General features: G+C 38.6%; 1 protein-coding gene across 1 annotated transcript; it reads right to left on the reverse strand.

Moving 5' to 3' along the window:
- Positions 1–19,925: 19,925 nt before the first annotated feature.
- On the reverse strand, positions 19,926–77,682 carry LOC132144274 (xylosyltransferase 1-like). Its single transcript, XM_059555057.1, has 11 exons — positions 77,293–77,682; positions 49,139–49,661; positions 43,057–43,229; positions 42,051–42,253; positions 36,452–36,532; positions 36,099–36,315; positions 34,637–34,813; positions 31,970–32,235; positions 28,966–29,161; positions 24,214–24,547; positions 19,926–21,373 (listed from the first exon to the last, which is right to left on the reverse strand). The coding sequence occupies exons 1-11, from the start codon at positions 77,560–77,562 to the stop codon at positions 21,051–21,053; spliced, it is 2,763 nt and encodes a 920-aa protein (XP_059411040.1). The 5' UTR covers positions 77,563–77,682; the 3' UTR covers positions 19,926–21,050.
- Between the last annotated feature and the right edge of the window lie 66,497 nt (positions 77,683–144,179).

Below are 144,179 nucleotides of genomic sequence, written 5' to 3' on the forward strand. Positions count from 1 at the left end.
GGAGCTAATCATCATCATTTATGAATGAAGCCATGTGAGGTGACATTTTATATGATGCTGGAGGTGAGAATGAATGAGCACGAGCTGAGCTGATCCGTCTGGACCCAAGGTGATGATCAGACTGTGAGGGCTGAACAGAGTGGCTCTGTGGACTTCAGAAAACACTAGAAAGGAGTTGTTTTTCTGTGAGAGGTGTGTGAGTAAACACCCTCTCGCCGTCAAAGACTCAAACTCAGACAGTTGGTTTCAAATGGATTTTTGTCTTGAAGAAGGCATTTGTGGTCCATAGTTGTGAAAAACGTCTTGATGCAACACGCTTCAAGGGACAGAGAACAAGAGGATGCTGTTTTATGAGCAAGTCCCAGCGTATATGTCGGAAAACATTAGACAAACAGAATCAGACCCCACTGAATTTAGCACTAGATCCCATACACATTTTTCAGAATATGATTTGAAAGTGAGTTTATCGCATTTACATTTTTCAACAATGAAGATGTAAAAAGCATAGATTTAATATGTTATTTATCTGTGTAATTGCATCATCACAGTCTTTGAAAAGGGTAAGAGATTTTATTGCAAAGAAAAAAAAAAGTTTTGAATGCCCATCAATGAAAAAAAACAGTGCGTTGTTACAATATCTACCAGGAGGGGATATCTGGTATGCTAATTAACCAACCACAGACCCCTTGATTCTGTGGCACTTTTCATGCTGTCTTTCCGAAGGATGTGGTTGTTCAGCGTGGAGCTTGGGGGCAGTAGTGGCTTTCCCAAGATTAACAGCAGCTCATGTATCACTGCTCTCCAGCCATGTTTGAAAGGCTTTAAACCCCAATTAAGATTGGTCCAGCTGATAACGGAATTAGCTTTGTAATGTCGAAATGGGCCAAAATGAGCCTTGAAAGTGTTGATCAAATGCTTTTATTATCAGACCATCTGCTGGTCTTAGATTTGGGTGAATAAATAAATATTGATTAATACAATGTCAATCAGGTGACCCCAGGTGTCTGATTTCAACTCTATAGGACATCGCTAGGAATCTGCATCCCGCACTGTTTTGACATAACTCACAGCTGAGGGTGGAATGGATCTAATCGCTGTCCGAGTGTGTAACTAATATAAACTTTCTGAATGATAATGTGGCTGAAATGGTGAACTGTGAAAATTGTGAGGAAATGCATATGTAGGGAATAACATGCAATAAGCTGATCATGATCGCAGAATTACACCAAGAAGAGAGGTCTTGTTTCAGCTTGTAGGAGTTTATTTTGGGAAAATTACTGGTTGACATTATCCCCCTTATTATTGTAATAGTGATGGAGAAACAGCTCTATAAAAAAATAGAACTAAATTATATGGATTTTATATCATTTTTCTGCTCTCACAATATTTCCAAGTTAACCATCGCAATGCCATCGTTGAATCTACAGTGCGAAACATTCACTAAATACATTAGTGAATGTAAAGAACCAGTCTGTTGTCAATAGTCTATCAATTCATGAAGCACAGCTGTGACTTCTGTGTGAGCAGTGCTTCATACAGATCTACACCACTGACAACAGACAACAAACCATTTTTGCCTGCAAAATTTGTATGTAACCACACCTCAAGACATACAGCGCAAGCAATATAGTCCAATTCAGGGACAAATCACTACAGCTGAACAGTGTAGTTAAATAAATCATATGAGTCAGTCTCTTTGATATGCTTATTAATGTTATCTGTTTTCCAGATTAATGATACTTATGAACCTCTGTTTAACCAGTAAAAAAAACAAAGAATAAAAAAAACAGTAGGCTTATTTCTCACAGAAAACCATTAATGAAACCGGAGCCAGACTCAGAATCACAGCAAGAGCAGGAATCTTACTATTCTCATGCCCAAAATATGTTATTATGTGAGAACAAACTGACTATCCAACTGTGAGGTCTAACATCATACATCTCCATTTCTGGGTCCAAATGCTCTGTCAGATCCCAAAAGTAAACAACAAAAAGAGCTACTTACTATTCATTCACAGTGTGCTCTAGTATACTGAAAAATCATGAGCCTAACCTTTATCTTCACACTGATATCTCAGTTGGCCAGACAGTGATTTATCTTTTTCTGAATCATTAAAACATTGGTTTCCAGGACACCGCAAGCCTGGAGAATGCATTATGAGTTTATTTAAAAACTTAGCTAAAATGTCTGCTATGAATGAATAGTTGAGATATGTAGGATAATGTAATCTTGTATTCTCACTTAAAGTCTTGGATCGGTAAAAAGCATTCGATACATCCCAACATAAGTGCATAAGGAAACCAGAAACCTAAACTGTGCACTTTAGAGGTACTAATACAACAAATATTTGACATGTTGTATTCACTGTACATAATTTCCCTTTCCTGCATGAGTGAAAGCTGAATGATTGAAGGGAAGATTGTGTTCGCACAGTGTCAGATGTATCTCCAGGGGGCTGTTTGTGTATCTGTGTTTACTCTGTCAGACAGCTGCTCTGACTTCACTTCCTCTGTCACTACCCCTGCGTACAGACAGCAGAGCGACTCGAAGCCCTTTTAGCATCCTATGGCTTTCTGTTTACAAGCTAACAGTTCTGAGCAGCCGATACACTGGAGATCACGTTTCACTAATGCCGTCTGAGGCCCAAGTAATTAACGTAATCTAAACCCACGCTGCCAAAGGAGAGGAGTCAGTAAATATTATCGCTGGGAAAGAAGGACACAGGGACTAGGGCAGGTTTGTGTGTGTAGGCCCAGCTCGCTTCTCCTTGGTGATTCCCGTATTGACTTGATTAGTTACTAATTAAAAAGCTGACTGGCTGGCTGGGCCGAGGGAGATGACTTCATTAGCAGGGTCTCGGAGAGTGTCACATTTTTCCCTGTTCATTCACACATCTCCTTGGCAGCAGGCAAACAGTAGAGAGCTGGATCAGCCAAGGTCACAAAGAAAGATCAGCCTAAGTGATCAGTCAGGGATAATTCATACGGTTTACCAATTTACAAGCTACTTCTCTCAGGAATATATTGGTGTTTCGCCATGACCCTACCTAGGACAAGAAGTTTGGAAAATGGGTCGATTTGTATTTTGCTCTTTTAAAAGTTACCACCAAAAAAGATATCAAACAATTTGGATGGTTGCAAGGTGGTGTTTTTTTGTATTTATTTATTTTAGTTTTTTTTTACATTTTCTGTTTTATACCAGATGAATAATGTAATCAGATCATTTAAAGAAATATATTAGCATGCCTCTTCAGTGACTCACAAAATAACAAAATGTACAAAGCAGGTTAACAGCACTATTAAATTAAGCTGCAACAAATATTAGCAATGAATTAACACTGACAAACTCGCATTTAAAGTTGGGAAACATGACTTGTAATGGCACAAACAATGAACTACACTGATAATATTATATATAGTATAATATACAGATGTTATGTAGCAGATACAAAGTTGTGATGCCATATATTAATCAGTGATAGAAATGTACATTTTCATTTTGACTACAGATCAAGTCGATATTTGGGTTTACTGTTTGAAATCTTATTATTCTGCTTTGTTTATGAACTTGAATATGACACATTGTAATAAAGAATGCCTGACTTGATGGTATGAAATTAGTTCATGTCATTAATTTCACCATCAATGCACATACTGCATCCGTTAACTCTGTTACAGACTTTCACTTTACATGTTTACTCAACAAACCCCATAATATGAATACTGTTCATGTCTGTAGCACGAATTTGGGAGATAAACTGTGCTGTGAAGTTTAATACTAAATGTTGTTTTAAGTGACCACAAAATCTTACTCGTCAAACTTCATAATTTGAGTCTCGTTCATGTCTGTAGTGCAAATTTGTGGGTTATGCTGTAAAGTTGAATACTTTGGGTTAAGGGTTTCATTCTAAAGAATATGCACAATAGCCTAATTTTCAGTAATGTCTCTGTAGAGCAATTGTGAGTAGCTTTTTAAAAATATTTGGTACTTTTAGCACTCTTACCAAAGATACAGTGATGCTGTATTGTCCAGATACCATTCTGTTAACATCTCTCTGTAGCACACTGAGTCCATACGCCTGCTTGACTGCACAGATCTGGCTTTTCTGGGAGAGAGATGAGCCCAAAGTAGGGTCTGTGCTTCTGCAGCTGGTTCTGTTATCTCTGCGCTGCTCTCTCCCTCAGTGCCGCCCCTGGCATCTCCACATCTCTGCAGATGACACTGATGGGAATTGCTATCAAACCTCCCAGATGCCAGCGTGTTTATCATTAGCTAGAGTTGGGAAAGTGAGACTATTGTGGTGGAACTGTTTCACATGAGGAGGTATAAGAGCAGCTGCTGAGGGCACAGCCAGACGTGCAGCACCCAGCACACTCCCTTCCAGCCCGTTTCTATCTATTCTACAGCCTGAGTTTGCAGCTGGAGCCAATCATTTTAAAGCATGCTTGTGTGTGTGTGTGCGTTTGAGGCAAATATAGTCCTCCCTCAACAAACATGTAGAAGTGCTTTTATGTTTGGATGAGCAACCTCACATATATGACGTCCATATTGAATTTCATTTAACCTGATGAAAAAAACAATCCATAAGCAAACAATGGGGCGCACAATAGGAACGGCTGGGTGGGTGCACTAGGGCCTCGGAGGGGATCACATCCAAGCAGGAGGGAAGCCATTACGTTTGGGATTGTTGGATAATTTAATTCAATTGAATTTCCATGCTAAATCTCATAAGCTTAGCAAATTGAATATTATTGAAAAGGTATATGAAGTTTATTTTATTTTAATTGCTGTTATGAATGCTTTAAGATTGTCTGATGATTACATTGTAGCAAAATTGTTGCTGTATGGGTCTAACAAATATATGAAAATATATAAAAATTAAATTCAACAGTTCCTAAGTTAAGGGCTGGTAAAAAAATTATTATAATTATTATTTTTTTTTGAAAGGCGGCTGGAAGGCTACATTTGTTTGACTAAATATACAGTAAGATATTTATATTTAATTTGAAAATATTACAGTGAAATATTTTTTTACAATTTAAAATAACTTTTATGTTTTATCCTCTTATATATAACATGTAATTTATTCCCGTAATGCAAAGCTGAATTTCAGCAGTGTCACATGATCCTGAATTTTGCTGAATTATTATTATTATTATTTTTTTTTACTATTATCAATGTTTAAAACAGTTGTGCTTCTTAATATTTTGGAAAAAAGAAACATGATAAATTTTTTGGATGAATATTAAGTTCAAAAGAACATCATTTATTTGAAACAGAAATCTTTTGTCATATAAATGTCTTCACTATCACTTTTAATGAATATAAAGCATTCCTGCTGAATAAAAGTATTACTGAAAACATATTACTGAAACTTGGGAATGATTTGTATTTGTATAATTATATTTATGTGTATATTTATGTATCTATCCTTTCAACAGTTCTGGTCCTGGCTTTAACTGTTTTCAAGTTGTCACTTTGCAAGCAAAATCATTAACAGTTTGTTATCATTAGTGTCCCAAAAGAAATATTACTAAATACAAAATACATTACTTTATTATTTGAAGTAATGAACTATGACACCAATGCTACTAATCACTTTTTGTACAGGTCATACAAGGCTCAGCAATGTTATCCATCATGCTGCATCCCTCCTGGTCAATATTTGAGTGGTTTGGCCTTAATCATAGAAAGAAATAGCATGCTGTTTTTTAAGCAGAGTTCATTTGACCCTAGCAGCGAGATCCCATTCAGCAGGGCTACTTTTCCTGTTGTGTTATGCTGATACGATGGCTTCCCTGGACTGCTGTTCCCACATTTAATGCAGGTCTGAGATTGAGTCAGTCAGAGTGACAGAGGAGTCACGGTTATCTCAGCCACCTGTCTCATAACGACACTGAGACGAGTCTCATATGAGGCCCTGGCAGAGCAGCAAGTAATTATGCTGCCATTACAGGTGACTTGTAGCAGATTGCGGCAGTGATGTGCTGTGTGTGTGTGCGTGCGTGCGTGTGTGTGTGTGTGCGCGTGCATCTGCAAATCTGTACACTGTGGGGCAGGAGTTACAGTGGATCCTGGCTTTGCTGAGCAAGTATTTTCCTTATAGAAAAATCTGAAATAATTGGACATAAGTACCATGCCTTTTGTAGCACAGCTAATATAGATAATCTGTCATATTAATACGTAATTTCAGAGAATTTAGAGGATTTTTATCCCCCTTTTGATAAGCATCTTATTTTTAGAGGTGTCTAGAGGTGATTTTATTCTACATGAGGTAAACTATTGGATAAACAATAATAAAAAAATAAATAAATAAATAAATGCATTAAACAAACTAACTAATAAAATGTATAAAAAAAGTATAACAATTATAATACCAATAATTACATAAACAATATAATCTAACTATTATTATTAAAATGCTTAAACAAGCATTACATTAAAAAATAATTATTAAAACAAATCAATGAAATTAAATAGTAAGATATTTAAAAAAAAATGAAATAATGAAATAAACATTGAATAAAATAATTATTACAAGAAATTTAAAATGTACTAAAAACAGGTATTAAAACAATTAATTAAATATAAAAAGAAAAACTTAATTATTAAACAAATACTTAAAATTATGGGAAATGATGAAGCATTAAACACAAAATACATAAAATATATTATAATTATTAAGATGAACAATTACATAATTATATGATTACAATAAAAAAATGAAATAAGCATTAACTTAAAAAACAAAAATACAAATCTGGATTATTAAAACAAATAATTAAGCAATAAGATCATTATTAAATGAAAAAATGAGATGATAAAAGAATTATTACAGGAATAATTATGAATAAAAACTAGGGCTGTCAAACGATTAATCACGATTAATTGCATCCAAAATAAAAGTTTTATTTACATAATATATGTATGTGTACTGTGTATATTTATTATGTATATATAAATACACACACATACAGTATGTATTTAAAAATATTTACATATATTCACATGTATATATTTATATTCTTATATTTTATATTATATATAAATATATTGAAACATAAGATATTTTTCTTAAATATATAGATGCATGTGTTTGTATTAATATATGCATAATAAATAAATATATATATATATTGCTTATGCATGTGGTGTAAAGTAGACCTAGAAGCCAGCGGAACACAAATATGAAATCCCTTTAAACATATTCAGAATGATTAATTTTGGAGAAGAGCTATTCCTGGATCGGTTTTGCCTTCTGACGTGCAATGTCTTGAAGCAGAAACAGATGGAAGCTGATCCTAAATGTCTCAGGGCTCCTGCTGTCTGGCACTATGGGACTATAGGCAAGTGTGATAGATTCCCGTCATGGGCTCAGCTGCTGCAGTCTGTGTTGTGTATTGATCATGCCTTTAATGCTTCTCCATCTGTCCGGTGATGATGGAGGTCCAGGGTGAAGGAAGCCGTAGTACGGTGCTGTTTCGTCCCTCTCTAACCACACCAGCCGTGTCCCAACATGCTCCCTTCCAAACTCACTCCAGATAGACTGCCCTTGTTCTCATTAAGGGGGTGGGTGTGTTTTTGTGTGTGTGTTAGACTACTGAGTCAATGGGATCTGTGGTCAGCCTGCGCCGCTTGATCCTGCTGTCTGCTTCGGGGAAGTGGAGTGTCACATAACCGTGAAGCGCAGGCCATGCGGTCGGAAAACTGGCTATACTGACGATCTATTGCACTGCCTTTGAAAAGCACTGTATACTCAGCTGCCTGAACTCTAACAGTATTAACCATCAAGGACGAGCTTAGGAATGGGGGAAGGTGTCCCGAGCCATCTTTCTCTCATTATTGTTTACATTTGAATAATAGCAACTGTCAAGGTGACTGTCTTTTCTCTGTGGAGCCTATTAAATTTTCTGATGGGCCGCCAAGATTGCAGAGTGTTCAATATGCATTTTCCCACTCATAGAGTAAAGGTGAACTCGTGGATTTAAAAGAAAAGGCCTGGAATGGTTCCCTGGGGCCCTGCGAAATGACGCCTTGTCCTTTCTTTTAACGATTGATACTTGATTCATTTAAAAGACTGTCTCACCTGTCCTTCAGTGAGGTGCCACAGTTTACCCCCGTCCTGAGCTACCAACAGTCAAGACTTATCAGGGGACTGGAGCTGGGGGGCTAAACCCTGCATGTTTATCTGCTTTTTGTGTGTACTGCACCAGTTTTAATTGCAGTGACAATTGATTTAAAATGCAACGGCTGAGTTTTAACACCTCATATATGCTGTAAGAATTATGTGTTTTTTTGTCTTGTAAATATTGTTGATATTCCTAATTTCATATATGTACTGTAAAGGCTTTTGGCGAGTAACTGTGTAATTCGTTTTACCGGAATATAAGCTATTAAAAATGCATATATATCTGATTCTGTACTGGATTAGTTTCAGAAAAGAATAAGAAAACAGTAATGGTAATTATGGTGTATAGACTACCATTTAAAAGTTTGGGGTCAGTAAGATTGATATCAGTTTGACGTCATATATATTAAGCAAGACTTAATCAAGATGCTGTAACGTCATTTAATGTTTCAGATGTAATAAGGTGAGAATATGAACTTTATCCCACATGGAAAATGCTTTAATGTACAAGCAGGCCAATATGTTTGACATTTAATTTGCATCAAATAAACATCGTCAAGTTTTTGATGTCAGTTTAATTAGCATATTTTACCTGTATTTTTTTTTTAAGTGAATTTTGACAATTTTAGTTAGACGTCTTTTCAACATCAGTTGCCCACTGCGTTAATTTTTGTTAATCAGGGGTGCATTATTTTGATTACAGTGACAGCAAAGATGTATAATGTTGCAAAAGATTTTTATTTCAAATAAATGCTGTTTTTCATCAACGAATCCTGTTCATCAAAGAATCCAATTTCAATTTCAACAAAATTATTAAGCAGCACAACTGTTTTCAACATTCACAATAGTAAGAAATGAGCATATTAGAATGATTTCTGAAGAATCACACAACACTGAACACGGCTGAAAATTCGGCTTTGCCATAACAGGCATAAAACAGTTATTTGAATTTGTAATTGTCCCATTCTATATCCTCCCTGTTTGATCTAGTTTTCCCTCGTTATGTCTCTCACCTGTGTTAATGATCTCAGTCTTATTTACACCCAGTGTTTGTCCGATCTCGTCAGTGTATGTGTAGAGCTTACCTGTCATCTGGATAATTAACATCGCCTTCTCTGCCTTGTGGATTATTACACACACCGGAGTGTGACAGTGATAATATTCCACAGTATTACTGTTTTTACTGTATTCTTGATCAAATAGATGCAACCTTGGTGAGCATAAGAGATTTCATTAAGAAATGTTATTTTAAGTTAAAATGATTTGTAATGGGGAAGTCGTGGCCTAATGGTTAGAGAGTCGGACTCCCAATCGAAAGGTTGTGAGTTCGAGTCCCGGGCCTGCAGGAATTGTGGGTGGGGGGAGTGCATGTACAGTTCTCTCTCCACCTTCAATACCACGACTTAGGTGCCCTTGAGCAAGGCATCGAACCCCCAACTGCTCCCCGGGCGCCGCAGCATAAATGGCTGCCCACTGCTCTGGGTGTGTGTTCACAGTGTGTGTGTGTGTTCACTGCTCTGTGTGTGTGCACTTCGGATGGGTTAAATGCAGAGCACAAATTCTGAGTATGGGTCACCATACTTGGCTGAATGTCACGTCACTTTCACTTTTAAAACAACCTAGAGTAATGATGTCATGTTATTTGTATTATGACAAGCTTGTTCCTTTTAGAAGTACCAGATCTATCTACAGTTCTGCACGTGTGTACAATGTACACGTCTACTTTATATACCATCTTTTTAACAGGGTTGGAAATGTTCAGAGTGTGATTTAACAATGCTAATTTAATCGGAACACCCTGTCCACCCACATGGACCCACACCATGTTTTGAAAAAAGAAGGTACTAAACAGTCTCGCTGTCTAGGTCTAGGTGATCAGGATCCAGACTCCACAGGATATCAATACGACTTCTGTCAATATTGATTTTAGCGCCTCAGTAAGTATGTCTGTGGACGTCCTTGGCTGCATCTCCAAGCTGTTTGGAGTCATTCAGGAGCAGGCAGATGTCTGTATGTGGTCACGATGTGCCCGCGGTCTCAGAGGCCGATGATGGAGTGGATCCAGGTTCTGTGCGAGCCCCAGGGACACAAGACTAATTCTGTGAGTCCCTCTGAATAATGACTGCGGGCGCACAGGGTTGACTGAGCGGAATTGGAGCATTTGCCAGTACTAGTATATATAGTACTGGGGCTGCACACTGCTACAAGGAGGGTTAATTACAAGCACATAGATAAAAGCTAATAAATCCAGCAACATAATGGAAGGAGCAAGGGACCAATCCCACCCCTCATTCATCTCCTGCCATTTAAAACAGACTCGACTCACCGCTGTATAAGAGTGAGAGACCAGACTTTGAACTTAACCAGTTCAAAGGCGGGTTTGAAATGATCATGAGAGCGTGAGCAACTTCAAGTACATTTTCTGTCAATCAGCAGCAGCAGCTTGCAACGTAATAAACCGTGGACTACGACGTCTTTCTAGCTGACGACCAAAGCTGCATCGGCATGAATCAATAAATCAGCTGTTGTTCAGTAAATCCTTCAGCGGCTGAATTAAAGGCCATAACTTAAGAACGCTTCATACCGAGCCAGCTGATGGATCTGTGTGTAGCAGATGAGCTCTGCAGCAGCTCGGTGCAGACCGCCGGAGGCTGAGGTACTGCTCACATCTGACCTGCTGTTTGTTAGAAAAGGGCACTGCTGACTGGTTTTGACAAGAGGGTCACAAGCAGTGTCAACTGCTTTATCTGTGATATGTTACACATATAAAAAAAATTGTATGACACACAGTTTAAAATATAAAGGCAGCTATATATTCTTTTAAAGAATATATTAATATTAAATATATTAAATCAAAAACAAATATGCATTAGCATGCAAAAGTTTGGGTTTGATCTGTAAAATTATGGTGTATTTATTTGATCAAATACAATCCAACATAATCTAAGTATTATTAATATGTAAAATAAATGTTTTCTATTTAATTATATTTCAAAATGTCATTTATTCCTGTGATGCAAAGCTGAATTTCCAGCATCATTTCTCCAGTCTTCAGTGTCACATGATCCTTCAGAAATCATACTAAAATGCTGAAAATAATAAAAATAGTTTTTTTGAACACCACATCAAAGTTAAAAACAGTTTTGCTGATTAATATTTTGTAAATATTTTTGTAATAGTTACTGTGATTTTTATTTTATTTTATTCAGGATACTTTGAACAACAGAAACTTGAAGAGCAGAGAGCAGCATTTATGTAGAATACTTCTCCCAAAATCTTTCCTCTCACATTTGATCAGTTTAATTTATCAATTCATAAAAGCTTAACCCCCCCCCCCCCCCCAAAAAGTACTGACTCTATAAACAATGAAAATGTAAGTTCACTGTGCAATTTTTTTGCACTATACAGTTACTATACAGTTTTTTTCTCTCTTTTCTTAAAAAAGTATGCGGTCAATAAAATCAAATAATCACCAATAATCTGATGATTTCTGATGATTCCAGTCCAGTCATTAAAAAAGTAGAATAAAATTTCAGATGCTAAAGTCTCTAAGAGCTCTTTTTCTAAAATGAGCATTTTTCTCAGCCTCCTGTGTTTATGTTCAGTTATTTCACTTAAATGGCAATGAAAATAACCTATTTATTGTTATTAACATCAAATTACTGATCCTAGGAGCCTGATAAAACTTTTCAAATGAAATTTTTCAGAAAATTTCAAATGGCAAATTTGGTCATTATGAAAAACAACCCCCCCCCCCCATAATTACATTAACATTTTACAAAATCTTATTTTTTTCTCTCAAATTTTCTTACAGACGCCCTAGTTTTGCGGCCCCTATTAGTGGCCCTCCTTCCATCACAGGCCCTGATGACACATTTACATCTCACGTCATAACCTGCATTTTTGAAAGAATTTAGATTAGAAATGTATATGTGGAAAATGCATTATACAGCCATTATGCCACACCGAGACATCTGGCTGCAGGCTTTGAGACTCCATAGGGAGATGCTGCGAGGCCTCCAGTGAGAAACAGCAGAGCTTTTCCGGTTTTCCTACATTAATGAGCATTTCCTCTCTTTCATTTTAAAAGAAGCAGTTTGGCTTCAGCAGTCAGGCACATTCTCAAACTAGTGCCACTCTGTGACAAAATGCAGAGACTTGCACAACAAGCTGCTTTTAAAGGTATATATTGGCATAGTTTGCCTCCTAAACGCTTGTCTTTAGGTGGCATGTGATAAACGGAGCCACTCTCAGTGTCTGCTGCTTCTCAGTGCTGGCGGAGCGAGGTATTGTGCTTAATACCTTGTTTAATATGCCAGCGTGTGCCCTGATATCACTCTAATTGATGCTGCCGTGCAATGCCACATTTGCTCTGTTGATAAATTGTTAAATAAGCAGGGCTCTCGGCCGCCCCCACCCCGTCTCATCTCTGCCTTTGTTTGTGTGCTCCGCTCTGACAGGCGTTCAGCTGGGGGATTTGAGTTTGTGCATGGCTGGTCAACCTTATTTGTATTGTTTGTCACGGAGACACAGTTGTTCTCAGGCTCTGCGGGGAGTTTGTTCGGCCTCTATCTCCTCTCTGTGTTGTCTCTTTCTATTCACACACTTCCACTCTGTGATGATATTGTTAAGGATTGTGGAGTGCTGCATCTCCATCGGGGTGGATGCGTTCGCATTGCACTTGGATTTTTGGTTGAGGTGGAAAGAGGCTCGTTGTTGTGCTTAAGTGTTGGCTCGGTGAGGAGGGTTATGGGGTGCCCTGACTCCCTGTTGACCCCTGATTTCTCTTCCAGCTCTGTCAGTGTATGGGCACTTAGTTGGAATAGTGCTCTAGGTCAGTCACATGATTAGGGATTGAACAGTTAACTAACCTGTGACTAACAAGAATGAAATGCTTCAGTTTCGTGTCTTTCCAAAAGATGGGCCTAATTAGTCCTTCTTAAAATATATAGGCTGCTAAATATTTTTATGCTTAAAGACTTGTTTATCTTCCGTGAGAAAGATAAAAGATTTTGTGATACAATTAGCTTTATATTCATAATTGACTAAAGGCAAAGCAAAGCATTAAAATATTATCTGGGAAATACTGAATTGTGTTTATAGTTTCAACCCATAGGAGCAATGTTAGATGCAATACCTAGTATCTGAATGCACTTTTCACAAAAATATATTGTTCCAAAACAGTTTTACAGTTAAGTTTGACAGCCCAAAAAGCACATTTTCACATAAATAAATAAGTAAAATGGTAAACATGCCCCAGCTTGAAAACCATTGGTTTACATCTTGATCAGTTTTCTCCACCATTTTCACATATTAATATTGCTTATATAGTACTGTAAGTAATATGTATATTAGTATGATTATCACAAGTATGATATTATAAAGACAACAATACCATTCCCCTCCAAAACTAAATTGTTGGATTTTATATTTTAACTTTACTGAAGAACCCCCCCCCCCCAAAAAAAACCCCATAAATAAATAAAATGGAAAAAAAAATTGTGTCTAAAATTTTTTTTTATTTGTATAAAGCATTTCAGTGAAATTGATTTTATTTGTATAGTGCTTTTCACTGTAATAAAATCCCTCGACAGTCTTTTTATTTTTTCCCTTCAATTTTTTATATTTATCTTTTTATTATTAAATTATTTTATATTTGTATGATAAATACTCTCGCTGTACAAATCATTAAATTATTAAATTGTATTATTTCTATTGTGCTTTTCACTATAAAAATAGCAACAAAGCAGTTTTTGTTTTATGATTTTAAAAACTCTCAGATTTTCCATGGAGCGGCGTGTGAAAACCTCTGGTTTAAATGAATATGACAATCTTTGTCAATCTGATTTACCAACCACTACAATTACAAAACTGAACAGGAGCTGACGCCATGACTGTTAGCCAGAGCCCAGCTACACTTTGTGGTCAAAATGCCACAAGGACAAAAAAAAGAGCAATATCAGCCGGCACGGGTGAGTGACCTCCCTCTGGGCATGAATGCATCTTGTTACAACTCCCACATGATTTGACATTACATAGGGACATATTTTAGTCTTTGGGCAGAAACCCTTGCTAAACTATTTCCCCTAGACAGAAAGTGTTTATGTAAGCAGGCCTCGCGAGCTGCAGACACCAAACACGCTCAAACTTGTTCTGAAAGAGATTCAAACTAAAGCCTGTTCCTCTTAACAGTCTCTCATTTAGAAGCAACCCTGCACCTTGACTGTGGATTGAGCTGTTGGAGAGGCTCTGAACTTCACTTCAAAGTCAGCAGACTGCTAACTGATCAGAGATGTCAGGACTTCAAAGCTCCAGGACGTCTACATAATAATGTCATCTTTATTAAAACATCTTCTCCAAAATTTGAAACACTGCACAACGGAGACGCTACTATTACTACAGGAGATTATTAAGACCCTTCCCGTCTTCACAAACAGAGCTGCTCCAGATGCACCATGCGCTTTGTGTATCAGGTCAAGTAAATTTAGCAAGCATTCCAGGGACCTGTGCAGTGTAAAGTGGTGTCTGCTTCTCTGTTTGAGGTTTTTACATGGCAGGCTGAAAGCAGTGGGCTCTCTGCTGAAGCAGACCCCTGAGAGGCCGTGCATTAGTGTGGCGTGTTGGTGCTGCTCTCAGATGACCAAGACCTAATGGAGGTCTGGCACCACGGCGGGACACGCTACGACAGGGTGTCTAGAGACTCGTTCAGCTTAGAGCACATCAGCGCAGCCAGAGAGAAGCGCTTCGAGAGGGGCTTGTGAGGGACACACTGGCAATCTGTTGTGTTAAGTGCTCCTGTCCTTTGCTCCCACTGTGTACAAGAAAGAGTAACATCCTCTCTGGTTCTAGTACAGATGCTCAAATGCTTTCTGGGAAAAGTCAATACAGCAAGTTCACTTTAGCCTTGAACTTTTGAACATATCAGAAATGCACAGAGCGGATGGATTTATTATTACTAAATGTATGTATAAAACTGCTTTTTTATAGTAAAGCTGAATTTTCAGCATCATTACTCAAGTCTTCAATGTCACATGATTCTTCAGAAATCATGATGATACGATGATTTGCTGCTCAAGAAACCTTTATTATTATCAGTGTTGAAAATGGCTGTTCTGTTTAATATTTTTGTGAGAACCATGGCTTTAAAAAAAAAAAATTCAAAAGAACAGCATTTATATGAAATATAACTCTTTGGTAGCATTAGAAATGTCTTGAGACATTTGTCACTTTTGTCAATTTGTTGTGTCCTTGCTAATATATTATTGATTTCTTTTCATCAATCATCCAAATAATACTGACCCCAAATATTAGAATGATAGTGATTATTATTATACAATATATTACATTTGTTTTATTATATATTACACAATTGAGTTAAATAATAATGGTATAGCATTAATTGGTATTGTTGTATTAAGTTTACAAATAAGATATTTTTATTTTGTAACGTCATGTAATAAAGGCCGTTATTGTATATATGTTGCATTATGTGAAGAGTTCATTTGCAAAAACAGTTACTTCCAAAAAATCAAAAATGTTTTTTTTTTATTGTGCATTACAATTAATCTCAATCAAACTGGAGTTAATTTGATTAGGTAAAAAATAAAGAATACAGCTTACTAACACAATAAAAACATGATATTAAAAAAACATGATTTTTGAGTTGTCTGCTTTTGCAAATAAACTTCATTTATAATTACGAAGTAAATTTGTAATATAAAAATTACTTTTTTTAAATAGGTAATTTTAAAAGAAACTATTAAAATTAATAAATAAATAAAAATATTTCAAATGTATTTATTTTTTGCAAGAAGTCATGTAAGATGTCATTTCAAGTCATTGCAAAATGAACCCCTTGAGGACGATGCCTAGGTCCTGAGAACCCTGTTGCTGGTTATTTTGGGATGATTTCAGCTGGTTGTACATCTTCCTCTACATGCCTGCATGGTCTTTCAGTGTTGCATGCATAAAACTTGCGAGTGATCACACATCACTGGATTATCTCACGGTCTAGACTAAAAATCAGACAGATTGGTAAAGACAGCATGTGTGCGTCCTAAAGCACCACAGCCAGGCTGCAGATGGAGGGTGAGGGTGGCTACAATTAACTACCCATATCAGTATCTATTTAGCCCTGCAAGATTACATCAGTACACAGTCAAAGCAGTGACAGACACACTAAAAAGGGGACAGCTGTGTTTCCATGCCGCAGGTGAGACAGGTGTGTGCTGTGTAGCTGCTAATTAGACTGCCTTTTCTTATTCAGTAAGTCGGTGGAAGTAGCACAAGATCGATGGGCTGAAAGTGGCTCTTTGATCCTGGATACAGGGATGCGGGGAGTCCTGAAATCAGCCTCATGGGACGACACACCGCTTGAGGGACCCCGTCAGCACCAGATTCTCATCTCCACCCTCTTGTAATGGTGTTAAACAACATGTCAGCTACATTTAGAAGCAGAAACCTTGCAGAAGCGCTTCTCCTGCGTTGTTACTGTTGAAGCATCGCGTCTGATGAGGAGAAATGAGATGACAAAGGTGTTTTTTATTTCAAAATTCAATATGAAGAAAAGGACAGCAAAACCAAAAGAACACTGATACAGAAGGCATTAACAACAGCAGGTTTTTGTTTTCGTGGAGAAATGAAAGATACGGAGACGACATGTTTGATGCTTACAGACATAAAGGTTGGGAACAACAGCTAAGGCACAGAGGTCCCCTCCGACTGAAGAGTTTAAATCAATTGTGCAACAGTTGCTCAACAAAACATTCCAGCACATTGAACGGCAATCTGGCATACGAGTCTCTGAAAGGCAAAAATGTTTATTAAGAGCCCAAACCACACACTCAGACTTCTACAGCCCTTCACATGCCTATCAATACACCAAAACCTGACCCACTTAGACACGGCTTTTTTTTAAAAACAAGGTTATTTACAATACTTTATGAACGTCAGTCCAATACAAAATACTTTACATTGTCATTCCTACCAAAATAGCTATAGTACAGAAGAGATGTCTGAGTGATGAATACCATTTCAATGTGAACGTCAGATTAGATATTTCTGTGAAAGTAACGTGAAAGAAAGAGGTATGTTGCTGTATTTGTGAGGTTAGATTCACCCACTGCAGAGATCTTAAAAAAAAAAAAAAAAAAAAAATGTAACGTCGGTCATCATTTATGAAGAAATGTAATCTTTTTTTACCCATACAATTAAAAATGTTGGTGGGTGCCAGTGTTGTTTTGAACCCTACTGACTTTAATTGCATTGGCAAAAATAACATTTTATAAATTAAATCTTCTGTGTTCCATAGAACAACATGAGGGTGAGTAAACCCTGACGGAAGTTTCCGCTTTGGATGAACTATCCCTTTAAAGGTGAAGTGTGTTATTTGTATAACATCAAACAGAACTGCAAATATTATTAGACGTTAGAAAATATGTTCTTTGACTTCTGCCATTAAGTACCATGAGAACAATTGAAGAGCAGTCTTCACATTCTCCAGATTGTCTCCTCGAGCTCTGTTGATGACACAGCGGTTTCAGAATGGGCTTGATTCATCAATGAGGACAACAACATGTGTTGTGTTTATTCTGACACCTTCAGTTACTCATACATCTTTTTGTGTAACAGTTAAAATGTGTATCTTGCTATGTTATCTTAATGTTAGATTGTGGCATGTTTATATTAAAAAGAAAATGTTAAAAATAAGAAATATAGACTCCACTGTTTTAAGAGTATACGCTTACACTGAACCTTTTTCTTAAACACAGGCTCTGTATTAAGCAGCACATAAGTCTGAAATAACATACACAAACAGAGCAAGCAACCTCACAGGAAGCAGAAAGCGTCTGACTTGACGGTTACGGTTAAATCCAACTGAAGTTGAACACATTGTTTTAGGCCACACCCCATCCCTCGCCCTGCCCCAAACTCAGACAAACAGAGCAGTTTTATTAAAAAATGAAGTTTGCATTCTTTGGGAGGAATCTGCACACAGAACTGGAATAGGAAATTATTTGAACATGACACACTTCACCTTTAAGCGTAAAATGGATCTTAACATTAATATTTTACTATCCAGCAGCTGACAGCCGCTACAGCCGAGATTGTAAATCAGAAGTCAATGAGTTGTATGTAAATAGATAATTTCACAGAATTTCTCTTTTATGAATATCAAATAATTTGCACTTTCACTTGTACAGTACGGATGTAACACCACTTAGACAAGCAATAGACGCTATATAATTTTTTTTTTAAATAACAATGCATTCCCATTTCGCACCCCGTTGTGAACATTTGAATGACAAGAGTGCTTTATTGAAATTTTAAGGTCGCATCCTCCTTTGGATCACATGACAGCAATGACATTTCATTGTTTGCCCCCCCTGTTCGGGACCCCACATCTCTAAAGACCAGATAACAATCAGACTGCATACAAAGTGATGTCTAGTCCCAGAGGAGACGTGCTCCTCAAATAAGAGAATGCAACAAGCCACACTAGCCCAGTTTAAATATGGAGTCGTACATTTGCAATGTAGAAACATTAAAGGTTGGTAAAAATGGAGAAAATGTTGGGCCAATGCAAACTGTCGAGTCCAGCAAGCTTGCAATCTTCCTCACTAAAAATACATCTCAGTCAGATCTGAGAGGCCACCCTATCATTATTATGGATGTGAGTAATCCAGACGGCCCGATCTGGAAAATGTGACGTCCAAACGGTGTACGTGCAGAAAAGAGACTGAACCCAGGAACTTCAGGAACCATGTTGAAATTGAATGGATGCTACCATCCAGTCCAGCTAATGTCCATTTTTGTTTGTTTGCCCAATATATGGCGAAAGTACCGAACACTGGCTCGTATAAAAACACTAGAATAAAGAAAATGACAAGCAGCATGACTGGAATCTCAGTTCTTGCGATTCATTTAAGATCATTCATCCAGATAAGTTTCCCGATGAGCTCAACGTTTGTCAATTGAACATATGAACCTCAGGTGGAGGGGCAGAAAGGTCTTTCCTAACGCCCATACTAGTACCGCATCTTGCGTTTATAGTTGTAATATGGTTGGGATGATAGCCTTTGTAAATAAAGGCAGCTTGTTTACAAAAGGTATTGAATGAGCTGCAAAAACAGCATATAGACATTAGTCATTGACTAAAAAAATATCTATTTCATTTATATAAACACATGAATAAATAGCCAACTTATAACCCAACTCAGCTACCCAGTACCTCTGTTCAGGGGAAAGGAAAAATTATAAACCAATAAAGAGGCAAATAAATTGATTTTTTTGTGCTGTGCCAGCACAGCCGGCACTTTCCATTTCGCACAAGACACTCGAGACTCTCTCGCTTACAGAATTGTAGCTTGGTATCGTGCAAGTTTTGACCTCTCCACAGAATCCTTTCCCCTTGGATCATAAAGCGAACTAATTGACTAAAACAACTTTATCGATACTCTATGTGACGCTTGATTAGAAATGTTAGTAAAGAAGCCAAAACAAAATTGCTAGCTAAACAATTTTGCCGTCTTTACACTTTTACACTACTGTTCAAAAGTTCAAAAGGGTCAGTAAGATGTTTTTAAGAAGCTTTAAAAAAAAAACAATTCATTAATTAAAAAGCAGAACAGATGTTTTCAACACTGATGAAAATAGGAAAGTATTTTGAGCACTAAAACATCATATCAGAATGATTTCTGAAGGATCGTGTGACACTGAAGACTGAAGTAATGATGCTGAAAATTCAGCTTTAGATCACAGGGATAAATTACATTTTAAAATGTATTGCAAAAAACGGTTATTTCAAATTGCAGTATTTCATATTATTACTGATTTACTGCATTGCTGATCAAATAAATGCAGCCTTGGTGAGAATAAAGACTTGTTTCAAAAATGTACTGACCTCAAACTTTTGAATGGTAGTATGTTTCGCATCACATTACACAACTAAAGCTAAATATGCTCAAAAGCTTTCCTGTTCTGTTTTCCGTTAGCTTGCAAGCTCTCCAGCCTTCGCACATCTCTAGCCTGATAACTGATAAGCCTGCTAGCTTGACTTACATGCAACTACCACTTATTTGTCTTTTTTATTGTTTGTAGCTACCATTACTACCAAAGTATAACCAAAAAGTGCATTCTGATTATACAGAAGAGTGACACATTTTTGAACAGACTAACTAACCGCTTCCTCTTTGCCTCCAAAGGTCATAGCATTCTGTGGAGGTTGGCATCTTGCACGACACTGGATCTCTTTGACTTGTTCATTAAAACCAGATGTTTTTCAACCAATAACCTATTAAAACTAAACAAGAGACTTTATTAGGGGAGTTTGACTGCAGTTGACCCAGTGAAAGCCTTATAAAAATTGAACTATTTTTCTAAAAACTAAAGAAACACACAAATGTTGTACTACAGAATGTTATATACGATCTGAAACACTGGTTTTAATAAGGCATAGGTTGAAAAACGCTCCTTCTACCATTTATGTTAGGTGCAAGTGTGTTTGCTTTTAAATATAGAGGCTTAGTATACCAACATACCTTTTGGTCTTACAACCAGTGTTAAGGTCCATTCTGTGCTTAATATCCCAATCCCAGCATTCAGCGGTGACACCTACATTTAGGCATCACCTGCTGCTTCCAGTTGACAAAGATTCAATCACAGTAATCAAAATAAATTAAATATAGAGAAGCCTGACAGCACTCACATCACTAAAGCACTCAAGAGTTTGAGAGGGCACACATAAAAAAAAAAAAAAAAAAAATTAATCGGAAACTTCCCAGCGTTAACTTTCGAGGCCCGGCGTCTTGCGTTTGAGAGAGGGCCATTTTGCTCATATTCACATGAGCGATGCTGGAAAATAAATAAAAACAAAATGGCCTAAGAAATTAAAAAAGGCGAGTCTTCAGGGCAGTGAATGCTGCTACCTGATTCGCCCGTTGGTTTTGGGTGAGCCCAGCTGGGACTTTGGGTCCGGGCTGAGAGAGCTCCACACCGTTTCTCTGCAAGTCTGCATGACTGGACATCCACTGGGGCCTGTTGAACACACGTCCACAGCTGACCACACCTCGCCCACAAGACCGTCCACCCAGCGCTCCAGCTCGGGCCCCGTGAGCTCTGCGTTGTGTTCGGCTGCTTCCACCTGACCCAGGTGCACCGGGATGTTGAGGATGGGGTTCAGGCCGTGAAAGCTCTGCTCCATGTAGCTGTTCTTGGCCGGCCCGTTGTGCATTCTTAAAGCATCCTCTGTGAGAGAGGGAGAAGAAGAAGAGGGGTTTTTCCATGAGGATGCACAAGGATTTAATGCAAGCAAAGCAAAACTGGGATTATGACTGAATTCGCTGAAACATTTTACATTTTTAGACATGAGAAATAAAGAACAGCCCTCCGATTTAATTTTTTGAGGGGAAAAAGATATGACTTTTGCATTTTCTTCAGCTATGGGAGTTATACAGTAAAACAATGTCATTCATGGATTTATATGAACTCTGAAGCTAATGTTTGTTCATTTAGATAGGAGAATGTATGCAACATCCACATCAGCTTTAAGGTTTGTTAGTGCTGAATCCTTGTGTTGAGCTGGTGGATGGAGGTTATGGGTCATATGTCAACGAGATTATTAATTTTGTGCGGATAAAAATCTGTATCTGTAAACCAATGTTATATCAGAGTTATTTCCACTGTTGTTTTAAAGTTTGGGACCATTACGATTTTTCCAGTAAGTCTCTTATGCTCATCAAAGCTGCATACAGACAAAATACTGAAAAAAAATGTCCATGTTGGTTATTAAAAAATAAAAATTTCCATTATTGATTATAAAAAAAAAAAAAAAAGTAAATGTAGCAGCACAACTGTTTCCAACATTGATTAATAAATCATTATATTAGAATGATTTCTGAAGGATCATGTGACACTGAAGACTGGAGTAATGATGATGGAAAATATAGCTTTGATCAACAGAAATAAATTACATTTTAAAAGTATATTAAAATAAAAAAACATTTCACATTGCAATATTATTTGACAAAATAAAATTGATGAGCAGAAGAAATTTCTTTAAAAAGACATGAAAAATCTTACTGATCCCAAACTTTTGAATGGCAGTGTATATACTATTAAAGTTTTTATTTTTATATTTTCAGTTGTTAAATATAGTCCGTTTTAGTCATTTGATTTATATTTAATTATTTGTATTAGTTTTTCTTTTAAATATTTAGCAAAGACACATTTAATTGATCAAAAGTGACTAAAGACTATGGAAGATGATGAAAAGATGACGAGTCTCCAGCCACAAGAAGTTTCATGCTGCAACTTAAGTTTTACGAAGCTTTAATACATTCGGTCTCTTTTTGAGGGCATGAAAAAAAAAGTACAGCTGGGATTTTTACAAAATCTCTATCAAAATAGCATTAAATATCTATACTTTTTGTTTAATTTTTAAACGCATCTTCAAATATAAACTAGACCACTGGTCTGCATCACATCATCTAACATCAGCAGCTAAAAACAGCTCATCATCTGTGAGGACGGAGGTACACCTCACACTTCTCTCTCCAGCTGCCCTTCACAGATCAGCCTCTGTGTCTCTTCCTGACCCCCTCTCCAGGTTGGCCCAGCTCCTTTCCAGAACATGCCATTTCATGCTCACAGGAAGTGCATGGATAGGATGGCGTCGGGCGAATAAACACACTCCATAAACTTTTATTAGCTGTGGGTGCAGAGGCACGGCGAGCAAAAGAACTCGGTGCCTGCCGTAGACATTAATCATACGACAGTCTGGTAAAATACGTGTGTTTATCACCCACCCACTCCCACACCTAACCGCAGTCACAAGCTCTCCCTCATTAGGAGTGTTTTGAGGACAGATCTGCTGATGACCGCACACCACACTTATTTCAAAATGTCCCTAATGGGCTAGAGATCCCAATCGCGGCCCATGCACAGTAATCTTTTGGAGTTTATTCCAATGAAAGGTGACCTGGCGTGGTGTATTACTCATTCGTGACTGTGAGCCGGGGCTATATATAGGCAAGCAAGCAGCCCAGGAGCAGAGCTAGATGTGAAGGCAGAAAGTGCCTTTGAAAACAGGGGGGGGGGATGACCTGAAAGGTTGAGGCAGTTTAATATACAGCGTGTCACAGCACAGTGTCAGACTATGGTCCTCAAAAAAGCACCTAAAATGCAAGAGGATTAGTCATTACATCTGGAGGAAGAAGCATTTCTCATTCTGCTTTAAATATATGAGCCTTAAACAGCACAGAAATCAAAGCTTCAAAGGCGGAGCATTTTCTCCAGTGATATTCTATGCTATGATGGCCAGTTTAGACCCTGTTTATTTGAGTTTTTTCAACTATGAGAGTTGACAGGAAAAAACAATATTGTTTGTCATGGAAGTGATTTATATTTGCCCCATGAATTTTAAAGCTGATGTTAACTTGGATTGAAGAACGTATTTTAACATCCACATTAGCTTTACATGTTGTTGGTATGATGTGTATGTGATGCTTGCGCTGGTGGATTGGAAGTTATCTATTTGTTTGTTTTTTTTTTAATCTGAATGTTTAATCCAGTGTATTATATAGTATTAGCTTTTATTTTTAGCTATTTTTTTTTCCCAAGTCATTTATATAAGTTTTTTTTTCTATAATATTAGTTCAACTTAAACTTTTTTTTTTTTTTTTACTAATTGCTAACGGAAACTTTCTCATTTAAATCTGTGGTCTTGGTCACACTTTATTTTAAGGTCCAATTCTCACTATTAACAATCTATAACAATTTATAAGTACTACTAAACAGCCAATATACTAATAATAGGCATGCTATTAAACAACTAGTTAATAATGAGAATTGTTCCCTATACTTCAGTGTCTACATTTTTAATCTAATATATATGTTATTATACTTCAGCTTAATTCATATAACAAAAACTATTTTTAATTAGGGTGCATTAATTCTATCATGTCTCCCAGCTCAACAAATGTCTTACACTGAAGACTCTCACACTTTGGAATCAGTTAAACTGAATCATTAAAAACAACGATTCACTGATGACTCATGTCATCTTCAGTCTACAGTGGAGCCCTCACCTTGGCGTATGGGCAGATGTTTGTGGTGGCTCAGGGGAGTGATGAGAAAGCGCGTCTCTGCCACAGGGCTCCAGTGGTGCAGCACACGTACGGTCCACATGCCGGGCCGCAGGGGCAGGTTCAGCGGAGGCCTGTAGTGAGTGAACTCAGCACTGGCGTCGATCAGGATGTCGTAGGTGGCAGCGATGACATTGGTGGGGTCAATCCACACCACAGTCATGGTCACATTTGACCCTTTTGCCCACTTCTGCATTCCCACAGGCTCGTCCATGGGTCCCTTCAGATTCCCAAAGTTCCGGAATATCCTTTCCTTAGCATCCCAGTCTGTTCCAATCTGATTATTGAGAGGAAATGGCCCAAAAACAGATATTTAACATGAAGGTCAAGAGCAGTTTCCAGCTAATCTTTTAGCCTAATGAAGCTTCACAGCCCCATGAGTAAGGTTTAAATACCCCTTTATTTACACAAACCAGTGTTCCCATTCACTCTGGATATCATTTAACATGAAAATGTATTATATTAAAGTCACTTTTAAATCATTGATAAGAAAAATCAATGCTGTGGGGTGAATAACAGATCGAGTCACACTTAATCACAAACACATAGATTACTGTTCAAAAGTTTTGGGGTCAGTTAAATGTTTTGATATTTTCAAAAGAAGTCTCTTAAGATCACCAAAGTTGCATTTATTTTAAGAAAAATATAGTAAAGCGTAATATTGCAGAATATTACTACAATGTAAAATAGTTGGGTTATTTTAATACATTTTTATGTAATATATTCCTGTGATGCAAAGCTGAATTTTCAGAATCATTACTCCAGTCTTCAGTGTCACGTGATCCTTCAGAAAAGATTTATTATTACCAAGCGTGCCGCACAAGCCCTGAAAAGTGAAGCCAAAACGTCTCGATCGCCCCCTGGTGAGTGGTCCTAGTATAGGTCATAAACCCCGCCTCCCCATGTTATTCAATGGGACGCGAGACCAACTAAACAATTAAATTACCCTTCAAATATCTTTTTTCCGAAGCTGTTTTTGTCATTTACTGTAGTTTGTATCACGCTAATGTAAATTCAAGTGTTCGTTTTTAAAATAAGTTGTTTTTTAGATAGTTATTTAATGCTCTAAAAATGGTGGTGATTGACAGCTGTGATTGACAGCTCTCTGAGCCGAGGAGGCACTGAAGCGTCAACAGGCTTTTTTCATTATCTTCGGAGGACTGAGGAGATTGTATTTACCTTATTTTAATGAGATTGGAGTGGAACGGAGCAGACAGAGTTCACAGGAGCAGGACTCCACTTCCAAAACAGTGCAGATTACGGTATGTGCATTCTGCGAGGGAGAGTGAGGGCGGGGCACAGGGGCGGGCCGTTGATTTCGCAGCTTTAAGGCTTTACTTCCTGCTTGCTACTGCGCATAGCTACTGCGCAGAACTGGTCCCTAGATCGCTATCTGCGCAGGCGCAAGTCCAAGATGTCAGCGCCACATCGGGACACTGGCGGCTTCAGTTTTGACCAATGGAAGAGAGCGAAGGCGAGTCGTCCATCTTTTTTTACAGTCTATGATTATTACTGTGCTGCTTAATATTTTTAGAAACGTGATACTTTGATTATTTGATGAATATTAAGTTTAAAAGAACACAATTTACTTGAAATAGAAATCTTCCGTAACACTGTACATTATAATTTACTGTAAAAAATAAAATGTATTTTCTTCCTCTTTAAAGAAAGGATCTGAAAAATCATTAAACTCACCGTAATCTGAAAATAATTTTTATGCTTTTACATAAATATTTTTACACTGATTTTATATAATTTTTTATATTCTTCTATCACATTTCTCATAATATTTTGTAAGTTTAACATAGTTTTAAACATGTTTCCATAAGTTTAAGTAAAATCTTTTCAAGTACCCCTGGAACTTGCCAGAGTACCACTTGGGTAATATATACCCCCGGTTGGGAATCACTGATGTAAAGCAAAGTTGGAGAGGCAGAAGCAGTAAAAGTGAAGAAGAATGAAGGCAAGGTTTGGTAGGAAGAGAACACAGTCCTGAGGCCTCTGAGACAGAGTGTGTCGCTCTTGATGCAGAGATGTGTCAGTGCACCCCTTCCAGACACTGCACAGGCCCTCACTGCTATGGAAGCTGTACAAACATTCTGTATCCTTAAAATTTAAGTCCCCTAAGACACCAGAGTACCGGGATGCCTGAACTCTGTACGTACCGGTAGCTCCCTAAGAGAGGAACATACAGCCAAATAAATTGCACAAGATCCCATCGTAAGTAAACAGATGGCACCAATTGGGACAGCAAGTACCAGCTGAGATGAGCATAATTGCATCAAAAGATCAGCAGTGCCCAGTGTAATGTTTCTCCCACTGTGAGGTCATTTGACTTGAGCGATGGGGGTGCTGGTGGCTTCCAGCCGTCTAACGTTAGCTCCCTCCGGGCCACTCTTAGAAATGTCTACGGAGGACGTGACCGACAGCGGGAGTCTCTTACGATTGATCCCTCCTCGGCCGTGCCCGCACCTTAGTGAAACATGGAAAATCAATTTGATCATTCTGTTGGGAAGATGCCTGAGACTCAGCTGGACTTGGTTTAAGCTTTACAGCTCTACTGTCTTGTCTGTGGGTGTCCCCCAAGGACGGATGCTGGGAAATGACATCAGGCAGGATGTTGCAGAACTCCAAAATGTAATTTTTCCCCACACAGATGAATTAGGAACTAGGATGTACATATTTATATATACCATTGTACAAAAAAATTGGGGTCTGTAAGAAGTCTCTTGTTCTCACAAAGCCTTAATTTACTTCATCAAAAATACAGTAATAATGTGAAATTATGAATAATAATTAGTGTTCCACAGAGTGCCAGCGCCTGAACACACAGTGCTCACATTCTCCCTCTTGTTTGTCGTCGTCGGATAGAAGTCTGTCAAATAATCGGATAGAACGGTTAAACAAAGGAATTAATGTATACAAAAAGTATTATAATGATTGCTTTTATATTATTAGTAATAGAAAGGCAAACATTATATTTTCTCGTTTGCCGTCAGCATTAAGCAAACACGCATTTATAAAATTTAAACAAATCTTTGTATGACTAATGATCATTTAATTTCACAAACCTTGCAAACTTAGTCAAATCCAGCAGTGAGATCTTGTGAAGTGTGTATGTGTATCCAGCATGATCGCATGTTCTCTGTGTGACGGTCGATCTTTGCGAACTGATTGCTTTAAACTTTAAACTCGTGATTTCAAATAATGCTGCGTTTTATGCATTTGCACATTCATATTCATGTCATTTTCAGTGTGCTGTGTGTTAAATGAGTGTTACCCTGACTTTATTTGAAAAAATATTATTCCTAATGCACACAAACTTCCCAGAATACTGAGTGCTCTGTTGGTTACAGTCTTTACATCCTTTTGAATTATATTTTTATTAAATATTTATTTATGAAAAATACTTTGTCATCTAAAGTAGCGGTTTTAAATTCCAGTCCTCGCAACCCCCCGCTCTGCATATTTTCTATGTTTCTCTTATCATTTCAGACATTTGTTCTATTTAACCATAAGTGCCCTACGATGTGGACATCACTGGATATTCACCATGATTCCAGTTCGAAGCGTGCATGTATTCCATTCAAAGGCCATTAAGTGTGCAAGATGAAAATTTGAATTGTCTTTATTTACAGAGGTATATTATGTCACACTTCTCTAGTAAGTTTCGTCTGTGTGTGAAGACGCTGCAGGCAGCATCACAGTGCAAATCCATGAATTAATGTTCCGAAGTAAACTTCAACAGATTTCCCCTGTTTAGGGTGTAGGGAGCAGTGAACACTGTGTAGGGATCATGTCAATCGGAACAGTTCATTCACGTAGCTCTCTTCTAACGAGTTGGTCATATGAATCTGCTATGTAAGATAAGAGAACATGCTAAATATGCAGAGCTGGATATTGAATACAATTCAATCAGTCATTACTCGAGTCTTCAATTGCATGCATCACAAAACAAAGATCATTTTTTATATTTATTTTTATTATTCACATTATTATTATTATTATCACATGAAACATTAAATATTTTAATTCAAAATAGAGTAGAGTGATTGTTCACTTTTAATTTCAATTGTTTGTCACTCTCATCAGCAAAGGAAGTGTATAGTTATGTATATATATATATATGTATAAAAAACTAGTTAGAGATGATCATATGCCGTTTAAAGTCATCTATCCACATCTAACTCACATGTACCCTTGGCTTCCAACAGATAAACTGAGGGCGGTTCAGCGTGAAGTCATTATTTTATCCTCATACTCGTGGCAGACAAATCACTGATTACGCCAAAGGGCAAGATGACAGGTATGGTGCTGCCTGACAGCTAAATCAATAAAGAACACCTGAATTATTGGTTGTTTAACGGAGTATGTCAAGCACAATGTGCAGCAGTGTAAGATTGCCAATAATATTCTGAGGTCAATTTTCTTAGCAATGCATATATTCTGAGGGCACCACGGGGGTGATTCGGCACCTATAGACTGCCAAGACATTTTTACTGCAGTGAGCCAGAACAAAATACGCATTGTCTTAAAACTTTTATTTATGAAACACTGCAGCATGACAGTTTCTGTTCATGAATAAAAATTTCCAACAGAAAACACATAAATGTGCTACCCATCATGCTTTAACTATTGGAATATAGGAAAACACTTCCTCTCCAGTGTGTGTTGTTATAAAGTGAGTTTACTGACCTCTGCAGACTGAAGTCTGTTGAAGGTATTGGGTGGATTGGTGAACTTGAAGAACTGCTTGGGCATGACCCAGGTCTCCAGGGTTTCCAGTTTGCTGGTGGCCAGGTTGGTGGCATGATGCTTGACCAGGTATCCCTGGAACTCATCAGACAGGAAGTAGATGTGGACAGACACAGGATGTCCCATGGCAAAATACCTAAAGGCACAAAATAAATCATTTAACCCTCGTTTAATGAATCACAACGCTTGCACTTGGGGTCCAAATGTACCTTTCATCTACATTTGCCAAAGGGGGCCTTCATTGGGGAATATTTTTTCTAAATAATATTTTTTTACTGGTCATAATGTTAATATATGTCATTATACAGAGTTGTGTCCTGATATGTCACAAAAACAATCAATCAATCAATCAATCAATCAATCAATCAATCAATCAATCTATCTATCTATCTATCTATCTATCTATCTATCTATCTATCTATCTATCTATCTATCTATCTATCTATCTATCTATCTATCTACGGTATATACATATTTGTCTGTAATATGTTGGTTTTGGTGGCTTACCTTGAGAAATGTTAAATCCCAAATATATTAGTCACAATTTTTGTAATTGTATAACACTACTTTCCATTTGCTTGGGGTCTTTTAAAAGAATGTAATACTTTTAATCGGTTGCATTTCATTGCATCAAAGGTTAGAGTAGAGGTTTCAAAAGAAAAAAAGTTTCTCTTTCTCAAAAAAAAAAAAAAAATAAATAAAAAAATTAAGCAATGCAGTTCAGCATTGTTCATAATAAGAATGTTTCATAAGCACAAAATCAGAAAATTATTCTGATTTCTGAAGAATCATGCAACACTTAGGACTGAAGTAATGGCTGCAATTTTTGTAATAATTTTAGTCACTGTATATATATATATATATATATATATATATTGCACTGTAAAAACTAAAATAGGACTTGCTTAAGACCAGTTATTCGACTAATAACTGTCTTTGATATTTCAAAGTTTCTTCTGGCTTTGTTAACATGCTCTTCAATTGAAAACAACAAGCTGAAATAACTTCTGAGCAACCAAACCAATCATTTTGTATTCTGAGTGAAGTTTATTTTCTCTGGACGTGGGGTTGTAGAAAGGTGAGTGAAGCGCTGTGCTGTGAGACACTGAGACAGACAGACAGACAGAAGGTGGAGCAGCAGGAACTGATAGAGACACAGGCGTCCATGCGGAGCGGACGGCTGCTCTCACGGAGATCTCCACCCTGAGCTCCTCCGCCGCGCTCTCATCAGTATTCCAGCACAGGCTAGAGGTGCTCCATCCCAGCACCACTCGCCTGACAAGCAGAACAGCAAATATTTTCACCGGTGCCCTCGCCTCCTCCCCGTCCTCTGTCACCGCAGGAGGTGGGCAGCGTGCAGGGACTAACAGAGCAGCTATTGAAGCGGCTCACCTCAGCCTCTCATCGCTTATGTCACAGAGGGCTGTGAAAAACAGAGCACTGCCTCACTGGCGGACCCTGAGCACCACCACCCAACCCCCACCGGCCACCAACAACCGCCTCCTTGTGTTGACGAGTCCCTCTGCAGGCTCCAAATACTGTGGCTCACTTGTCTGAACACACCGGCGCTTTCCCCGCGCAAAGAAACAGCAGCGACGCCAGTCATTACTGCACTGATAAACACAAACACAGCAGCCAGACTGACAAACTCTCTCTCGGCTCTGTGCGTCCGTCTCTCTCTTCTCCATCTCAGTAATGACAGATGCTTGGACAGCCAAGGAACTTCAGATTTGCTGTGAGTGAGATCAAACAAAGCTGCGCTTCCCTCGGCAGACAGCACTAATGATTGTGCACTTCTTTAGATTTCAGAATAGCCAATATACATACGGTTATAAACAAAACATAATTACTATGAAAAACCCACACTAACAAAAACATGGCCACACACAAATGTTAGAGGAACAATTCACTTGAAAACGATGAAGTTATGTTTTAAACAGTACGATTGATTTAGAACAGTGATTGGTGGGATGGCAATCAGAAATTATGATCTAGAGTCGCAGAATCATTACTCAACTGAGATTCTAAGTCAATAGGAAGCTCTGAAATATTGCGCAGTCCAAACATTTATATGGAGGTTTTAATGGAGAAATATTAATGGAGCACAACTATAATAAAATAAACAAATTTAATTATTGCTCAAATAAAATGAATAGTAAATTAAACTAAATTAATATTCAAAACGTATTAAAACAGTGGGCTGACAATGTATTAAATGAAATACCAATTATTGACTATGTTTATTTAAATATAAATCAAAAGTAGGGTGTAGTATGAACACTTGATTAAATGATCTGTAATTTTAAAATCATTTTTAAAAATTAATCGAAATTGTTCTTTTTCTACATTATTTCAAAAGCTGTGTATCCAATCAGATTCCATTGTAATTACTTGTTAGAAGCTAACCAAATGAGACGTCATCTTGAAATCCTTGAAAACTTTTATGAAACCTATTAAAATAAGATAAACTACATTAAAAACAGGTTCTCTTGCAATGAAATATTGATTGATGAACGTGAAACCATCATCATTCAACTACCATCAACCAGTTTAATTTGTCTCATGTTTTTCAGTGTAAAATCTGGGTCCTGAAGCAAACCCACTGATTTTCAGAAAGGTGCAAGCTGCTAATTTCCATATCAATGGCAAACTCCAAACAAGTCAAAACGATAGACTTCGCTAATCTAAACCAGGGTTCCTCAAATCTTGCTCTGGAGAGCTAATGTTCAGCAGAGTTTAGCTCCAACCCTAATCAAACACACCTGTGCAAGCTCAAAGTCTGTAGGATCCCTAGAAAATCATAGCTAAGTGAGTTTGATCAGGATTCGAGCTAAACTCTGCAGGGCATTGGCCCTCTTTGAGGGACACTGATCTAAACACAAACAGCAAATCCTGACATCTCATTTTGCACTTCAATGAAACAAACAATATACTGCGTACTGACCTGCAGCTGTTGTCACTGGTGTCACCCTGTAACGAGTTGCCGGTCCGAGCCAGACCCAATCGGGCGAAGGCATGATAGTGAGTGAGATGAGTGTCGGACAGGCTGTGAATACCATCCGCTTCATCAAAAACATTCTCCCAGTAGGCCTTGAGACCCGGCGTGCCCTGGGGCATACTCCCGAACAGGAAGGCGTCCAGCTGATTCACTATCTCTTGATTTACACTGGCTTCAAACTTCCTGGCGAAGAATGTGGGCCTGGTGGTTTGCTGATGGAGACAAAGACAGAGAAAGAAAGAAATAGAGAGCGTGAGTGTGAAGACAAGAGAGGCTGATAGACAAGACAACCTGCTGAGACTGGGAGAAGCAGGAAGAGAAAGAGAGATAGTGACAGAAAACTGAAAAGCGTGGCATACCATCCAGTATGATGTGCTAGAAGAAGGGGGAAAAGTTAAAAGAATCAGAAACGGAAATTCTCCAGAGATAATTGACGGCAAAAAATACAAATCAAAGCAGCATATGTGTGGCATGAAACAGTGATGTTGCTTTTTATTCACATCCCCCTCGCCTCCCCGCAGACTTACATGTGTAACATAAAACAGACATCTGTGAAGAACCAAAAATATCAAAAATCTTCATGCTTGAAATAGTTTGCAAGCAACATCAGACCCCTGACACGACATCTTTCAGGAGAACGTCTTAGAAGATGGAAAAATCGGAACACGAGTCTCGAAAGGAACAGAAATTTCCAAAAATTATGATTCTGACATAGTTTACTCATCCTCGTGGGTTTCCAACCCCAAATGACTTACTTTATTTTGTGCAACTCCAAAGAAAAAGTCCAGGAAAACTAGAGAGGTATGATTTGTAAACAAATCATTTAAACCGTTAATAGACCTTAGCCAGGGCAGCGCCATCAATTTCTGACAGGAAGGAGAACAAGACTGTGAGGGATAAAAAAAACAGTGCGTTCAATACATTGTACTATTATTTAACAACATACCAATTGTTCAGCTGACAAAACAATATTGAAGGTTGTGAGTTATGCAATCTAGAACTTTATAAAGTGAGTGCCACTGTTATTAAATTCAGTATAGACCTAAAGTCTACTGTGAGTGTGAACTAAATCAAACGATTCATTGGAAAGATCCGATTCAAAAGATTGATTCATACATCATTCAGACTGTTAAATTGGACCGATGTATTTATTGGAATAATGCTCATGGAATAGATATATCACAGTTTGTGATTCCCTTTTTTTTGCATAAAAAAACAAACAAAGTACAATGCTTTCAAATATTTCCTTTCATGAATTTTCCTTTTTGGGTGACCTATCCCTTTAAACAAAATTCAACTACTTTTTTTAAAAAGTCAAAAGCATAAAAAATATATATAATAAAGTGATTTAGAGAGGCATGTCGAGAAAGCTCTTTTATATGGTGTGGGCCTCTTTAGGGTGAGGGGTGAGAATTGCCTGGATAAAAACTGAACTGCCATGGCACATTTCAAGCCTCCCTTTCTCTCCCATTGTCGGTTTTCTTCAGAGCTGTCTGTGAGAAAGGAGGTTTTGTCACAGAATAATTACTCAATACTTACTATGGGCATGCCTTCAGGGATAATGACCCGCTAAACGCTCGAGGACCCTTCCCCCAGCACAGCCCTGAATGAGTTAACCACAGGCTCTGTGAAAGGACTCCATTATATAGAGCAGTGGTGGCTGTAAACATTTAGCAAGGTTCAAAATATACCGATGATGGTGCTGGGTTTTCAGCCCTTATTTAAAACATGAAAAACTAGTTATAAATAAAAAAAATTGAATATATGAACATCAAGATCCACCATTGGCTTCATCAGCTGGTAGGTTTTGGGAAAAAGCAAGCAAGTGGCAAAGCTGCCTGATGTGGCACACGGTGATGATGTCATGGTTTGGCACTCAAGCTCACAGTAGGGAGTTTATGAGGAAACGGCCTGCCGAACAGACCGCCGCGAGGTTTAATGCGAAACCGTACCACAAGCAACACGGCATGGAGAAAAACAGGCAGAGAGAGAAAATGCAAAGTTGCAGTTCTGTTGCAGCGGAATGGAAAAAATAAAGCACAGCCAGCTATGTGAATGACAACTTTCAAACTCATTTTGAGCTCCGTTTACAGTAGAGAGAGTGAGCCACTGATTGACTCCGTACTGAAGGCTAATGAGAGCCTTCCAGACCAAAGGTAGGGGGGCAGCTGCTGCGGTCAAACTCCACAGCCTCATTTCACTACACTAGACTCACTACCAGAATCCTTTTGATGAGAGACCGCCTCGCAATTGATCCCTCATCTTCCTTTTCTCCTGGCCAGTTAATTACAGATCCCCTGTGCAAGGCTTTCCTTCAGTTGAGTCTCATTGGATTTCTAATCACGATTGAAATCGCTACTGACTGGAGAGCTGGTCTCACACTATTAGGTGTTTGTTTAAGGTAAATTAAAGGCCTATTGTGCTTATTCAGACCAAACAGGATGCAACGTAGGTCTCCTTCGGGCGTGTGGTCAACGCTGTCACGGAAAAGGCTTTAAAGTGTTTAATTAATGATCGGGTTCATTGAGCTGTTCCTGTTAGCGACTGGCTGCACTGATACAGTCGGACACAGAGAGGGCTGAGAGCATCGTGGGAAGGGGACGTGACGCTCACCTGGAAACGGGGCAGGTCGGAGGGCTTGAAGTCGTTCGGCGAGCAGCCGCACCAGTCCACGATATGCTTGTACTGACACTTGCAGCCTAGCTTTCGATTCCAGTTAGTGATGCGGAGGTTGTTGTCCACCATGCTCTCGCAGTGCGGGCTGTTCTCCAGAACCGTGTGGAAGAACGACTGCGAAGACAGACAGAGAGAGAATCGGGGAGGAGGATGATAAATAGGAAGGGACGGTGAGAGGTGAAGAGAAAGAGAAGAAAATAGATGACTAAGAGGTTGAAAAAGAATAATGACATCTGATAAAATGAAGATGGATGTCTAACAGAACGGCCCTGTCAGGAGGTCTAGTGTGTTAAATGTCTACATCAGTGAAAAAGGGCCAATTGCCTTCTCAAGCCACAATATCCAATATCTCAGCAGTGAATAACTAGCCCTAGACAGAGTGAAGAATCCAATTTCGCCACGGCACAGCAAAAAGCCCTTCATTAAAACCAACACATTTGACAGTCATTTCAAATGAGCAAACACACAATGCAAATGAGCAAATAAAACTATGCAAATTCATCTCGCTTTTTGGAAATTTACTCAATTTATCATCGTAAACTTCAAACTCATGAATAAGTGAGAAATATTAATGAAATGCCAATCTAGTGAATTAATGTAGCAGAATCCTTGCAATATTGTGCAATGCAAAGTCATCTTCTTGATCGTTATTATTGTCTTGTTTTTGTTGGAAAAAATATCTAAATATCCTTAAAGCAAGATGCATTAAATTCACAATGAAAATTGTGCAAGATCACTGTACTTAATTTTTCTTACCCCATTTTTGTTTTAAACTAAAACTCCACTCATAAATTCATTTAATTTGATCAAAATAAGAAAAAAAACTACAAATGTAATGCAACATATATAGTGAATTTCCATTGCTTTAAAGGGGTAGTTCACCACAAAATAAAAGTTGTCAATAATTACTCACCCTTATGTCGTTCCAAACCTGTAAAACCTTTGTTCATCTTCACAACACAAGCTATTAAGATATTTTTTATGAAATCTGAGAGCTTTCTGATCTTTCATAGTCAGCAATGCAACTACCATGTTCAAGGCACAGAAAGGTAGTAAAGACGTCATTAAAATAGTCTGTGGTTCTGAGGTTCAACCTTAATTTTATGGACCACAGAGAATATGATTTGTTCACAAAGAAAACAATAAAAAATACTTTATTCAACAATATAATGTCAGTCCGTGGATGTTACACTGACTATTATATTGATGTCTTTACTACCTTTCTAGGCCTTGAACGTGGTAGTTGCGTTGCGGTCTAAGCAGGGCCAGAAAGCTCTCTGATTTCATCAGAAATATCTTAATTTGTGTTCTGAAGATTATTGACAGAATTATTTTTTTTCTGAAAAACACCACATTTTTACTTCTTTGACATTCATTTTACATCATTTTGGTGTCTCACCTCTGCAGGTAAGAGTGTGTATGCGTAGAAACGTCTCATGTTGGTCACAAGGTCATCTTGACTGTTGATGACGTACTCCACAAACATTCGGTTGAGCAGAAACCAGTCAGAGCCTCCATCCACAGATATGCCTTCTGGAATTTTCCTGTCTCCAAGTCTCCACATATGGGTGTCACACTCGAAGAAAAGCCGGTCCAAACCTTGTTTTCTGATGAATCTGTTGGCGATTTTCAACAATGCAAATTACAAATGTATTTTTGTCGGTTATAAAAGGCACCCTTCTGTGCGGCTGGCACGAGTTTGAGTGTCTTGGGCACCATAAGCCATCAGTGTGATCACACGGCAGCACTCACCGAGCGTTATCTCTCCCGTGGGACTTGATGAAATTCATATCTCTGTATTTGGAGAGGAAGGCCACCAGCTGATCATTGGTCCTGAGGAGACATTGAAAAAATGTTGGAAGGGAAACCAGAAAACAAGTCACAGAGAGAAAGAGTAACAGAGAGTTTGCTAATCAGGCTAATGAGGCACAGTGTAAATGAGCGCGGAGCACCAGGGATTCTGGGTGAGTCCAAGCTCACATACAGAGCCAAATTCAGCCCCTGATGCCAGCTCCCCGGTTTCACCGCCTGTCGAAATGCATTGCCTGAACGTCTGTAGTCTTTTTTCCCCATACACACTCCTCTCACACATTTTTTTTCACTGCAGGCTTCTGCTACAGAGGAAAGAACTTCACACTGAAGATAAAAAGAATAATAAAATCTTTATTTATGGCAATACCAGGGAAAGTGGAATTTGAGAAATGGCTTGCTCAAAGGAACAACAGTCATGGCTCACATTTCTGGGGATCAAACCAGCATCTTTCGAGTTACTAGCCTTGACTGTGAACAAAGCCGCAAGAGAGTATGCAAATTACCGTTAGATAGTAATTGTGAACATTCTTACAATGAAAGTCAATGAGAGACTGCAATGTTATAGGAGCCGTACCATCATATTTCACTTTTAAATGCTTATTATAACCTTATAATTGACTTCTAAAGCTTAGAAATTTTAACCCATGTGCTGTGGTGGAAATCATTTACCTAAGTTGGTGTTCCCAATCAAAAATGGCCACCTTTGAGTACAAATTAGGATTTTCAGGAAAAAGATTGCTTGGTTCTGAATTAATTATTTTGAAGGCAACAAATGTTTGTTTGCAACAGTTATAAATAGCTGTGATGAATTTGTTGATGTTTGCATGTGATGTTTTAGCGCCACAGTAAACACTCTGTCATCCCGTCATCACTCGCATGATGTCGTCTACATGCCTACAGACACACACGTCAATCACACACTCACTTTATCTCACTCATCTCTTCATTTTCTGTAGCTTAAGACGCTTTATCATCCTGTTTGTCATACAGCAATGTTAAATGTTTAACTGCTGTGGTAAAAAGATCAACACACACAAATGCACTCTGACCTCCAGTGTCTTCCTGTTTGCCAAAGATCAGCATGGGAAAGCCAGTGTGGCATTTGAAATGAAACCCCTCTCCAGTGCTCAGTGCATGTACAGCTGCCAGTCACTCCCTGCGCTGGCTAAACTCAGACCTCAGGCTAATAGTGCTGTATTCTGTAACCGAGCTACCAGCAAGATTTGAAATCTGACTGCAGTGCCATCAAAACTGTGCAATAATAATGAGCAACAGTCTGAGTGGGAGGGAGCAGGGGAAAGAGAGACAGAGGGGATGTTTATGCTTTATTTTTGAGGTCTCTCAAAATTTTCTCTAGGCATGGAGTACTTGGATGACCTGCTACAACTGCACAAAATGCAACCATGAGGACACCATACTGGGTCTCAGTAGTGATGAATGAACTAGAGGTAAATTATATCTGCTTTGTACCACTTTTAACTGCGAAAAGTGTGGAATCAGTACTAAAAACTATATATATGGTAAGCGATTATTATTTTTAATCTAATTAATTACTTGATGTGGTGAATAATTAATCTAATTTATCGCACATCAAATTCGGAGAAATATAATAAAAGAGAGAGCAGACGACTCCTTGTGCTTTTCAATCGCTCTCGTGGTACTTTGATGTCATCCACCGATCGGTCTGTGCAGTGCCACTTTAAATCCAACGCTGCTATAGCCAATGGTTAAAATCGTTCAAAACATGGATTAAGAAATTAAATGCTCCTGTGGGTTGCACGGGGATGAACAGTTCTGATTTGTCTTTATCTTCTGGTTGGCAAAATTGAGCAAAACAGACAACATTGTGTCTAAAACAAAATGATATTAACTTCTTAATGAACTGTTAAGATGAGTATTACATTTGCACTCGTGTGATATTGCACTTAGCCTACTGCTCGTGTGATATTTCTGAACTATGTGATGTAAATATGAGATAAAAAGGGTTATTTTGCCCCATATCTTCAATTTTAGGGATATTCTTTGGGCTCCATCATGCAGTATATATATATATATATATATATATATATATATATTATTTTCAATAACTGAATCTGAATGCAACAGTCAGGTCATGTGCCAACAATGTAGCATAATACAATATGAAATATTTACTGCATAATGCATATGAAAAAAAAAAGAATAAAAAAATACAAATCACATATAAGTACGAAAATAAATGCAAGACGACAAATCATAATACAGAGTTCAAATTAGAATAAATGAAAATGGGAGACTTTAATGTTTAAGTGATGTACCATTACATTTTACTTTTAAATTCTCATTAACCTTATAATTCACATTAACATTTGTATTTACATTTGTATTTATTTTCAGTAATATTTTTTTTTTTTACTATTTTTTTTTTTTACTATTTTTCATATAGTAACCTGGAAAAAAAAAAAAAAAAAAAAAAAAAAAAAAAAAAAATATATATATATATATATATTGCACAGTATTTAGTAAGCTAGTATTTTTTTCCTAAATGGTTAGTATAGCTGCTCCGTTCCAGAAGAGGGCATCATGGAGCCCATGTGACCACATAGGAAGAAGAGAACAACAGAGTCAGACTCATTGTTTTCTCCTTTTCTCTCTTCATGAAAAGGCCATAAAAGCAGCGGCGCTGACTTTAAAAACGGCTGGAGAAAAAAAGCAAGATGGTGCAGATAAATGGAAGAAAAGAGCCCAGTGCTCCCAACAAAGCCACTGTGTAACAGAGCCCTCCGCCCCTGGCGTCCAGGCTCGCCTATAGAGCAGAGAGCTTTTTGTCAGCCCCTTTCACAGGCATCCATGCAGAAGGATGGACATCAGGAGGGAATTAGAGAGGAAAATAAGCAGCTAAGTCACTAGACACAGGTACCGTACGTCCCTCGGCACCGCAGTCACGACATGCGGACAAAGCGCCCTGCAACAGGGCTGTGCACAGGTCTTTAAGACTGAAGACCAAGACTGACGATGTCCTCCAGGACCTCTAACACACGCGGTCATACGCAATTAGCTGGTAATGGGAGCAGCCGCTATGAATCGGAGTGCAGTCTGCAGTGTCACTAAAGTCAACCTTCTGCAAACACGCTGATCTCAGGCGTGCAGCTGAACATTGTCTGTGACTTTGTCTCGTCTCTCTCTGTCTGTCTCTCACTTCACTTCCTGTCTTGCACTCACTTCCTCTTTCAAAAGGCCATTGGGGGCATGAGTGTGATAAAACATTCAATGTCAGGAAGATAACCCTTCAATCTTTGTAGCCAAATTGAGATTAGGTCTAATGGAGTTCAAACTTGACCCATCAGTCTGCTCACTTCTGTCCAATCTGAGGAGATCTTTCACATACAGCACTGCAACAGTCGGGCTCCAAAAGTAAAAAATCCCATTGATTTTCTCCATAGGGAAACCCTGATAACTTATAAACTTTCCAGAGAGATGTACGCTGAGCTAAGAGGTTGTTAATCGATGATACATACTTTTGTTGAAGGCATCATCCTGCATCATTTCAACTTCTTTTTTTTAAGAACTGTGTTCAACAGCAGAAAATCCTGGAAAAAAATCTACATTATCCATGATTATGCAAAGATATTTCCACCAATCAGAGATTATATAACTACACCATAATTACATATGTGCCTAAACTATGCCAGAAGAGCATTTTAGTGCCTTCAGAGCATTTTAAAAATCTAAAATTCTAAATTCTAATCTTTTGTCTAGATAATTTAAAAGCAAATGGATATTTACATTTTACAACATTCCCTCATTAAATCTGTTAAATGCATTCATGCCAACTTTTCCACCTTGATTTTGTACCAATTTCATATATTTAATGGCTTCAAGTAAAAAGTTTTGTAGCTTGACTTGAAGCTTGTTTTGTTCATATAACTCTTAAATGAACACTAACAACTCTTAAAGAGTTGAATGGAACATTTCTTTGGTTGAGTATTTTCCTTACAGCTTCCTCTCTGCTGACCTGTGTTTCTGTTGTGATAGTGGACTGAGAAATAACTCTCCATCACCACGACCGGAGGAGCCGGATTGGACTCCTTAATGGAGCAATTTGTCCTCATGTTTTAGAGAAATGGTGTTTCTGCACAGTATAATACAAATGATAGCAGCTACATCACTGCACTACACACACACACACACACTCACTGCCAGGCTACTTATAGCTTGCACCTGAACCCGACTCCGAGCTACAGATGAAAAGAATCATTTTATTTTTCTTTGATGTTCCGCTTTAAAGGGGCTTTGGCTCTTAGGAAACCTCTGCGGTCTGGAGGTGTGGCGTGCGACAGAGTGAAAGAGAGGCAGGATTAACCTTGAACCGCTGCGCGGGACAGGCCAGAATTCATCACAGGGCTGTATCGATCTCGAACACCCTGATTTCTGAGGGCTGCAGAAAATGACATGGCTGTAATATTGATTGTAGCTGGGGGAGTCGCTGGGTTACTCAACCTCTCATCCTGCTCTCATTATGGACTGAAGAGTTATGCACGCTAATGGCGTTTATCATGGTGATCATTCAAATCTTCAGACGCAGTTAGGCTTACAGACAGAAATGACATACTGAGTTACAGGTAATGTGATGAGATACTGCAATACTGGCGTATTTTTATTCTATTTTTTTTTTATGTGAAAAACATCTGGCAAAGAAAAATCCTGGACTTAAAAAAAATGGATTAAAAACGGATTATAAACAAATGCTTTCACATTATTTTATTATTTTATGTTCAATACACATTTTGTACCAGTACACATAATAATACACATAATTATAATAATAATAAAAACAACAACAACAATACCAGTATTATTATTTAAATACCAGCAGTAATTATTTTTATTATTTAGAATATTATTTAGAATATCCCATTTAGAATTTCAAGATGACTGCAATGAGAATTCTTCTAATATTACATAAAAATGAATAATAATAATAATAATAATATTACAAATAATACACATTTTTCCCTATCTTTCCATCTCTCTATATATACAATTTTTAGAAACCTATTTTAAAAACTATGCATCACTTTCTGGTGCGGCTCCTTTCTAATATTCATAAAATCTTTATTTAATCTCTTTATTTTACAAAAATTATCCACAAGCTCTCATTTAATTTCAGAGTCCCTCTAAATTCAATAATTTTGTTGTGGCTCTGTCTATATTAACTTGAGCTGATTCTGAATAAACAAGTCCAATCTCCGCAAGATGTTTAAATGTAATCCCTTAACAGTTCTATGAACCATCAAGCTCATTGACACCAGATCAAACAGCCAATGGTAATCACAATTACCCATAATCCCTTGCCAAACTAAATTGTGACACTGCTTGGAACTAATCTCCCAGCAGCCCACAGCTAAATGCTAGTCAGGTGTTAACTCAATTGTTCTCTGTGACAGCCAATAAACTTGAATCATTCCCTGAGAGAAAACAATGACAATCCAAGCAATGCAAATGATATCAACCGAATAATCAGTCAAAAGTGGAGTAATGCGAGATGATCAAGACTTACCTGATTGGGTAATCAGCAGCACTCAGGTTGATGAAGAAATCCCAGGACCAATCTCGCATGGCCAGCAGGTCCTTCATGCTCTGCAGATACATGGTAAGCAGACTGGCTCCACCCCATATCGTAGACATGCGCCACGGCGTGACCCGGACGTTGGGATACTGGCGAGCCAGAGCCACCATCTGCCTGTGCAGGTAGTTGGATCGCTGTGGGGTGAAAAAAGACAGGCTTTGGTTAATTTGGAGCCTGAGTACTTTATCTGGGATCAGTCTGTCAAACGTGACCATGTACTGCAGGATAAACAAAGTCTGACCATCCACTAACGGCACCTCATGGGGAAAAACTGATTGAGGCTTGATCAAACGGTTTCATGGAATATGTGCACATGCCAAAATTTTCTTGGTCAGTGTATTTGTCTGGTTTTTCCAGAAAAGCAGCTCTTTATCCTACTCTTTTGAAATTACAAGACAGCGTACTTACCCTGTGCATTCCTGCCATAAATTCAAGTGGCTCATTATGTGTATTTTTGTACTGTATGTGTGTGTAATTAAGGGAAGGGGCATTACGTGTGTGTGTGTGTGTGTGTGTGTGTGTGAGAACAAACAGCCTTTCATGTTCACACTCTATCACTTGCCAAGCTGGGAAAGTAAATGGTGTGAAAGACACAGAAGTATGGCTCTTTAATAATCCTCCATCAGGCTTTTGAAACCGCTTTCTTAATGAATGGAAGGTTTGGAGCCCACTGTTTACCCAGCATCCCCCACTATTGCTCTTAGAGATGGTCAACTATTCATCCAACAACCGATTAGTTAATCAGGGAGTTCATTGAATGGTTATATTTTATATATACACTTTATTTAAACATTTTTCAAGTTATTACATTTTGTATTTTATACATATGTTAACACATGAACCAAACACCACAACCTCTCCTGTTCTTCAATCATTTCAGAATATTCTCATCTTTATAGGTGATCTTTATAAAACTCATTGGGTGCTGAAGACATACCTGGTCCACATGAATGTAGTAGTAATGGGACGTGTGGTATATGGCCTTGAAGAGACGCTGCACCTGGCGTGAGGCCCGTCCATGAACCACCAACATGAAGGCTATCCGCACTGGTACCACAGGCACAGTCTCCATAGAGTCATCCTCCCACTGCACATTCATATTCACTTTGCCTGCACAGACACACACATTAGCCACAATGAACTCCAGAGTAAATTAGCCACATCTAAACTTAAAACATATTGTCAGTTGCCAGAAATTAACTTCAGGGTAATATTTGCACCCTGTAGCTGGTTTTCAGGGGCATTTTTTGGTTACGAGGCCATGTTGTTTTCTAATCAAACAAAAATACACCAAAAAGACAGTTTGGTAAAAACTGCAATTCATTCATTTCATTGATTCAAAGGTTTGGGAACATTAAAAAAAAAAAAGAATAATTTTAATTCAGCCATGACGCAATTAAACTGATCGAAAGTGACAGCAAAAACACTCACAATGTTACAAAAGAATTCTATTTTTAATAAATGCTGCTCTTTCAAGCTTTTTATAACTCTGAAAATAATGCATCACACCACAACACATTAATAACTTATAGAAATTGAAATGGAAAAATATTAAATGTTTTTAACACTGAAAAATGTTTCCTGAGCACCAAATCATTTGCTATTACAGGAATAAATTATATTTTAAAATTTAAAAAAATATAATAAATAAATAAATAGATAAATAATAATAATAATAGTAAAAAGAAGAATAATTCTAATATTTAGTCTTAGGGAACATTAGAGACTTTTTTCAATAAATCTTATCTACCCCAAATGTTTAAACACTAGTGGTCGTTTTTGACATGAACTATTACAGCTGTCATAAATACTCATTTTTACTCAATATATATATATATAATATATAAAATAATTCTTTCAATGATTTTAGAGTTCATTTTAGTCTTTAAATAGAAAAAAACCCTACATATTATTTTAGCTGCCAAGTCATTCTGAAGATCACCATCTTCTGCCAATATGGTTACAGTCATTATTCACATCTCTAACTCCAGGCTTTTTTTATTATAAGAACAAGACAATCTGGGAAAGACCCCTATCAATAAATACAGTCACCAATCCCCAATGGACTGTGTGACGCAGTCCTTGAGATGGAGAGTATCCCTCAATGGCCCAGATGAAACCGATGAGCCTCTGTAACACTTGTACCCAGTTGAGGGTACCTCAGTCCATCCGAGACACTGCTGCAATGCCGGAATCCAGAACCGCAGCAATCCACCACATGATCACGTATTGGCCCATAAGTGTTTCACTGATACCATCTCCACAATTGCTGTTATAAGACACCACCCCGCCTTGCTTCAGACATACATTCAGCACTCACAAATAGCTTGGTGCAGACCACAAGGGCTGAGCCTTGGTTGTTTGTGGCTTTCTAAAAATGCCCACAGAATAAATACGTGGCGGACTGCTTCTCTCTTCAAGTCATGATACAGCCTGCCACTTCTAAAGAAGGGCAAGCTGAATGACTCATTACAGGCCACAGGGTTAATTTTAAATGCTCATATGAAATTACACTGAAGGCACTATGTTTTGGCGCAAGGCCATCCTGACTGAAGACACAGGCCATGAGGGGGTAATGAGTATAATCTGAGAGATGAGCTTGTCGTTAGTGTCTCAAAGTGCACCGGCTTCTCAGACCATGTGATAGAGCCTAAACGGGGACAGGAGAAGGCACCGCTACTGGCCTTCAGGGAGAACCTGGCTGGGAAATGCATCAAGGTCCTTCATTAAAGGCAATTAACCCATCTTAACCTCTCAATGTCCTGCCTTTATGGGCTGGACAGTCCTGACCATCATCTATCCCTGCATGTCCTGTGTGTTCTCAGTGAAACACTGGTCCTGCTATAAGAGTATGTTAAGGTCTAGGAAGAGAAGCAGAGTTGTGTGATTTCACCAGAAGCGATGAGCATTTTCAAAGTTGGAGCATCTGTGTTGCCTCTCCTTACAAGATCTTTCTGATACCACTCTATCATGAATATCAATAGAGCAATGCGAGGTTTTGCTGCAAGTTAAACACAGCCTTAACAGATTTTGTTATAAAATTGACCACGGTTCAAACGGTTTGGGGTCGCTATGACTTTTTAAAAATATTTCTGACAGAAGACTCTTATCCTTACCGAGACTCCATTTATCTGATCAAAAATACGTCCAAAAATGTGACGGACACAACTGTGCTGCTTAATACTTTTTATGGAATTATTATTATTATTATTATTTTTTTTTTCAGAATTCTTAGATTAATAGAAAGTTAAAAAAGCATTTATTTGAAATAGACATTTTCTGTAACATTATAAATGTTTACTATCACTTCTAATCAATTTAATGCATCCTTTGAAAATAAATAAACTGATCCCAAACTATTGAACAGTAGTGTATTTAGAGGGGAATTTTTTTTATTGCATAACAAGATGATGACATAAATCTCACAGAGCAGAGTGGACCTAAGCAAATATTCAAACAATACAGGAAAATTAAAATGTAAAATAAAAAAATATATTGGAACGAATGGACATCTTACATTTCAGTTTAAAAAGCTCATCTTCTGGTTAGAAAACATTACTTGTTTTAACTGGATTGTGATAAATGGACCAGCCTGTAACAAGCAGCCAAGATGGGCCACTGAGTGTAGCCCTCTCAGTTCTGTAAATCTATTCTGCAGATTTCCTTCAACAGTCAACAGTGTTACCCAAACACAGATTCCTTGTGGGACCACATTTGAAACTCATTCATCCAACAATGTTCATAAAAACCTGCCATTTGATTCAAATTTACGTTGTTTCTGCGCCAATTGCCACGACTGAGGCAAAGCGCTCACGTGTTTGCCATCAAAGACTTTGTCTGTTACTGCACAATGCAATTACAGTTTATAAATGCATACAAACAGCATCCCTTTGGCTTGTTCGGTCTACTGTACTTGCTGGAAACAGATGCGTTCATGGCCCGCCCCACCCCCTTACAACCTCCGCATGTCCCAGACTCATGTCTCTGTGGTGATGTCCCCGTCATATCTGTCGAAACCCATTCTGGTTTCCGGAAGTTTCTTCAGGCAGAGGCTCTGAGCCCTGAGAAGATCTGTCACTGTTCTATTTGAACCCATCCACAGCCCTGATTTGTGTGCAGACGGCTGAGCACTGCATAATTGCATGAATATGTTTTCTGTAGTCAGCTAAGGGAGATGGAGACAGAAAAAAAAAAAAAAGACACCGTACAGCAATTACATCCGTCTAACCTTCTGGAAATCCAGAATCTCATTTCCAGCCTGTCTCTGATTGTAATTACAAGTGCTGTGAATGTCTGTTACCAGCCCTGTGACTCTTATTGCGCTACTTCCATAAACCTCCAAAGACAGGATGGCAATTAATTTGTGAAAACCATCATTATTTTGATCATTATTTGTCTTGAGTCCAGCTAATGTTTCCATTCATGCCATTGCAGGTTGATGATTATAATTGGTCCTCCTTATCCCAAAAGAAAACATCATGAAACTCATATAAAGACCTGACAAGTACAGTTTTCTCTCCTGTGGTGATGCACTTCTTACTTAAACAGGAAGTTTGGCCAGTGAATATCATTTATTTATTTTTTTTTAAATAGGCTTCCTAGAGCAGAGGTGTTTACTCCCTGAATGAGTCTCGGTCACTTGAGCACTAAACAGCACTGTGAGATCCAGTGTGAAGCGCTTGAATTCAGCGAACAACACACAGTTATTTAAACTAGTTTAAAGCCGGATGATACAGCGCTGACAAACAAGAGAAACACACAGTCAGAAGGCTTTTCAATCCACAAACTGCCATCATTTACCATGGATTTATTGTAGTAACACTAACCATACCATGGTATTGTGGCAGAAATGTGGGATAATAAGATATTTTATAGTATTATTAATGTAGATATAAATTAAACGTATTAAAGGAGTAAGGGAATATAATTACAGTATTTTTTGATTAAGCAATATCACTCGTGCAATTATACTTAATGTATTTAGACTACTGTTTTTCATACAAATACCTAGAAAAAATATAGACATATATTTTTACCATGTTACTGAGGTGCTATATGTATGGTTTTAACTGTGGTTACGATGATCTAAATGTATGCTACCATGAAAGACCAATGGTTAAATTAAGTAAAAAAAAAATAATAATAATAATAATTACATTTCACCATATAAAAATTAGGTAATGAAGATTAAAAATGTATAATGAAAATTATCGTTATCGACTGATATGAAAAATTTTATAGTCATTTTTTTGGCCATATTACCAAGCCCTACATCAAAGCCATAAACTATTTGCAATTGCTTGTCAGTCGCAAGTGTGTGAGCCATTCTCATACTAGAGGGCATCTGATTGGATAAAAATCTGTGTAGTGCAGGATGAGTCCTCAATAATTTCGGTCCATTATCCAGGAAACAAAATATGTATATCTGAAATTCACATTGAAACTATAGTAGCAACAGATGAACATCCAGGTGTAACAGATTATTGAAAAAGAAAAAATGTAGAGTAGAGACTGGTTTTTTGAGAAATGTAGACAATGCACTCAAAAATGAATGCATGTTGCAGTCAGTTGTGGAGGGGTGGGGTTATACTGACTAAATAAATGTCTAGTATACATTACCAGAGAGAAGTAGGGTTGTGCCAATACACGATAGTATCATGTATTGACGATAATGAGAGATATTGATGCCTTTGACGATAGGAAGATGATTATTATTATTTTTAATAATAACACTATTTCATTAATATTAAGGCTTATTTGTTCCATTTCTTTCCCTGTGTTTTTACAGTATTGTGTGTTATAACCAATCAATCACACACGATTCTGTTGAGTTTATGAATGCAGCGGCCAATCAGAGGCGTTCAGATGAGTCATCATTGAAACAGCGTTTAGTTTTGTTGTTGAGTTCACAAACTAACTGAACTCTGACTCACAAATACTCTCATCATAAACAACAAAGTGCTGATGTATGTGCGATGTATAAGAGATTTATTCATCATAAAGTGTAGATAGCTTCGCTTATAATAACGGGAATATTTTTTAAAGTGCATAAACTGACGTTAGACTGAAGTCACGTTTTTTTGATTAATTAAAAGTACTTTTCTCATATTCTGTAGGTGGTGTTTGAATAACTGAGGAAATATAAGCATTAGAATTAGTAACTTACAATATTGCTATTCAATTATTATGTTAAATACAAATTTAGTCATATTAAAAATATTTAGTTAATATTACACTAAAATTAGGGTGCTTTTAGCCTTACCCTCACTCTCCGGCTATGAAACTAAATAATTAAATAATTAAATAAATAAGCATGCTAATATTGTGTATCAGCGATCTCACAGGCTGATGATAGGATGATATGACTATGGAGTATATCACCCAACACTTGAGAGGAGTCTGTCATATATATATCCTGGATCATGGTCCTGTGTTCATGACATTACGATCACTGATTAATGTTATGTCAAGGTTAGGCCAGTTTTATCTTTTTGATTAATATTATAGATCAAAAATAATTTTCTCATTAAACACATGAAAAATATTTTACAATAAGATCAGTAACATGCATTTCAAAAACAGCTGCAATTTTTATTTCACGCAAACAGTCATGAACAGTCGTGTCCTAATGGTTAGAGAATCGAACTCGTAACCTGAAGGTTGTGGTTTCGAGGCTCAGGTCCAGCAGGAATTGTAGGTGGGGAGTGAATAACAAGCGCTCTCTTCCACCTCCAATATCACGAATGAGGTGAGACCATTGAGCAAGGCACCGAACCCACACCAGCACTGGCTGCCCACTGCTCCGGGTGTGTGTGCACTTGGATGGGTTAAATGCAGTGCACAAATTCAGAGTATGGGACTCTATACTTGGCCACACGTCACTTCACTTCAAACTTGAAGATATTCCCCAACTAGTGAAGGTTTCAAAGTTAATAAACATGGACTAAAAGCCACAAAATCCCAATTTTGATTTTATGAGGTCTTTAATATTGAGTATGCAGTGTAAAGAGTCGACTCACCCTCTACGGGGCAGTAACGGGTGACCTTCTCGGGCATGAGCTGGCGTTCTTTGTGGCGGCAGTAAACCTCTGCAATCTGCTGCCGGCACTCCTTGGTCTTGGCGCGAGAAAGGGCGGAGATCGCCTCTTTTCCACTGATCTCGCATTTGGGCGGCTGATCGTACTTTATGTCGGCGGTGGGCGTGGCCGATCGCTTGGCCTGCTGCAGGTGGTGCCGGTGCTGCTGGGACTGCTGTGGATGGAGGGTGGGATCGGCCCTCCGCTGACGGTCGGTGCGCGTCTGATTAAAGCCACCTTTGTTCTGTGCATACTGAATGACCTCGTTGGAGTTCTTGCTCAGGCTTTGCTGCGCATGCGCCTTCTCCAGAAGGCCTTGTTTGTGCTTGCCGGGTGCATGTCTCTGAGTCTGTGAACGTGCCCCGAAATTACTGTTGTCTATATTCTCAAAGTCTTTTGGAACGGAGTTCTCGTTGTTGCTGTCCACCCGGACTTTCTCCTTGGGCCGATGCGAGTAATAGCCACCCTGAAACATGAAAACAGATGAAATCAGTAGCTGCTAATACTAGAGCATCAATGTCACACCAGATAAAACACAACATCATCAAGTTTTATACCTCAATTAATTTTATAAGCAATCAGACATACAATTTCTTTAACTATTTCTTGGTTGAACAATATAATGGGTTTTACATTAAAGGAGGCACACAGAGTATCATAGAGACCTGGAGATGGGATCTTATGACTTGCAACCTACTATCAATCAAGTAGAACACTCTAGAAAATGCATATCAACATCCCAGCAGCCTCTCAGTACACCTTAGCAACCGCATACTAATGACCTGGCAACCACCTACAGTACTTCTCACAGTTTTACAATTCAGAAAACATCTAGTTCCATGTGTGCTGTATAAAAAAAGAAAAAAAAAGAAGAAAAAGGCAAATTCACACAGATGTCTGTCAGTCTAAAAGTAATATTATTGAGCAACAGTAAAACTATTTAGAAGAGTATGTAAGCTTATCAGACTTTAACCACACAGTAATTCCAGGGGACGTGACCTCAGGTCATTTCTGATATTTAGCAGTTTCCTGCAAGTGTCACTGCTGATGGAATATTCCACTGGTAACAGTGTGTGCAACAGAAAGGAGGTTGCAGCCATGGCCTGAGCGCCGATATGATTGCAGGAGACATCTCTGTAGCTGTGAAAGCTTTAGGAGAGGATATGACTTCTGACATGACAGGACGACTATCTACATGGTGTTTTTTTCCTTTTCATTTATCATTTTATCTTTATCATTTTAGTCTATTAGCAAGTAATTCGCCCATTTCAGCTAACAAGTTAAATGCCAACTCAGTCTCATACTGAAACTGAAGATGCTGATTATTGTCAAATGATTTTTTTACTTTTTTTTTACGCTTTTTGTGTAAGTGTAAACATTTTTTTTATTTGAAAAAAAAACGTCAAACTATTCTTCAAGCATGCTTAAATATCAAAAGTGGCATAACTGCGTTCAACATTGACAATGGTAAATATAAAATCAGCATATTAGAGTGATTTCTGAAGGATCATGTGACCGTGAAGACTGAAAAAGGCTGCTGAAAAATTCAGCTTTGCTATTACAGGAATAAATTTCATTTAAATACATATGAATTTATGATAATGACATGAGAATTTAATTTATATAGGCTAGCTTCTTGGCAAGAGTGTTCAAAGGTTGGATTAAGTCAAATAAAGCTCATTCAAATGTGTAAAATTAGTAAAGCTATGGTTAATATTTATAAAGAAAACAATTAAAATCACAGGTGTTACATCTTAAATTCCCTTTATTGCAAGTCAGTTTAGTCTGCTGCCGTTTACTGCAACAGTGATTTTCAGCCATGCAAACACACCTCCTATTTACTTGAAAGGCAGAAAATAACTGTTCGCAAACACTACGCTTTCATAAATTGCAAATCAAAAATAAAATCTAACAATAGTGTTTTAAAAAAACACTTAAAGGGATAGTTCACCCAAAAATAAAAATTATGTCATTAATAACCTCCGTTCATCTTTGGAACACAGTTTAAGATATTTTAGATTTAGTCCGAGAGCTCTCAGTCCCTCCATTGAAACTGTGTGAACGGTCTACTGTCCATGTCCAGAAAGGTAAGAAAAACATCATCAAAGTAGTCCATGTGACATCAGAGGGTCAGTTAGAATTTTTTGAAGCATCGAAAATACATTTTGGTCCAAAAATAGAAAAAACTACGACTTTATTCAGCATTGTCTTCTCTTCCGTGTCTGTTGTGAGCGCGTTCACAACAAAGCAGTTTGTGATATCCGGATCGCGAACGAATCAGTCGATGTAACCGGATCTTTTTGAACCAGTTCACCAAATCGAACTGAATCGTTTTAAACGGTTCGCGCCTCCAATACGCATTAATCCACAAATGACTTAAGCTGTTAACTTTTTATGTGGCTGACACTTCCTCTGAGTTCAAACAATTCTCTCCACCGATTACTGAGCCAGACTTAAAGGATGCTGTATGTAAAGGAAGACAGCAAAAGAGACATTATTAGGAGGAAATGGAGAAAAGCAACCCCAAAAAAAAAAATCAAAGAATCAAAGAGAATGAGATGAGGACAGGAAGTAAGATGAGGCACTGCTGCAACTATCATTTCCTTACCGTTACGCTGCAATTTGTCTACAAAGCATTTATTAAAGCTTGTTTGTGAACTCACAGAGTGTATTATTTGCGAGGGGAAATCTTTCGAAGACAAATCACTGTTGTGTCAACCACACTTTGGCCCTCTAAAGGCTAGCGTTTAGAGCAGACTCCACTCCCGTCTGCTCCTCCTCCTCCTCCTCCTCCAGGAGCTTTCAGGAGGAAATTACAGTGCCTGGGATTAATAGCCTGAGCAACCACAGGAGGTGAGTTAGGCTGCTGGAGAGAAGACTATCGATCGCTTGCAAAAATCTGTCATTTCCCAAGGTGCTCTGGGAGCCCTGTTCTGCACCGCTGAGCACCCTGGCAGTCGCAGGCCTTCTGTATTCTCTCTCAAGGGGAGGAGGCTCCCCTCTTTCTTGCATCATCCATCACAGGAATGGTGGGAGTCGCACACTCGTTTATCAAGCACACTTTTATCTGGCTCTTTTTCCGCCTCTCTGATGGCAAAGAGCATCACAGGCCACACACACACACACGAACACTAGAACTGGGCGGTATGATGGTAAATACCGTAAAAATGTGTCAGCCGGCAGAGATTATGCTTGATCATCAACACTGCTGTGCAATTTAGACAAACTGAAAGGAAACAGAAAGGTACAGACAGCACAGAGCAGACAGGCACTTCAGGTGTTCACAGCTTTATTGATTACAATACGATTTGGCTTTAGTTTCCAGTGCCGTGATTCTGGATACTTATGATTGCTGATATAAATGACAAAATATTTGAGAGAAGCTTTCCCTGCAGTCATTGGCACGGTTCGACACTGGAATGCTGCTTTGCCTGTTCTCTCAAAGCCTGTTTGACAGCTACATTTATATGTAACTGTACACCTTCATGTTTAAATGAATGAATAAGGTTTGAGGGAGAGTGCACACATGAAACCTAAAACCAAACAACACTCCCTTAATCTGTCCTGATTCTCCTCCACCTTCACAGTTCAGCAGCTAATACACGGATTTTGTGGGAATAATAAAATACTACTTATGTATCTGATCCAGGCCAACTGCATCTCTCGATCTGAGCCCTGTGGAGTGAAAGTCATAAAACCTAAGAACATAACTTCACCTCAAATCTTTAAGAAAGAAAGAAAAGAAAATGAAGAGACTTTTTTTTGCATTATTAGCAATCTTTTTGTGACAATTAATCACATTTACACTCAAAAGTACTGCCAAGCACACCAGGAAAATCAGGAAAAGTCATGTAAATTAAAACATTAAATGATGGCCGTTTTTTCTTATAATTAATCATAATTAATTTTTGTCTAGTTATGCCAATATCAAAAATATTTTAATAAGGCAAAAACTGTGAGAGAAAAATATTAATTCTTATTCAGTAAACCACAAAAAAATAAAAAAGGCAAGAGGCATTTGACTGTTGTTGTGAACAAAGATGGGACCTGGAGTCAAAAGGCTGAGAAGCACAACCCTAACCTCAAGTATGAACAATGATATGGATGTTTTTCTTTTAGAATGCACCACTACAAATAATAATTAGATATCCACTCAAATTCAATAAGCACATTAGAAAATGGTCATCCACAACTCCCACAAATCATGTAGCAATTACCGAAATGCAGTTTGTGAGTCGCCTGGACCAAAACGGGTGAATCGCATCTCAGCAGAAGCTTGTTAGACTAACAGCACTGGGACTGAATGGAAACAATTTTAGTCAACTATTAGGAAGAGTCATAAATACTTCAGTCCTCTGTGAAGCTGACGCAAAAAGGACGTCAGGAAACATTACATGACTCAGCCTAAGGCTACAGGACATAAGCTTTGACTGTGCAAAAAAATATGAATGGAGAATGGATGTGTAAGCTGACGCACATATGGATATAGACATGAAAAGAGCATTCATGCAAAAAAACAAAAAAACAACTATGTGACTATGACTCAAGACAAATGGGCCAGGAACTAAAATGTCTCTTTTCCATGAGTAATCTCGCAGAATTTGACCAAATGTGATTCCTCACAGTTTGCTTAGCCAAAAAAAAAAAATTATAACAAATTTGATTTGCAATAAGCATGCACTAGGAATTGCAGGCCGCTAATCCAAAAGTCACTTCCAATCACTGGTTCATGCTATTTTTGACCAAATGTAACAACTCACCATTTGCTTCCCCCAGCAAAGGTCAGCAAAGTTTACCTCACCCTGTGCCCCAGGGTTGCAGGGGTCACCTTCCTAGAGGGTGCCCTCTCGCTGACCTCTCAAGCCTGGGAGGCTGTGCAGGGGCAGTGCTGGATGAGTCACAGAGAGCTGGGGGTGGGGAGATGTCACATGTGCAGACTAGACACAGAAAGTGAGCTTGTGAGCTGGTTATAGTACACGGGACGGGCGCTGAAACCCAAATCTGACCTTTCCTGCACCACAGAGAGCAACTCCATCAATCACTGTGACTGTCTACAAGCTACTCAATCAATCTAAACCGATGCCAGCGATCCACATCGAATCCTCATTCACAGAGTGTGTGTCTAAATCTTAATAAAAGCAGCCACAGCTGACCTGCTGGTAAAGGTCAAACTCTGGACGAGTACAAAAGAACACTGGGGCTTTGTTGAAAACAGTAGCGTAGAGGAGCTTATACTTGATACTGCCAACAAATCGTAAAACCAATGTTAAATTTAGATTATTATACCACTATAAACATCAAGTAGTTTTATTCTTACTAGTCTTTTCAAATAATGAGTCAGAGCTGATTTAAGTCACATGGAAATAAGGGGGTTATTAAATTGAGTGCACTGATTTGTGAGATACAGAAGCTCATTATGATGGGTTTGTGCCATTCAGTACTGAATAGGAAAAATATATATATTAAATGCTATTTTTTGTATTTTTATCCATTTGAATTAGGCAACAAATAGGATGCTACAGTACAGTTTAAATTAATGGTGACAGAATAAAAAAAATACTTAAAACCTATATTAAAAAGGTTTGACAAGGAAAATCTTTAGGGGAAAATGCCTTGTTTATACTGCATAAATTATTGTAAAAGTTGTACAGGCCTTAAAAACGTCAAATGTTCATTCTTATACATATATACTTTAAATGTAATTTAAAAAAATATGCTGTATATACACTTACATGTAAGAAATGCATGGATCAGACTGAAACAATGCTTCTTTTTCTAAAATGCCATTTCCTGATGAATTTATAAACTGGATTTGTTATGCAATTTGATACATTTATTAAATTGTACTTCAAACTGCAATTCAGCTTCCTGTGGCTTCACATTCATCCTTTGCCCAACATTATGCATTGATAAAACCTGCAATTTGTGAATAGAACTCAAGCTATTTACTACCAAAATGATAAAAAGTAGTATGCTATTGGCCAAGCGAAGCCAAGAACTAGATGTTGGCCAATGCTATCGTCCAAATAATCTGAAGTTGTTTATATCTTCTGTCATCGCCCTGTACTTTCTTGCTGGAGGTGGAGTCCATGCTAAACCGAACTGAATTAAAATTGATTCGGATATTAGGTAGATTGAGTAAAAATTGCAAACAGAACAGTTGCTCCTAACAATGAGGCAGACGCCAAGGACAGACAAGACATACGGAACTTGACGCATAACCTTGCCTTTCTTTCGAACAGCAGAAACCACAGAGGAAGTCGTTCATTGTTTGTCAAGCTAGACACACAGTCCAACAAGCACGCATACAACCACACTTAAGAAAACATAACCTAGCTGTTCAGTATTCGCATACCTAGAGACATTGCTCAGCTTTTTCTCTCTCTCTTACATGGTTTTGCTCTAAGCAATGCTCTTGTCCTGTGTGATTCAGCCTAATGAAGGAGCTGGTCTCGTAGCCATTCTTGCTCACAGCTCTGAGTGGGCTACTGGGAAAAATAGTGAAAAGAGCTTCCACTAGAGATGACAAATAAGCCCAGCTCAGCCCCCTAAGCGGAGAAGAGCAGGTCTGCACTGCATGAGACACTCAGCGGACTGACAGAGCTACAACCTTCTTCTACACGGCCAACATGAGTCAGAGAGAACACAGCAAAGCCAGAACAAGGACATTACATTAGAGAAGATTGTTCATCTCTGAGAGAATGCAGACGAGACAGAAAGAAAAGGTTTATAAGAGGAGAAAAGACAACGATAAGGCAAGAGAAGAAGAAATATTAGGAGACACAGAAACAAAAATCAGCACAAGAGGAAGAGAGTTTCTTCTTCTGTGGTTCATGGTCAATTAAGACTCGCAAACATGGAGGGGTTTTAGTCTGCAAGTGTTTCTGAAACACGTTTCCTTCCATAATCAAACATTTCAGAGTGATTCAAAAATCTGAAGTAGAACAATTCATCACAATTGTCTTAATTATGAAAAGTGCCCATTACATAACCGAATAAGGCTAGACCAGATGTGTTTGCTCAAATAGTGTCCATCGGTTAACATTACCCAATTACCTGCATTTCAAAGGAAGAGCAGGTTATTACAGATAGATTAAAGCTGGAGGACAAAAAGTTGCTATTTGGAAAATTGTGCACAATCATGCACAATAACCAAGTAGCTCAGCTTCCATCGTATTTCCACTCTCTATATGGTCTGTAATTTAAAGTCACTTAGTTACTTTCCACTATGCACACCCAAAAACACTCAGATAAACCCATTTAGACTTCTGACAAACACTAGTTCAAACAGTCTTTGATAACTAGCTACGGGACTTCAAACCACAACTCCTCTACATGACAACTTCAATGTTTACGAAGCCTCTGAACTTGAAAGCACATAGAGCTTTCTTTTCCAGCATGTAAAGATAGAGGCGTCCATCAGTCCTTGATCATGGCCTGCCACAACATGACTGATCATTTGTAGCACAAATCTACCTCACCATACTGAAAAGTCACAAAAAAACGCAGCCTGACCTACTTCCTTGCTATGCTTGCTTGCTTTATTAACTCCACTAACTGACAAATATTAACCTTATTTTAGCATCTATTACGATACAAAACTATGGAAAAGGCTGTTTTACTGACAATTTATTTAATTTAAAAGCTTTGTATCTGCTTTTAGCTGTGATACATTATTACAAACTTCACCATTAACAGATTAACATAACTAAACGGGGGCACGAGCTCTAATTGTAACAGTGCTTCAAATATGAAGATGTACTTTTGAACCTCTATCTGGTCTGTGATTTGTGCTCTAAACTGCCTTTCACAGCTGGTAGACTAAGCTCAGAATCATCACTTTTGGATTCTCTGTGAAGAGCGTTGAGATTCCCCATAAGCCTCCGCTTGAGGCGCTTTGTGCCGTTTTTCCTATTGAACGCAGCCCCAAACTCTCGGAGCACCTGTTGGCACGAGGCCTGATTGGCATCATCCTCTTCTCTCTGCAGCGCAAGGCCCACAGCTCTCACCAGTGCAAATGAGCAAACATTAAGCCAGGCTTAGCCCACTGCTTTAAGGTTTAAGGCCTGGGCTTTTGTATCAAGTGGTCAACAGTACTCCATTATGGTAGGGATTTCTGGCATGGTCTCAGAAAATGCTTTCCTAAGTCTGAGGGATACAGAGTCATGCTGTTTAAGAAGGTTTCCAGTTGCCAACCCCTCATCACATCAGTCTTACACATTCTGCTCTTCTGTGGCAAGGCTGGACAAAATTCAGGAATGGCTCCCTTTCAGGGCATGAGCTGGAATTTGAATAGAACTGGACAAATCTCACAGGAAGCTGAACTGGAATGACATGAAGAGGTTTACTGAACTGTAATTCAGTTGTTCATAATTCATTAACTGTAAAAAGACATTCAAGATAAACAATGCTTTCTGAGAAATAAATGGTCCGTCAACCCTGGTTGTAAAAAGTTAATTTATTTAAAGGAAATGTTTCACTCGAAAACCACGCCATTGATTTTTTCATTTTTCCAAAGGTTCAGTCAAGTCTTTGTGAAGTCAACATTTTACCAAGTTTGTCTTGACAATTTTGCTTTTCAAAAGGTAACAATTCATGAACAAATACTTTTTCTTCTCATTTTCTAACTTAATATTAAGTTAACTTAATAATAGTAAGGCTAACTAAAACTTGTTGTAGCACATGAGTATCGTGGCTTTTCTTTTATTGCTTCCATTGTCCTCATTTGTAAGCTGCTTTGGATTAAAACTATATTACTATACTGACTTATTGCCAAAAACATTCCTTAATATTCTTATCCTTTTTCCTAAGAATTTTTAAAAAGACAAATTAAGAAGAATTTGAATTCCTGAAATGAATGTCTTCTTTCTTAAGATTTTCGTGAATCCGGCCCCTTATCTGTATCAGAGAACAAAATCATGTTCCTCGCATCTTCTTTATTTAAACCCGTTACATCAAAACAAACGAACATCCACCTTTCCATCGACAGGAAACCGTCGTTAATGAGAGGGGCAAAGCCTTGTAGGCAGAGTGTTTAAAGAGGCATACAAATGTGGCAGCGCAGCAATTAGAGAGAATCCACAATGGATGCAACCACTCTTGGCTAAGGATTTCTTAATGAACGCTCAAGGTGCTGCTTGTGAGACAGATTGCTTGACATGTGGCCTCCTCGCATACGGAGTGGTCTGGGACTCGGGCCCCAATGCCTTTACATAACCACCCGTTTCAGTCAGGCAGCGTGGGAGAACTACAGCTTTGTGTGGGCGACGGGACCGCAGGGCGTATGTGTAAAAAGCAGGTCTGTGTAGGAAGAACGATTGCTCGTTCATTCTGCTTGTGTAAATATCCTGAAACCCACCATGCTCAGAAATACCCTTCCACGAACCAGGACCGAAAACAGCCCCACCCTGGCTCGGTTCCTTCAGTTCTCTCAGCCACACGCACTACCAGTGGCACACTGGAACGGGGTGTATTTTGGGTTAATCTCTTCACTGAATGCTAATAGTAAGGTATATACATGGAAAAACCCAGATTGGACATAATGACAGCAGCAAGGTCAGCGCAAAAGGTGGTTTTCCAGGCCTGTTATTTGGGTGGCATGAACCGACAGAGAACTCAAACGTCCAGGCGGTAGTCTGTGGCCCATGTGGAGGAATAAGAACATCAAACAGAAGTTGAGTGACAGAGCCCGTCTCGGGTCAGTGTACTCCTGCTTTGATTTTACAACACATCACGGTGCCATGCTTACACAGCTAAACTTTGCAGGTGTGCAGTTTGGCTCGATCAGGTTATACACACATGGGACTTGACGGGTGGCTTCCTTGCCAGTACGGCCCAGTTGTATAAAGAGTATCAATACATCATCTGTAACAGAATACCTGAGACGCACCGGAGCATTAATTAGCATACCATTCCATCACTGCCATCCCCACTTTAAAGGCTCTGGTCAACGGCACAACTCAGCAGGTATCGATTAGATTTTTTGGTAACGCATTAGCATGCTGAACCACAATGAAAGGGTACCTTTGTCTGAATACAACGATCAAACTGCGTTCATTTACATAGTTAGCAAATAAATAAAATATATGGCAGCTGATAACACTAGTCCGGTCTTTAACTTTAATAGTTAATAATCTGGAGGAAACCAGCATGTGGGAAACTATAGTACCTTGTAAAATCTAATCACACAACACTGGCAGTCATTGTGTTGAGTTTCTATACAAATCATACAAACAAACCATTTCCTAATTATCCCCCATTAAGAAATACTTTATAAAATGGTACGCTGATACAAAACAAGCAAACAAACAGTAAAAAAAGAAGACAACTGAAAGCCATGTTATAATCAGAAGCTGTTGCAGTCATGAAAAAGAGAACAGAAGGTACATCCAAATTTCTCTGCTGCTCCGCGACAAGTCAATGTAGGCCTAAATCAAAAAATATTTAAATGACAATTATAGACTAGATGTGTGAGGAGGGAACCAATTTAAAGAAACACTGGCAGCATGCGCGCTACATCATTTATCTGAGTGTGACGCAGAGTGGTTGTCAATACGAGAAAATCAATGGCCAGAATAGTGATGCAACAATCCTGTTCAGCATCGGGGTGCCCTTTCATGGGCAGCAGACCACTGCAACTGCATTCCGTGCCAGCAGATGCTCAAAACAATCCCCTTCTGTTCATGACTCAGTACTTTTGCTGTTCACACTGCTGTGCTGCACCTGCAAAACAAAATATCCACACACCGTTCAATTCGATAGAGATTTCTGAGGTCTGTTGTTTGGTCTGAAACAAAGCCATTTTTTCTTTTGCGTTTTTCCTTCGTCTTCTTTACCTCAGAGTTTAATAAATCTGCAAACATTCCCTGAATAAATACCAATCACCTCTCTTCTTCATCTCCCTTAACAGATCTCATTTACATCAATCCACCATGGCACAAATCCATCAGCTGATATCCAATTCTGATATTAACCCATGGCTGTTGTCCATGCATTAATGTGCCCTCAGATTGGAAACCAAATAACAATATTATCCACATCTGACGTCCCAGTTCTGCGTGTAATCCAAGCTCAGTCTGGCATTTGCTTAATTTATCTCTTTCAGGTCTCAGCAGTTTAATTCTCAGTAACCCCTCAAGAAGCCAACTAGCTCTTGGCAGACCGTGCTTGGAAGTAAAAATAAGTCATCAACCAGGTTAGAAAAAAGAAGAAACGAGAAACATTTCTAATTATTATCTGTGTTCACAACCGTTGTACTGCTTAAAGGGATAGTTCAGCCAAAGATGTAAATTCTGTCATTAATAACTCACCCTCATGTTCTTCCAAACACGCAAGACCTTCATTCCTCTTCCGAAAACATGAAATCTTTGATAAAATTTGGGAGCTTTCTGACCCTCCATAGACAGCAACACAACTACAACATTCAAGGCCCAGAAAGGTAGTCAGGACATCATTAAAATAGTCCATGTGACATCAGTGGTTCATTCTTTGATAAATGTAAAGTCTTCTTTTGTAAAATTATATGTTGTTACTGCTATGTTTGATCAATTGAATGCATCCTTAACAACAATACCATTGAATGGAATTGGTGAATTGAATGGTAGTATTTTTAGTTCTTATCCAATCGGTGTCATACATCTGAAGTGGACACAAGGCAACTACCCAAACACAAACTTTATAATGTAATTGACCAGTACAACCAATACCAGACCAATACCCTGTAATTTATACACTCAGTTTGAACAAAATAGCCCAATGTGGTACCCAAGTACAGTTTGTTGCGACTTCCCCACTCGTTACATGTCTGTTCTGGCCAGCCGGAGCTGTATAAATGTAGAAGGTAGCTGGAGGCTCCTACATAAACCTGCCCACCACTTGCCCACGCGTATCCATCTTTCCAACATTCAACCAAGCACAACTAATCCTGATCTCTAACACCTTTGGCCTGAGACCACAAACATTTAAATGCATATGCAAATGTTGTTTTGCATTCTAGTATACCCACCCAACATCTTAACTAACAAATCTTTATTGGTCAGCCAGCTTGATTACCATTGTAGAATGCATAACTACGAATGTTATTGTAACGTCACTTAGCAAAAAAAAAAAACAAGTGATTACATTTTTTTTTAAGAGTATTCGCTTTAAATATTTAATTTATAAAAAAAAAAAATAATGCATTAATTTTATTTAATTTGTTAATGGCTACAATGTGAAAATAATTATCGGCAGAATATTAATATGCATGCAGCTGTAGTCCCACCATTGGACTCTTCAGACACTCTTGTCTCAAGAACTGTTAACACAGAGGTCTTCAATTTAACTGTGCAGTAAAAAATAAAAATAAAAAATGAGAGGAGAGGCTGAGATGTAGGGAACTGCACTATCTTTAAGCCCTTAATTTGAAACAATGATGGGACATGGAGTGGAGAACCCCACTTCAAAGACACAGTACACCCATGTGCCTATTAAAACTTGAAAAGAATCACATAAAAGGAGGAAAAGGCCTCACAAAGTTTGGAAGAAGTGATTAGAACAACTCTTCACATGACACAGTCAGAGGGACTTCCAGGGTATGAGGAGGGGAAAAAACACAGTTACACAGTTACTCACAGAAAGAGAAAGAGAGAGAGAGAGAGAGAGAGAGAGAGAGAGAGAGAGAGAGAGAGAGAAAGAAAGAAAGAAAGCTCTGAATGCAGAGGTGACGAATGACTTTGAAGAATTCGAGCAGAAAATGGATTCTCAGATTGGGGCTGAGCCTAACCCTTTGGCCCTCATATCAGGCTTTTCCTGAGCTCTTCTGACAGCTCTTCCACATGCTGCCAGTCTACTTCCAACCTAACATAGTCCAGCATCATATCAGGAGAGTTATCGCTGTGTGTGTGTGTGTGTGTGTGTGCATGAGATGGTTCCTACCATTGATCCTGTTACACCTGAACTTCTCTGTCTCTCCCTACAAGTTGTAGACACAGATGCAGGATTCCCTGCCTGCCTGGGAGCTGTTATGAAGTATTGATTTCCTTTACACTATGTGGCTGTGGTCAGGGCTATGAGGTTGCATTGTACATCACTGTGCTTGTGGGAGAAAGGAGAAAAAGAACACTGGGGTTTATGGATGAGTCTGACAGTGTGACTACAGATGCAATCCCACAATGCACTTTCCTGTTGGCATGAGGGATTTGTCTCTGAGAACAAAGTACTAAAAAGAAGCAAGGTGGACAGGCGCCATAGCAGAACCATGGTATGACTGGATTACTTATAAATAAAAAATATGTAAATGGTTTAATATCATCAGGTCATTTCTACTGGGGAAATGAAATTACAGAATAATGGCAGAAACGGGATTTTGTAATCACACCCTTGTCTATTGTGTCAGGAATTTTCAAACTGAGGTTGGCAGAAAGTAAAGTGAATGTAGAGAGGAAAAACTTCCTGGAAGAATGAAACATGCATATAACATACAAGGAAGAAGAAACTAAAAAAAGAAAAAGAAAATTATTTAAAAAAAAGGGGTTATATTTTTTATATCTCATTGCTGAAATGCATTTTGCTAATTTGAAAGAAAATCAAAAGACAAATGTAATTACAAAATGTATTTTGCTCTCCAGTTCTATGGGACTACTTTATATGCTTAATATGCTTAAAAATTAATTTGAACTAAATTGAACACGTCTATAATACTCTAGAAAATAATGTGGTTTAAAAAACTAAATGTTTTAAACATACATTAATTAAAACATAATATTATTCATACGGTTACATGTAGATCTGCACATTTATTTCTAACTGTAAAAATGCATTTATTTTTGCATTTTTATGCATAAGAATTTTGCGTTATAAGAGAAAATGTAAGGACTATTTATTAGCTGTATAAAACTATTTTATAGTCTACAACATTTCTGTAATGTTGTAGAAAAAAATTATAATAAAAAAACCTTCAATAAAAGTAATTTCTAAAAAAAACACTATAAACCCAATTCTTATAATTATTTACAAAATTAAAAACAGATTTACATTTTCATTTCTTACCGTTAAAATGTATTTTGCAAAAATGAAAATGAAAAGTCAGATGCAAAATCAGTATAACACTATTTTATGTGGAATTAAAAAAAAATCTGGATAAATAAATAGATTAATTCAAACTGAAAGTGAATGTAATTTCTAGAACCCCACCCCCTGATATTTTGAAAAATATAACCTTACAACCTCACTTGCATGGGATAATCATATGAAAATGCATTAAAATGCCTAAAAACCGCAGCATTGCGAGATAAAATACTTTAAATTCCACAGAAGTAATTGCTTTTAGCAAAGTGGCATAAAGTGTGCAACGAGGGTTCAGATGCTACTTGACGACATGTAAAAGAGAAGTAACCTCCCTCTCTCAGCAGTATAGCCTTGAAGGGGTGCAGCTGGAGGAGTGTGTGACCGCCATCATCAGATGATCTCTAGGGCTCTGGCCTTTTCTCTTGGCCAGAATCAGCATCCCTTCAGACCCTATGGGATCAGTTAGCCAGTGCAGTGCTATTCATCAGACGACTAAATCCTTCCCATTACAGAGTGAAAGAGAGAAAAAGAATGCGCGATATAGACAGAGACAGAATTAGAATGTAAGAGAAAGAGAGAGAGAGAAAGCACACCAGGGGAAAAGGGATCATTAGGGAACTTTGAGGAAGCCATAGACTTTAATTACACTAACTATGCTGGTTTGGAGGGGAAGTGTTTTAATACCTCCATAAACTGCCCTAAAATGTTTCACAGGCCGTTCTGACACAGTGGCATGGCACAATCCTTCCACATCGCCTCTGTGTTGAAGAGCAATAAGAGGTAGATTAGCAGCAAGACTTACACACTCGGTGACGTCTTTTATGAGCAGCGCTGCCTTAATGTCACGGAGGCTGTAACCAACACTTACACTAAATCAACCCAAATAGAAACTTAAATGGCAAAGTGACTGAAAACTAATGTCAGAGAAAAAGGACACAAAGATATGCAAATAACAGCTCTCAGGATAATTATGGTCATTTATTTGCCCCCTCCTATTGGCTCAAGAGTAGATTACAGAAGCAAAGCTCAACTCTTAGAGCCAGTGCTTTGGCAGGCTTTCAGTCACCATTACTCAGTGGTGTGTCTCAATTGGATCTTTTCAGCGAGCTCAAGATCATCTGGGAGGCTCTTGCACTCACTCAAAGGCATCAGTGTACATACAGATCAGCATGTGCATGATGTTCTTGGTGGTGCTTAGGCCTAGGCAGCATGAAGCACTTATTCTGCATGAAATCTCCACTACACAATGGACAAAACTACAGCATATTCTCCAAGCTAACACATTTTATTACCTTGATGTTTCTGTAGCTTTTAACAGTATGGCATAACGCTTACGACATCAAGGTCTTGGGTTTCGATTCCCAAGGATACTGTCATATAAGCAACGTTGCTATTGTTAACTACAACAATTAACAAAAAGATATAAATGAAAATTAAAGAGAACAAGAAAACTAGCTTAAAATTGTAATTGACCATAAAATGACACCTCTCAGTTCAGTGGCCCCATCCATCCCGCTCAACTATGGAGAAGAAGAGGGCACAAGCAAAGTCAGAATAAGCCAATTCCCTCTCTTCATTGGTATTCCTTTCATTCAGCTATTCATCCTTTTCAGGTTGTGAATCTGGCCTTAAACCATACCCCATTTCTCTTCTCTGGAGTTTCTAAAAGGGCACCCCAAAGTGAAAAAGTCGAACTGAGAGCCGTGCTTCAGTGACTGGTCTGTCCCTGTACACCAGACACTTGACATTTAGCGGTTCTTTCTCCACAGATTAAAGTGAAGAAGCACAGACCGTGTGGGAGTCTGATTCATAATCAGATGATTCACCTGTCCACCGAATCACCCTCCAATCAAAAGACTGTCTCCCGAGAGGCGGACGCTAAATCAAGTTACCGACTACATGTTATACTTCTCACAGCCGGACCCTTGACTAAATGACAAAAAGTCTGGTTCAATTCTCGCTTAGAACCACCCACTTAGAAAAGATCAGTTGTGTAAAGTAGCCAACATCAATAAATATGCTACACTGCTTTATCTAAAATAAATCTCTAAAAATTAAAATCAGTCACTTTAAATGCAACAAGTGAATTCAGGAATCACAACTTTTTTATATGAAACATGAAACAATTGATATATTTATTCTGAAATATGTTAACAATTAGTTTAAAAGTTTGAAATATTATTACAGTTTAAATTAACTGTTTTCTATTGGAATATATTCTAAAATGTAATTTATTCCTGTGATGGCAAAGCTGAATTTTCAAATCCACAAACAGAAATCTTTCATAACACAACATTATAGGCTAAATGTCTTTACGGTCACTTTTGATCAATTTAATGTATACTTGCTAAATAAATATATATAATAAAAAAATGTTACTGACCCAAATGAATCCTTAGTAAAAAAGTAATATATTTAAAATGCATTTATTTCATACAAAGTATAATTCAAATCTAACATATTTACTGACATATCACTCGAGTCTTACTGATATACACATTATAATTAAACCGTATTCACAGCACTACTTGTGCACAATGCACATTTCTTAATATTAAGCCTAAAATGTGTTTTAATGTCATTATAGATGAGGATTGCATTATCTTTGAATAATACCGGTCTTTAAATGCAAGGTATTTAAAGCTTTCAATAGTTCCACTTTAGCACAATCAAATATACTTCAGTATATCTTTAGCTGGACTTCAGCACTACTTCCGCACAATTAAAGAGCCTTAAGTATAAAATGAGTTGTTCCAATTTAGCAAACTTTATGTATACCAGTTTATTATACTAAAAGTACAATTGCAAGGTATTTTTATTAAGTACATAAAAGTCAATGTATTTGTAGTATACTTAACATTAAATAAATGTTTTATATATATTTGATATTTGATATAAAGCTGATTTGTGTGTGTGTGTGTGTGTGTTTATATATATATATATATATATATACACACACACACACACACATACATTCAAATCAGCTCAATTAAATATCCAACATGGACCCAAAACTTTCAGTTCAGATGATAGCCAGCATGCTATATTATGCATATACTGTGCATCACTAACTTCAGTCAGATTATAGTTTGCCAGACTGAGAAAGTTGCTTTCTAGGTTTGCATGAAATATGCATCAGGCGATCTGCAAACAAACTGTGAGTGGACTGTGGACGTGCTGTCTGAGACAGATATCATACCACTCGCATATGAAGCTCTAATATCAGTGAGACAAAGAGTTAATAAAGACACACTAGCAACAAACAAAGTATTCCCAAACCCTCTGGGATCGCTGAGGATTACGCCAGGGATCTGAGTAGATGCTTGATTAAGATTTTTTTTTTTAAGGAGAAAATACACATAAATTGCAGTTTTCTCCTTGAGCATGTCATGAAGCCTGCACTTAATCACAGCTAGATACTAAGGCTGGCTGGCCTGTGACTGTATCTTCAACAGCGGGCTCGGGGGTCTCCAGATCCCTGTCAGAAATCAATCGCAACCTTTGCATTTGCACCCACTGCTTTGTGCAAACACACAGACCAGCTGTTTAGAGGGATTCACAGGGGGTTTGTCTAAAAGAGTGCGAACGGGACCCTCTGTTCTGCTGGGGGAATCTAACCGTGCGTGGCAGAGGGAGTTTATTAGCATAACCTACCCTGCAGACTAAAGGACACTCAGAGGCTTGGTGGGAATTCACACCAGTGTATGATATACTCGCATTTGCTTGCTTGCCGCTAAAAAAGAGAGTGGAAGAGTCACATGATCGGAGCTGTGAAAGAGTCTGCGTCTTGGTCACATGCAACCGACATGATTCACAAGCCCCAGCAGGCATTGCCTAGAATTATGCCCTTCCAGCGCACTTTAATTAGGTCTCTGTTGCGGGATGCATATTGTATAATGGAATGGTTGAAATGGCATTTGTGGCTCGAAAAAGGTAGCGATTCGGGAGCGCCTGTTGGCTTGCAGACAAAGCTATTTGTGATTATAATATAACAAGATAATATTCTCCTCGTTTACCACGTTAAATCATCGCCAACATTCACAGACATCCACAAATGATTCTCCGTCGGATACAGAAACAACAAGAGGATCATTAGCTTTGGCGCCGAAGGAGTTAACAAAACAAAAATGGGATATGAGAGGTCTCTCATAGCAGAAGACGACCGTAAACGAGGCCTTGAAAATTCACGGAGTGATTTAAATTGTCTGAATTTCACACTCGAGCATAAAACAACACCAGGCCTTATTCCCAGGATGCCGCTCGCTATCTGCACAAGACAAAAACAAACAAACACAGAAACTAGTTTAAGATGCTTACCAATGGGATTTTTGTCTACTCTTGGGATTATGGATTTGAAGTATTTGTTACTGCATCTGCTAAAATCCGTGGCTGATATTAGGCCGTGTGTAATGAGGCTTTTGTAGAGTAGCGTGATTATCTGATACTGGGTGGATTATGGTGGCTGCTCGCTGGGGATGGATACACGGACGAGCCGGTTTGGCCCACGTTCAGCGCTGGAATGTAGAGGACACAATATATACCGTGGACAGAAACAGACTGAGAGACCTATTCAGAGAGGAGACAGGAAGAGAGAGAGAGACGGACAGACATAACAAACTCCAGAGACCCTTCAGGGGTCTGACTAAAGCTGATCTTCTCTAGTTCTCTAGTTGTGTGTGTGTGTGTGTGTGTGTGTGGCATAGCTTTGAATGGCATGTGTGTGAATATACAGTGGTTGGACATGTGGGAGTGTTACTGCAGGGGTGTGGGGGAAATAGAGACAGACTAAAAGAGAGTAAGAGAGAGTAATTCCACTGAATATTACCTTTTTAAACACAATGATAAAACATAGATTGATATTTGCGGTTTAAAAATCTAAAATCATTCTTAAAGAAATAGGCAAAAATTTCAACCATGATCATGATAAACTTGAATTCGATCTCCACAACAAACCTATATATTGCTGAAAATAAATAATAAAAAAGAAACGGCAATAATTACCTTCATTTTACGCTGATAAATGGTCAATATTATAAATAATTCAATAATATTCTGCTTTAATAAATGGCTAAACCATACAAAACTAAGGACTAAAATTAATCAAAATGTTAATTTAGTCAACATGGCACTATAATGGACGTAATGAAAAATGGATATTCATTTTGAGATTTTAAATATTACATTTAAGAGTGTTATTAAATTAACTTTAAGTGAGTTTTACATTAATGTTTGAATTGGGGGAAGTTTTCAATAAATAAAAATCAAACAAACTTTTATTCATACAGAACCTTTCAATGAGTAAAATAAGACGAATTAAGAATATCCATAATGAAATGTTGATTAATCATCATAACTGAATATATTGGTATATTTGTTTTTGCAATATTTTCCCTATATGCCACTCAGCTGCAAATGCATGTGCAATGATTTGTCATGCAAATAAAGCACATAGACAAAGAGACAGTCAGGAATACAGAGTGCGAGAGCGAGAGAGACATATGTAGCGGGGTGGTGGGGTGAGCCCTACCTGTCTGGATGGAGGTTGTAAAGCAGTCGAACAAGTTTATAACAAGTTCCTTTTCCTTCAGCTGTAGCTGTAACACAAGCCTCATTCATGTGACTAACACACAGTTACACAGTCACACTGACACACACAGTCACACACCCGGCTCACACTGAACGCATTCACATTGATACACAACCCCTCTCTTCATCTGCAGCGCCAACCGCCGTCTTCTTCAATCATCAGCTTCACACATACAGCATTAATGCATTTACTGAAGTGTTTGTATAGTAGTATATTTGACCAGTTAAGCTGTATTTATTATAGGGATATGTAATATATCACTATCATCTCAGCCTATATTACATATTGATTTTTTTTTTTCATCTATTTGTATCATTTGATTTTGTTTCTGCGTAGTGTGCATGGCCATGTTCTTTATATTCATATTCAGATTACCTTTGTCGCAACCAAATTATTTAATAATTTAGCACATCTCCAAATGCTGTACATTATAATGATGTGATGACTAAATTAATTTGCAGAATGAGTAATTATAGGCCCTAGTTTATTATTATTTTTTATTAATTTAGACAAATTATTATAGAATTTATATTTTGGCCATAGCATGACACTAATTACTGGCTTCAGAAATATTTTTTTAATATCAGTTCATCCCTAATATTCTGCATAGAATTAATCAAAACATGACCGCACACATTTTACAAAAAGAAAGTCAATACACAGATGCCACTCCATCACCCCGCCCACTACTCAACAAGCATCTTTAAGCCCCGCCCCCTTCCATTTCCACACGAGTGATAACAAATAGACATCAACGATGCCAGGGGTGAGATAGAATTAAGATATTCTACCTTATAACACAATAGACATTCAGCCTCCTGAAAGCATTTTCACGATGGTGGCTGCGCCAGGAAAAGAAAGTCTTTATCACGGTGCTCGGTGTAAACTATAAAATCGGCCCAGCGCTTGCTTTCTTTTTACTAGATGAAGTCATTGGCGTGGCAACGGGACCGAGCCCGCTCATTAAGAGAGCACATCATGGAATTGTTTCTGATAACCATCAGCTTAACACAGAGAAACAAATCAATAGGTATTGGCTCGGTTCATTACGTAACAGTCAGAGAGAGATGAAAGTGCTCTGTTTGGTCTTCTCTGTTCTACTGGAACGAAGGTAGCCTTATGAAAAAACATTCGCCTCTAGTCTTCGAAAGCCGTGCAAAAACAACCTGGCTCAACTTTCCAGATTCAAAGCCATCAATCTTTACAAGGTCTGAGATATACTTCCCTCCCTGTTTAAGAGCTAATGGAGAGGAGGAAATGCTAACAGGGCAGCTGTCCAACTGAAGCTGGGGCAAACGAGCGCCCTGGGGCAACTTCTGATGATCAAGCAAAACAACGACCAGCCTGGATCAAATGTTGAGAGAGAGAGAGAGAGAGAGAGAGAGAAAGAGAGGGAGAGGGAGAGAGAGAGAGAGAGAGAGAGATGGCCTTTAAGCACTCAGGCATACTGACGGAGTGCGAGTCAGCACTGCACAGCGAGGAGAGGATGGAACAACTCAATAACAGGAAAAGACTGACAGAAAGACAAAGTATCCACTACAGAGTTTCTGCTAAGACAATTAGTTGCGTGACTGGGAATGACACAGCTGGCCGGACAAAAGGGGACATTTTTTTATTTCGTTTATTTTGTGTGGTAACATATGACGCTTTTCCACTGCGTGTTACGACTCGGCACGGGTCGGCACGGCTCAGTACGGTTTGCATTTCCACTGCAGTTTAGTATCGCTTTAGAGAGGGCAGGATTATTCACATGCCATTATAGTTGCGCCGCCTCTACTGCCACGACTCCCCATCAAGCCCTCGCTGGATCCGCTCCTCTGCTATCAGCGAGAGGAACGTCTGTACTTCCTCAACAGACAACGTAACTGTTTGGTCATAAAAAAAAGGGTGTGCTCGTTCAAAACAGTTGCGTTCGATCATTGGTTTGCTGATTTAAATCTAGTGGTTCTTTTGTGTTTGTGTTGCAAGTTCAGTGATGAAGGTAGTGACGACTCACTCCGGCCAATCAGTGATCAGCAGAGTTTACATGTCACGTTTTGTTAACTGTACGGTTCACTTGGAACCTCAACCAAGGTGGTACTAAAAAAAAGAACCAGGTACCAAGTACTGTATCCAATGGAACCCCACCCAAAAGTGAACTGTACCTAGCCATACCATGCAGTGGAAAAGAGCCAATAAATGGACTATATAGAGGTTGTATAACAAACAATCATTATCTACTATTCTGACTGAGTTGTAAAATTTCAGTCATGGACAATTTTTTTATCTTGATATATATTTTCTGTAATTATGAATTAAATCAATTAATTTAAGATTAATTATTTTAATCTACGACACTCTATGAATCATTACTTTCCTAGTTTGTGTGACTCAAAATGTTTGAAAACAAGCAACTTTGTCATCATCACTACAGGAGAAGTACCAGTGGAAATATACAGATGGTGGCCTCTGAATATTGTCTTGAATAAAGGGGCCTCCGCATTAATTCTTGTCAAATTAGGTCACAAGATGTCACATTATTAACAAAATATGACTGATAAGCATCAGTCTGGTGCAGTGGGACAGTTCTATTTATTAATGCACAAAATTGCTTTATTATTGCATTACTGATAACAAAAGTAATTATGCTACATCATTACTTTGTACATCATGTATTTTGTAGTTATTTTTGCTTTTTTATTAAAGTTTCTTGATTTGTTTCTTTCCTTTTTTCCCTGTTAAAATGTTAAAATGATGGACAACATTTGGAATTATCCATAAATGCTGTTTTCAATTAAAACAACTTACTTGAATTAAACAAAAATTGGATTTGCCTTTTTTCTGTTCCTTTAACCGCACTAGACATGTGCCGGTATTCGGTAATATCATGGTAATGGATATGCACAATATTGTTATAGTGGGCCCTTCTAAATACTGTAAATAATTATGTATTACAAATTATTCAGAATTTGGAATACATTTTAAGAATAATTTTCCCATCAACTGGTCAAAATGCACAACACCACTGTATGCTGCTTGAAAGAAGCATGTGTGCTCTGATGTAAACAAGCATGCATGAGAAGCACATGGAGGAACAGTTAGAGACACGCTGAATGAAAGCACATTCACTCTCTGACAGCAGATGGCGCTAAACTGCAGAAAAATGCAGCCGTTACCCTGGAAACCCCATAAATAAAGCAGCTGTGCTACTTTCTAAAACATATTTAAATAGCCATTCAGATTCATGGATTCGCTGTGTTGTTCATCACAGTGCCAAATACTTAAATATATAGACTTAAAAGGTTATTAATTTTCATTAGTTAATTCATTAGTTAACAAACTGCCAATTAAAAATTCTTCTGAATATTCATCAATCTTAGGTATTCCAATATTTAATAACACATTGTTAAAATGAAACTCACAACTTTATTATTTAATGAGCTAACATGAACTAAGACTTGTATTTTTTAACAAAGATTAATAACTTCTGTAGCAAATATAGCAATTGCTTATTGTGAATGGTTAACTAATGAGGTCTTATTGTAAAGTGATACCGATTGGTCTTTATAGTTCTTTTGCACTTTTATCTGTGAAAACATTTAACTTTATATGTTTTTGAGTATTGCTTTATTTATTTAAATATTCAGTTATTTTTGTTATAAGAAAAAAGTTATTAAACCTGTTATATTGTATTATGACCACTTTCTGGAAACTAAATTATTTCAATATTGTGATTATACCGTGATAAAAGCATTAGCAATTAATCGGAACAGGAAAGTTTGATACTGGCACATCCCTAAAACTGACAATGTGTCATTGGGAATTTTTTAACGTATAAAAATAATAATAATAACAAAAACATTCACAGAAACATTGATATATGGCTACAAACTAGGCTGTGTGATAAGGATGAATGTGAGGACTATGATGCATTATTCTTAAGCTTTGTCTGCCTAATCATCAATGGGTACACTCTCTAGAGCTCTTCTAGGAGAGATCACTCCACATGCTACAGTGGGTGAGAAAGAGCCCCACAGGTGTGTGCGTTTGTTTATGTGGACACTTATGTCACTGTAGGTCCCCAGAGCCCCTCGCACTGGGAAGCCACCGCTAATTCAGGTGGCGACCGGTCAGCAGATAATGACCACATTCACATTCACATTCAGCACCAAGCTGAGCACGACATATGAGATTGATCACCATCAAACCCCACTCCCCTCGCATCAGGAACGTCCTGTGGCGACAGGACCCGAGCGGTGTTTGAGCATGTGGGACCGGCTGACCTGAGGAGAATCAGAACATGCAGTAACAAGACAAACCCCTCACCTGGTGCGCAGCGGCATCTGGCTAATGAGAGCATATTACAACAAATGAAGGAAATGCTGCATTAACACAGGCATCAAAACACGCCAAGCACATGTGGAATTAACTTAATCCCCTTCACTGGCATGTTTTACCCAACCCCTACATCTGCCCACTGAAATCTTTCAATTAGTGAGGGTGCCAAATTGATCTAGAGTTTTTCTTTTAGCACAGGAAGAGGAAGAGGGGAAAAAAAGTTATATAAACCCAGAATACAAATTAAAATGTAAAATTAATATATAAATATATAGTAATAAAATGTTTCTTATAAATTCTTAATATTTTTCTTACTACATTATATAATATATTTATACTGTATCATAATTTTATATTTTGTAAATATATGTGTGCCTGTATGTCAAGTCACCTTTATTTATATAGCACTTTTAACAATACCGATTGTAACCAAGCAACTGAACAGCATTAAATAGGAAAATAGTGTCAATAAATCAAAAAGCCTGTTCATCATTGAATTCAATGATGTCATCATCCAGCTCAGTTCAGTTTAAATAGTATCTGTGCAATCAAGTCAAACGAAAATGCTGGTTTCATAATGTAAGCATACATAATTAAGTATACATAATGTATATGTATATTTCTCTTTTTGGCCCACAGAAACCTAAGGACAGGATTTCCTCAACACTCTGTGTGTAATAACAATAATAAATTCTATATAATTTTCTTATTAATTATATAGAAAACTGAATTATATAATATATTTTTATATAATTCACAAAAATGTATACATGTACATTTGTTATTTTATAAACATATTATAAACATGATATTTTTCGGGATCATGCTTAATCATTGAACCAAGTTGATTTTGAAAATATTACATTTTGCACATCCATTTATAGTTTAACTTAAAGGCCGGCTTTAATGGCTGATTTTACATCTGGGTTAGAAATTCTTTGTATAGGTGGCACAAAAGTACTTATTCATAAAGTAAAGACTGCTGATGCAAATGTGCCAATTTTGCCATTTACAGAAAATCCCATATTTTTCTGAAGTTTAATCCACTTCCCATTACATACAGCCAACATCCCCATTTCCAAAGGCAATGGAACTTCCAGTTTCAGTTTCAGGAAGAATAACACAAGAAACCAAACAAGAAATCCAGAATTAAATAACCAAATAATACACAAATTATGTGGACCAACCGAAATCTGCTGACACTTCTGCACCGACTTCATCAAATATGTTAATCAAGATAAATGAGTCAAAACACGAACATGCGAGAAACAGAAGATTCTACTTTCCTGCAGTGTTTCCGCTGGGCACAGATCGCGTGTGGGCTTGGGTTAATGCCATGTTAAAGAAGGCAGTGCAGTGGCCCACGAGAGGTGAGAGGTCATCTGTGTCTCACGTCTCTTTAATCAAAAAGGCTGAAGAGCAGACAATTTGAGCCGGCAGAGTTGTGACTGTGTTATTAAAGAGCAGTCCGCAGTTACACAAAGTGCAGAACAAAAAGGGCATAGCCACACCTCCATCTATTTTGCTCTCTTGAAGTCAACACAGGCCAGGTAGAGTGCAGCACTTCAGCCAAACACCCAGACAAACAAAGACTCACAATGCTTTTTAGACAGCCACAAACACACTAGACAAAGCCAGAACAGAAATATGTGACCCCGCACCACCAAACAAGTCATAAGGGCATTTTTATTTAATTTTTTAATTGAGCTGTATATAAGATATAAACTTTCCATTCATGTATGGTGTTAGGATAGAACTATGTGAAAATCTGGAATCTGAAGGTGCACAAAAATCGAAATATTGAGAGAAATGCCTTTAAAGTTACTTAGCGATGCATATTACTATTCAAAAATTAAGTTTTGATACATTTACAGTAGGAAATTTACAAAATATCTTCATGGGACATGATTTTTACTTAATATCCTAATGATTTTGGCATAAAAGAAAATCTGTAATTTTGACCCATACAATTAAGTTTTGGCTACAAATATACCTGTATGACTGATGGTTTTGTTGTCCAGGGTCACAAATGACTAGAAACAACAAATTAGCCAGGTGCAATTCCAATAGCGACTTGCCTTTAGGCATCTATTTCCTGTCTGTGGAACTCAGCAGGTTTGAGAGACTTCAGGGGGTTCAGATGCATGTTTCTAACTCTCGCTCCAGCCTTCCCACCTCGCCGTCTCAGGACGAGGATCGAGATAAACAGCTGAAACAATCGAGTGCCCACTTTAATCCTCTGCCAATCCTGTTTGCCAGAATAAACAGCCCATCGAGGCCACAAACAAATCAGAGAGCAGAACAGATAAGGAAGAGCAGAGAGTGTACAAGAAAAAAAAAAAAAGGGTGACCGGTGCTTGGGTCACCCAAGCCACACTCTATAATTATTGCAACCGGCTACGTTTGAATGAATCGAGCGGCACAGGACGCTTCCTGCAGCAGAGCCGGCTTCAAGCAAGCTGATGGCTCTACAGGGAGCATTTCGGAGCAGACGACACCGAAAGACAGACACACTTCACACTGCCGAGGCAGGATGGCATCGAGCCACTCTGCTGACATGCACACATTTACTGGACATTAACACTCCTGCCAAACTGCGAAAACCTGAAGGCAAAGCTGTCTGAGAAGCAAGTCCTGCTGCAAATATCAGCTGTCGATTAGTGCTGGAGGGATCATAACGTGCACTTTAGACTGCGGGCTTAAATACGACCACAGAAGAATAGAGTTATCACATTAGACACAGACAGAGCAACAAGTCTGTGGGGATATTAGCCAGAGACTAAATGAGACGGAACGTTGCTCCAGGCTCGCTGTAGTTTACATTACACCTGGATTAGAAAGCTAAATTAACACCTTTGCAATTAAAAAAGAACCTTACCACATGGAAGCCAAATGGTGATGTTAGTATTAGCCTGCAGTGAAAATCTGCTCCAGCCTGCATGCTTTTACATTACCCAGATATACATGAACACAATTAGGATCATTTTGTCTTAAATGAGGAGAAAGCTGTTCAAACACACAGCTATAGAGATTTCTAATTAGATTAGGCAAACCTATGTTTGAGAGAATTATGTTAATAAGATGATACATGATAATTAGTATCACTTCATCATAAATAACGAGGCAGCCTGTTGAGGGAGTGTAGCGCTTTCACCAAGGTGGGCCGTTTAAGGTATTCTGTGTGAATTCATTAGAAACACTTTAATGTTTTCGACACTCTGGCTGTGAGAGAGATGCCTATCTAGAAGCCATTCTTAGATATGCGCACCATACATTTTGTATAACATGAACATCAATACCCAAAAAATGCAGTCTAGGTATAGTGAACCATAGTTAAACAACTGTCATTGCACAAACATTTGCTTTTTGACCAGATAGTTGAGTTTTAGAAGCCGATACTCACTAAAAAGAGAAAAGGTAACTATAAAGAGCTATTTTTAACTGATCTGACCCTATACTCTCACTCATGTTACCTGATAAAGTCAAATTTACAGAAAAATTAAATCAACTGAGCTTAAAACGCATAAACCTAAGGGGGTAAGCAATACTGCAACCTAAGTGTAAAAAAAAAAAATATTAAATGCATTTTAATACACGTTCAAGTCTGGATATTTAGGTCTATATTTTGACTTATATTAATTATTTTATGTTAGGCTATCAAATAAAATACATTTTAATTTACCTAACACAACATTTGCATACGTTTTATTATAAAAGTGCTATTTTATTAAGAAAACAGACGCTTTTACACGATAACCATAGTGACGAAACCGGATTATAGATCATACATCCATTCACTCCTCATAAAGGTCACGAAGAGATCATTGTAACAGACAGCGGTCCGTCACACGAGATCACAGACTGTGCAAAAACACGAAATACACAAGTGTCCATCAAAACTGCGTCTTACGCGTCGCGCGCGACTGTCACGGTCTCATCCGCGGAATAGTCATGACAACAAGAGCTACAGCTCATCACATCGTAAACAAAACACCCTGCCCGTGTTTGTGAACGCACAAACACCCTTAAACGCTGGGTTTCGGGATCAGGCATCTTTTCCGACCGAGAACGGGCCCGTTATGACGGCGGACCGCGAGGAATGAATGGAGCGCGGTGAACGGTGAACGGGGGAAGCAGTCCGCCTTACCGGCTGCTGTTTGTGTCGACTGGCCGCTCTCCCCAGCGGCGGCTGCTGCTGATGTCTCGTCTGGACACCGCTCTTCTGGTACTCGCTGTAGGCTTTGTTGATGCCGATCCGGTCCCTCTTCTCTCTGCCGTTGTCTTTTCTCTCTTCTCCGGTGTCCAGACTGCTGAAGTTCCACACGATGAGCGTTTGGACCAGCAGCACCGTCAGCGCGGCGATTAACGCAGACCGAGACCTGCGAGCCAGCTTACGGGCGCACAGACCGCCGTACATCTTCACCCTGAAGCGGCGAGGTGCCTCTGCCGTGCGCCGACGGTTCGCTTTGTGGCTCAGCGTCGCGAGAGAAGCGAAGAGAGAGAGAGAGAGAGAGAGAGAGAGAGAGAGAGAGAGAGACAGACAGACAGAGAGAGAGGAGGGGTGAGATAAGGTGTGCGCCCCTTCGTGGTGACTCAGGTAAACTACACGGGGGTCATCCACGAAATGGGCGCCTTTTCCTTTTGGAAAGGTGATTTATTTTCATCGTTTGTAAACATTTTATCTGGCAAACAATGACTTAATTGTTGTGTTAGTTCGTTTGGACATTTTGATATATGCTGAGGGATAGCCGTGGCTTTAAAAAAGCAACTAGTTGAGGAGAACAAGGTTGGCTAATTTACAGTTCATTAGCGTAAGGTCATGATACTGCACAGGGCACTTATTAGAAAGATACTTTATATATAGCCTACTATATCTTACAAAAAGTGGTGGACAAAATTATTAAACACTAGGATTTCCGGCAGCTAAAATGGTTTTAAGTCAGCTGATTCTATCTTTTGTTGCATGTCAGTAGGAAATATCAGTTTCCATTTCCAAACATTAATTTTTGCCATTAATTGTAATTATCCAGTGAGATTTTTGTTTGCACAAGGAGTCTGACAGCAGCCAGTGCTCCACACAGAGATCTGATCTGATCATCATCAGCCTGTCTGGAATAACATGAAGAAACAGAACAAACTGAGACAGACTCAGTCCAGGAGAACTGTAGTAATGTCTCCAAGACACTTCAGGAAACCTACCTGCAAAGCTACAGTACCTGAAAAACTCTGCTCAAGTGCACCTAGAGAAAACACTGCTTTAAACGCAAAGGATGCTCACACCAAATGTTGATTTAATTAAGTTAATTGATAAAGAAAATCTATTGATGACATTATTTTTGAAAGCATCCTCATTTTGCAGCATTTTCACTCAGTTTATATATATACATATATATATATATATATATATATATATATATATATATATATATATATATATATATATATATATATATATATATATATATATATAAAATTATTGCATATGTTGCAATTATTGGATATACTTTTTTGTTTTTATCTTTCCTGTTCAAGTATTATTTTAAGTTTTTGTAATACCTGCCACCAAATAAGGTTGTATATATGGTGCATTGAAAAAGAAAGACAAATGAATGTTGATATTTCTACAAATATCTAGTTTCCAATGGTTTACTGATTTAAACAATGATAAATCTCCTTCCTCAATAGACAAACCTAAGAAAATATATGATAAAGTGATAAAACACGATGGTCTTTCTAATGTTCATTTTTATTAGTATTAATTTAAAGAGAAGTTATAATGATAACAGTGTTGACACATTAAATATATATAACTTTGGTGTTTCTATAAAAATATGTCCACTAAAACTTATTTATAGAACTATATAAAGACTAAATTAAAAAAATAATAGCTTTCATTTAGATTTTTGTTTCAAATAAAGAGTGTCATTGACATTGCTAATACAGCGAGGAGAAAGAAAGACTTACGAGTGGGAACAGCCATATTAAATCACATAAAAAAAAAGAAATTCTATATTTTTGTAGATGTGTTATGAAAAAAATGCTTATAAAAACTGGCATCATATTTTACTGGCATCAGATATTCAATAAAAGTCTATTTTTACACATTCATATGTTAGGGAGGGACACCAAAAGAACCCCTTTTAGTGGAAAGCCCCATGTAAAGTTTTTAGAAGGGACCAAAAAACCTTGCTTGCTCAAGAATAAATCTTTGCAAGACCTGCAAATCCACATAAAAATAAAAAAAAAACCGAAACCACAAAATACTGTCAATGTCTGTGTGAAAGATCAGCAAGTTTCAAAACTCTGACGTTCCTCTTTTTAATGAGTCACTTCAGATTGTTGTGTGTGCAGCTGTATGAGCGGACGACAGCCTCAGGGATGAAGGTGAACTGCCACCTCATCGTTCAACCAGCCTTTGTTATTGTTCACCGAGTTCGAGCGAGTTCAGTGGCTGCTAATTGATAGTGTTAACCTGTCAGATTTGGAAAAAGAGCGATAACCCCGGGGAGCCATCAAGATGACTTCCCAATACAATGAACCCAATTGAAGCATCGCCTACGGTTTTTAATCAAGACTGAGACCATCTTTCATCCCGCATAGCGACTTGCACGATGGGGAGACACAGTTTCCTTGGGGATACCGACTGTGTCCCTCTTCCGTTCCTTTAGAAGTTTAGGAGACAGAGAAATAAAGAGAGAGATACGTGAGAATGCCATTCTGCTTAGAGATAAGCGAGCACTGCTGTTTGTTCACAGCATTCTTGACATCATTAAAGTTGAATCAGCTGCTCTGATGCTGCTGCTCTATAATTCACAGCTCTCTCATTGAGATGGAGATCACAAGGCTTTGATGAATTTGAAAGAAAGCACGGGGCACAGTCACACTTCATTCCCCTCAACTCCCTCGGGCAGCAGACGCTGAGGTGTGCAGTTACGAAGGGGCTATGCATGTCGACATTGGCTGTCAGTATAAGCATGTATGGGTCGTTAGATCTAGCAGAAGGGGAGCTGGAGTAAGAAGGGACATGTGCCCTTGGGCAGACATTCTCTCCATATGCCTCCTCTGCAAGAACTTCTCATGCTCGGAATCGGTTTGCATGGCTTTCTAATGAAATATCTTCAGTGAACTTAAAATGTCAAGTTGACATGGCAATCTGTCAGCTTGCCAAGACTTAAAATCTGCCATCAATGCGACATCAATCTATTTAAATTACCTACCTGCAAAAAAGATTTCTTAAGGATCAATTTAAAAGGAAATGTATTCACATTCGTTCCCTTTATTTACAGGATTTCAAACTGCTATAAAAAGTGTTTCATTACACATCATGCAGAGCAAAGTGTTCGCAGACTTAAACCACTGACAGCATCACCAGTATATTCATCACATCAAGGCAAAAAACTGAAATACTTTGAAATGACGCCCACACAGACTTCAAGACTTGTTACAGGAAACACAAGACGCATGATGTTTACCTGATCATTTTGAGCAGAGAATCAAACTCGTTCTGAAATCACAAGACAAGAAGTTACTATAGTGACAACAAGCTCAAAAACATAGTATATAAAACTAGCAAACAGCCAAACAATACACAATATTAATTCTTCAAATCCTAGTGCATTCTGGGAAGAGAGAAATAGGGACTGGATATTGTTCAGTGTAGACATATTGTAACTCATTCATTCAACTCATCTGCTATGCATTTTTTTTGACTTCTGAGTATAACACGACAGAAAAACATCACTTAGATGCTGTATTCCTGTTCCTGAAAGTAAACACACAAAACAACTATAAAAATTAGGGAAATCCTTGACTATTTGTGCATTATTTGCTTCATCTAAAAAATATTTTTTTAAGAAATGCTGTCTCTTTTTTGTCTGCCTGTCTGTTGATAGTGACAAACACGTGCTCCTTGTATTGACAGGCTGATCATCTGTGTCACAGTGTCTGGGTTGTGTTCCCTGGGTTTCCACTAGGTGTCCTCCTTTCTCACGGTGTCTGTCTCCTTATCACTTCCTGTTCCCTTATTTGGTCACCTTCCTGCTGTTTAGTAATTGATTGTTCCCCACCTGTCTCCTGTTCCCTCATTATCCTTCTGTGTATTTATACCCGGTCTGTCTGAGTCTGTGTTACGGAGTCCTTGTTTAATGTCCTATAGTTATTCATGTCCGTCGCTTCTTGCCTTGCTTTGCCTTGTCTTCGTGTCTTGTTTATGTTTGATATTCTGGTTTTGACCCTGCCTGGACTGTTTACCCCTTTGGATTACCCTTTAATAAATGACTTGCCTGCAATTGGTTCTATCTCCGTGCCTCATTGGATCCCTGCCGTGACAATCTGGGCCTGCTGGGTTGTAAAGCACATCTGTTTCAGTTTCACCAGTGGTTAGCGAAGCGTTCTGAATCCACTGAGTACATAGATAGTTAGCGCACATCTCAGACCTCCACTACATTCACCCTCTTAAGACCGTGGAGAGCATTCGAATTGGACACGCTGATAAGAGCGCCGCTGTGAATAAATCCATGGATCAGTGAATCCCTCCCTGAAAAGGACATCAATAGTTTTGCATACAAAATCAATCATATTTAATTTTCACCACCATCATCAAAAAAATGTAAAACATAAAGAGCAAAAGATCTAAGATTCAAGTACGGCTAGATAACAGAGATCTCCAAGCGAGTGCGACTGGGGTTTGTTTCTTGTTCTATCTCTGCACCATTTGAAGTATGACATCTTTGAATCCTCCCACTATGGCTTAGCCTCGGCTGACTCATTCACGATTTTAATTCCATACATCAGATCCGCCACTGAGCCACGTCAGGATGAGCTAAGTGAGTGACACAACATCAGGTTAAACCTCTGACCCCTAGCACAGTCCCTGGGGAAAGAAACGGTGACACACTCATCACAGTCAACCATGAAACACTCAAGCATTCCCAAGCACGACATTTACTCGGATCGGAGTTGAATTGCCGTGTTACGCAGAAATTAAAAGTCAATTGATTTCTCATGGAAAAAGGCCCATTGCAGCTCGGTCTGCCTGTTGTTTTTGCACCTTCCTCTCATGCGGGCTTTGATTTATGGTATCGCTCATTGAAAGTGGGAGATTGAAGTCACAGAGCGCTTCCCATCACGGCCCCACCACTGACCTTGACCTCAGACACCGCCGGGCTCTCATCTGTCACAGCGCTCGCATCTGTCAGTATCCAGACCTCTGATAACGGATCCTGTGCTTATAGACAGGGATCTTTTTTTATCCCGATTTATTGATTCGCTGAATAATTTATCATCGTTAATTTTCCCTGACAAATTGTTTCCTCCCTTGCTTACATTTCCTGAGACGACGAGGCCTGGGTTCATTCTGTTTTTGTTTGCATTCGCTCTGACATTGTGGGTTATGAGGCGGCAATGTTTTCAGCTCCTGGAAGAAATGCTTTTTGTATTACAGTTTTTTTCAATAGCTTTGGTTCATTTTTGAATTGTATTGGCTGTTTTTTGGACAGCAGAACTCTATTGCATGTCAACTCTATTGCATGCAATAGTCATCCAAAATGAAAGTGTTTTTTTACCATAGCAGTCAATCCTGTACATGTTTAGTATAAATTAAACTGACTGCTTCCTGTACTATACAAGAATGCCAGTTTTGTCTGTGTTTTTAGATACAGATTTTAACAGTAGGCAAAATTTACTTGTAAAAGTGAGTTGATTGGAAAAATTATAATTCCTGTTTCATAACTATGGCACATAATTTGACAGTATAGCATGTTATTTATATTTACATTTACATTTAATCATTTAGCAGACGCTTTTATCCAAAGCGACTTACAAATGAGAACAATAGAAGCAGTCAGGTCAACAAGAGAACAACAACAGTATACAAGTGCCATGACAAGTCTCAGTTAGTCTAGTATAGAACGCATAGGTAGGTTTTTTATTTTATTTTATTTTTTTTATAAAATTAAAAGACAAGAAAAGGAAAAGTGCTAGTGTTAGTTGGTTAAGTGCAGGCGAAAAAGATGAGTCTTTAGCTGTTTCTTGAAAATGAGTAAAGACTCAGCTGTACGAATTGAGATTGGGAGGTCATTCCACCAGCTGGGGACAGTCCAGGAAAAGGTCCGTGAGAGTGATTTTGAACTTCTTTGGGATGGTACCACAAGGCGTCGATCACTTGCAGAGCGCAAACTTCTGGAGGGCACATAAGATTTAACTAATGAGTTTAGGTAAATTGGTGCCGTGCCAGTGGTCGTCTTGTAGGCTAGCATCAGTACCTTGAATTTGATGCGAGCAGCTACTGGTAGCCAGTGTAACCTGATGAGGAGACGAGTAACGTGAGCTTTTTTTGGCTCATTGAAGACAACCCTCGCTGCTGCATTCTGGATCAATTGCAGAGGCTTGACAGTACATGCAGGAAGGCCCGCCAGGAGAGCATTACAATAGTCCAGTCTGGAGAGAACAAGAGCTTGGACAAGAAGTTGGGTTGCTTGCTCTGACAGGAAGGGTCTAATCTTCCTAATGTTGTATAAGGCAAACCTGCAGGACCGGGTAGTTGTAGCAATGTGGTCGGTGAAGCTTAACTGATGATCCATCACAACTCCTAGGTTTCTAGCTGTCCTTGAAGGAGTAATGGTTGATGAGCCCAGCTGTAAAGAGAAGTTGTGATGAAGCAATGGGTTAGCTGGAATCACCAGGAGTTCTGTCTTCGTAAGGTTAAGCTGAAGGTGATGGTCATTCATCCAGCTAGAGATGTCACTCAGACAGGCTGAAATGCGAGCAGCTACCGTCGGGTCATCTGGTTGGAATGAGAGGTAGAGTTGGGTGTCATCAGCGTAGCATTGATAAGAAAAGCCATGCTTCTGAATGACAGATCCTAATGATGTCATGTAGATGGAGAAGAGAAGTGGTCCAAGTACTGAGCCTTGAGGAACCCCAGTAGCAAGATGGTGTGACTTTGAAACATCACCCCTCCAAGACACACTGAAGGATCTGTCAGAGAGGTAGGACTTAACCCACAGGAGTGCTGTTCCAGAGATGCCCATCTTTCTGAGGGTGGACAGGAGAATCCGGTGATTAACAGTGTCAAAAGCAGCAGAAAGGTCCAGTAAGATGAGTACAGAGGATTTTGTAGCTGCTCTTGCTAGTCTCAGGGCTTCAGTAACCGAGAGCAGAGCAGTCTCAGTTGAGTGGCCACTTTTGAAGCCAGATTGGTTGCTGTCCAGGAGGTTGTTCTGTACAAGGAACATAGAAAACTGGTTGAACACAGCTCGCTCAAGTGTCTTTGCAATGAATGGAAGAAGGGATACCGGTCTGTAGTTTTCAAGAAGCGCTGGATTTAGAGATGGTTTCTTGAGCAGTGGGCTTACCCGAGCCTGCTTGAATGCTGAGGGAAATGTTCCAGACTGAAGAGAGGAGTTGATAACGTGAGTAAGCGAAGGTATGACTGAAGAAGAGATCGCTTGAAGGAGGTGAGTGGGGATCGGATCAAGTGGACAAGTAGTAGGATGATTGGACAGGAGAAGTTTGGAGACGTCCATCTCTGAGAGTGGGGAGAAGGAGGAGAAAGAGTGTGCGTCTGTCATTGTGAAGTTGTCCCTAGTCTGCGGTGTGGAGAATTGGTCACTGATGGATCTTGTCTTATTTGTGAAGAAAACTGCAAAGTCATCTGCTGTAAGAGTCGATGGAGGAGGTGGTGGCGGCGGATTAAGAAGGGAAGAGAAAGTCTTGAAGAGTGTCCGAGCATCACAGCAGCTGTTAATTTTGTTGTGGTAGTAGGATGTTTTAACCTTGAAGACATTTGCAGAGAAGGAAGAGAGGAGAGACTGATACACACTGAGGTCTGTAGAGTTTCTTGATTTCTGCCATTTCCTCTCTGCAGCCCTGAGTTTAGAGCGATGTTCACGGAGAACCTCAGACAGCCAGGGGGCAGATGGGGCAGTGCGTGCTGGTCTAGACAACAGTGGGCAAAAGTTGTCCAAGCAAGATGTCAAAGTGGAGCAAAGAGTGTCCGTAGCGCTGTTCGTGTCCAGAGCAGAGAACTGAGAGAGTGCAGGAAGCGAGGATGAAACCACAGAAGATAGGTGAGATGGAGAGAGTGAGCGTAGGTTCCGTCGAAAGGTGACCTGCGTTGGAGTGTGAGGCACTTCAGGAGTAAGTGCTAGGTTAGCAGTAATGAGGAAGTGGTCTGAGGTGTGCAGTGGAGCAACTGAAGAGTTGTCCACAGAGCAACAGCGCGTGTAGATGAGGTCCAGTTGGTTGCCTGATTTGTGAGTCGCTGTAGTAGACACTAGCTTGAGATCAAATAAGGGTGAGCAGAGTTTTGAAGTCAGCAGCCTGGGGTTTATCTAGGTGGATGTTGAAGTCACCAAGCAGTACCAGAGGAGTACCATCTTCAGGAAAGTTTGATAGCAGCACATCCAACTCCTCCAAGAAGTTTCCCAATTGACCTGGGGGACGATAAATGACCACAAAGTGGATTTTAACAGGGTGGGTTACAGTAATGGCATGTGATTCAAATGTTATGAAATATACATGTACGTCTGACAGATTTTTATAAATGAATGGATTATTTTGCATGAAATTACTCACACGATGAAAGAAAGAATCAACAAAGTTTTGATCAGTAAACCATGTGCATTTAGTTTTTGTGCAAATTGCAGACAATTGTACTCTTTTGTAGATATGTAAAAACAGGCATTTTTGTAAACAATCGCCAGGACATATTTCGCTATACTTGGGTCAGTTTTTCAAAACTCTTCACACAGTTCTCATTTTTCAGCTTGGCACAGTACTAACCCTCAGATCCAAAGTGCAATAAAACTAACAAAACTATTTATACTGTACATGTCTCAAATCAAATCAATTATCATCCAACAAGCACACACAAAAAAAAAATCTTATATAAAAACACTTCTTTATTTTTACACCTTCATATACCTTCTCCTAGTTTGTACCGTACTATTCTGAACAGTGGTTGATGACCACCTTATGATAAATTGCTTGTTGTATTCCTCCTTCGAATGTTGCTTTGAATAAAAGTGTCTACTAAATAAATAAACATAATTGTAAACGTAAGTTAAAACGTTAACACCTGGGTAGGTGTTCAGCTGCATCTAACTTTTTTGATAGTATTGCATTGTATAGTATTGTATTTTGTTAGGTTTTGAACTTTGAAGGATAACAGGTTTGAAGAAGAAGAAAAAAACATATAAATGTGAAAACTGACTTATAGGCACATAAAGTCTTGGTTAATCTTAAAAATGTAGTCAGTGAATGTATTTTGTGCCAAAGCAATGGTAAATTTTCCACATTTTAGCCCATATAGACTGTTTTTGTGTTCACTGTGAAGAGCTTTGAAAAAGGTGTCCTAAGTATTGAAAAATGGTTTTAAAAAAAGTTGTTTATCCTTAAAATATATATATATATATAAAAACTGTAAATGAGTAAGACACTGAAATCTGTTGTGCTCAAGAAACTAACTGTTCAGAGAACTAAATGAAATAAACTTCTCATTTGAGCATTGAGCCAAAGCGACTGAGAAAAACTGGAAGCTGCATACTGAGTTTGCGGCAGTGAAGGTCAGGTCTGTTAGATGTGTCACTCAGTCTCTTTCCATTGTGAGTCACCTGTGTCTCCTCACGCTTCTTTGACCTTCCACAGCTGCCACTGCTCCTTGGGGCAACACCTCTCACGCTCCACAGGGGGCTCCAGTCGTGACGAGGCCATCCATTTCCCACGATGCACCTGCAGCCCTCCTGCACACCTTGCCCGGAACCTTGTTAGAACAATAAAAATAGTAGCATGGAACAGAATAGATGGCGAATAGGATAGGGACAAAAAACTAGTGCGACAGCCAAGATACTCTCATAGGACTGCTGCAGTTCAGCAAAGCAGGTTAGACCAATTAAACAAGCGTCAGCCGCTTTCGCTGATTAGCATTCACACCTCACACTGTGCGGGAGAGAGAGAGAGAGGGAACGAGATGATTTCATATGGAACATGTTTCATATGGAGCGGATTCTTAGTCTCCAACATAAGCTAATTTATTGAGCCAGTTAAGCAAAGCAACTAGGGATAGATAGCAGGTCGAAGAGCGAGTATTATGTGACTATGTTATGGCTTGCTGCACAAAGTTTAATCACGGTTGGACGTCCATGCACACATTCATCTGAGGGATTACACCTCTGACAGGAAGACGATGCTTCACATACTGATAAGAGTTTGCTTTTGTTTCCTTCCCCGTCGTCATCACAGCTCTGCTGCTCTTCACTCCACTCGGCCGTCTAATTCTCCCCAGGCAGAGGTCATTACATTTCCTATCTAAGCGAGAGTATTTGGGCTACACAGATCGATGGTCTTGGTAAATGCCAGTTGAGACTGTGTGTTGGGTCCATTTCGAGACTAGTCAATCGCGGCATCCGTGGGATTTAGGCAGCCAGATTTACAAGACATGCTCGACAGAGGTGATTGTGGAAAGAGATCAATGTCTCCAATGGCTCGCTTTTGTCACTCTGGGAGCATCTGCAGTTCACAAGAGGAGGGGAAAAGGATAGTTGTTGTTGTGGGTCACCCTCGGTGTCTTCTGTGGAGGAGCGAGTCTTGCACAACCTGGCAGAAAGATGGCCGTGGATCTGCTCTAAAATCAAAAGAAATAATAAAGAATAATAAAGACAATGGTAAGATGTTTTGTATTTACTTTATTTTCAGAAAATCTAAGTACATTTGAACTCAATTCTCATTATTGTGAAGGAAATAATACATTTTTAAAAATGTTATTTTAAGGTTCAATACTCACCATTAACAATCCATTGTTAATGTTGACTACAACTTTTGCATCTATAGCCTCCTATTTTGCTGCTTATTAATAGATAGTAAGGTAATTGTTAAGTTCAGGTATTGGGTAGGATTAAGGACATAGAATAAATTCTAATAAACAGCCAATATGTTTATAATAGGCATTCTAATAAACAATTAGTTAATAGCGAGAATTGGTCCCTAAAGTATAATCTTATAATAATCTTATAAGTATAATGTGGAATTTTAGTAATTGAAATTACGTAAATAATAATAATAAAAAAAGAGAAATATATTAAAAATAAATGTCTAAAAAAAAATCCATTATCATGATAAGAATCACCAGTGAGAAATATGTGAATAAATAAATAAATAAATAAATAAATAAATAAATAAATAAATAAATAAATAAATAAAATGGGCAAACCTTGGTGAAATTTGTGGAGAGATAATTGGATTTGGCGGATTTTGTCACAATGCAAATAAGGCACATTGTTAAAATGTATTTATACATAAGTATTTATACTTCAGATGGTACTTGTTTTTAATGCATGTTAATAAAAAAATGTAGTACGTATTAACTTGGTATAATATTTGACAGTAATGTGAACTGAATATTTTTTTAAATGAGTGTCTCATGTAAAGCTATGAAATCCAGTATTAAATCCAGTTACGTTTGCTTTTTGTACTGAAAACTCGATTAGCTACCAAGTAGGTTAACAACCAAAAATTATTCAACTGAGATTATTTAGTGCCAAGTAGACGACTCAGAGCTGAATCACAGATCTCTGACAGTTCAAAGTACGAGAAGACAAAGAATGCTTTTATTCCACTTTAAATCTAACACATCAGAGGAGAGTTTGGGGAATTGCCTGTTCCATTATGTGGTTAGTCTGAATAATGTAAAAGTGGATGTCTCTCTCTCTCAGTCTCTCTCTTTCTTTCAGCTGAAAAGAGAAACAGCGGAGGAAGCCCCAGGCAGTTTGAGAGCTGGATTGGAGGAAGCAAGTGTTGCAGCCTATAAGATTCATAGAGTCATACTGTAGGTATGTGCATGATTTTCAACTTCTCTGTGTCTGACCCCCGTGAGGCTCTCTTGACCTCCTCTTCAACTGTATATATGAGTTCTGTTCCAAAAACTAGTGAGATGCCTACAGAGTTAGCATAGAAAGGCATTCTCATGACTATTTTAAAACAAAGGCAACTTAATTATGACACCTTCAGGCCCCTTAGACACATCAATAAACATAAACATATCAATGCACTGCAATGAGCTTTCAGCTCAGTAAAAATATTCCAAAAAGGTGAACAAAAGAAATATTTATTATAAACAAACTTGGATTCCGTTCAAACATTTTTATTGTCCAAATTAGACAACCCAGGCTCATCGCCTAGCTTTTTTGCCGGTTTAGCGACACTTTCAAATTGAAATGTCTGGTACAAGAAGTGGCTCTAAAAATTACGTTCGAAAATGAAACATCTGGTGAGTGCCGCTAATAGATTAATCATGCTTGAAAATAATGTAACACCTACACTAAACCATACAATAAACATAACTGAGTGTGAGCAAAAGCACATGTGAGATAAAATTGTATTTCTACCTAACTCTTGAAAGATTTTAGCATGGTAATAGAAATATGACTGTTAATCTATTTGGTTTTGGCAGAATAGATCTGCTACAAGTGCAAGAAAGTACAGGAACTTACTATTGCCAAAACATACGCGCCATCTAGTTTCATGACAGAACTTGGCATTTGTATTTTATGCATTATATAGTAAACTTGTGCTTCACTAAACTTGTACTGAGCGCTCTGCTTTTCAAGTGTAACACTGCAGCAGGTGAGCAACTGGGCAATTTATTTTGTTAGAAAAGACATACATATGGAGTTGGTTATGTGATGCAAACATTAAAATGTATTGGTTTACACATCATGCACTATGAGAACATTCCGAGAACATTCAGAAATAACATTGATTTTCTAACTTTTCTAACTTATTGTGAATGTTAGCAAAATGTTATTAGAACATACTGTATTTCTGTTGGCTGGTTAGCTTTTGATTGTAGTTTTGGAACAACAATAAAAATACCAGCCTCTGCAATGATGTAAACTTATATTAATCATCTTTCTTTAGATATAGAAATATTCAAGCACTTAGCTGGGTTAAGCGGCTCCTCCGCATCTGCTTGGGTGATTCAGACGGCCCTGTGGGATCCACGCAGTCTTATCTATTGCAGTGCATTTTTCATTGACACGGTTTGTGCTTATTTGCAAAGGCCACATATTTCCTGCCCCATGAAGAACTGTTTAATATGCATATTATGCAGTGTGTCCAAAGCTATGTCACAGTAAGAGAGGTGAATAAGGCTCCTCCAAGAGCAATCTTAGAGCAGAGAAAACCCAGCGAGAGGTCGCTCACGGCAAGGCTCATTTCAGCCCGGGGGAAGCTGCTCTGTCCAATCCACTTCAGCACCGAGATACTGTTCAACGACAGCCAGCTCCTAGAATCCCAACAGCTTCAACAGGCCCAACAGCACGCATTAGAAAACAATGAGACAAGGCATGCCCTCCGGCCTAATAGAGGAGAGAGAGCACACACTGTCAGATCATAGAAAGTAATGCAAGTTTGATTACTCCAGCGGAAAATGCGTTATCAAAAAAGGCTGAAAGTCAATTTATAATTTCTGATCGCATAGATACAATTTATGAGTTGTGTCAGTGTGTGCTGTGCCATATATTATGGCTTATCAGATAGCAAAATTGGTGTAAAATAAGGAAAAGCGTTCATAAGTGTGCTGTGGTGCAGACTGTCATGCAGGCCTAATCAATTATGTAGGTAGAACATCCACCAACGGTCAGCATTTTAAATTGGGTGGAAATGCTTTCAACTCATCATCGAACCACAAGCTCTCTGAATTTTGTGTTTCACAGGCACAAATCAGGCTCTGGTCACAAGTTTAAATGTCATTTATAGGATTAAAGAATTTCTAGCGAAAGGAACTATCGATGTTCTTTTATTTCACAAATCAGCTGTACCTAAATATGGTTTCTGTTTATGAAGCATTATTTCTATGCTCCATAAAACCTTTCCTCTACACATCCCTGGAGGCGCTGGTGTAATATTTGAGCCCTTTTACCTTGTTCCTAGGGGTGTAACAACTGTTATAATTGTGAGCCCCCACTTTTAGGAGATAATCATTATATTTTAAAAAGTTTTGCAGTAGCCTGCGTTCACCTGACTTCACCTCTCCTTTAAAAAAAAGCAGTTAGGGCCGGCTTTAAAAAAAAAAAATTAATGCAAAGGACCCTCATATATGATGAGCCTCTTGCTTATGATGAACCCCTCATATATGATGACCGCTGTCTAAATAAAGGGGCAGCTATATGTAAAGAACAAAAAACAAGGTCTGTGAATAGAGTGAAATAATCACGATAATTTCAGAGTAGAAAGCAGAAAGAAAAATCTATTATTCTATTTTCTCCCTCTCTCAAATTTTCCTTGCAATCTGAAAAGACCTCAGTTGGGATGAAGGTCAAATAACATAATTCATATGAATGATCTAAGAAAGGTCTGGAGCAGTTTTTGTGTTAAACTTCTGACTATGGAAAGTTGAGTTTTTAAGCAAAACAAATGCTCAACTAAGCAAGCTTTTTAGATCACCCATAAGTCCCTAATTATTCCCATTATAAGAAGTCAATGTTGTTGGAACAGTGTCCCATGACTATAGGTAAATGCTTGCATGTGATATCCAATGACACAGATTTACACCTCTGCTTATCGTATTTTGTGACAGGTGTGTCAGGTGTTCGTGCCCTCAGCACAGCTTATGAACTCATTTGACTGTCACTACAACCATTAGAGTACAAGCTATGTGGCAGAGATCCTGTGAGCTTAACTAAGATAAAATTCATTCCAGCCCTGATATATATTTAGGTCTACCAAGGTCCCCGTGTCCTTAGTCTAATGCCACTAGATATCCCCCAGCCCAGCTGTCTGAGCAGATTAATATTGTTATCTGTACAGATTTCCTCCAGCTAGTCCATGACTACACACCGTGTTCAGCAGAAGAGTTGAAAGCAGCTAGGCAGCTCCTGCCACAGACGCTCCTACAATCTAAGCCACTGTTCATGGCTGAGGTATCAAGTCATTGTCCTAGTAAGACCTGATGCTGTTTTTTTAGTGAGAATGCATCTCGGCTGGTTATTTTCAGTTTAGAAGATGTGTCGAGTTAAAGACAAAAACAGCTTTCCATTATAGACAGCAGTGCCTGGGTCCTCAGAGACACAAAGGAAGACAAAAGGTAAAGTAGCAAGGGGAAAGACACAAATAGACTAAATAAACAATACAAACATCACAAGCCCGCTAACTTTGTGCTTACTTTGGTTATTAGTCGTTTGGCAGATGATTTCTTATATAATTTCTGAGCAATGTTTAGGTAATTTACTAACAGGATCAGTTCCCTGAAGCAACTGGAGGTCAAGGGCCCAATGGTAATTGGGTAATCCAGTAATTACACAGTTCAGTGGATTGAACTTTGACCTATGACATCCCAACACTTCCAACATCATCTGCACATTCATATATTCATTCTAACCCTGGACCACAAAACCAGTCATAAGGGTCAGTTTCTTGAAATTGAGATTCATACATCATCTGTATAAGCTGAATAAATAAGCTTTCATTTGATATATGGTTTGTTATGATTGGACAATATTTGGCCGATATACAATTATTTGAAAATCTGGACTCTGAGGATGCAAAAAAATCTAAATATTGAGAAAATCACCTTTAAAGTTGTTCAAATGAAGTTCTTAGCAATGAATATTACTAAACAAAAATAAGGTTTTGAAACATTTACGGCAGTAAATTTACAAAATATCTTCATGAACATGATCTTTACTTAATATCCTAATGATTTTTGTCATAAAAGAAAAAAACTATAACTTTGACCTACTGTATATGTTTTTTTTTTTTTTTGGCTATTCTTAAAAATATACCCAGGTGTGTGTGTGTGTGTGTGTGTGTGTGTGTGTATATATATATATATATATATATATATATATTTATATTCAATTTTCATCTGTTCACAACTGGACAAATCCCAGACAGTACCCTGATGCCTTGTTTTATTTATGACATACTGAAACAAAGTTCAAATAATTTGCAATGGTAGCTTTGTCGCATCCGATGTGACAGCAAAAACATGGCGAGTGTGAAGAAAAGAAAAGTGGACACGGAAAGTAGACCATTCAAAGATGAGTGGACTTAATTATTTTGAGTAAGTGACTTATACCATTTCTTTTATGGAAAACATATGCTGGTTCACACTGCGTTTACAGATTTAACTTACCATAAGTTTGCATTAATTTTTTTCAGGATCTGAGGTAATATATCTATTGTATTATCTAAATGTTTATTGCATTACTTTAGTGTTGTGTGTTACCATGATGCTGTTTAGTGTTTGTGTGAATGAAACTGTGCACGTTCTATATATTAGTATTTATGTCCTCATCTTGTGGATAGCTGATGAGCTTTGATTCATTACATGTCTTTCTCATCACCACCTGTTTTTGTTGGTTGTCAGTCTATTACAAAGGTACAATGCATATATTAGCACTTCAATAGGTTGCTATATAACATTCTGTTATATATAAAATACAGTTTTACTGTAAATTGTACAGTAAAGTTTTGGCAACATAGCTTTGCATTACTTTTTTTACTGTAAATTTCAAGGTGCCTAAAAACAGTGTATTGTTATTTCTCACCATAATAACAGGATACAGTACTGCTCCTGAATGACAGAAAAGCAGAAGAGGTGCATTTCAAGAGTTGAATAATATGCAGGCATCACACATAGCTCTCAAATCCCATCTCTCCATCCTCACCAACACAACCTGTTTAACAGATGTTAATGCTTTTGTTATGAAGGAAAGACAAAAGAGTGAGTGTGAATGAATGTAAGAGTAGAGGAGGTCTCACAAACTGGCCTCCACAGACTGGCAAAGGCAGCAGCAATAACAGAGCACATGATTGTTATTGTACTGATCAGATCAGATCGTTGAATTATATCCAGCAGAAGGACAGAACAGCCCGGCAGGGGAGATGCTGCTATCATCTGGACCATGTTAAAGAGTGATGCCTCCTTATTGTTTCGAAATGACCATTTAATAGAGAAAGTTGTTATTCCGGGTCCATCGCCTCCATTGGCCATGACTGTTATCCAAGTGCTGTCTTCACCGAAGGAGCTCAGCGGAGGGTCTGGACCACTTCGATCCACTCAAATATGAGAGGACACACTGGATACCCAGGAAAGCTGGGGACAATTTAGAAAGAGCACAGCACACATAATTAGACACATAATATGTTCTTTGTTTGTTAATCACAATGGTATTGATTACACAAATGGCATAGGAAATCAATCACAAACAACCAATGCACAAGTTATGCAAGTCTCCCACAGTAATTTGGGTTTATGTGAGGACCAACCATGCAACTTTAATAAAAGTTTTCTGAGGACAGCAAATTTTAGTTTCCCTGCAAATTTTCAGTGTTTCAAAGTTTGTTGAGTCTTGAGTCTGTTTTATGCATTTAATTCTGTCATCCAAACTTTTCCTACCTAAAGTATGTGGTCTAAATCAGCATTTTCCATCTCAGTTAATATAAACATAAATATAAATATGTTTACATACACTACAATAAAAAGTATGGGGTTGGTAAGATGTTTTATGTTTTTAAAGAAGAAAGAAGGCAGTATTTTCTGGGTCAAAGATACAGTAAAAACTGTAATATTGTGAAACATTACAACAATTTATATTAACTCTTTTCGTTTTGAATATATAATAAATTATTTAGTATTCCTGTGATTGCAAATCTGTATTTTCAGCATCATTACTCCAGTCTTCAGTCTCACATGATCCTTCAGAAATCATTCTAATGTGATGATTTGATGCTCAAAATACATTTCTTTTTATTATCAATGTTGAAAACAGTTGTGCTGTTCAGTATTTTTGTGGAAACAAACATTCAGGACTTTTTGAGGAACAAAAAATGAATCTTTTGTATCATTATAAAAATCACTTTTAATCAAATCAAATTCAGCCTAAAAGTATTATTAGTCATAGTATTTATACTGATAGAGGTTGTAATTGGTTGTATACACAGTTCAAATTCATAAAACTTTTATAATGTGTAAAATATTTCTCCCCCTTAAGAACCAGAAACAAATAATAATTTCAGTTTTATAGTTTTTTTTTATTATTTAGGAATAAAACTGAAATCTATGCAAATACAGGGAGTATTAAAACGGTTTAAGAACCCCCAGGTTGGGAATCACTGGTTTAATGACCACATTCAGTGGCCTTTTATAGGTCCTGCTCTGAAGGGAAGTGAGACCTGATCACCCACGAGGCTCATCAAAATCATTTGGACACAAAGACCATTTATACCTCTCATGAGAAAGAAAAACTATTCGGGTGTAGCTAGTTAAGGTGCCAGGGTCACAATAAACATTATACTTTTGTATCGACATCATTTGCAGGTGTGAGGTGTGAAAAAAAGGTGGTCATTCTTCTTTCTGCCCACACAAAACCTCCTGATTTACAAATGCAATAATTGTGGCTTTTTACAACGATCGCAAACAGTGTGGCCGAGTGCAGAAACAAAGGTCTGGCTGATCTCTGAGTCCGGCGTGGTTTCACTAACTTGCGATTGGCTGTCATGGAAACTGACTCCTGACAGCAGCACACAGAGGCTGACGCACCGGTAGCCTCAAATTCATCTGATACACATGAGGTCTCCAGCCTTTCAGATGCTTCATTGAATTCAGAGTGGCCCACTGAGATCACGGTGTTCAACCAGTACTGCCACTTTACCTAACAAGAGATGCATGATGTGATACAGTTTGAAGGGATGTGACACAATTCAGGAACATCCAGATGTGAGCCCACAGGCCACAAAAATACCCAGTGAGATCAGTTCATACACAATTCATTGAAAAAAACGGAGCATACTGAGATACTTGCTGAAAAAAAGCAAGAGCAAGAGTTTTTTTTTATTTGTATTAAGCTTTTATTTTTAATGCCATGGACCCTCAAATAAGATTAAATAGCAATATTATTTGATATATTATTTGATTGTTTGAGATACTCTTACAGTTTTGATTAGTATTTTTTAATTAATTTGTATATGTGAAAATGAATAGAAATTAGATGTGCTGCCTTGGGAACTAGCTGAAATATATATATATATATTTCAGCTAGTTCCCAAGCTAGTTCTCATATATATAAAAGATAATTCTGTCATCGTTTATTCATTTTGTATGAATTTGTTTGTTCTGTTGAGAACAAAAGAAGAATGTTGGTAACCAAAGGGTTAACGGTCTCTATTCACTTCCATAGTATGGAATAAAATACTATAGAAGTTAATGGGGACCAACAACTGTTATTATATAACCTGTTTTTGTCACATGATGATCTGTGATCTGTTTATTATCTGTTGTTAATAAGAGCATACTAGGATTTTTGTAGCAAAAACGTCTCGGTTATATACGGTAATCCTCGTTCCCTGAAGAAGGGAACGGAGACGTCACGTATGTGACCGACGAATTGGGATATCAAATCTTAATTCGCCGGTCACCGGTGTGACGGCGAGAGTAACCTCCTTCAGGGAATAAAATAGCTTTTTTTTAATGCCAAGGGCCATCAATTTTTTACAATATTTTCACCAATATACCAATTTGAAATTATAGTTTTATAAATTGATATTATCAGTGTACTAGACGAAAAGTTAAAATGTGCTCACTTTGTATTACGTTAACAGTGCATCTGAGATTGACAAGCAGTATGAACATAAAAATGCCTCAAAAATCCCCTTGTGGGAAACAAAAAACTGCTGTAGAGTATCTTGTCAAAAAATGTTGAGATTTATCAAGAAACCTTTTATCCAAAGATTTGAAATGTCTGCAATATATTTATATTTGAGATATCTGAGAGCTCCATTATGCCCCCTGATCTCTGAGCATTCCTTTGGGAACACACAAGTACACATTAAATGTACAACAACATATGGAGCATACACAGCAATATTCAAGCGGCATTGTATCATATATTAAATCTTGTGCATTTTGTGCTCAGAAAGCAGCAATTTCTCTCAGATTTAATGATTGTGGCAGTAAAGCTGTCTGAAAGGTCTTCACAGTGTGGATTCTGTGGCCACATTAAGAGCAGAACAAATTGTGTTTGTGAGGAACAGCCAATCACTGCTGTGCCGTGTGACACATGGAGGCCAAACTTAAACTGCTCCTTAGAAGTTCAGTGACAGATTACCAGCTAACACCTTAAGAATGTTTAATCAAGCCCAGCCTATCAGTATGTGTGTTTGTGTGTACTTGTGTGATATTAAGACAGCTGGAGGCAGACATTTATAAACATCAATGGAAGCCTCCCTTGAGTTCACAAAGATGGCGAGCTACCTCGACGAGGCCTCAAAGCCTACAAGTGTCTCGCTGAGAGCTGGGAATATAGAGCAGAAGCACATTTTGACTACTCTGCATGCTTTAACTTTTGGTTTGGACATTTTTCTTTGTGTGTAAATGAAACTGAATATCCTGTAACCCCACTTTACCTCAAGGATTAAGTGTTATGGAGTATCACTAACTACATTTTATAGCAGCAAAACAGCAGCTCAGCTTTTCCTAAAACAGAGTTTCCAGGTAGAAAGTAAAAAAGTAAAAAGTGTATCACTACTTTTAGCCTCATTAAAAAAACCAAGTGAATTGATAAATAATCAATAATCTGCTTAATTTTAAATATTTGAAATTAAATTAGTTAATCTGAGATGTCTCTTAGGCTACATTGATTTGGTCAAAACTACTGTAAAACAGTAATCATATATATTTTTTTAATCATTCTAATATGCTGAATTTGTGCTTAAATAAAAAATAATGATTTTTATAAATATCACTGGTGAAGATTTGATGCCAAGTTAAAATGAAACACATTTGAAATCAAAATCTTTTGTAACATTATAAATGCACTTACTGTCAGTTTTGATCTGTTGAATGTGTCCTTGTTAAATAAAAGTATTAATTTATTGTACTTTTATATTGTAGTGTATTACAGTATTAAGTATTTCATTTTATAATACAAAAAAATAAATAATATTATTTCATATTATTACCATTTTTTTATGTATTTTGCTGTGTCTTGGTGAGCATATGAGACTTAGTTAGTTATACAGTATATGTAAATTCTGTCATTAATTAGTCACTCTCACATCATTCTAAACCTGTAAGACCTTCGTTCATCTTCGGAACACAAATGAAGAAATTGGGTGGCGATGAGGAACATTTTAACAAGTTTTTTTGTTCGTGATTAAAATAACAGTACGTTTTCGTCAGTTATTTTACCTACAGAATTTTAATTCTAAGAATTACAGTACATTTGTTTGAATGCATTATTGAGAGAGCGATTGCGTTATATAGTACTTGTTTAAATCGTGCTTTCAGCTGAAAATATTCAGTATCTAGAAGGAACAAACTAATTCCTTGAGAACAATAATGAACTGTACTCGTGATGGAGCGGTGGTGGAGCACTCTTGGAGCGAGTGAAAACCACAACGCTCCGACTTTTTAAAAAATCAGGCTGAGTCCTCCCTCAACACACATACTCTGTGTCCCGCGGGCCACCTGTTGTCGACCACCGTCCTACAGGTTTGGAACAACATGAAGGTAAGTACTTAATGACAGAATTTACATTTTTGGGTAAACTATCCCTTTAATTATTTCAAACATTTGACTGGTAAAATGCAGAGATCTAGATCCTTTCTGGATTTCTGATAAATACTGACCAGATTGTAAAAACGGCTATAAATGAATTATGTAAAAATAGATTCAGTTTAGTTAGCATTGTATGCTAATAGCTTGTAGTGCAGCTAACAACCTTACAAAAGAGCAGCTTTAGTCTCACAGCTTTAAAATATGAATAGCTTGTAACTTGATAAGCTCGGGTTTCAAAGTATCTTCCACATCACTAGCAGGACCGCAGTCCTGAAGGTGAATGAGAGGCACATGGTATTTATGAGACGGGGTGTTTATGTCCCAGAGGTTCAAAATAACTGAGGCACCTCAGCGGGGTAGAGCATTAGAGCAGAAAAACAAACCAATGTTTACCATCCTCCTCACACCTCCAACTTTTCTCGTTGCTTCTGTTTTCCAGGGGTCTATTTGTGCAGTCCATGGACCACTGCTTTTTCCTGTTTGTCTTTACCAACTTTAAATGAGAAGCAGCGAGAAACTAAGTTTGGGAATAACATAGACACACACATATATAGCTCAATATATCCATACACTAAGGGTTTTGAGGGGTTATGGGCTGAAAAAAAAGATTAGATTAGCTGCTTCTCTGTAGTCCTATCAGACTGGCTGTTTTGAAGGTCAGAATGAGTTAGGGGAGCAGTCTGGCACCTCAAATGGCAATTGCTGGGCCAACTTTCAGGGCAATTGAACAGCTCTTTCTGTAAAATGAACTTATTTTCTTGTTCTTTCGATCTCTTTGTCTCTTTTGGTCTCTTCTCTTTTTTTGCCACCCCCCATCTTTTCGTACCCTATAATCGTTACATTCAAATTCACACATTTTATATGACACCAGCCTTGGGTTTCGTCTCACACAGGTGACAGTCTACCATCATGTGCTCTTTGCTGAAAGGCCAAGAAGACCAACATCTCTGACCGGTTCTATATAATAAGAAACCAAAATATCTAAAAATAGACTGTGAAAAATAATTTCTTCTCGGTTCCTCCCTCTCTATCCACTTTACTGACCAGAAAGACTCAGTTCATGAGGGAGGCATAATGAGAACCTCGGTTTGGTGGATCAAAGTAGAAACCCTTGAGGTTTTTCCCAAAAAAAAAAAAAAAACTACCATCATTCACGGGGACGATACCAATTTGGGCTTTGACAGGCACCAGAGGAACTTAAAAAAATGTAAAAAAGCTCAAATCAGTGACATTTGCAGACACCTGTATTAATTCATTAAACCGCTGCCCTTTATTGAACGAGAAACCTTTGATTTCTATTAATAAAGCAAGTCAAGCATAATCACGTTCATTGGGATGAATGGCTGAGTTTACTACAGCTGTCGCATGAATCGCACCTCTTTATTAGATGAGAGGTTCATGAGTCCTCTGTGCACGTGTCGGCATCCCCCTGGGCAACTGCAACTGAACAAACATGCTGGGGAGGTAATCGGAAACAATCGGTTTCAATTTAGCAATACAAGATCATTTCATATTACATACTTTGCGTGAGATGGATCGAATAAGCAAGGGTACAAAATGCATGTAGACTATACGATGATGACACCTATTGACACTGTCAGAAAATGATCGTAGACTATCTTTGGTTGCAAGACCGTAACAACTGCCATCTTTGAACCTCTCTCACTGTATGACATAGGACGATTAGGAGCCACGATCACAGAAATCACCACGATTGCTTCATGATGCCAATCTTTCGTCTGGGACAGCCAAAAATCATGCAGTGTGTCTCGGGCTTCAGACTATAAACACATTCCATTGCCTGCACTTGGAAAATGAAACAAGTGGCTGTTCTGTAAAATTCATAATTAAAGAAGTCACAGTTTAAACACAAGAATTGAACTGAAATTAAAAAGGCATTCTCAAGTCTAAAGCACTATGGGCGCTGATTAGATTGTACTTCAAAACCCATGCCTACATCATCATTACTTCACTTCCCCATTTTCTAGTACAAATAACCTTTTTAGAGTAATTTCCATTAGTATTTAATTCAGCTGTGACACAGCTCACCAAAGAACTGAAACACTAGTTCATGTTATGGATTCCTTAGTTTTTCAGGAAGCATTGTCTCTAAAGTGGTCGATTCAAGTCTACAGTATCTCTGAAATCAGAATGTTTTAAAACGAATATGTGCTGGGAAGGATTAACCTGGTCTTCCATTATATTTTTCCAAAACAAGCCCTCAGAGATGAGGTGAAAAGGTGAGTAGCTTTGAAAGTATATCTCTCGTGTTTGTGCAGTATTGGCTCTACGGGCTCCAATTTACACACACCCCCAGCTGGTTTATTGTCGACCTTGTCTTTCAATACGGCCTCTGCGGCTGAATTTATAGAGCATTATAAAATCATACAAACAGAAAGCAAGGGAGAGAGAAATAGAAAAAGAAGCCGCAGATGAGTGTCCTCACTGAGTTCACTGAAAACAAGGCCAATACCCTCCTCCTTTAACAGAGCTGGAATGAGAAGAGGGCATTTCATAACAGATGAGAGCCAAAATAAACACTGTGATCTCATTGGGCTGTGAAAAGACTGTCTAGGACCAATAAGAGGCCATTGCTGAGACAAGGGTTGGGTTCTTCTTTCCAGCCAACATGACAACATCACACCCAAACATGCCTGATGTCTAGCAACAGAAGCCAATGAGTTTGGCGGGTTAGTACGACCCCGTTGGCCCCTGGTAGACGCTGTAACTACATCATCTCCAGGGTTCTGCGCCAGTCAAACAACTGCATTTGAGATTAATGGCAATGCTTCCGGATAGATAATTTAAACCTCTGTAATAGAAACAATCCAATGACCCCACTGCAGGTGAGGGGTGATCCATGAACTTGAGCAAGACATTTAGTCCCAGGTAAGTCCATTAGAAAGTGAATTTTGTGGATTAATATCAAAACATAATCATAAGTCTGCCAAATCACCTACTGTTACCTACTGTATGCACTTTGATGCTGGGCCAGAGTTCTTGAATTTAACTTGGTTCTCTTTGCACATTGCTTCTTGTTATTTTTCCCTGAGTGGAAGAAATGTATTAATAATGTGAACAATGTATATTTAAATAAGTCCCATTAAGTGGTGTTAAGGTAAATATTTAACTCTAGACCCAAATGTACAAAGAAAAAACTGAACATAGCCCTATTTTACCCGGAGCTACACATATTTTAAGTACAGTAGTAGTGGAATTGGCCTAGAATGTGGCTTATCCTCCGTTACCCACAATCAATCACAGTGACTTATTCTGCCATAAAACCCACCTAAAGTCTTTTGTCTCTTATTATAAGTTTTTGTTATTATTAGCTTTTTTCAGTAACATAAAATACCACAAGTGTGTGCACAGATTTCCACAGAATTTAAATGATTCCACTTTAAAAACATTCCACACATCACCCACCACTTGAATGATTCCTAATTAAATGGTGATTAAATGGTGCTTTCAGCTGCTAATAAAGTGTTGTACTCCTAACATACTTTATCATGCTGATTTCTCAAAACCAGAGCAGAAAATACAAAACTCTAAAAATACAAACAAAAGACATCAGCTTTAACATGTTTCATTGTATTCGGTAACTGAATTGAGGTTATATACATAAACTGTAACTTTTTGCCAATCATCCTATGCTAATTTAATAATGGTCATAATTTAATATCCAGACTAGGATAGGGGATGAAGGGCTATTAATTAAAAAAAGAGAGAAAGAGTCTAAATATGGTGTGAAAACTATTATTTATTTATTTTATTAATTTGTTGCTTTGCACTATTAACTATTATCTATTATATTATCATTTTGAATATTTTTGTATATTTGTATGCATCAGGTAATTATAATCAACTTAAACTAAAACTACAAAAAAGGTTCCTTAAAATAAACATGAACAGAAATTACTTAAGTAAAAATGTGCAACTGAAGTAGAAATGAAAACTATATAGACATTTTTAAACAACGAAATGCAATCAAATATATGGAAAAAAAAGTAATAAAAGTAATAGTATCTCAATACAAAAATGACACTGTGTGTATATAAGTATTCCAATGTGGGGATGGGGGGCTGTCAAAAGACTGTGCTTCTAGTGAATCCAGTAAATATACATCCCAACAAATCCAGCGGGGAGCTGCAATGCTGTAATTGCCACCAATGGCCTTTTAAAAGAATGGGGCTAAAACCCTGAAATCCTGCACAGAGAGTGGACCTAAGCAAGTAAGAGAAGAAGAGATGTGAAATATGTGCCTAATAGGAGGTGAAGGTGGCACGTTGCACACCAGCTGCCAGGGCACTGACGCGGCACAAATAACTGCAGGGGAAAGTCAAATAAACGGATAGAGTCATCGCCCAGAGCGCAGGAGAACAGAGAGTGAGATGGGTGTGAATGCTTCTGACCAGAGCTGCAGTCTGGTGCACAGCAGCGTCGGCCTCTCAGGTTAGAGGTCACATTAATGCTCTCTGACAACACATTCCCTTTGGTATCAGCCTGTTTGTACAGTTAGTCACGCCAGGAATGTCAGAAGAACAGGTAGAACAGAGGGAGCCCTGCTGGAAAAGACAGCATTATCACTGCTAGGACCACTTAAATGTAGTGATGGGCAATATAGCACTTCAGTATTCAGCAATAAATCATATGTTTACAGTGTTCCACATACCTGTTTAGAACATAAACAAAGTTCAAATTAGTATTACATGTCTCTTACGAACCAGTTCTTTTCAATGGATCAGTCATATTTACAGTATTCTCTCTTGGCTGTTTAGAATCAGAACAAGCATTGGGAATTACTGACGCGTTTAAATTTGTTCTTTTTAATGAATCAGGAGAGAGAAATGTTACAATTTTCTTGACAAATATAGTTCAGCAATAAAGACATGTTTACAGTAGGCTATTATCCACCAGCTGTTTAAAATAAGAGCAAACAACGCAATTTGGGAATGAATGACTCTTTGTAATTGGCTCTTTTCAATAAATCAGTCAATTCATTGAAGAAAAACATGACAATATTTCAGAACAAAGATGTATTTATAGTATTCTGCCAGGCAGCGGCGACATTGGGGGAATCCTTAATGTCAGCCCCTGTGCAATTTTGGGCAAGTTAGTCAAGCCCAGGCCTGGTTCTATGGGGGTGCTAAAGAATGCTAAGACAAAAGCAAGAGCACGTTCAGTTGAATATCTGGCAAACTATCCAGTGCATAATTGTGTTTGCACTCAGGAGAGCATCAATAGGTACTATTTACAATGTGTTTTTGCAGTGTTGAGCAATGTAGCCAATAAAAGACATATCGGATGATTTCTTGAACACAATGGCCAATTAGAGGCTTTGTAGTTGGACAGAATTCACTTTCGACTAAAAACACTGGAGTTTCTCTTCGGGAACTCGAGCTGCGTCGAGCGCTTTTGGGGAACGCCTTTGGCAAGAACAACTCTGAATATCGTGTGTAATCAATCCAATGGAAGAGCGTGACGTCACAGGCGGGGTGACGTAGCGACCAAGAAGCTATAAAAGCACGTGCCGTGCAGCTGGCTTCAGCTTTCGCGTCTTTCAGCAAGCGCTCTGTGTGTGTTATAAAGTCTGTCTTGTAAGTCTTATTTACTGTTGTCCATCCCAATAAAGACATAATGCCAAAGTGCAAAGCAAAGACTAGACACGTGAAGGGCGAATCCAAATCGCACTATAAACTGTGTGTTCCTCCCTGCCAACGCTACATCATGGCTGGGGATACACATGATTTATGCGTGGTTTGCCTGGGATCGAAGCACGCTGAGTCGGCTCTCGAAGGAGCCAACTGTCCGCATTGTGATCGATTGCCGATGCGGACGCTTCGATCCCGGAGGGCTCTCTTCGAGGAGGGAGCCTTCACCAGCGTTCCCTGCGGTGCTGGCCCCGCTTCTGCCGAGGCAGAACGGCTGCTGCACTCGTGGGGTTCGCAGGTTGATCTGGCGGAGGGTATGGAGACGGGCCAGTCCTTATCTCCTTCCTCATCTGCCAGATCCGGCGCCCAAACTGTGGGTTCGGAAGTATGCTCGTCAGTTTCTTCCCCCCAGGGCGAGGGGTCGACACTCCACCTCTCTTCATCCGATGAGGTGGATGTGGAGACGATTAGTAGGGATTCGCCACCCCTATCGCCCCAGTATGAGGAGCTGTTGGAGGTGGTAACTCGCGCAGTTGATAAATTAAAAATCGAGTGGCCTGCAGAGGAAAAACATGAACCGCAGAAAAGTAAACTAGATGAGCGGTTTCTGCGGCCAAGACAGCCACCTCCAGCCCGGAGCCTTCCCTTTTTTCCCGACCTCGACGAAGAAATAGCGAGGTCGTGGAAACACCCTTATTCGACCCGTCTCTTCCGCCCCGACTCTCAATATTATGGCAATGTCGCGGGGCTCGATGAGCGAGGGTACAGAGCGATGCCCCGGGTTGAACAGACGCTCGCGAGCTATCTGTCACCTGGTTTGGCATCGTCTCTGAAGGCTCCGGCCTTGCCCACAAAACCGTTACAAATGACATCTACGTTAATGGGCAAGGGCTATGTGGCAGCAGGTCAGGCAGGGGCGTGCCTTCACACTATGGCCGTCCTCCAAGCATATCAAGCCGACCTGCAGAGAGATGTAGACGAGGGAGAGGGGATCAAGTCCGACGATATTGCAGAGCTTAGACGGACCGCTGATCTCTCCCTCCGCGCCACCAAAGAGACCGCTCGCGCGATTGGGCGGTCTATGGCAGCCTTGGTGGCCGCGGAGAGGCGTTTATGGCTGACCCTGTCTCAGATAAGAGAGCGTGACAGGGTCTGCCTCCTGGACGCCCCGCTTCAAGCCTCGGGCCTGTTCGGCGACACAGTTAATACTGTCGTCGACAGGTTCCAGGAGGCATGCAAACAGGCGGCGGCGTTCCAGAGTTTCCTCCCTCGTCGCTCTCGTGGGTTTTCTGGGCGGGATACCCATGCCACTAGCAGGCTCCTCATACCGCGAGGCTCAAAAACAGAGCGTCGCCACTCGTGCTCCCCCACGCCAGGACCGAGGGTCTAAGCGATGCTCTGAGGCGGGGACTTCCAAGCCAAAGTCAGATCTTCGTGCAATTATTGAAGCCAGGAAGTCCTCGACGAAGAGGTCCTGACGCCAGAGTTGCAGTGACCTTGAGGGTAGCCCTTACTGGGGTAGAGCGGTGTCCACCTCATTATACGGTGCCCGTCTCACCCCGGTTCCCTCTGGAGGCCGGTCTGCCAACCCTGCCAGTGTTTCAGGGTGCAGTGGTCTCCCGCCAGCGTCCCTCCCAGTTAAGTCCGCCCGCGAGCGTAGCGGAGCTGGGAAGCTCGCCACCCCTTCAGGGGCCTCTTACACCAGAGATCAGTCTCGAGAGACTGATTCCCTTAGTACATTATCTAGCAGCGTGGAAATTACTGCCAAATGTATCTCAATGGGTCCTGCACACAGTAGAAAGAGGCTATTGTATTCAGCTCGGCCGTCCACCGCCGAGGTTCAATGGGGTTACACCGACAGTCGTCGGCCCCCAGCAGGCTCTGGTGATGGAACAAGAAGTGAATACCCTATTAAGGAAGGAGGCCATCGAGGTGGTCCCTCCTCTAGACAGGGAATCCGGGTTTTACAGCCAGTATTTCATAGTTCCAAAGAAGGATGGGGGGTTGCGCCTGATCTTAGATGTCAATTAAACCTCTCAGTAATGTCACTGAAGTTCAAAATGCTCACTGTCAAACAGGTTGTAGCTCAAATCAGATCCGAGGACTAGTTTGTCACAATAGATCTCCACATCTTTCCCTGGTATGGCCAAAGCATTCTTATACCCTTGAGCGGGTTATGTTCCTAAAGTTCCCTCTGTTACACCACAACCTATCGTACTGCAGGCCTTCTGTCCTCCTCCCTTTCGGGAGCCAGACCAGGAAAAGCTAAACTGTATGTGTCCAGTGCGAGCACTGGACGCATACGTCCACAGAGCTGCCCTGTGGAGAAAATCTGACCAATTGCTTGTTTACTACGGTCCTCCTAAAAAGGGTTCCCCTGCCTCTAAGCAGACCCTTAGTCGTTGGATAGTTGAGGCTATCAATGTCTCATATGAGTCCTCTGGTCTTCCCCTTCCTTTGGGAGCCAAGGTTCACTCTACACGGAGTATGGCTGCCTCTAAGGCCTTCCTAGCAGGTGTGTCCCTCTTGGACATCTGCAACGCTGCGGGATGGTCCACGCCCTCTACATTTGCCAGATTTTACAATCTTGATATGCGAGCCGCTCCTGGCTCTTCTGTCCTCTCGCCTTAGCTGTGCTCTTCGAATACACACTAGGCAGGGGTTTGGTAGTCTGGAAGCGTTGGCACATCGTTCCCCAAAAGCGCTCGACGCAGCTCGAGTTCCCGAAGAGGAACGTCCCTAGGTTATGAATGTAACCCTAGTTCCTCGAGGGAACGAGACGCTGCGTCGCAGAGCCATACTCCCGGCACCCCTGCCGGCGCTTGCTTCCCTACTTGAAGCTGAAGCCAGCTGCACGGCACGTGCTTTTATAGCTTCCTGGTCGCTACGTCACCCCGCCTGTGACGTCATGCTCTTCCATTGGACTGATTACACACGATATTCAGAGTTGTTCTTGCCAAACGTGTTCCCCAAAAGCGCTCGACGCAGCGTCTCATTCCCTCAAGGAACTAGGGTTACATTCGTAACCTAGGGACGTTTTTCAGCCACACATACATTGCAACGTCATGACATGATTTGCATGTTTACGCTGGATTTACTCTCAAAGTACTTTTGAGTACTTTTTACGCTGGATTTACTCTCGGGTCATGTCAACCAGAAATGTATTTTTCCAGTAACGGACAATAGAAGGTTCAGGAATCGCTCTGTGATTCATGACTGGCTTGATTATAGTCCCACAACTGATCAGTTGCTTATTTGTCTTTTTATTTACGAGTCTCACTTTTGGTGTCAATGAGTCCAAGTTTGACGCATTTCAAGTGACTGGATTTCGCAACTGGGAAAAAAGACAAGGAAAAATTCTTTGACCATAAGAAAAGCAGCATGCACATTTCTGGTTAAAAATGAAAAGTCATCAAAAGACACTTTCACCATTCAGACACAGAATCAACATTCAAATCGGCAGCAAAATCCAAAAGTAGTCTCCAGTTTAGTAAACACTGGCAACCTCTTTAAGTTATTCTTGACTGTGCTGAATTGACTACTTTGATGCAGTGCAATAAGGTAAAACATTGTTTTGTTACTTATATCTGTAAAAACCTTTTTGAAACAGAACTTTTTTTGTGATTTTATTGCAAAATCCAAAATCTTTGTTCGTTTCAATTAATCGGTTGAATTGGTAGAGAAAAACATGTACAAATAATATTCCAACAACAAACCAGGTTGCGGTAGGCCTATTATGTAAGTATTATGTTAAGAATCAGAACAATTGATGAATGAATCAGAAATGAATAACTTTTCAATCCATATTTAAAATGAATTTGTTGCTTCAAGAATGCCAAACCATTACATTTTTCTTTAGATTTCGGTAAACAAACATGTTTGCAGTATTCTCTATCAGCTGTTTAGATTTAACACAAACAGTTCTTGAATCAAGGTGAGTGACTCACTCATCTAAATCATTTGGCCAGTATGCATCTTTTGTACTTTCTCAAAATATTTACAGAGTAGCAAGTAGCTTAACTAGCTACATTTCATCACCCTGTTTAAATGCCAAACCATGGCATAGGATTATAAATGTTGCCTTACCTCATTTCGCAAGTGATGTATCAGCATTCACTCGTCCCTTTAAGACAAGGTGAAGCCCATTTGGTGATTTAAAGCTGTTGTTTTACTGAGAGGACTGTGGCGCCTGCCATCCATCCCATGAGGCTCTAGCGAGGCGAATTAGAGGAAAAGGCACAAGACAGAAGAGATGCTAGGGGCACAGGGTCAGTTAAAAATGGCTCAGACGTGTAAGAGGCAGGGCTGTTCATGAACAGACCACATTGATTTAGGTTAGCATTCTGTCATAGTGGCACACAGACTCAACCCACCTACAGGTGTTTTCTAGTGCGACTTCTCTTGCAGGCAACTAATGGCCCTTTTTTTCTCCCCGCGAGCTGCAAAACAAAAGCCTGCACACTCCAATGACACACTCCAATAGAGCCGGAGTCAGATGGATGACTTTTACAGTCCTACTCTGACAATCTGGTTGGGAAAATGAGGAGATGTGATGTATGAATATGAGCGAAGCATTTTGTGAATGCGTGGGCGTGCATGCATTTGTGTCTGCTCGTGCAGCGTCAGTGAGCTCCGCCGTCACAGATTGTTCAGCTGGCAGTGCGCCACGGTTGCATGAACTGCCATCGGTGCTCTGACTCAGCCCCGTCATGAAGAGGGAGAGAAAAAACAAACTTCAGGCCATCTGCAAGCCCGTCAGGAGGCCAGCAGGTCCCTGTGAAGCCATTTACCCGCTGCTGGAGCTCCAGTCTGGGCTGGCACAAGCCCCTAATGCCGCCCTTCATAACGCTGCCATCTTGGTGGGTGGGGCCTGCTGTTGCTTTAGTCGCTTTCTCATAATTACACATTAATTTCTGTGGAATCGATCCCAGGCTCTGAGGTGACCTAGTGGGTAGAATTAATCTAGACCTAAAGAAAAAAAAAATAGTTCATTACAGACCTGCTTCTAAGTCAAACAGCATCAAGAAGTAATGATGCCCTTTAGTTGATAATTATTCAATGAAAGCTGTGGCTATTTTTTCAATAATTTTACTTCACATTTTATTATTTCTTAATCTTAGAATGCTTAATGAATACTTGAAACTAAAATCACCATGTACTCAGGTTTTAATTTGATTCATTGTTTTAATTTTTTTCCCCTATATGCTCAATTTTTAATCAGTTTTTTTTCCATTGTTCTCTTCGTTTTATTACTTTCCAAGACATTTTTTATTTTATGAATACTTTAAAAACATGCTTCATTTAAATAAGATATTTATTTGTTTTAAATATATTATTATTACTCAAATGTACAGTACTATATTATAATCCATGTGGAATTTGATATACCATTTAAAGGGTTTGGGTCAGTAAGATTATAATCATTTTGAGTCTCTTCTACTCACCAAGGCTGTATATATTTGATAAAAAATATAGTAATAATACTAATAGTAATATTGTGCAATATTATTACAATTTAAAATATCTGTTTTCTATTTGAATTTTAAAATGTATTCATGTGATGGTAAAAGCTGAAGTTTCAGGATCATTTCTCCAGTCTTCAGTGTCACATGATTCTTCAGAAATCATTCTAATATGATGATTTGCTGCTCCAGAAGGATTTCTTCTTATTATTATCAATATTAAAATAGAACTTCTATATTTCTTTATAAATATATATTTTATAAATATAAATCTTTTGTAGCATTGTAAAAGTCAGTTTTGATCAATTTAATGTATCCTTGCTAAACAAAAGCATTCATTTCTTTATTAAAAAATAAAATAAAAAAAACTTTGAACATAAGTGTACATACAGTATGTTTCTGCTGTGGTATATATATATATATATATATATATATATATATATCACACCCTTTGACCACAAATCTGTATTTATTTAGATAATTTATTTACATAATGTGATACAAAAGCCCTGTAAATTGTTGTGACCCGGGTTAAACTGATCATCACATAACAGACTACTAAGAAATGAGAAGAGGAAATGCAACCCTACACATTACGAACTGTTAACAGACATCAGCATGTCGATACAAGGCTAGAATTTGCTTTCAGTAGGTTTGGAGTGGCTATTTCCTGCTCAGGTGCAGCATTGCCATGGTTACCGTGGTGCGTTTCGAAGGAGACAGCAGGCAAAGATTACAGGAACGTGGGGAGGAGAATATCTGAAGAACACAAAAGGCAAGAGGCTGAGACAAACAGAAGCAAATTAATTACAGTAGGTACATGGAGCATGCTAAAATGTTACTAGAAACATGTGTGACTTCAATTACAGCACATGCACATGAAAGCAGATACTACATCACCCACCCTCACACACACACACACACACACACACACCGAGCGCTGAGTAAAGTCCAGCAGATGATCTACCAGCTTCTGTGCTCCTCCTTACCGCCCGGCGCTCCATCACTCAGCCCAGATGAGGAGTTATAGAAGATGGCTTTGCTTCCTGCACAGCCCTGCGGTCGGAGCTACAGATAAGATGAGAGGCCCTCCAGAGAGTCATACAATAACAGCAGAGAGGACAAGAGGAAAATTGTGAGGGCTGATCGCTGCCCTGGGCTCCTCTGCAGGCGACGCAACCACTTTCATCTGATTCCAGGAGAAATGACAGCCATTTAAGAGTCTCATCACCCTAGCAAGCAATCTCATTTTCCCCATAGAAACACAGAAAGAAGGAGAAATCCGTAAAGAATGCAAAGATTTCAGCCGGTCGAGAGCGATCAATTTGCCTCAAGTAGCTCAGGGAAACCAGACTTAGAGCATCGGGGTGAAATTATTCACATCCTCACGCTATTTCAAAAGGACGTTTCTGAAAAGGCGTCAGAGATGCAAAACGCTTCATTATGATTCTGGGAGGGGATAAATGTGAAAATGCACCGTCTATCAAGGTCATTCACAGGGAGTAAAAAGAGCAAACAGTTAACAACACAGCGATAAGTGATTAGTCATTTTGAATAGCACAACAAAATATGTCCCTCGCCTCCTAAAGATATGAACCAGACGCACAGAGCAATTGTTGAAGTCCTCATCCGTTTGCAGCACCTGTCAATCGGCGAAAATCAGCCAGTGATCATTTTAGATTGGGAAGGGAACTCGCCATACACATGCCAGATAAGAGCTAGCACTTCCCACTGAGAGGCCTAATCCAGCATCATGGAGAGTGATGTATGTGAACACTGGTGTGGGGTTGAATTGACAGATGTGGAGGCTCCTCGGTGTGAAAGCCGTCCACGTTGAGCCTGATTGCTCTGGATGAAAGCACAGAACCTGCAGCGTCGCACTTCATCACCTGAGCCCACAACCGGCCTAGAAACCTCTCTTGTGAGCTGACAGCCCATCTCACCACAGATTCCCACCGTGTGATGCTGCAGGCCTTCAAAAGTGGGATTAAAGAGAGAAATAGCAGTTTATTCGCTGTACCTCACAGAGACATAACGCTTTGATGATGCCTACAGTACGTCATATGAAAGTGTCACGCTAGTGTTGCGATTAAGTCAAATAAACTATGTGAAAGTGTACATAAAGGAGATTTTAGTATGCTGAACTGCAGCTAGAGATGGTTGGGTTAGCTTAGCCCTGTTAATGAAATACATCCGTGAATTAAGGCACTATCAGCAGTCCCATCCTTTTCTATGCTTTAATTCAGTTTGATTAAAGCAGATAGATTTTACGAGCTCATCAGTAACTTGAATTAATTTACGATGTAATTCAATCAGCTGTTGTTTCAAATATCTGATTAAAAACGATTTAGCGAGAGCCCTTGGTTACATCTTGGAACTGAGTAACAAGGAGAAAGTGTAAAGTCAGAATTGTTAAAAGCCTCGAAACATTACGTGGTAGGAAATTACCAGAATGATCAGAAATGTTGTCTTAACATATCAATTAAAAAACACAGGTAATAATTAACAATCATTTTCTATGAAAATAATAAAAAAAAAATACAAAATGTCAATGTGATGTGGCCATATGATTTAAAGCCATGATAAAGTACCTTGATGTATTGCAAAAATCCTCAGTATGTGAGTGTTTCTTCAACTTTGGGCACTTTTATGTGCCAGGGGCAGTTTTTATATTAAAACTACAGGCTTCCATTTCCTTTTTTGTTATATGAAAATCACAATATTATTTGTTTTATTAGTAATAAAAATATGAATTAGCTTAAGTATTGTATGCATATATTTTGCTTAATAAAATGTAACCTATTTTTATTAACATTGTTTATTTTTGCACTTTAATGTTATTATTATTATTTTTTAAATAAGGTATATTGTCACCAAATTTTTGTTCCTACATTGTGAAAAAGTATTTAAAATGGTATTAATACATCATGATAGAATTTGTTTCACTACCTTTAATATATGATTTTTATTAAGGAAAAATGTAAAGTAATGTTTAATGTTTTTTTAAGAATTTTATAAAAAACATGATTGACATCAAGATGACATCAAAGTAAAATATAACTCAGAAACAGAACATTACTTGAACATTACATATAGCTATATATAGCACATTATTTCCCTGTATTTTATTTCAATTTTGATTTTTTTTAAATGTTATTTAATATTGTATATTTAGGATATAAAAAATTCAAGCTAAATTATCCTGAGTATATAATGCATTGTGTTCCTAAATCTTAAAATGCAAATTCCACCAGTCATTTCCATCAAAGACTGCCATAAAATGCTATTAAAATCCACAACTTCAGAAACAAAGTCTATACTGTCATTTTCCACAGAGCCCCAGTGTCTTTAGATATTTTACTACATACACACTTACCTGACTCATAGCAGACATGAAATGGGACATGGCGTCTCCTCTATTCAACACTTCCGAACCCAGTGAGACAAACAGTCTGGGCTCAAGAGCATCTCAATGAGATTTGAATTGAGCGAATGAGGAATGAAAAAGCCCCAGAAATTACTTTTCATTTTATCAGCGATTTTAAATGTATGAATTAGCTCTATTGAACAAGAGCTTTCACACAGGGGAACTTTCTGAGGCGTGAGAGTTTTGCAAGATTACAAAACAGAGCTCACGGGGGACACAGATGGCTTCAGGCTATTGCTTGAAGATAGCCAATGTTATATATATATATATGTGTGTGTGTGTGTGTGTGTGTGTGTGTGTGTTGTGTGTGTGTGTGTGTGTGTGTGTGTGTGTGTGTGTGTGTGTGTGTGTGTGTGTGTGTGTGTGTGTGTGTGTGTGTGTGTGTGTGTGTGTGTTTTTGTGTGTGTGTGTGTGTGTGTGACCGTGGACCACAAAAACAGTCTCAACTTGGTTTGTTAGGATCGGACAGTATTTGGCCGAGATACAACTGTTTGAAAATCTGGAATCTGAGGGTGCACAAAAGTCAAAATACTGAGAAAATCACCTTGAATCCAAATGAATTCTTAGCAATGCACATCACTAATCAAAAATTAGGTTTTGATATATTTGTGGTAGGAAATTTATTAAATATCTTCATGGAACATGATCTTTACTTAATATCCTAATGATTTTTGGCATAAAAGAAAAATCTATAATTTTGACCTATACAATGTTTTTTTACAGCTAATGCTAAAGATATACCCCAATGACTTAAGACTGGTTTTGTGGTTCAGGGTCACACACACACACACACACACACACACACATATATATATATACATACTGTATAATCCGTGTGTGTTTTAGGTTTCTTGTTTGTACTGGATGCAATATCCTACCACACTGCCAATTCTACTCATCTCTCCCTTAGTATCATTCACACCTGTGGGTATATAATTATACATTCAAGTCAGACCATTTCAGAGGGGGTTGTAGTATCTATGTGAATTCAATGCCCAGCCTCACATTAAAAATGACACACACACACACACACACACACACACACACACACACACACACACACACACACACACACACACACACACACACACACACACACACACACACACACTTCATGGCCTTGCAGAGTAAACAGGGGGAGGTCAGTCAGGGATCGAATTGCCTCAGGCTGCAGTCAAACTCTCATGTTGACAACTTGGTATTATCTAACTGAGTTTGACTTCTGTCATTCGCGTGGTATATCACTAATGGATATGGGGCGTAAAATTACTGCTTCCCATCTGGGACCCTGGGAAGAAACAACAAAAGCCAGTGTCCCGACGTCCTCCACCAACCGGCTACCGGAGACACGTAGAAGCTAATTAGCAGCTCATCTATCATGTATTAGGGGAGGGAAGGTGAAAGAATTTTGAAAAGTAGGACGAAAATCCTTTGTTTGCAGTTTTCCATCCCCGGTTTGAGCAGAGGCTAACAGGGAGGGAACTGTCGATGCTTTGTTGTCAAAATTAGAGACAACAGAAACTAGAGATGCACAACATTTTGGTACCATGTTAATGCCCAAAATTAGCATTTTTTTTTTATTATCAGTATAGGTAGTAGCATAGAATATATTAATTGATATGTAATTATTCAAACTGTAATGAAAAATCTGTAACATTTACGGTAACAAAACGGCAGCTGTGGTTGCCAGAATTTTGCCATAAAAAATACGGTAGCAACATTTTAGGTTTTAACTTAAATTTATATTTAAATACCATAATTTCATTAACTGTTAATATACCAAAATACTGAAGTACTGAAAACGGATAGCTTTGTAATACACTGATAACAACCAAAAGCAGGATGTGATGAGAAAGTCGCATGATGAACCACAGTCCAACACAAGCAGCTTTCAAATACTAACATATATGGAAGGCAGTGTCGTAGTCGAGACCAGCTCATTCGAGTCCGAGTCAAGACCGAGACCAGAGAGATTGGGTCTGAGATCTGAGACAAGCCCTTAAGAAACAATAAAATTGGCACCATACTCAAACAGTATATCAAATATAACATGGCATGTACAATGTATTTTATTTACTTAATATATGTTTTAAAAAATATTATCAGTCAAGGGTAAAAAGGCCACATATCACAGAAAGTTTCTTTTTTAGAGTCTTACTGCACACAAACTCTTTGTGGCTCTTATATGCAAACTGAATAATAGATGATGTCACAGACGTTGATGTGTTAAGTTCATGAGATATCCTGACCTGAGTCCTGCTGCCTCTGCACTAACATTACGCTAACATCTCTCGTCACAGGAAAATCACCAGTCATTGAACGTGTCAATCATACATCAATTTAAATAAATATTAACATACAGTAATAATCATGAAATATTTTGATTGGGACTCAAGTGGACTCGGGAATAAGTCCGATTCCTAATATGTTTAGTCCGAGTCCATACCGAGTCAAAATGCACACAAGCCCATGACAAGACCAAGACCATTAAAATACGGTCTCGAGACCGAGTTCAAGACCAAGTACTCAACACTGATAGAAGGTGCACACAGTGTCATTCACACAAACACTAAACACCATCATGGTAACAGACATGAAACTGAAATAATGTAATAAACATTAATTTAATAACATTAGATGTAACATACAACCCTAATGTACAAAACGGAAAAAAATAAAAACTTCAAAAAAAAAATAAAAAAAAAAACTTCAAATTTGAAATGTGATGCAGGGAATTCTGGGAATATCAATTTACAGTTATTCACTGTAAATTATACCTACTTTTTCACTTCCAAAAACTTACATTCTTTTTCACTTCCAAAAATGATATACTACCGTAAAATTACATGTAATGTCCAATACAGTTTCACACCATATATAGTAGGGGAACTTACCGATAGCAATTTAACAGGTTTTTACTGTAGCATTTTAACAGTCTTTTACTGTTAAATTCAAGGTTTTTTTTTTTTGCTTAGTTTTACATATTTTTACATTTAGATTATCTTTTTTGGCATCACATGCTCGCTCAGTCTTATCTTATTTAAAATATAAATCTTTATCTTTTTTTATGTCTTACTTTGAGTTATAATGTTATAATAATAAATTAACTTATATTCAGTGAGAAATTAAAAAATTCCAAACAAAGACTTGCAATTTTCTTCCAAAAATATTTGGCATAATAATTTTCACCATGTAATTTTAAATGTGATCAAACTGAAATGAGTAAATTCAGCGTTTCATTATTTATTTTTATTGATTTATTTTTCAATTGATTGCATGTTAATTATTTACAAATTATGAAATATTATAATTGTTATGTTAGTCCTAAAAAATGGCATAAAATTATATTGCCATTATATCTGCATTTTTGCAAATATCAGTTTAGTGGTATCGATCAGGGGTGCGTTTCCCAAAAGCATAGTTGCTAACCTGTTAGCAACTTAGTTGGTTGGCAATGGGAAATTGTATTGCAACCAACAAAGTTGGTTAGGCTAACGTAGTTGAAAAATTTTGAAAAATTACTAACTGAATATTATAATATATGACCATTAATAATAAGAGACTGACTGTTTATTAAAATCAGTCATTTTAAAGATGGCCTGAAATGGAATTTCACTATATCTATTTTCTAAATGCATGTTACTGATCTTATTGTGAACAATTCATACATTCACGTCTTACCTTTTTTCTATTTTGACCATGTTATTTTTAATTCAAATATCAATCTTCCAGTAAAATCAGACAAACTTCTCTCTGATGATATAAAGGGACTTCTCCACTTATTTATCCCAATTAACACCCTCCATCCAATCAACAACCAACAGACAAATTAAGTCCCAGTCCACATTTTTTCTTTTTCTTTTTGATAATCCATATCATTTTGGATATATGTCACAAGACAAATTGATATGCTTTATTTCAGTTACATTGGGACTTTAAAAGGAAAGCTCACCCCCAAAAACTTGACAGTAACAGTTGACAGCAGCCGTTGGAAATACCATATGGACAAAATATATATTATGAAAGTCAAATGGTACCATCGACTATTCCAAAATTTGTCAAACATACCTTTGTGCTCACAAGGGTTTATAACAGCATGATGATGAGTCAATGATGACAGAATTTTTGAGTGAACTGTCCCAGTTTAATATCAGTGTATCCCTAACGGCAATGTACTTCCACACTTCACCCCCTCAATTTCAGAAGCCCAACACACGCCACTGTTGTACAGAGTGGAGGAGCAGGGCTTTATCTTCTTCATCCTGAAGTGACCTTTACTGCTCTGGAGGGGGATCTATTGATTGGCAGCGGTGAAACATTTGGCTGGTCCTCTGTAGTCTTTTTCCACGGAGGCCAAAGTGCTAGAACAACAGCAGTGGTGGCTGATATTAATGGAGTCTGTTTTAATTGACATCTTACAAACGCAACCTGACAGCTTTCTCACACGAGAGCAGAAGACAGCGGGTGTCCTCTCATCAGTCGCTTCCTCTTGTCCTAGTCTGGCTGGTTTGATGCTCACTGAACGTGTGTGTGGGTGTGTATGTGTGTGCGCGCCTACGTGCTCTTTCGAAAATCTACGTGTTGTTTTGATCTCAGTATGAGTGAAATGTAAGCATAGATGTACGGGAGCTGTTCTTCTAACTCTAGATGTGGCACGATAAAACAAGGGATTTGTCTCCATGTAAATCTGAGTTGTCCTAACCAGCCATGACAATTTTTTAAATAGCTTGGTTGAGCTGTTAGCCCGCCCACAGTGAAATTTCACTGGTCATAATCTAATCAGTATTTAAGCCAACATAAAAGTAAACATAAAATGACAACTGACCATATTTACTTTCCTTAATGCCTGATCCTAGTCTCATTGTGATCGATCTATAATTTAGTTATAGAACTACTATATATAACTATAACTTTGATTAAATACAGTTTGAACTTGCTCTTCCTCTGAGATTAATTTCCTTTTCTGCTGACATTACTTAGGATGTGTGTGCTACTGTATATCGTTAACAAATAGCCACTTTTTATGGTCTAATCAATAATTATCAATGGAAAGAAATAAGTCATTATGAAGGATTTCATGGATAAAGAAATACATTTGGCAACAGGATAAAGAAAAGTATATATAATAATGCATTTTGAGGTTAGTTCACCCAAAAAATGTAATTCTGTCATTAATTACTCAGCCTCAAACCTTCGTTCATCCTCGGAAGACAAATTAAGATACTTTTGATGAGATCTGAGAGCTCTCTCACCCTGAATGTTCCCAGACCCAGAAACATATCAAGGACATCGGTAAAACAGTCCATGTGACATCAGTGGTTCAACCATAATTTAACGAAGCACGTTCACGATACTAACACGACGTATGCATGTGATGCTGCTGACGCCGGAGCCGGTGCTCTGACGTAGAACCGGGATCCACTACACTTTGTTTACAAGCAGAGGAAGACACACACATGCGTCATTTTGCTATAATGCATGTGCTTCGAGGACTGACACGGAAACAAATGTAAATTTTTTTAAATATAGTCATTATTTTTATTTTCTTTGCCCTCAAAAATATTCTCGTAGCTTCACAAAGATTATGGTTGAACCACTGATGTAACTGAGTATTTTTTATTTTTCTATTTATATTTCAGTGAATTTTTTTTTTTTTTTACTTTTTGTGTGTTTTTGTTGTTTTTTTAAATGTCTATGTAGTTTTTTTTTTTTTTTTACAGTGTTATTTAAAAAATGAGGAGTGGTGCTTTAGCAACTACCTGAAATAGAATAAGTTTAAGATTTTTATATTTGACCTCGCTTAACATTTGTTTTACGTAATGAAAATGTTTGTAGTTTTAGTTTTAGTTTACAGTAACAACCCTGCTTCAAGCATGTTTGAATAGGCTTTTACTGTGTCACATTGCGCAGCAGTTTCACGTTCACTGTCTACAGACAAATTGTTTGTTGTTTGCACAGTGTTAGGCTAGTGTGTGTGTGTTCATTATCAACAGTGTCAGGCGCATTGGGGTGCATCTGTGTGCTGTTATCTCAGTACTGCTGGTGCAGCAGAGCTTGGTGAACCCTTCTGTTCTGGGAACAGGCGCTGCAGACGCTCACTCTCTGATGTCTGAACATCTGATGCTGGCAGGAGGACCATGGCCACCACATATCACAACACCCTCCCCTATAATGCCCTTATCAACTGGCATGACGGCCCATGGGCAAGAGGCTGGAGCCAATGTCAGTTTAATTAGTGGACCACTGGAGCCCTCGAGGAACAGAAATGTGAGGGAGTAACACAAGAGTGCAGGTGAAACAATGGAGACAAGTCTCTGTGGAGGATGTACAAAACATCTTTACACAAACCTGCAGTTCTTACTATTTTACTTTTACATCCTATTTTAATTTATCACTGTCACATATTGTCTCTCGAATGCATTACATGTTTTAAAGTGGAACATGATCCTGAATCAATATCTTTTGTTGGTCCTGGAATAACCATAGGCCTATAATTACCCATAAGCCCAGGGATGGACTGCAACTAAGAAAACAACTACCTAGCATACACCTGGTGTTAGTTAGAAAAGTAAAACCTTTTATAATGTTACCAAAAGAAAGAAAGAAAGAAATGCTTTTTAACATTCTCTTTTTTCGAACCTTGAAAAGGTGTATTATGTTTTCTATGAAAACATGAAGTAATACAAATGTAATTACGCATGTTTTAAAAATGAATAAAATACTAAATGTTTTTAGTATTTTTTTAAAAGCAAAATCAGTATATCAGAATGAATTCTGAAGGATCATTTGACACTGAAGACCGCAGTAATGCTGAAAATTCAGCTTTGCCATCAATAGTTTATTAAATATATTCAGACTGGAAACAGATATTTTAAATTGTACTAATTTTTTACAAAATTATTGTTTTTACTGTATTTTTGATCAAATAAATGCAGACTTGGTGAGTATATCTCTGTTTGTACAAAGTCCAAACCTTTTATTAATGAAAAGAGCGAACTAATGTTAATCAATGTTTTGATTTCATTTGAGATTGAACGAAGGCTTAAATTTCACCTTGTTCATCATACAAAGTAACTGTGATTACATAAGCCTTATGCATCAGTTTCATGCTGCATTGCTTTAGATTATATTCTGTTTAGAATATCTTTCAGTGACTTTCATAATTTGAAAAATAAAACAAAACAAAAATCTAAAATATTCTTCTAAATATCTTTTGTGTTTATCAGAAAAAGGAAAATCATCTCGATGTGAGGAAATAATGGCAGATTTGAAATTTTTGGGTGACATTGCTGCTTTGCACAATTTTGCAGGCAAATTGCATTTATTTTAATAAGAATCTATCTGATTAATTTGTTTTTAGTCAGGAAAATTTGCTGCACTGACCAACAGAAAGCTGCTTGGTTTGAAACGGACTTCTGTGTGAGCTGTACGTCATACATCACTACCAACAATGGAAAATGGATCATTTTTGCTGGCAAAATTTTGCCTAAATTTCACTAATGTGACTGTACCTTAAAGGGATAGTTCACCCAAAAATTTTAATTCTGTCTTTATTTATGGAATACTGTTGAAATCAATGGCTCAGCTGTTTGGTTACCCACATTCTTCAAAATACCTTCTTTTGTGTTCAATGGGAGACAAAAAAAAAGACGACAGAATTTTCATTTTTGGATGAACTATCCCTTTAAGCACATCCTTCCCTCAGATCTGAGCTTAACCCTATCCATGACTCTTATCCTGAAAATCAGATCATTGATACAGATGTATCAAGGATGTCCTACTCAGGACAGGTAAATCATGTTAAGCACTCTCACGTCCTCAGTTTCCCTCCACTTGTTCACTCAAACATCTCCCACAAACTGAATTTATATCCAGTCTCCATGCTTATTTACCTCTCCTGATCTTCCTGTCTTCTGCAATCTGACACATATAGTAACAAGAACGTCCGACTATTGCTTGCTCATGTCACAACGAGAGCTTGGGCATATATACATGTACACGTGCACCTAGATGTCAAGATGTTTGATCAATGCCTTTGTGCACATTTCTTTGTGTATGAGCGAGTGGATATCTCAGTATGAATGAGTGTGTAGGTGTGTGTAAAATAACTCACTCTCACATGGGATTCTGCCCCGGGTCTCAATCACACACCACTGTGCTGATCCCAAGACACAGCAGTGAGGCCTTCAACATCATCTTTCTGGTCCTGAAGAAGAACGAGTGCAGAGCAAAAGCATGAGTGGAGGATGAAAGAGCAGCTGTGAGGTTGATGGTTCTCAGAAATCACACAAACCTTGTGTTTCTTTCCCTCCTTTCACATGTTAAATGTAAACACATGCCTGTATCCTTCAGAAGTGAAAACCCATCCAGACGAAACAAAAGAGGGAGGATCTCGAGCAGCACGGGTTAAAAAGGGCTCTTGAAAAGGAACAGATGCATGAACTTTCAAAAGAAAATATATTACTATTGTCTAGTGAAACATCTTAACTAAATAATTCTACTTTGTAAGACACTATTTTAAACAATAAAAAAATACATTTAAAAAATAAATAATAATAATTAAAAAATATATATTTAAATTTGAAGTCAACATTATTTATAAAGCACTTTGAAAAAAAGCTACTACTGTTTATGTTTTTAAAATTAGTCTCTTATGCTCGCCAAGGCTGCATTTATTTGAACAAAGATCCAGTATAACACAGTAATACTTTGAAATATTATTACAGTTTTAAAATAACTTACAGTACATACCAGAATAGATCCTGGTGGTTGGAGGGCCACATTTTTTCACTTGGAACAACATGCACAGATAAATCATGCCAAAGCGACATGTACTAATACAGAAAGTAGAGATAAACAGGGTCGATTTTTGATTTCATACTGATAAAAAAAAAATCACAAATCATAAATTACTAAATGAATGTCTAAAGCAGCTCTCCAACCTACAAAACATGCACAGCAGGTAAAACAAAGAGATACAACAAAAAGCAGATCTTTTTAGTTCCAACCTTCATCTCATTCAGTTAAAGCAGTGATGAAGCGAAGGGCATCATTATGTATTCTCCGTTGACTAACAGCTGCTGAGAGGCTCCTTCACATACAATAAATCAAGCCTTTAATGTCATTCTTCACAGAGCACCGCACCAGCGCTATTCTCTCCTGAAATGATCATTCACATGTTAATATGCATGTGTAGAGCTCAATGATGCCACTGTCATTCATGACCTTCATGCAGTGCAGCAAACAGCTCCTCCCTGTGTTTCCCCCCACCTCACTGCATGCTTACATCTATTCTTCTCTGCACACACAAGCATAAGGTGAAACTTTACCAGTCTTTGCACAAAACAGCAACTTCTTGAGAACAATATATAAAGGAAGCCAGGGGCAACGTTAATTACAGAGAGAGCAAATTTTATGCGGCTAGTATTAATAAGTGCTTGCTTGCTCATATCCAGTCTAACCTCAAGCAACACATTTTTAATTGATGCAGTGGGACCGTGTAGAGTGTGAAATAAAAGACTCTTTCTTTGGGAGAAATCCATATCTCAGCACATCAACAGCCTCACTGTGGCTACATAAGCATTGGTGGACATTTAAAAGAAATAGTTCAGACAAAACAAATTCGGTCATCGTTTACACACCATCATGTTGTAAATTACCTCCTTCGGAAAATATTGTGGAAAATGTTTCCAATTTTTTTCAGTTTTATTATATTATATTATATTATATTATATTATATTATATTATATTATATTATATCATATCATATCATATCATATCATATCATATCATATCATATTATAGTTTTGTATTAGTGTTTTTAGTTTTAGTTAATTACTATTTAGTTCTTATTCATTTTCATTTCCGTTTTAGTTGAGAACTTGCTGAGTTTTATTTCAGGTTTAGTTTGTTACAAAACAGTTTTTTATTGGTTTAGTTAATATTTTATTTTTAGTGTATTATATGGATTATTAGATTCCATAAATTCCATTTTAGTTTTAGCTTCAGTTAACTCTAATAAACCGTAGGCTTTTTGTCATACAGTGAAAGCCACTAGAGTTGTTCACCACAGTTCAAACATTTGGGGTTGCTACATTTTTTTATATTTTTGAAAAAAGGTCTGTTATACTCAGAAAGTATGTTATATTATATTTAAAAAATATATAAAATATGATTTTATTATTTATTACAATTTAAAATAAAATAAATATTATTATATAAAATTATATATTTAAAAAAATAATTTATTCCTGTGATGTCAAGCAGCCATTACTGCATCTTCAGTGTCACATGATCCTTCAGAAATCATTCTAATATGCTGATTTGCTGTTCAAGAAACATTTCTTAATATTATCAATGTTTAAAACAGTTGTGCAGCTTAACAGTTAATACTTGAAACGGTGATACTTTTTTATTCTTTGAAAGTAGAACATTTGAAAGAGCTGCATTTTTTTTATTTTTATATTTCATGTTCCACAGAAGAAAGTTAGTCATACAGATTTGAAACGACACGAGGGTGAGTAAACAATATCAGATTTTCATTTTTTGCGTGAACTGTTTCTTACCACCCTGTACGTCATTTCACCCAAGACTGTTTAATAGATGACGACACTGTTGTAAACAACAAATCATGTCAAAAAGATCAGAGCTTGTGTTGCACAGTAACCACATCTCAAACGGCTTGTTCTATTTTCACCCCATTGAGATTTGACTGCATCTTGTGTGAGCACTGCTATCTTTCCCAGGCCAGCGTCAGTTACAGCGACAGGAGGGACAACAAGGATCCAAAAACTCATTTGTTTTGGGAGTTCAGGGTTCCCTATCTCAGGCCTTTGGGGAATGTCAGAGGTACCTTGAAGCATCGGTGGAGCAGATGTCCCTGCATGCAAGCAGCTGAGGACACAAAAACATAACGCCACTGACGTGCAGCAGAATGTACTCCTGAAAGGGGTCTGCCTTCGGGACATGAGTCAAACACGCCCCCCTCGGACCACCCATTAAACTTTCGTTTAAGAAATGGGAGCAGCTGTTCTGGCTGTATCCTTTGAATTTCTTGATATTTGTAATGGCATTCCAGTGCTGCTCTTACATAAATGTCTCTGACAGACCTAATATCCGCTTGATTTCTAGCACCGACATCGCAGTGGTTTACAGCAGGGCAGAGTGAGCGCGGTACGCAGCATACTCTCCAGCATGACGGATGATAAATCCATCCACTTGTCCAACAGAAAGCACTCCTGCTACCCCAAGAGGAGCACATCCATTAAGATAACAGAGCCAAACTAGCCCATAAACATTCATCCATCATAAACGAGAGGAGCCCGCGGCCAGACGTGTCTGAGAGCAGTTAGGGAGCTGGAGTGCCCCAGTGCTGACTCAATCACTGCCAGGGAACCCGGCTGTCATCGGTGACCTCTGGGTGTCTGACTGGATGACCCTTACAGTAATAGACAAATCGCTTGCTGCACAGAGGAAAATCCAACCTGGAACTACTGCAAATAGATGAAAATACTCTATGAGCATGCTTTCAAAAATTCATTTCTGCTCAGTTTACATAATTAAAATGAGGTAATGCAATTTTTCATTTCTATCACCTGCAGTAAATTTGAAGTAATAAAATGCAAATATATTGGAACTGTATGAAGGGTAATTTCATTACATATACTGTACACACTGATTCAGCTCATTGTTGAGTCAATACTAAATAATAGCTTAAATAACAGCGTAATTACCATTAGTACCATTGTGCAAATGTTGTAGAAACATTGTTTTCTTTTCACTGTTTCCACTTGTAATCAGTTTCAAATGAAGCTTCTGTCATTGATATTTCATTTGATATTAAATATTTCATTAGAGAAAAACAGCAAATTAAATTGCTTTGTGATAGCATGTGTCATTCCAGTCCACGTAAGAATAATATCCACACACAAAAAAATTTTGTTTACACCTTTATGAGCAAATTTCACTGAAAATCCTGCTGTTCTCTTACGAGAGCTCTCTCGTACTGCGTCTTAGCTAAGACGCTACGGGAAAAGTCTCTTTTCACGAAATACTGAAGCAAAAAATTATCCTTAATTTTGTATTTTTGTAAAGCGCATTTGCAGCAGTACACAGCCATAGGCGAGACGGCTCGTTCACTCATTGGCTTGTTCTGCGGCAACTGCACAGCCTATCGAGCGCAGGTTGATGCAACATTAGACCAATAAGCCACCTTCCGCCGAAACGGGTGTGGCCGAACCTATAAAAGGAGCTCGAAAAGGCTGACTCACCTGATTTTTCATCTCTTCAGCGAAGCTCACGCATCGCTGGATCACGAGGAAGCAAGCGCCATCTGGAAGAGCATATCAGCAGGACGAGCCATCCTGAAGCCGCTGGCATCGCCGCCTTCCACTGCCGTTCCTGCTGCGCTATCCGGCGCCCATATCCTTTACATCCTTGTTCTGTTATATCCTGTGTGTGTGTTCGCCCTGCGACGCCCATTCACAAAAGAGCTTCGTCTTTTTAAAGATGCCCTCGTGCGGCTCGTGCAGAGCCCCGCTCAGCGAAGGAGATCCCCATGTCATCTGCGTCTCCTGTCTGGGTGAGGACCATGCAGCGCTCGCGCTCGCTGACGGCGGATGCCCTCATTGCGAGTTAATGCCTATGGTGACTCTGAGGACTCGCCTGGCATCCTTCTCGAAGGCTGCATCATACGCTGCGCCGCAGCGCCGTAAGAAGCGCCGCTCGCAGCGCCGCTCGCAGCGCCTACCAGAACCGCCTCCAGCTCGGCCGAGCTCGCCGGTTCCCTCCGCTTCGCCAATCCCCTGCATCGCTTCCCGATGCTCAGCGTCCGCTGCTTGCCGGCGCGTCATCTGAGGAAGTAGACACGTGCTCTCTGCTTGCTTCGGGCAGTGAGGGTTGGGCGAGCTCCGTGGATCTCGCGCCCGCTGCTCAGAGGCCCAGCAGACGGGGCCTCTGCTAAGTCCGCTGCACAGGCCATGGGACGGGTTATGGCTTCCGCTACGGTGGCTGAGAGGCATTTGTGGCTGACGCTTTCCGACATCAAGGAGTCTGAGCGTGCTGCGTTCCTTGACGCGCCGCTAACTCCTGCCAGCCTCTTCGGATCTTCCGTCAACGAGTTTGTGGAGAGATTCGCCGAGGACCAGAAAGCTTCACAGGCTTTCAAGCACTTCTTGCCGAAGCGCTCCAGTTCTGCAGCTAGCCGCTCTAGACCGGCCCCACAGAGCTCTCAGTCACGCACACCGCCTCCTGCTGCGTCATCGCGACAGCGTCAGCAACGCAGCTCGGGACCCCGTTCTCGCTCTTCAAGCCGTCGCCCCGCGCCGCGGGAGCCGCGGCAGAGGATTGCGGTGAAGCCAGAAGCCCCGAAAGCATCCTAGCACTGCTGGGAAAGCGCCGGTGTTCGAGTTCCGCTGCGGCCGAGCTCTCACCCAAGCACGCGGCTGTTGCAGTTCCAAGAGTTGTGACTGCCTCAGTGTCTTGTGCAATGTGCAAGTCTGCACGAGTGCCCGCTTGCCTGCACACAAAAGCCGTTATCACGGCTACCCAGATGTTTCACAAAAAGAGTGTTTTTTCTGGTGTTCCGGCCACGGCCGATGGTGCTATAAATGCTGTGACGATGCCCACTCCTCAGTGCCCATCTCCACATGTAAGCACAGCGGCTGCCACCACAGCGCGCGATGGGCATTCAGCGCGCAGCGAGTTCTTTCCGCTGCGGCGCGACCGTGTCGCTCAAACACTGTCAAAAGATGCTGGGTCTCATGGCCTCAGCATCTCCGGTTCTGCGGCTGGGCCTGCTCCGCATGCGCCCCCTGCAGTTCTGGCTGAAGGCTCGGGTGCCGCGCAGAGCGTGGGCGTCTGGCCGGCTGCATTTCAAGGTCGATCAGAGCTGTGTTGCGGCTCTAGCACCTTGGACAGCGAACGGCTGGTACCGATCAGGTGTAAGCCTGGGGACTTCCCCGAGTGTGAAAATGGTGTCGACGGACGCCTCCACTTCGGGATGGGGAGCGCTGCTCGAAGGCAGACCGTCCTTTGGCCTATGGTCAGAACGGGAAAAGCTCCATCATATCAACTGCCTGGAAATGCTGGCAGTGGAGAACGCGCTGACGCGCTTTTTTCCCCATATCAAGGATCACCACGTCGTAGTCCGTTCGGACAACATGTCCGTGGTGTCCTACATAAATCGCCAGGGCGGTCTCGGGTCCCGAAACCTGTGCAGGCTGACGGAACGCCTCCTGGTTTGGGCTCAGCGCAACGTGCGCTCGCTGAGAGCAGTGCATGTGCCTGGACTGCAGAATCTGGGTCCAGACAGGCTGTCCAGAGGCAATGTTCCTACAGGCGAATGGTCTCTACACCCGCAAACAGTCCGGCTGTTGTGGGAGAGATTTGGCAAGGCGGAGGTGGACCTCTTTGCATCCCACGAAAACGCTCACTGCCCCGCGTTCTTTTCCAAGAACGAAAGCGCGCTGTCACGGAGATGGCCGTGCTGCCCGCTTTATGCGTTCCCTCTCGTCTCCCTCCTTCCGCAGGTGATAGAACGGGTGAGAGAAACGAGATGTTCAATACTGCTTGTAGCACCTCTTTGGAAGAACCAACCATGGTTCCCAGATTTGATGCAGTTAGCAGATGTCGCCCCGTGGCCGGTACCGTTGAGGAGGGACCTCCTCTCGCAGGCCAGGGGCTCGATTTGGCACCCTCAACCGGAGTTGTGGTCCCTCCATGTGTGGGCGCTCAACGGTTACTCACTGATCTCGCAGTGGGAGTGCTAAATACCATCACTCAGGCTAGAGCTCCGTCGACACGACGTCTGTATGCCTCTAAGTGGTCGGTGTTCTCCAGCTGGTGCACAGCTCGAGGTTATTCACCCCTTAGTTGTGAGGTGACGGAGGTCCTCTCCTTCCTACAGGAGCTGTTGGATAAGGGCAGAGCCCCATCCACGCTCAAAGTTTATGTGGCGGCCATCGCGGCGTTTTCTGAAACGGCGTCCGGTCAGTCAATAGGAAGGAACGATTTAGTCATCCGGTTACTCAGAGGAGCTAGGAGGCTGAATCCTCCCAGACCTCCGTCAGTCCCTATGTGGGACCTCGCGGCGGTTTTGGAGGCCTTGAAGAGTCCCCCTTTTGAGCCTATCCAATCGGTTAGCCTTCAGCATCTGTCGTTCAAGACAGTATTCTTGTTGGCTCTCGCTTCTGTGAAGCGTGTGGGTGATTTGCACGCGCTCTCGGTGAGCCAGTCGTGCTTGGAGTTGGGGCCCAATGACTCAAGGGTCATACTCAAACCTAGGCACGGTTATGTGCCGAAATCCCTCAACACACCGTTTCGGGCTCAGGTTATTGCCCTGTCTGCCCTGCCGGTGTCAGGGGAGGATGGAGACTCGAGTCTTCTTAGCCCTGTCAGGGTTTTAAGAGCTTATCTGTCTCGCTCTGCTGCCTTTCGGCAGACGGAGCAGCTGTTTGTCTCGTTCGGTGGTCGTTCCAAGGGAATGGCTGTTTCGAGACAGACTCTATCCGGATGGATAGTTGACGCCATAGCGTTAGCTTACGCTTCCAGGGGCCTTCAGTGCCCGTTGGGCATCAGAGCACACTCCACAAGAGGCGTCGCCTCGTCGTGGGCGTGGTCTACTGGGATCTCCATGCAGGATATATGTATGGCGGCAGGTTGGGCCTCGCTGTCTACATTTATCAGGTTCTATAACCTGGAGGTCCCCGCCTTGCAAGCAAGGCTGTTGTCGGTATAGTCGAATCAGGGCCCTGAGGGGAATTCTGAGTTCACGAGCGCTATGCGCTGCCGACTGTTATATGGGCAGTATTGCGTAAGACCCGCATTGCCACATTGGTCAGGCCTTGCCTCGGCTGTGTGATGTCATATTGCCGCATCTACGGATGCTGCTAGATATAGGACGGAGGGCTTTTTCCCTTTTCTGTCCTGGACTCTCTGTGAGTCCCTCAGGTGACTGTGCACTGTAAATCCTGGGCGTTGCTTCAGGTTTATTGGTGTGTGATCCCTGCGCGCACGGCGTTTTACATTGGGTTCCCGTAGCGTCTTAGCTAAGACGCAGTACGAGAGAGCTCTCGTAAGAGAACGTACTCGGTTACTAAACGTAACCTCGGTTCTCTCTAGAAGAGCGAACGAGTACTGCGTTCTCTGCCGTGCGTACGATTCACTCTGGTTCGCTTCGGCGATGAAATAAATCAGGTGAGTCAGCCTTTTCGAGCTCCTCTAAAGTTTTACTTGTAAAATTATGTTAGTTTACATGATAATACAATGAAAAATACTTCTACAGAGTTTATTAGAATCAGTTAATGTTAATCCCTTGTGAAAAATAAATATAATAAAATGTATTTGAAATACATTTATTTCACACTACGTATACTACAATTACATTTACATATTCATGTACTTAATGAAAATACACTGCAGCTGTACTTTTGCTATACAAAACTGGTATACCCAAAGTCTGCTAAATGGATCTTAAATTGTGCAGAAGTAGTGCAACTAAAGATACTGAAGTATATTTGATTGTGCTAAGGTGGAACTATTGCAAGTATACTTTAAAAATATTGCATTTAAAGACCAATACTATTCAAAGATCATACAGGCCTCATCAACAATGACATTAAAACACGTTTTAGACTTAATAATAAGAAATATGCATTGTGCACAAGTGGTGCTCAAGTGATATGTCAGTAAATATGTTAATAGATTTGAACCATACTTAGTATAAAAAATGTATCTTAAAATAGGGTTTACTAACACATTTTTAGTTCAAAAATGGTATCTTTTAATATTAGTTAATGCACTGTGAACTGAAATGAACATGGACATTTTAATTAAGTAACATTACATAAACATAAATGCATAATTTAATGTTAACAAATAAGACCTTATTTTTATCAATATGTTATATATTCATCAGCAACATTCCCTGAACACATCTATGCAATCATTAATACTATTCTGAACTGGGAAATTAATATAATGCAGCCAAACATAAATTATGAGAAACATAAAAGAGCAGTTTGCTGAGAGTCTTTTGTTTATTTGTCCAAGAAAAACTGTTCATGAACGAACAAATAGTTCATTACAAGGATATTCTGAAGATCTTATGTCAGACAGCAACAGTAATGAAGAGAAGCACTTGTAATGTTGAGTGTACCTCATTGTTATTCTCTGCACTTCCAGATAACATTATACTATGGTGGCCCAGCACAACAACAAAACAAAATGAGTGCAACACTACCAAATTAGTCCTATGCATTGTGTTGTGGAGTTTCTTTATTCCTGGTTGTCCAAATAAACATTCAGTATGCAAATGTGAGATTTTGCTTGCTAATAATTTATTGCAAGTGTTTCAGTTTGAATTTTTTACTCAATTTACGTAATTTGGTTCAGTTCTGTTTCCGCTACACAAGGTCTCCGAGTTTACACTTAAGTTTCCTGTTAAATAAAGCCACAATTAAATTAAGTTCAACCCAAGAATTAGTCTCTGAGTGCCTATGACACAGACACTAATACCTGCCAACATCACTGAGAGAAACTTCTGCTCTTGGAACAGAATACTTGAGCTTCAGTGTGAAGTGTAGGTGGCAATGATAATTTTGCATGTAGCTGTTTAAAGATAAAAAGTGCCACTAAATTTAGCAAAAGCATCCACAATCAAGCCAACCAACAATCAAAGTGCAGAAACACACTCCTACTCTGCCCATGCTAGGCTTACATGGTCTAATTAACATGAAGCTATTTGCAATCACACGGTAAAGACGAGCCTCCATAACCACAATCTGAATGAGACATTATTCCTGGAAATCACTTCCACCTTAATTATGACCGCACAAGCTGTATCATTTCTGAAACAATGATTGAAGGCTGTTGCCTCGATTACACTGACAGATTGACAGATGAAAGCCAAGACAGCCAGTCCACTTAAAAAGCCAAAGTGTGTGTTTTGCATGTATATGAGTATATTTGTGAGTCTAAGAGTAAAAACTTAGTTTATTATCTTTCCATCAACTCTGTATCAATCAGACTCACCATCTGAGTCAGCGGTAGCTTGCGGCTCTCATATCATTCACTCTATGCCAGCGATGAAAAGGGCCGCAAGATTCAGCAATCACCTGAGCCCCAGAGACCTGTCAGCATCCGTCAGCCCTTCGACCTGCTGTGCTGCTGCAGAAACAAAGGCATGTGTGGGAGGCCATCGCTCTCCAAAGAGTCTGCAATCAGGAAAAACAGCTCTTTCAAAGCCCGCAGCATTGGCTGTAGAAGACTGTTGATGCCATTATGGTAATTGCATGCTAGGAAAATTTTTGGGTCATGTTATTTCTGTTGTTGGTGGAAACCCGTTGGCCCCACGAACCAAAGACACATGGCACTGACATGAGTGACAAATGGCAGTGGATTAATGGCACAGCATCAAAAAGTGATTGCCAGGCTGAAAAAAACTGTGGCCTGACTGAGCCTAAGATAATAATGAAAAAACTGGATTTTCAATGGCTAGCTTAAAGGGGTCATATGACTTTGCCAAAACCAATAAAACCCATTAAATAAGTTAAATGTAAAAACCAATGTAACCATTAATGTAAAAACCAATAAAACCCATTAAATAAGGCATTTTTTGCATCCAGTGGGGACATAATTACTGATTATAATGACTTATACTGTGTTCAAAACAGCCGGCATTGTAGTCTTCTCTCCCAGGATCAGGAAATAGTCCTCTGTAAAATGCGCTGCACACATCTGAATATTTGTGTTGAACTGTTCTGGAACAGGGTTGTAAAAACTTAACCACTGATTTCTAGTTGTGTCCTCTTTTGGAAGACCAAACAAAGTAGTTTCACTTTCACAACGAAAACACACAGTGTCTCCACAACATCACGCCAGCAGCAACAGTGAGACTAAAAGTTACGCCTTTTGTCTTTGGGTATACATTTGGTTGGTGTTATGCAAATCCTCCCACACAGTGATGTAGACATGTTGGGTGTGTTTAAATGAGGCATTTTAGGAGGGCATGGATGAGTCGTAACTTTTATGAAGAATATCTCTTTAGTTTTGAGACTTTAGGGATCTTATCTATTCACAAACAGCTTGTAAACACTCTAAAGGAAAACTTGAAATCGCATATATCAGTGAGTGCCACAAACTGCTGTGGCTGTACTCAGTGTTGTGCCTGAACGTGTTCATTGAACGATAGTTCATGAACTCGTTCATATTTTGGGCGAACGTGAACTGAACGTGCTGTATTAATGCCTGATGAACGTTACTGTGAACTCGTTCATTCTGGTGTCTGTGAACGGCACGCTCTCTCAGGTTAACTTCGTTCAATAGGGTGCCAGATTTCTAGAGAGCCTTCCAGGCGAAAACCTGGCTAAAACACACCGTAAACGGGTCTTAATATGTAGCGGAAAAACACCCAATCTGGCAACACCAGCCACCAGTGTCGCACCGCCGTCCGCCGCATGCGTGACGCGTCATCAAATAAAAAAAGAAAACAGCAAACGACAGCAGCATGTAGCAAGAAGGCGTATGATCATTTAAAATAATTTTATGATGTTTATGACAAGGTCGGTGAGAATGGGAGACAAAGCATTAAAGCAACAATGGGGAAATGCTGTCCCCTCAATGCTAATGTGAACCCTGGTTTGGATAAGGATTCAAAATTGGATATGAAGATGAAATCTGACGCATAGCTTCATTGTTAAAACTGATAAAATAATTACTGTCTGTGATTCTATATGGGCTTCGGCAATAATTTTGAAAAATAATAGCTCGCAGCAACGTATGGAAAAAAAGAACTATGAACTAGTTCATTTTTGGAACTGTGAACTTTAGTTCAAAATTTTGTAGTTTGAACTATGAACTGAACTAGTTCATTTTAAATTTGTGAATTGAACTTTGAACTAGTTCATGTAGAAAGTGAACTTTCCCAACACTGGCTGTACTATGGTACAGTAATGGTATAACAGATGGTAAAACCATAGTTACTTTGATATATATACTGTGGTGGGGTAAATTTTATCTTAGGATGTAATATCTATTTTAAATCTGGAAAGAAATCCAAAGCATTATAGTTTTAACTAATTTGGAAATTAAGAATAATTTCTAGATGATGAAAAAGTAAAAATTGTGAACAATACTTCAGATTCGGCACTATTTCTAAGTGATTCATCAAATAAGCAAATTTGTGACAATGACCTTGTGACCTACTTTGCACAAAAGGCCAGATATTACTTGTCAGTACAACAAAAGGGGGGAACACACTAAATACCACCCTGTAAAAAAGATGAATAAAAAATAATAATAATAAAACAAACTTTTTCAGTGAAATTCTTATAACGATCTTACTACTACCATTCAAATGTTGTGTGAAAGTATTTTTCAAAGACATATTCCAAGCTCACCAAGCCTACATTTGTTTTATCAAAATAAAGTATATCAGTAATACTTTGAAATATTATTACATTGTAAAGTAACTCTTTTCTGCTTTAATATAAAACATTTTTTTTGTAAAAAAAATCCAGTGTGATCAAAGCTGAATTTCCAGCATCATTACTCCAGTCTTCAGTGTCAAAAGATCCTTCAGAAATCATTCTGATATTCTGATGCGGTGCTCAGGAAACATTTCTTATTACTATCAATGTTGAAAACAGTTGTGCTGTTTAACAGTTTTGTCAAAACCCGTTTTTTTTTTTTTTGTTCTTCAGGATTCTTTAATGAAGAGAAAGTTCTGAAGAACAGAATTTATGAAACTTCTGTAACCTTAATAATGTCTTTGATCCAATTGAATGTGTCCTTGCTGAAAGTAATTAATACAGTAAGTCATTTCTTTGAAAAAAAAAAAGTGTTACATATTACATGTTTAAATGTTTGGGCTCATATTGTGTGAAAAAAATAGTGGTTTGAAAATATGGTTTTAATAATTACCATATTGTATTGCATGCTACATTCATGGGAGAGCAAGGTACTTCAAATGCATGTCTAAAAATACATAATCTTTGTAAGTGAATGCACTATACAAAGTCTTTACACATGTTGATGCACTTCAGTTAACTGTCTGAAAAGCATGCTTCAAAATGCCTTCTGCCTGTATGTTTTATTCCTCAAACCTGTTTTTCTTTTGAAGAATTTCTCATGAGCAACAATGATGGAACATCTAAGTGATATTGCAAAAGCATACAAGGACATACAGTACATGTCTTGGAAGGACATCTGGCCCAGCAATTAAGATGCCATACTGCAGGAAATAAAATAAATCAAAAGTAATTTAAAAAGTGTTTGTTGCAGACCACACAGTGTTCCAGTTTCCATGACAGCTGGCGAAATGTTCTCAGCTTACAGGCTAAGTGTAAGAGGATGAGGGGAGGGGAGGGAGAAGGAAACGTGAAAATCACAGTGCAATCTTGAAAAACAAATTAGCTTTAAAATGTATGAGGTGAGTGAGTGGAGATGTCGAGAATAGATGCGAGCATTCTCTACATTTGCAACTCTTCAATTTACCAATTTCATCTCAGAGATCAATTATAGTCTCCAAAAGTCACTGAGAAAAAAAAAACAAGAATTAAAGTCTACACACTATAGTCTTTGAAGCACCTTCTCCATGTTCCTCCAGATTCAACCGTCTGTGTTCTTCTTCCCAGGCATACCTCGCTGCAAGAGAAATTATGTAACAGTTTATCACCAGCACAGGATGAAAGACGGCTACATGCCAGTTACCGTTCAGAGAAAAAGCAAAACAGAAAAGTAATCACTGGATGTAAAAAAGAGGCCTGTGTTGCAGTCAAGGACATGATAGATGAAATGTGAAAAAGTTTTGTTAAAAATAAACTACTATCAAGAAACAAGTGTGAAGAATATGGAATTAATTAAGAATTTTCCACTCGAAAACATTTTGTAAATACTTTTGTTAATTAGCTGAACTACCACAACAGCTACATTTAAATGTGATCTAATACACCAATATCAATGAGATATTGCCTGCAGAGAGGCAGGTAAGTAGGTGTAGGTAAGTAGCTATAAGGATCAGATCTTACTGCTTGCATGCTTGTGTCAGTCTTTGACTGATGCAATCAGCTTGCAAATGAGAGAAAAAAGAGAAAGAGAAAAATATGCGTTTTCAAACTAAAACGTATTAGTGTGGACATGGCCTGTGTGTTTTGTTATAAAAGTGAAACTACTCTGTTTGGTCTTCCAAATGAGGACACAACTAGAAATCAGTGGTTAAGTTTTTACAACACTGTTCCAGAACAGTTCAAGCCAAATATTTGAGTGTTTGCAACACATTTAACGGAGGAATTTAACTGTTGCCTGATCCTAGGAGAGAAGACTACAATGGCAGTTATTTTGACTCACAGCCTGTAAGTATGTTTTCACATTTAAAGAATTTGCTACTGATGATTCAAACACGAGTTTTGAGCAGTGTAGAGTAGTGCTTGTTGTTTTCCATTGCTCCGATCACAAATGCAGACATGGTTTTATGTTAATGTGGCGCGATACGCAACGCAGTGTGTAAAAGACGGTACAAGTCATGTCCCCACTGGATGCAACAAATGCCTAGTTTGTAATGTGTTTCATTGTTTTTGTCTCGTCACAGCACACGGCATCAGAGTATGTCAAGGGGTGTAACATTTCCATCACATGCTTGAGGAATTCAGCCAATCACAACACACTAGCTGGCCAATCAGCTTTTAAAAATTTTATGAAAAATAATGTTCTTTTTAGCAACGTCATATGACCCCTTTAATACAAGCATAAGAATGATGTGGCTACAGCTACTGAAAGTTGATTGAAGAATGAGTCTTCTTGCAATTCGCTGGCGATATTCAGAAAATATCTGGAAAGTGAAAGTGACATTATTCTAATAAATAGCTTTAAAATAACTACTTGTGTTTGTAATTGTCCTCATTTCTAAGTTGCTTTGGATATAAGCATCTGCTAAATGACTAAATGTAAATGTAAAAAGCAAATACAAACAAACAAAAACAAAATGTACCGTTCCCAAACAATTAAATATTGAGCAAGAAAAAGCATGATTCCAACAAGCACACACTTAATTTAAGTTAATTTACATCTCACAATTCTTTAGGTACTTTATATCTTATTACATTTTTGAGTCTGAGGTGGAAACAACTTTCAGACATCAACCCCAACAAACTTGGAGAGGGCTTTGTAAGTACGGTATAGTTGTTTTAAAGTTAAAAGCAGGAAGTACATTTATAAATTCATAGAAAATGTGGTGAAAACATTTCAACATCTTCCCCACCCCCAACTCCAAATTTATATTTCACACCCCCAATCTTTAATGCTCATGGCTTTGTTCTCGATGATCTGTCTGCTTTGGTTTTCTAGCCTTCTTTAATCACATCCCAACCATGAAGAATCTTTAAAAGAAAGTTCAAGTAAATCCACGCAGAGAAGACCTCAGTTCTTGAAATAACACAACCCGCCATCGAACACCAATTCAGTACACAAGGGAAGTCTTTTCCCTTTTAAAGATTTTATAGATTTGCTGTGGGCGAATCATAACATAAGTTTCCATGGCCTCTGAAATACAGTGTCCCACTGTGCGCACTATACACCAGTCTCAAAAGATTCGGAGGAAGTGTGCACAGCGTTCACAAACTCAGAAGTGCCCGTCACTGAAAGATTAGGCAGTGAGTCGCAGCCAGTAATCATATTATAATAAGATGAATGGCTACAATTTCTTTTCAATCAATTCCATTGCAGCCCCAGTTTGATCCAGTTAAAAGGGTGCATTTGTGCCCCGCATAACTGGAATTATCCATATGTATAGTGTTGATTCATTCTGAGGGCTTAAAATTATAGTTCACCCCAAGATTAAAATTCAGTCATCATTTACTTACCTTCAAGTTCTTCCAAATCTGTATGAATTTCTTTCTTCTACTGAACACAAAAGAAGATATTTTAATGAATATTGGTAACCAAACAGGTGCTGGACCCCATTGACTTGCATAGTATTTGACTTGTATTTGACTGCTACAGTCATATTTGGCCAGCCATGTGATAGTATTATGTGGACAAATGTGTCTTTATGAGCACCGGTTGCTCAGGTTAACCTCCTACTTCAACATGCAGTTCACCTTTACGACGAGTTGCCACGGACAACAGCAGGAGACTTGTTTTATCCAATTATATCTTTGCTTCAGCCTATTTGCTTTGCCAATGACATCTAAGCTACTTGTCTGACAGAATAATAAGATCAGATTGAGGTGCTGACCCCAAGGTTGCTGTTAAAGCACTGATCTGAACACTGTTAATTAACTGGCGATGCCTAATGTGCTGGTTGAAATAAGTAGTTAAGTCCTTTTGTATACATTAAACACACAAGTTCAACACTGAAATGTGCATAGAAGCTGCTATTGAACCACTATAGAGCTTCAAATATGCCCTTTACATATTTGCTTTCAAATGCTAATGTAATCAAATCAACGTTTAGTCTCATAGCATTTATAACTCCCACGTTTAACAGTCAAGTATATCTATATCTCACACACTGCAGCAAACATTACAGCCCCTGATAAACGCTGTGTTGGGTAGTGTGTCTATAAAGGACGGTCAGACGAGCAGACAGCATGTGTGCGTGTGGATGAGCCAGATGAAGATAAAGAGGCTTTAGAAACAAACAGCTCAGGGAGGGAAGCACACAAAGCAGGCATCAATATCAATGACGGGATCCTGAGGTGAGTTCAGCGCTGAGGAGAAATACAAGCGTGAATAGTAATGTGCTCCCACCGCAAATTTACAACAGCATATACCAGAACTGATTTGAGGAAAACTGCACTTTTAGAGAAGACCTGGGACTGTTTTAGGCTCCATAGCACAAACGCAATCACGCTGCACTGATAAATAAACCATCAAGAGGGACGCTCACACAGTGTTCTGCAGTGACAAAGCGACTAGTGTGATGCAAGATTGCTTGCAGAATCCTAAAAGATCAAAAGTGTAGAGAATTAATTTAATCAAAAAGCTTATCTTATAAACTGTTTTATTTGACCATTTTTTAGCTTCAGTAATATAAATTGTCATTTAAAACTTAGCAATTTTTTTATACCATATTCAGACTAAATATGCAAGAGATTTCAGATTCTGAAGTAAAAGATGAAGTCAACACTGATTTAAAAAAAATAAGGGTGTCAGAAATCGTCAGCATTCCAAGTTTGACTCATGCACTGATAATCGTTCATCGCAGATGATGTATCATGCATTGCAGCTATTTATACATAAAAACTTTCTGCTCCAGAAACTTGTTAGTTTTTAGTGGCAAGAAAACTGATTCCTTGTCAATGTAGACTGACATCTTATTTTTACCGGCAATAAATTCTGTTTGTGATCAGACACCTGAACATTAGCAGAAGGCCTTAAGCATGTAGTTGGAGGGAATCAAGCCAAATGTGCTTTTTTTGCAAAATTGCAGAAAAGACATTTCAAACAGTTCATACATATTATGCATTAAACAATTAAAGGATTCCACTTTAAAGGGGCTTGAAAGAAAAAAAGGAAAGAAAGAAAACTAGTAAAGAACTTGAATACTGTGAAGTAATTCGATGTGCTGAAGTAATTTTATTTTTTACCTTGTGAACTCTTTCTAAATAGTTGATTGTTTCCCTGCTGTAAATACTGACATTTAATTTGTGGTTTCTTTTCTAATGTGATGTTCCCTTTTCTTTTGCTTGGAGGAGCAGACTGCTTCCGGAAGTGGGTTTTGATAGCACCACTGACATTATTTCACTTGGGGTGGCCATTTTTTTTTTGCAAATCACTATTTCTGTTACTGTTTGCTGTGAATTTTGTGGGTGTGATTCTGATGTGATTTCGTTTGTATGTTATATAAACCTGCTTCTCATGTAGGAAGACTCTGCCTTCTACTGCATTATTATTATTATTATTAATTTTTTTTTGTATATTGAGTTCTTTGTTTCTTTAAATTTCAGTTTTTCTTTTTTTGACTTATAAGTTATGACATTATTGTTTATATCTTACCTCGTGCTTGTTCACTGTAATAACGGAATCTAAACTGAAGCTTGGTTTGTGTGAACTGTAGTCCACTTTCTTTGACTTGTTTGACAACCTCAATCATTTTGATATTGATGAGCATTGTATGACCTTTTTTAGACCAGACTAAAAATTTATTTTTAAAAACTTTTTGTCATCCTAACAACAGAAGTGCATATAGATCTTAGTCAGGGTAGTGGCATATTTTATTTTTGACGAGAATGAAAACGAGCCTGTGGGGAATAGAAGTACAATGCATTCAGCAGATTGTACTGTTGTTAAACAACATACCGATTCCTCAGCTGATGAAACATATTTTAGAATTTTTTTTTTACTAGACAAAAAACAGTTTTGAAAGGTGTGAGTTGAGAAACATAACAAGATCGAGGACCTTTATATGTGTCATTGTGAAGAATGTAAGCCTATCCCTCACAGCCTCGTTTTCATCCATGTTAAAATTAAATATGGCATCAAACCTGACTGTGGTTTATAATGGAGTGGAGCAGAGCAGCATCAAAAATATCAATTAAATGGACAGTTTACTGATTACTGGAGGTGTCTGTGGTGGTTAAGGCCCTAAATTAGCATCCCGTGCTGGGGCCCAGTTTTTCAAAACAAACATATGGTTGATGAAGTGCAGTTTGGATTTTAACTTAAGCAACTTGCTTTTTATGCATTAAGACATCATGCAATGCTGAACTTCTTACAGAAATGCAATTTAATCAGGTTGAGATTTTTGGCACCGGCTTCACCTCACATCCCACAAATACCTCCACCTCAAATCCCCTCCATCCACAGGCCACTGTGTGCAATTGTATCTCTCTTTTCTCTGTTGTCTCCTAGAGTCTGCGCTGTGCACAGCTCAGGTTTTCCCTTCATTATTCCTCTGTCTCTAATTTACCAGAGGAGCTACAGACAGTCTGATTTATACATGAGCAGATCTACATTGAATTGTGCACCCTGTAGTCTAGACTGAGCATTACACATAGCTGTATTGATTTCCATCTTTATACAAATGCCTCCAGGCCCATATAAACGTTCCTGTGCTGTTTGTCAAACAGGCGCCAACCTCCTCCGGTGCATCCGATGCAGTTTACTTCTACGGATGAGTCTCCCTATGTACACACACAAAGGCATTTAACTTTGACAATCAAGGGTAATGTAGAGAAGTAGAACAGCCCTGACGCACAAGAGAGAGATGTCGTTTCTGTGAAATACCCCCATCAAGGTGCAGCGGTGAGCGCTTTATTGAAGGCAATTAAGGCAGGTCACTGGCCAATTGTATGTGTCCCCTGCCATTAGAATAGCTGCTTTCCACAGATTCGAACAGATGGGCTGCATTAACCCTGCATGGCTGGCAGTCACTGTCCATAACATCACTTTAAAAAGGTCATGAGATCAAGGGCAATTTTGAGACTAAAACATTACCAGGCCAATGCGGTTTAATTGTGTGGGACAGTTCCCCACCTGGGCCGCTATCTGCTGCGCTGCTTTGTTACAGCATGACAATCTCTGAAGCCCAATCTTCATTCAACTGTCATTCTGTGGGCAAAGGACATTATTGAGTCAGCATTTTTCTGAAATTTAGCACTAATAATGCAGTTTTAATGAGAAATTAAGGTCTCAGCTAAGATCTAAATTAGCTTTAATCAAGCTGCTAAAAGATAAAGTGTTTTTCACTCCTCGTGTGTTTACAAATACTGTCGCTTCCAAAAAGTATTGGAACATATAAGGCATAATTTAATAATTTGGGTTATTAAAAATTTTGAAAAAACTACATTAACACAAACATGCAAGTATTTATATATTTACAGTATAATAAAAAGCCTGAATATGCATAGCTACACTAGTACATATATTATTAAATAATATTTTTTGAAGAAATATATAATTTATAATATATATATATACAGTACAGTGGCTCAGATTCCAATAATATATTTAACCAAACTGTTCTCCACACATAGAATCTCTTCATATATTTGTGTTTTCTAGAGGAGCATGTGTCTGTGTGCTTTAACCTCAGGAGAATGAGTTTATAAAATTACCCTGTTGAAAATGAGCCGGGGCACTGGCTCTGTGTGATGGCATTTGGGATATCTGCTCTGTCCATAAGCATTATAGGGAAGAGAGGGCGACAAGCTTAATCAAAAATTTCATTCTGTCTCTTTCCACACCACACGGCTCATGTCTGACAAATCCAATTACACCCACCCACTCTCAGAGTGCTGGGCATCTGCTCAAAGCCCCCCAATCACCCCTTTTACCTCCTGGGATTTAGTCAAAACACATCAGACTCTCTTCCTCCTTGCTCCAGCCTTCTGCGTACAGACAGACAGAGAGGTGAGGTGAAGGAACACCACAGGTCTGATGAGGGCTGGGAAAACTGTGTGAACGCTCTTGTGCCAGTGGTGGAATTCAAAATTCCCACAAATAGTCATTTGAGATCATATAGACACCAAACATGGGAATCATTTTGTTTTATAAAGTGTTTAGGAGCACAACTTGCTGGCTGTGATGTGCTCAAATAATTGAGTGTTTTCTATTACTGTTGATCCAGATATCAGGACTGTAGATGAATATTTGCTCATTTCTAAGTCAAATCTGAAATGTAAGTGACAATATTAAGGTTTGAAATGTCAAAAACATTTAAACTTCAATAACTGCCTTAGTGTTTTGGACATAAAACGAAGTATAAAGTGATTTGAATCACTTTTGAACCAATTCAAGTATATGGAAGCTTGTTTCACCACTGAATAATAAAAAAAGGTAATTTTATCTCTTGTGTGATATAAACTCACAATCGCATGTTATAAAGTGAGAATAGTGAGAGCTCTGAGAAATAAAGTCAGAATTGTGAGAAACTGGTAACTGTGAGTTATAAAGTCAAAACTGTGACAAATTTGTCAAATTGTAAAGAAATACCAGAATAGTGAGCTGACTCTTCCTCAGGATTGGATAAATAAATATACAAAAATGTAATTGTGCTGAAGTATTGCTGAAGTCCAGCTAAAGATACACTAAAGTATATTTGATTGTGCTAAAGAGGAACTATTGCAAGTATACTGCAGGTACACTTCAAATATCTTGCATTTAAAGACAATATTATTCAAAGATCATACAATTCTGATCAATAGTGACATTAAAACATATTTCAGGCTTAATATTAAGAAATAAATGCACATTGTGCACAAGTAGTACTCCAAACAAAGTTTAATTATACTTTTTATATCAGCAAGTCTCAAGCGATATGCTATAAATACGTTTCTCAGAAACAACAGTATTTTAAATATATTACTTTTTTACTAGGGAAATCACAATTATCTTTAAAATATTTGATTTCTGTGGCAGAAACGAGCTTCCATAAAGTACTCAAATGAACTTATTATTGACATATTTGTTTTCATCCCCTACATCTGCCACTGTTGGTCCTGGGATTTTTAGGGTCAGTGGATAAATGCATGGATGAAGATCCAAGTGTGATTCGGTTCCTGTGATGTCTTAACATAACTTCTTAAACATGCTGTTGTCCGAACAAAGAATTTGTATCATATTACTGATGCATGTTGAGAATCAGAACATGGGGGGGGGGCAAATAAGTCACATTGTAAGGATTTTAACTTCCTGTCCTGATGGTTTGTTATTCTAGGTCACCATACACACTATCTACTTACAGTGACAATCATATTATTGACCGTCATTTCCATTTGCAGTGAATACTGTACTGTTTTTGAACCATACTATTGTAAAATGTATTATACTGTATATATTATAGTATTTTTAACACTTTTTAAGGAATGCTACAGCATACTGTAGTATTAACTATAGTGAACTGATCAGCTGTAGTAAATACTGTAGTATACTTTAGTTTTTACTACAGTGAACTGTAGTGTATTGCAGTATAATATAAAATATAAACTTAGTACAGTATTGGGTAGTATAAGTAATTTGGTCATATCACTATAGTTGTTATATTACCACAGCAACTAAAGAATTACCACAACAAATTAATTCCAGTAATTTACCATAGTATGATTCAAAAACACTGTAGTATTTACTATAAATTACTATAGTATTTTTTTCATGTTTTTCAAATTCAGGGTGTCTAAGTGCAATATTGTCAACAATCCTGTTATTGTTAACTAAAACTATTACAATGCATTTTTTTTATTGAAATAAAGCGGAAATTATGTGAAAAATAATTTAAATATAATATAAAATTAACATATTTATATAAAAATAAAATATTTATATATTATATATCAATAAAATATAAGTTAGATGAAAAACTATAAAAAATTATAAAATTATAAAAACCACATGTGAACTAAAATCAAAATGAAAAAAAATATATATATATATAATAAATAAATACTTTAATCGGATACAAATGATACTAAAATACCATTAGATTTAAGATCATTTTTACAGAAACAGTTTGACAGCAAAACTGGTCACAGTCACACTCACATGTCTTCTGTTATTAATTTTAATAAACATTTTGTACTTTTGACTGTCTCTCCAATAACATTCCACAAATTCATTTATCATTAATACAACAGCTAATAGAAAATTATACATAGTAAATTCTTCTTGATATGTTATTGCAAAGGTTGTTAATATGTTCTGCTCATGACTAAGTACTATCACAATGGTCTTGGAGCAATAAGAGAGAAAAAAATCAATCATGGACATATGGATTTTCTATGCAAAACTGTCATGTTTCATGCTTATCTAGGCTTTGAAAACATCAGAGGTTTCTTTCAAGCTATATTCCAACGATTCAATATATCCACTGGATGCACCATTTAGGAGAAGAATATGTCCTATTTTAATCTGTCTAGAACAAAATCAAATGATTTTCCATAAGAACAATAATTTACTGTGAGCATGAACTGTTTTTGCATAATTCCTTTAGTGAACTGGGTACTAAAA

This window comes from Carassius carassius, chromosome 1 (genome assembly GCF_963082965.1).
Source record: "Carassius carassius chromosome 1, fCarCar2.1, whole genome shotgun sequence".
Lineage (NCBI taxonomy): Eukaryota > Metazoa > Chordata > Actinopteri > Cypriniformes > Cyprinidae > Carassius > Carassius carassius.

Excerpts from the sequence above, each read along its gene's own strand:
- LOC132144274 (XM_059555057.1), bottom strand. The coding sequence starts at position 77,562 with ATGTACGGCGGTCTGTGCGCCCGTAAGCTGGCTCGCAGGTCTCGGTCT. Across the intron at positions 32,236-34,636 it reads CCGACCTGCCCCGTTTCCAG|CAAACCACCAGGCCCACATT; the intron begins GTGAGCGTCACG and ends TGTCTCCATCAG. Across the intron at positions 29,162-31,969 it reads ACCAGTGACAACAGCTGCAG|GTATTTTGCCATGGGACATC; the intron begins GTCAGTACGCAG and ends TTGTGCCTTTAG.